At 38.9% G+C, this 114,909-nt stretch overlaps 1 long non-coding RNA gene and 2 pseudogenes across 6 annotated transcripts; 2 read left to right on the top strand and 1 right to left on the bottom strand.

Moving 5' to 3' along the window:
• Window positions 1-5,564: 5,564 nt before the first annotated feature.
• On the top strand, window positions 5,565-6,682 carry LOC137239836 (lysophosphatidylcholine acyltransferase-like; annotated as a pseudogene).
• A 13,571-nt stretch (window positions 6,683-20,253) lies between these two features.
• LOC137236945 (uncharacterized) lies at window positions 20,254-76,955 on the bottom strand. 6 transcript variants are annotated; one of them, XR_010948722.1, is made up of 4 exons: window positions 67,688-67,824; window positions 66,630-66,967; window positions 66,469-66,573; window positions 20,254-20,589 (listed from the first exon to the last, which is right to left on the bottom strand). It is a non-coding gene; the product is annotated as an uncharacterized lncRNA (long non-coding RNA). The 6 variants fall into 6 exon arrangements; XR_010948721.1 differs by lacking the exons at window positions 20,254-20,589; window positions 67,688-67,824 and adding an exon at window positions 76,921-76,955 and having other exon boundaries at window positions 66,270-66,573; XR_010948718.1 differs by lacking the exons at window positions 20,254-20,589; window positions 67,688-67,824 and adding an exon at window positions 68,586-68,767 and having other exon boundaries at window positions 66,270-66,573.
• LOC137236944 (uncharacterized) lies at window positions 49,577-52,466 on the top strand (annotated as a pseudogene).
• Window positions 76,956-114,909: the final 37,954 nt, after the last annotated feature.

The following is a 114,909-nucleotide window of genomic DNA, read 5'->3' as shown; positions in this document are numbered from 1 at the left end:
CACCAGTCTTTACGAACTAAAGACTGTCACCTTTGGTGTAAACTGCGCCCCCTACCTCGCGATAGGGTCACTTCTACAATTGGCTGATGATGTAGAAAATACGCACCCAATAGCATCGGGTATATTACGAGAAAGTATGTATGTCGACGACGTTTTATCTGGAGGACATACAATAGCGTCAACCATCAGAGCAAGAAACGAGATTTGCGAAGCATTACACTCAGCTGGCCTTCCATTGCGTAAGTGGACATCAAATTGTGAGGAAATCCTTCAGGACATCCCCAAAACGGATTTGCTCAGCGAGGACTTCCTAGCGTTTGAAGAGGCTAGCTCAGTGAAGGCACTCGGAATACGATGGAACGCGCACTCAGACATGTTTTACTTTACAGCAGGAGCTTTAGGGAATGGTGAGAACACCACCAAACGCGCAATCCTATCCGCTATAGCCAAACTTTTCGACCCTTTAGGCTGGCTTGCACCAATGGTCATAGTGGCAAAAATACTAATGCAGCATATCTGGTTAGAGGGCACCGGGTGGGACGAACCTGTCTCTCCAACTACCTTAGAACGGTGGGAAAATTTCACCCAACACTATAGCGAAATAGATAACATTAGGATACCCCGGTGGGTAAATTTTTCACCGGAAGACGACATAGAAATCCACGGCTTCTGTGACGCTTCCGAGAAAGCATATGCGGCAGCGGTATACATGCGCGTGAAAAGTGACGATCAGGTTTTCATACACTTACTTTTAGCAAAAACCAGAGTAGCTCCAGTGAAAACCATCTCGCTACCACGTTTAGAACTCTGCGGCGCCGTGCTGCTTGCAGAAATCATGGAATCAATATTCCGAAACATTCATTTGGGATCAGCAAAAGTTTACCTCTGGACGGATTCAACCATCGTACTAGCGTGGATAAGAAAGCCGCCCTGTTCCTGGTCAACCTTCGTCGCACACCGAATCACTAAGATCATCGATATGGTCGGTAGCAAGGACTGGCTTCACGTGGACTCGGAATCTAATCCAGCGGATCTAGGAAGCAGAGGCCTAATTGCATAAGATTTGGTCAACAATTCGTTGTGGTGGCAGGGGCCTTCTTGGCTGCAAGAAAACAATTCCCACTGGCCAGCACAAGAGACCGAATACAAAACGTCAATTGAGGAGAAGAGGGCACAAACATATGCCACGACAAGGGTAAATCAGGTAGATATTCTCGACCGTTTTTCGCATTTACCCAGGGCTTTGAAGGTTCTATCCTATGTTAGGAGGTTTTATAAAAGAACTCACCCAAAAACTAAAGCAACGTTCCACGAAAGGTTGTGTATAATCTCAGCCGATGAGATTAAGGCAACGACTCAAGCATTAATACGAGTCTGCCAGAAACAATTTTACGGGACAGAATATTTAAAATTAAAAAATAGGGAGCCTATCGATCGCAAGAGTGAAATACTGTCCCTAAACCCATATATCGACAAAGATGATATTATTAGAACAGGGGGCGTCTAGGGTCGTCAAAAGACATGTCATACAACGAGCCTCATCCGATCATCTTGCCTTACAATTGCAGGCTGTCTCGCCTTACAGTTATGATGGCTCATCATGACTCCCTTCATGGCGAGAACCAGCTCATGCTTCGTCTCATCCGAACCCAATACTGGATACCGACTGTCAAGACCATGATCAGAGCCATCATCCACAATTGCAAAACCTGCATTATTCACCGAAAGCAGGCACAGTCCCAACTTATGGGGACCCTTCCCTGCGAGCGGACTACTTTTACCCGCGCGTTCACCAATACCGGGGTAGACTTTGCAGGGCCTTTCGACATCAAAAGCTACCGCGGTAGGGGATGTCGACTGTCAAAAGGCTACGTATGCCTTTTTGTCTGTTTCTCCACTAAGGCCATCCACTTAGAGGCCACTAGTGACCTCAGCACCCCATGCTTTCTTGCTGCCTTCTCGCGTTTTATCGCGAGAAGAGGATGTCCGAAAAATATCTACTCCGACAATGGTACAAACTTTGTCGGAGCATCAAGATCTTTACGATCCGAATTTAAAGCCTTTCTGGCCGAAAGCCGAGACAAAACAGTCTTAAAGTATAGCCATCAAGCATTGAGCTGGCATTTTATTCCCGCCGCCGCTCCACATATGGGCGGCCTGTGGGAAGCTGGAGTGAAGAGCTTCAAGCGCCACTTCAAAAAGATCGCTTCTCCCCACAAATATACTATGGAGGAGTTCCAAACACTTTTGTGCCGGATTGAGGCGTGCCTCAACTCGCGCCCTCTCAGTCCGGGGTCGAATGACCCAACGGACCTGGAACCACTAACCCCAGGACATTTCCTAACGAGCAGCCATCTTCTGGCGCCGCCAGAACCGGATGTGAACGAAAGCCCGGCCTCCATAATAAACAGATGGCAGAAGCTCAAGGCCCTCCATCAAACCTTCTGCCAGCGGTGGAAAACCGAATATCTTTCCGAGCTTCAAAAACGAGTGAAGTGGAAACACACAAAACAAAATCTGAAAGTGGATGATCTAGTTGTCATCAAGGAGGACAACTTATCTCCCAACGAATGGAGGTTAGGTCGAGTCGTCAACATACACCCCGGCGAAGACAACCAAGTTCGTGTAGTCGACCTCATAACCGAGAAGGGTCAAGTCAGACGACCTTTGGTCAAACTGATCCTTCTTCCAACGGAGGAGATGGACTGCGAGAACTCATTTCGTCCCCGTAAGAGCATAATCTATCCACTCCGCTACCCCTACGCCGAGACTCACCGTGGGAGGCTCCCACTACGGATTCCAAACCACCCTAATGCAGATCCCCATCTGCCACAAAATTCTATTTTTTTTTGTTTTTTTTTTTCATTTTCAAAAAATATCCCACAAATTCACTCGCTCACCCCGAGCGAGGACACCAGAAATCTTCCCACTCACTCGTTCTCCCATAACGAGGACACCAAAAAAAAAAAAAAAAATCAAACTCACAATTCACTCGTTATACCATAACGAGGACAACAGAAAAACCTACCGCAGAAGGGCGAACCGCTCTGCCACAGAAAACAACTGCACTCGTTGGCGTGCAACGAGGCCCATCGCAAGCCTAACGCAGATGGAAAACCCATCTGCCCCAGATATCACCATTACTAAAGTATTCAGATTTTAGAAGTTTTAATGTACTCAATACGATAAGAACATTGCCAGACTCATCAAAAAAAAAAGGATGTTCAACCACCATACCACAGATTATTGCAAAGGTTCAAATTTACAAGTATTTTTTAATCGAAACATCAAGGTATCATTTATGATTCATATTCTTAACCACTTTTGTTTTTTTTTTCATCATATTCGATATGATTGGAGGATTGTGCCATCAACTTTTGGCATAAGTCGTCGTAATTTAATGGCACGATTTAACGAAACGGCGTTAAACGAACCCGCCATTCCTACACTAGAGGATGTATCACTCTCAAGGAAAAAAAAAAATTTTTTTAAAAAGGAAAAAAAGCCAATAGTTGGAGCAGTTGTTGAACAACCACCACCACCGCAACAGCAACAACAACCGGTAGTCGAACCAGTCGCCTATGTGCACGTTGCTAAAGAATTGAAACAGCAAGAGGAAAAGATACGTCATGGTTCACCGAAGACATGCAAACAACGCCAAAAATATCAGCGGCGGTAATAGTAAAACCATGCAACAAAATAAAAACCAAAACAAAGAAACTGCCGCTACGAAAGAATTAATTTTGGCGTTAGATAAACTTTCCGAATCCGGTACAATTGACGTTTCATTGCAAATGAATCTCTTCCGTCGTGCTGAACTTAATCGGTCCGAAATACAAATCCTCATCGATTATTTATTGAATACACAGCAAGATACACCAGCAACACACTCTGAATGGTCCGATGACATAGGTCAGAAGTTGAAACGTCAGCTGGTGGAGAAAGCAAAGGCCCTTGTCGAAGAGCAAGAAGCTCCTATGGGGGTTCAAGCAAAATTACGTGAATTGCGCACCGAAATCAATACCGAAAGCGCCCAAATTAGTGCTACTGTAAAATTATATCTTGAAAAACTTCAACCCAAGTTTTCGTAACTATAATGACATTAATAAAAAAAAAAACAAAATTTATCTGATGAGCACAATAATTTGATTTAAATTGGGCATACAAAATTAGCTTTCACACGGAATATTTTACGAACTAACTCTTATACCTCCACAAAAGAACTAAGCTGAGAAAAAAAAAATAATAATAATCGTTGGCCAAAGAGGTGTGCCTTTTTTTCCAGTTTTCGTTCCCTTGATTGTAGGAATTCACGCCGAACCTCACTGGGTTTCATTTTATAAATGCAAATTAATTTATTAAGAATATGTTCGGCAGTGTGAGAATCTGCTTCAAAGTCGGTAATGCCTCAAATCATCATAACTGTCAATGCGTTTTAAGCATTGGCGTCAACCATTACCAACCTATAATGCAATTTTGGCGAGTAAGAGTTTCAAGAGTAAGCTCGCTAATATGTTCGTGACATTTGTGCTCTCAACCAGCTAGCATTTGGTCCCTTGATCGCTCAACTTGGGACCTGATCATACTACCCTTCCTCCTCTTGTAATTTGTTTTTCACGGAATCCTCTTGGTCGTTTGCCTTTTCACTGACGGAAAAAGGTCACACCTCTTTTGTAACTGATGATGCTGGAGGTGGTGGCGGTACCGCATCAACAATAAAAAGTAAACTCGCTCTACAATTAGCGAATAGTCCCAACCAAGCGCAAAAATAAATTTATGGAATATGCACGATTTGATGGCACTTATATGACAGAAATACAAACGAAAAGCGTACATGTTTTTTCTAAGTATGCTGCCGGAAAGAGGTAGTAACTATCCAATAAGAATTTGCGTACTAGCCAGCGCAAAGACAATTGAGGTAATTGGCCTTGTAGGTTACAAAGCAACAACACAGTACCCCGAGATTCCGTTAAAATCCATTAGGCATTATGCTTTACACACGACGAGAGATGGTATGGAAGACTGTCCCCCTTGTTCTAAGTTTGGCTTTTCTCATCTAAAATTGGCAGAACGTGGGCCAGTGGCTCAAGTAATACGCGTTGATTATGCCAAAAATTTAGCAACAAAATCTATGAAATCTGAAGATGACAAAGCGAGAGTGGCAGCGGCAGCTGTACGCTCTATACAAAAAATTTATCAAAAAAATGGCGAAGGGGTTGATGAAGGCGACTCTAACTGTCTTACTATAAGTCACAATGATGATTATGAAGAACGTCTAATGACTCCTAATGCTATGTTGGAAGCACCTATGTATCGTACATATCGTCTAAACATAATCGAAAAACCTTTCTTTAAAACGGAAGTAGCACTTGGTCAATTTCGATTCGATCACCTGAAATCCCAAGTGACCAACATAAGAACGCCAAATTTTGAAGTAAACAAAAGGCTATACACTTGATGTCATCGCGTATTGTGAAATAATCGAAAAGCGCAATGTAAAGGCAACGCCTCGCATATGGCGTAAGTCTTCCCCACCGTTCAACCCACCAAGCCAAATAACCAAAATGATAACATCAATATTTAATAATCAACGTAAAAACGCTTCACACAGTGATGCAGACATTGCAAGTCAAGAAACAACCGAAATTAATGCCACGAATCGAAATAATTCTCTTGAAAAGACGGATTCCGAAGATGATACTTGGTCATCAACAGGATATAATTACATTAATCCATTTGTCCATAATTTGCAGATCGACAACAGAATTGATTTGGCAAAGATTTATATGCTTACCGTGCTTTTGCTTCCCATTCGCGTTGTTGGCTGTTTTTTTATCACTTTTATCTGCGTGGAGGGTTGCCTGCATTGGTCTATATGGTCTTACAGTTGATGATATGATGTCCAAAACAATTAGTGGTTGGCGTAGACATTTTAAACGAGTAACACCCGCTTCTCTGCGCATGTTATACGCTTCAGGGTCTTTTATCATGTCAAAATGGTTGGGCAACGTGCCTCACCTAAACAAGCTCCAATTCTGGTGGTAGCACCGCACTCTTCCTACGTCGACTCGATTATTGTTGTAACAGCTGGGCCGCCATCAATTGTAGCAAAGCGTGATAGCGCTGATATACCTCTATTGGGCAAAATCATCAACTTCGCTCAACCGATTTATGTGCAAATACGATACGTCAGATTGTACAGCGTGCACGTTCGGAGGAAGAATGGCCACAGGTGGTAATTTTGTATGAGGGTACCTGCACAAATCGTAAGGCATTGATTAATTTTAAGTCTGGCGCTTCTATCCGGGCGTACCAGTGCATCCGGTATTGCTAAAGTATCCCAACAAGTAGGTATGACATATTCACATGGACTTGGCAAGGTCCAGGCATATTCAAGCTTATTTGGGTAACAATGGCACAATTTTATAATCGTTGCGAAATTGAGTATTTACCTGCTTATACGCCGTCAGAAGAGGAAAAATCAGATGCGTAAAATATTGCGTCAGAATATTCCTTTGAAGATGTAATTACAATGAGCCGTGCAAATGATATGCGTGCTCCCTTTCCTGGCGATATTATCGAAATTGATGGTCTTGCCTCAAAATAATGCTCACTGTGACCGGGCGGGCGTATTTTTAAATCAAAAATTTTTTTTCTGGGCCACAACTGTTCAAAAATTAATTTTTTTCCTAATTACCACAAATATATAGGTTGTACGCCAGGCCACGCCGTAGTAGAGAGTGAAAGAACGGAAAATCACTTGATACATCTCCCGTTGTTTCAATTCATAAGAATTTTACATTCTATACACGGGTATGTATGAATGTGCGTTCTTTGTCTTTGCCGTTGGTATGCTGGTACCAGTGAGCGGAATTCTAAAAATGAAAAAGTGTAGTAGGCGGCAGTTTTTTTTTTGTACCAAGAAAACCATAGCTACTGTTCATATTTATACCCAACAATTAATAATGTACTGTAAAACAAATAACGCGCATTTCAAGGAAATTACACTTTTTAAAACACGGACAAAGACAAAATTACGTGTACATTGGTAAATACCTCCAGAGCTTATGCCAATATAATACTCACCTTTTTGGCATTGCATTTTCTTAAAACGTGGATTTTTCGTTCAAATTAAATCACAAAAAGTGATGAAAATAGCGTATGGAAGTATTTGCGTACTCATTTGCGACAGTTATCTCCGAATTTGTACACAAATTTTTTCAAAATTGGTTAGTGTCACCCCTAAATGTTATTCGGGTGGGATCGGCGATGGCTTAGTACACGTATTTAGTACCAAATGATCAAGTATTTTAGTACCAATGCGAATAGATTGAAATGTTGCTAGTATTTTGGGATTTGGTGCTCGGAGTAGTAGAAAATGAAATTGGGTCGGAAAAGTTAGTAAATCTACCAATTCGGTAAAGTCCTTGCACTGACTGTCCATATACTTATACCAACGTATGTACATATACATGCCGAGTTTTAAATGTACATTATATTAGGGATGCATAAAATGATGCAAACGGGTACCGAAGAACCCGTTTCCGAAAAATCGGTACCGGAGCCAAACACCCTTCGGGAACCGTGCCATTTGCTAAAGGCCATCAATTAAACAGGACTAGAAGCGTACTTGGGTAAAGGTTGAATAAACAACTCTCATAAATAACCGAAAGGTAATACAAAAAGAGGAAAATGATACATTCTACAAATGATTATCCTCATCCAAAACGAACATTTTTTTATTTTTTCTTTACATCGCATACAATTTTGCTGTCCAAACATTTTTTTTGTGGCGGGCAGGGAAGTTGTTGGGTTTTAGCACCAACAACACAAATAACAGCGACTCAAAAGAACTCACGCTATACACTTTCTACCCGGTTCGGCACCAGAATGTGTGAACCGAAAATCGTAAATGCTCATTTTCTGCAGCACTAGTGTGCCCGTGGCCAACTAAAACGCTGCCGGGTGACACAAAATAAACAAAATAAGGCACTAAAGACCCAGGCACATAACGTGCGGGGAAAGAGGCCATGCACATAATGCACGCCACATATGAATATTTTTTTATGCAGCGACAGATGTTTCCCCTTATGCGCGCGCTAATAAAATTTCCCAAATCCCCAATAATACAACTAGAGACCACTCGCCCCTGCATCTCGAGAATGACTCGACCCAGTCAAACATATTGCACTTCTTTCAGGAAAATGGGTCGTTTTGCCGCTTTGAAACGTAATGTTGCGACGAACGCAGCGCGTTATCCGTCGGAATGCCGAGTGTGTCTTGAGCGACACCCTATCCGCTTGTGCCCAACCTTTCGGGCGAAAAGGCCAGAAGAGCGCCTCTACGTAACCATTCGCGAAAGCTACTGCGGAAATTGTCTGGCGCCTGATCACCGCTCGAACGCGCGCCCAAGCCAAGGGCGATGCAAACGGTGCGGCGAGAAGCACTACACGATGCTGCACATCGCCTCGATCGACGAAGAGGAGCAGCTATTAGAAGAAGCCCGCTCCAAGCCATGGAGCGTCCAAGTGGAAGAGGACATAGATTCACCCCGAGAGCGGATAGACGACTCAATCTCGTTATATGCGTCGGACGCTGGAACGGAGACTGGACCTCTTCGTCCACACCGAAACCGAGATGCCAGCCGAACCGGAGCGGAGACGCGGTCTCTTCGCCCGACCATACCACCTACAGCCAAATCATTTCGACCACTTCTGCAGCACGAGAGGAAGCGGCTCCAACAAGGGACAGCGACAGCACAGCGCCATACATATAACGGCCGAGCGGAGACCCGGTCTCTTCGCCGGCAAACCAGGAACCCCCAACGGAGACGACATCCGCGCGACCGCAGAGCGGAGACAAGGCCTCTTCGCCTGCACCAACGACATCAGCCACAGGATCGCAGCCACGGAGGCAACACGCTGCAGCTCACCACCGTGCCCGCCTTCCGGTCAGGGCTTGTAGCCCAGCATTCAGCAGCCACCGCCACCATGATACCAACGGTAGCGATCACACCCACCGCGGTCGTGAAGATAGAAGCTGGGGGGCGGCTACACCTCGTCCGTGCCTTGATTGACGGATGCTCCCCCACCACCGTGATCGCAGATGAGCTAGCCCGGGAGCTCCAACTCCCTACCAGCACCATTGGCGGGCAAGCAGGATGCCTACTACGTATACGAGGAAGACACGGCCAAAATAAACGGATTGCAACCCATGCGGCGGTCGTGTCCAATTTTCGGCGAATGGCCCCCACGACCAGCGTCGACAGCGCCATCGCATCCCCGTACGCACATCTCCGTCTGGCGATTCCACAGTTTTATTCATCCGCCCCGATCCGCCTCGTACTAGAGACAGACGTATATGCCGAAACAATGCTACCAGGGATTCTGCCCACCACGTTTGGCCCTTTGCTGGCTCAGAGTACCATCTTCGGTTGGGTACTCTCGGGCACAACCAAGGCCTAACATGAAAATGTTCGGTAACGACCGAAATCCATGAATTTTTACACTTTTTTATTTTTATTGAATTTCTGCTGTACACAGTCGCAAGAGGTGTGCATTGTGATTTCGTACAAGTGAAAAATCTTTCTATCCCTCCATTGCCATACCTACGTGTCAAATTATAGCTGACAGGGAGAACGGCTGTCGCGAAGGGTCAGAGAACGGAAGAAAGGTTTCTTTTTCTTGTGTTCGCCGTTTTTGAATTGAAGTGCCATGAATTGCACATTTGTTTCAAATCAGCTTTTCCTTTAAATTTGTATACAGAAAATCAGACTACATATTAATACTCACTCGCCGTTCACTATTGTGAACGTTTTATCGAAAATTCGCCACTTGTATGAATTCACAATGGAGGTGTGCGTTTTAAAAGCTTGTATCATTACAATAAGTTATTTTTTATTGAATTTTCTTCATACAAAATTCACAAGCATAGAATTTCCAATGAATTTGTATTTGTGCATTTGTTGCGTACCGCAAGGGGGGCGGCATGTTTAGGCCCAATGCCTAACTTTTATCTGATTGACGGCGCCCCTCCCTAACGTTTTAATAATATTTCCAGCCACCCACACTCACGCCGCATTTGTGTGCATGCATGCACATGCATGCGTTTCATACGCATGCGCGTGTGTGTGCGGGTTGTCAGCACCCATGCACGTATATGTGGGGGTTGGTGTGTGTGTGGCTTTTTTCCCCTCCTTAATACCAGAGGACTTTTTCGCGGCTTAGCGGTTGTCCTCAACGGGATAACCGGCCCTTTTTCTCGATTGACCGCCAACCAGCACACATCGCAAGGATCACCATCGTCACTTAAAACACCAAGGTAATATTGTAACCACATTGTATTTTCCTTCACTCTAAATTAAATATTATATTATAACGAGGAAATCCTCTTTTGCGTTCTTCTTTATTTATTTCGAGAGACCCAACCATTCCGAGATCGACCCGTGTGCGCCTACCCACTGCCGGTTTCAGGCGCACCCAGGCCGAACACTCTGCTTACTCCAAACTGGAAAAAGAAGCGGTAAAGATGGGTTCGATGGTGAATGAGGACAAAACGAAGTACTTGATGTCATCGAGCAAAGAGTCAGCGCATATGCGCCTTGGCAACCACGCTACTGTTGGCAGCCATAATTTCGAAATAGTAAAAGACTTCGTTTATTTGGGAACCAGCATCAACACTAGCAACAACATCAGCACTGAAATCCAGCGAAGAATCAATCTTGCCAATAAATGCTACTTTGGACTAGGTAGGCAATTGAAAAGTAAAGTCCTCTCTCGGCGAACGAAAATCATACTCTACAAGTCACTTATCTTACCCGTCCTGCTATATCGGGCAGAAGCATGGACCATGACAACAGCAGATGAAGCGGGTTTGGGAGTGTTCGAGAGAACAGTTCTTCGAAAGATTTATGGACCTCTACGCGTTGGCGATGGCGAGTACCGAAGAAGATTTAATGATGAGCTGTACGAGCTATACGCAGACATCAACATAGTCCAGCGAATTAAAACGCAGCGGCTGCGCTGGCTGGGCCATGTTATGCGAATGAAAGATGATGCTCCGGCCAAGAAAGTGTTTCTATCGGAACCCGCCTATGGTAGCAGAGGTAGAGGGCGACCCCACTCCGTTGGAAGGATCAGGTGGAAAACGATTTAAACTCCCTTGGTGTGACCAATTGGCGCCGGTTGGCGGAGCGAGAGAGCGACTGGCGAGCCTTGTTGGACGGCCATAACCGTTTAGACGGTTAAGCGCCGTCCTGATGTCACGTTGTAAACATTTTCCCAAATTATTAAGCAACTTTTTTATTTTGCTATGAAATTTATTAAGAACATAATAGACGGTGATTTGCCTGTGTACTTAAAGAGTAACATCAAATATGTTAAAGATATGCATTCTGTAAATATTCGAAGCAAAAATAACTTCAATCTACCTGCTTATAAAACCGAAGCAGATAAATGTAACTTGTACTATAAGGGATTAAAATGCTATAACGAGCTACCTAATGATATCAAATCTTGTAATGCCAATAGGTTCAAAAAAATTTGTATTTGCATTGTAAACACTACTCCATTTTTTCTGAAGCCATCTCTAATTTTGTTCCCCTAAAAAGATGCGCAGCTAAAAACAAGCCACCTTGGTTCAATCTAAGACTCTCTAACTTGAGAAATAAAAAGAATAAGGCTTTTAAGAAGTTCAAGAATAATAGTTCTGAAATCAATCGTCTTAACTTCATTCATTTAAGAAAGGAGTATGATCATCTTCATAACTTCTTATTTAGGCACTACATGTATACCGTTGAAACGAATTTAAAGTCCAATCCGAGAGGATTTTGGAAATTCATAGATTCCAGGAGGAAAACAAATGGATTCCCAACGAACTTGGAATATGATGGCGCTATCTCTGATAATACTGTCGAGTCCTGCGACTTGTTTGCAAAGTTTTTTCAGAAAGTTTATGAGAATCATAGCATTCCTATATCGCCTACATTTCATTCCATACCTTTACCTTTTATAACCTCCTTTTCAATCGCCGAAGAGGATGTACTATCCGCTATTTCATCGCTAAAGTCCAGCTCCAAACATGGCTCCGAGGGATTTGCGCCTGTATTTTTCAAGCGTTGCTGCTATACTTTAGCTAATCCCATATCCCAGCTTTTCCAGCATTGTATCAATAAGGGTACTTTCCTCGACCAGTGGAAGTTATGTCACATTGTTCCGGTCTTTAAGTCTGGTGATCGTAATGATGTTTGTAATTATAGGCCTATCGTTATACAGGGGACACTGGCCAAATTGTTCGACTACATAATCCAATCAAAGTTATTTTACCATGTTCGGGATTTTATCTCTAAAGATCAACACGGCTTCTTTCCTGGAAGATCAACCTGTTCGAACTTGACCCTATTATCGAATAGTATAGTGGGTGCGTTCGGAAAGCAGGCACAACTTGATGTGATTTACACAGACTTCTCCAAAGCCTTCGATAAGGTATGTCATACCATACTTTTGCAGAAGTTACGAAGTTACGGAGTTAGTGGCATTCTCATTAATTTCTTCGCTAGTTTTCTGTCAAACAGGAAACTATTTATTAAGTTAGGGAATACAACCTCAAGACTATTTATCGACGCGTGGTCAGGTATACCTCAGGGTACTCACTGCGGACCACTGCTATTTCTTTTATTTATTAACGACCTACCGAATTGCTTTAAATTCGCTAAGTGCCTAATGTTCGCGGATGACGTCAAACTTTTTTGTACCGTTCGTGATGCAAGTGATAGCCATAAGTTACAAGTCGATCTCAATTCACTGAATCAGTGGTGCACTTTGAATTGTCTCAAACTGAACATCAATAAATGCTGTGTTGTCACCTTCTCTAGGAAGTCTAACAACATAATATTTAGTTACAATATAGACAATTGTGCTCTAGCTAGAAGTACCAAAATGAAAGATTTGGGTGTTATTTTCAACTCAAAGCTAACATTTTCTCAACACATTGACTTAATAGTATCAAAAGCTTTTTCTATGATAGGGTTCATAAGAAGAAATTCAATGGATTTCAGAGATCCTTGCACTTTAAAAGCTCTTTACATATCTCTTGTTCGAAGCAGACTAGAGTATTGTTCTCTAATATGGTGCCCATACTATGAAACCCACTCAAACAAAATCGAAAGAGTTCAAAAAGTTTTCACGAAATTTGCTCTAAGAAAGTTACTGTGGCAAGGTAATCTTCCTTCTTATATTGGTAGACGGAAACTAATGGGCTTGCAGTCCCTATATGATAGGAGAATATACTTCTCAATACTTTTTATTTATAATGTCATTAATAATAACATACACTGTGACGACTTATCTAATTTGGGCAATTTATATGACCCGCCTCGTAACTTAAGAAATAATCGCTTATTGGTAGACACATTCCACTCTACTAATTACGCCATGAATGAGCCGATTGCTAGGAGCGTTAGATTATGCAATACCTATGCAAGCGTTATTGAGTTTAATGATAGTATAAGTATATTTAAATTAAAATTATACACTATTTTTAATTGATTAACTGCGTATTATATCTAGTCTGTAAGAATTAAATTCTGTAGACTGAACTTAAATAAATAAATAAATAAATAAATAAATAAATTTAGTACTGTTCAGGCAGGCTTCCATAACATCAATACAAATGCATGGATGCTAAATATTCTGATATGAAGCGCCTCCCAAGCTCTCGTGCGCATACAATAAAAGTCGCCGTTCGGATGTTGTCTTCGCCCTTTACGAACATGCGTAAAAGTCGCCGAAGCACATACTGCAACTCATCACTCGATCATATCAGTGCATCGCCGCTCGGATGTCGCTTATGCGTAAATGGCCTTCATACCAGAGATAACTGGCATCAAAATATTGTTGGCATGATTCGGAGGTCTGCTACAATTCAGTAGTAGGTACATAGATATAACTAGTATATAGCGTTTTCTTTTCTGGCTAAAGTGTTTCGCTTTTTGTACACCGCGCAAGGGTTGTTGTTCTATTCTAAAAAACAGGAACCGCCTTTACGGGGTATTTCGTTCTTTTGTGAAAATTTTTGCCTGCTCGCAACGCAAAAGCGTTACACTTTAACCCTGTATAAAATGGCGGTGTGGCAGTGCAACTCTGTGAAACTCCCAATTCGCTCTTAAGTTCCACATATACTCTTTTAATATTGAATATGGTGAGTTGAAATGTTCTTTGTATGCACTATAATGTTGAACATTTTCTGGGGTAGCAGTAACTCTATTAAGGCTTTACCATTTACTTAGGGGGCAATTTATTTCAGAAAAGAAAACGCTATTAGAATATGTTAGTTTAGTTAAGATAATTATATGAATACGTTGTAAATAGATATAAGCTATACTTAATTAAGCTGTAATAAATAAATAAATAAAATAAATAAATCTACATTTAAAGAGAGTTTTGCATCTTCGTTAACCCATCTTTAATTATTCAATTTCCTTCTAAAGCAGGGCTTTTATGACCATTATCAAGAAAAATTAAAAAAAAAAAAAAAATTCGATCAACCGTTAATTAGATATGGGTTGGTCGAAAAATCGACCGCTGGCCGAAAACGGTCTAGTAAGCAACAAAAAAACCTCTTTTTTGAAAAAAATTTAGCGCACGAAGTCAATTTATTTCATTTTATTCCAAGTAAAAGTATTTTTTGATGTGACATTGATAGATACATCAGCTTAAAATTTTTTATGATAATCATCAAAACATTTAGTATGTAAATAAATATTTAATTTTTTGCAAGTAAAAATAGTGTGTTTTTTGCATAACTTACATCGCCGATATTTGTTTTCAACGCTTTTCGTGACAGCGTGTACTCCTTCGTTGCTGCGAGGAAGATTTGACGGATGACGTATATCTTCATCTTCATCTCCATCCTCATCCTCGTCCTCATCTTATCCTCGTCGTTATTGTCGTAAGTCGATAATTCGGTTGTGACTTTGGAACGAAAATCAATTTGTGAAAGTGATTTCGTCTTTTCGATTTTTGATATCATACAGTGGAGCTTCCATTCATTGACCATTGAGTTACCAAGAGCGTTTGTCCATATTGGTCACCACCATTTCTTTCCTCGTATACATATTCACCACCCATTCCGTGATTATATTGTTGAATAACTTTTGGCTGTGGGATTGTGATAGTCTTTTTTTGCTTGCGACAATACCATTTAGCGGAAACAATTGGTTCGATTGTGGAGTTTTTAGTTATAACATTGACAAAGCATTATCGTTCCACCGAACAGTCAATATTTCTTGGTTACGATCCAGTTACTGGTCAAATGTTTCGCGTATTACTTTTTTTAAATTCCTCAACGGAGATTTGCCCATTTTATTTTCGCGAATAGTACCAGTTGCAAAAAATCGACGCTCATTCAAAAAGCACATAAGGTGATATGAAGAGAAAAGTTATCAAAGTAAATAATGTGGCTCAGGGTCAGATACATTTGAAAGCAGGTCTAAGACAGTTTGTGCGCCTAGGCCGATATTCTGATTGTGAGGGGTTGCTGCACCACCGTAAAATGAACTAGAAAATAAGTATCCATTTTCGGGGCATAAGCACCATGACTTGAATCCAAAACGAATCGGTTTTTCTTTGATGAAAATTTTGCATGAGTGACGGCCAAAGTACGGAATCATCGTCTATAGAGAGTGTTACGGGGTGGCAGTACAACATTTTCCTTCCTTTTTTTCTGCTGTGGGATGTAGCTGGCGGACACGGCTGCTGCGGTGATGGCGATGATGTAGTGGTGATGGTTGATTATGGTGGTTGCATAATTTCTCCTGAGAACTTGTCAATGGTGGAGGTTTAAATACCTTTGGATTGCGTTGCTTTTTCAGATGGATTTTACCAGATAGTGGTTTTGAGTTTTGGTTTTAGAGTGTTGAACTTGCCGGGAATGCCTAATTAAAATCACTTGGCGAAAAATGCAGGCTTTTCTTAAATTCAAGCGGGTTTACAATTTTATTTGTCACACACGGAATGACTAAAGATTTCGAGTGAGTATAAAAGCAAATGTCAAAACTAATCATATGTATATATGTATGTACACACCAACCCGATCTGTCAACTCACGGATGGGGTTGGACTGTTGTGGACTGTTATACTATATTAGATATAAATATAGATATAATTCATGGATTTAACGTAATTCATGAGTCTTAAATAAAATAGCTATACAACAAATGGTAATGTATAAAAAGGTTCAATGTACATATTTATATATATATGTAACTTAGTTACGGTAATTATAAATAAGGTACATGTTCAAATTCAATATATGTTCAATATAAAATTCAGTTAAAATTCAGGTCTTTTTCTTTTCTTGTAAATTAGCTATAAAAATATAATGTTGACTGAAGTTGGCTGCTGATGACTGCAATAGTCGCTCAGCCATCGTCCCCGCCCTAGACGCGTTCAGCGGCTAGAGCCTCCTGTAGTTCCTTAAGGGTCCGCAACGCATCTCGCACGACAATTTCGGATACTTTTCCTCTAGCGTTGGCGGTCTGCAGCCCTTGTGCGGTGCATCGAGTGGTGCGTCGGGCGATGCTAGGTGCTTCTGAAGGAATGTTGTTTCCCGGGCGAGAACGGTGTCGCCCGGTGGCGGCAGGGGGTGCCGGCAGGGGAATTGGTACGGCGGATCTGCCAGGCCGGGGTGCCTGGATGGCGCGTTGGGCGCTTGGAGTAGCGTCCCGCCGATGGAGTAGGGAGTGATGTCGCGCTCCACAAATCCGGCATCTGTCGTACGAGCTGCACTCGCTGGTGACGTGAGATAATGCCAAGCAATTCAGGCAAAATTTATGGGCTCGTGCAAGCATCCATCTCTAGGGTGGTTTAATTTTTTTGAAATGACGCAGTTCCGAAGAGCGTGCTGATGGGTGCATATGCGGCACCGTCGGTAATCAGTTAATAACGTCGAGCCGCGTGATTCATTGGCGCGGTTGGGAGCAACGATCTCCGACCGCACTGGTATACGTGACGACGATTGATTTGCACGATGCATAGCGATCTGTAATTACAGTTGTGAAAGTATTTTAGTGGAGACAAATACTAATGCAGGGGGTTTTAGCTGGCATTATGTTGCGAAATACGACATATTATTGACGGTGATGTGGTAAGAGTGGGCAGAGGTAATCTGAGAGTAGCTGCGTATTCTCCGGGGTTTCCCGAGACGGTGGGCTGTCCGTTTGAGGGAGGAAACAGAGTTTGACAAGTGGTCGTGTGAGGGTGCCGGTTTGAGTACGAACGTCAACAACACGTATATGGCCGTCAGGTCCTGGATGTATTTTTTCAATACGTCCAAGGCGCCATTCAGTCGGGGGAAGTGAGTCGTCGTGAATGCAGATACACTCACCGACCTTGGGTTCGGGTTGTGGATTTTTCCACTTCTACCTTTTCTGGAGATCCTTTAGGTAGTCTTCCTTCCACCTTTTGCTGAATTGATGATGTAAGCTTTTTACCCTGTCCCTTCGGTTTAGACTCTTCGCTGCAGACTCCGACAAGCCGCCCATGTGGGGAGCTCCGGGCGGAATGAATTTCCAATTGATGCCCTGGGGAGAGTATTTCGCGATTACTTCTTGAGAGGCAGTTTTCAGGAAGTCAACGAGCTCCTTCTAAGTCGCTCGTTTAGCTCCAATAAACGTTTTGGCGTTGTCACGATGGCCGACGAAGCGAGCAAATGCTACGAGAAAGGCATTGGTTGTTAAGTCCGAGCACAGCTCAAGGTGGATAGCTTTTGTCACGAAACAGACAAAAACGGTATCGAGGATCCATGTTGGAATCCTGCAGGAGCGTTCCGCGATACACACTGCCACTAGTGAAAAAAACTACTTTTAATTTTAAGTTCAGTTCATTTATTTTTAAAATTGATCTTTCTTGTTTTCTGTTTCCACGACAAGTTGTAGTATACTTTTTAGTTAACTAACTTAGTTCTTTTTAGTTACTGTTGGTGCAATAGACTATTTTTAATTTTTTACGTTCTACCTTAGTTTCTTTTAATTTTCGTTCTAAAATCTTTTGATTCTATGGCACTTGTGTTTTTATGATTTAACAACTTTTTTTTCTGTACCACTAGGTTTAGGTTGCGAGTTAATTATTTTTCGTACTTATGCACCTGCCGGTTCACTTTAAACTGAAAAACTGCCGCTAACGCAACTCTGTAGCTAGGCAGCTTTTCTTTACGTTGCTTAGCAACGAAATTAATGATGGCGTCGAAATTAATCATGGCGTCGAGCAACGGCAGTTTCAACCAATCAGAAACTCTCCGAGTTGCTCGACTCCAAGAAATTTTAGTGATGCCAAGTGCATCTGATGTATGGTTGCATCTTGCACTTTTCTAAAGAGGGTTGCCAGCTGCAATTTATTTTAATGCAATTTACTATGACACTACATCATCCCCCTTTAGAAAAGAAGAATTTGGTAAGATTAGTAATTAATCTTGCCACATTCTTCTTTGGACTTTAATATGTTGTTGCAATGTTATGAACGAAGGAGTTTGCTAGCATTAGGGTGCTCTAACCCAGGACTCATTCGTTCATCACAGTGCAACTTCTAAAAAGATGATTAAAAATGAAAAGAAAATTTTAAATAAAGTGAAATATATAAAAGTTAGTTTGCAATATTTGATTTAATGTTTGAAGTAAACCGGTTTTTTTTTCTTCTTATTGTAAAATCTACCTAATTAAATGTATATTTATTTGTTACATTTTTTAGCCTTCATTGGCGGATTTTTAAAATATATCTATATCTGAAGATGATTAGTAATAGACTATTAAATTAATTAATTTTTTGTACTCAATTTTTGTGTACAATTTTTTCGTTTTCTTTACTTATCTCACAAATTGCTACATTTGGCCCATCAATATTCTTTACTACGTAGGGACCTTGATATATATTTTTATGTTTATTTCTAGGTTCTGTTTCTACTAAAACTCTATCATTAATTTTAATTTCTAAAGGCTTAGCCGTTTTATCGTATAAATCTTTATTTCTAATCTTATGCTTATTAATCAAATTTTTTGCCATTTTATGCGATTTTTGCATTCTAAACTTAAGCTCTTTTGTGTAGTTTTCTACATTGTAGATCGGATCAATTTGCTCTTTTTGCAATTCATGTGGCATTGTAGTTTTTCTGCCAAATATTAATTCAAAGGGAGTAAATTTATTATCAAAAACCGAACTACTTGTAGTATTGTGTATAAATGTAAAGTATTTTAAATATGTATCCCAATCTGAATACGTTTCATTTAGATATGCACGCAAGTATTCGTTAAAGACTCTATGATTTCTTTCAACAGTACCAACAGTTTCGTGGTGGTAGGCTGTTGAGAAATTATGATCAATCTTTAAAAGTTTTGTCAATTCAGAGAATAATTTGTTTTTATATTCCGTTCCTAAATCGGATCTAATAGCTTTCATTGTACCATATGTTAATATAAAGGTTTCAAAAATAGCACAAGCAATAGTTTTTGCTTATTTATCTGGTACAGCTACTGTTACCAGGTATTTAGAAAAGTCACAAATCATAGTAACAGCGAACTTGTTACCATATTAGGATTCCGGAAGTGGACCTATTGTATCGACAATTACTATGTCAAAGGGTTTGGAGGGCGTTGGAGTCAAGACAAGATTTTCCTTTGTTTTTAGTTTTACTTTATTTAAAAGGCATTTATTGCAATTTTTGACAAATTTCGCAATGTCTCTTGTCATATTTTTCCAATAGTATTTTGTTCTTAATTTGGAATATAATCGTTTTGTACCGCAATGACCGTCTAACAAAGGGTTCTCATGATAAATTGTCATAAGTTTTTGTTTTTGCTCTGTTTCTGCTACAGTTTCCACAGGGTCTGTTAGTATTATTTGTAATGATTTTAAAATTTTATTACCGCTGATTTTAAAATTTGCAATTGAAAATTCTTTGAAAAATATTGCATTTTTTGGCCATTCTAACTGGTTAATATTGTGACTGCCGGCTGCTTATTCAAGCCTCGAAAATAACTCATCTAAATTTGTTTTTCCGTTAGCATTCACAAAATTAAGTAAATTTAGTTTTTTATGTTTTAAATGCGCATAAATTTGTATATTGGAGATCTCATTATTTTTATTCAATTGTATAGTCGACTTTATTCGCGGTATCATTTTTGAAAAATTGTATGAAAATTTGTCATAAACTTGTACTTTAGGCGTTTCGCAAAAGGTATCCGTAAAATTATCGTCTTTATTTTGTAAGTTTGTGATCGCGTTTGGACTGCTAAAACATGCTTTGTAGATTCTTTTATTTCGTCTATACTAATGCGTGAAAGAGCATCAGCCACAACGTTCCCAATATGCGCAAGTACAACTTTTTTCCAACCTTTGAGAAATATTTAGTTCTCAAATGGAAATCCAACTTTTACAACAATTGAAGATCAAATCGTTTTTCCAAAGTTTGTTTTCAAATTGAGTGCTCTTGGAGGTCAATTTGAGATATTACTTAAAATTTGTTCACATGGTAACGCGTTTATTCATTATGTGTGTGGCAATGTTGGCCAATCATCTGTCAAAAGATTGGATAGCAGTGAAACTGAAAGTAGTGGAAAAAGTGAATTAATTGATATATTTCGGGGAAGTACCCAATTTTAATATGGTAAGTATTTAGTTAATTTAATATACATATGTGAAACTATTAAAATGCATAGAAGCAAGAAAATTAGAAGTGAGGTAAGGCAGGTAGTGGCTTGGCTGTCGGAGTGCTCACCAACAATTGAAAGTTTGCCAATGGAGCCTTCCCCGTCAACTGCTGCATACAATCCTCCTTTGGAAAACTTTGCAACTGAAGAAACTTCCTCGGAAAGCGATTCAGAAGAGATTGCTGATGATTTGCCCAACATAAATGATGAGTTAGCTAGTTGGGCAGTAGAATTCAATATTACAAATGCAGCTGCCAATAGCTTTTTAAATATATATTTCCATACAAATTTTCTACTATAAGAGCTTTATAAGCTATTTTATTTATATATTCTATTCTACTGTATACTTCGTACTCTCTTTTTTCTTTAGGTTGTTGAACTCCAAACTATAGTTTGTGGCAATTCCATACGCTTCATAAAAATGATGTGGCGAAAAGTGATGAGCGATGAAGCCCCCCAGCGGGTTAGGGGATCAGAATATACCCGCAGTAGATATGCCTGTCGTAAGAGGCGACTAAAATACCAGATTGAAGGGGCTGTCTAGCGCAACCCTTCAGGTTGCCAGCGCAATATATAGCTTCTCCAAACCCAATTGTCAACCTCACCTATCCGCGGCGAATCCTGTTTCACTAACAGACGAGGCTCTGGCAACCCCAAGCACCTTAAGGGTTTTTGGGGGTGGGGAGGGAGGGAATGGCATGAAGGTTTAATGTTGCCACATACATCGTTCCCGAGATGGTCGGGCTAGCACCTTAATGGTGATATGGTACCGGAGCGTACCGGATCTGTATCCGGCAAAGGACCATCACATCGATAACACTCCCCAAAGCCTTCGGGGAGCAACCTTATCGCTACAACAACAACAACACCAACAACATTAGCGATGAAGCTTCAGGCACTTCACTTGGAAGGGCACGTCCAACAAGAAAGCTATTAGAGTGCTCAGTATAACAGGAGCCCTGAAGAGTAACTATTACATGTCCATTTTTCTTTTTTATTTATAATTGAAATATTTTTTATTTCAGAGGCTTATAATCAAAAATTTGCCAACTCTTCCAATGAGGACTTTGGAAGGACTAATATGTCCTTCTTTCATCAAGCCAAAAATCGCCTGGTGAAAAAAATTCAATACAACAAGAAAGAGAATGCTACTGAAGTTAAATAAAAATAAGATATTGATTTATTGCATTAATTTGATGATTCTAAAATAATCATTAAAATTTTAAACTAATTGTAATTCCTTAATTAGATTCTTACAAAATTTTAAAAATTCTTTGCATCAAAGCTGAGGTATTTTTGTTCGTGCTCAAAGCACCGAGACATAGAAAAATGTAAAAAAATTGGGGGTCAACCGGAGAAATTCTGAGATAATTGAGGTTATGTACGCGAAAAACGGATTTTCCCCCACTTTTGAGATCTTGTACAGCGTATAACAATTTTTTGGTGATTTCTTTGTCCAATCATATCATTTAATACTACTCCTACCCTGCAATTCAAGATATTACGATCTTAATTACGAACTCTTTTCGTAAAGTTATGGCTATTTTAAGTTATGTTCTTTGACGAAGTTGTGTAAACAGTATATTTGATACTTGAAAAGTGCATTGAAATTTGATGCATAACTTAAAACAGCCATAACTATTCGAACAGAGTTCGTAATTAAGATCGTAATATCTTGAATTGAAGAGTAAAAGTAGTATTAAATGATATGATTGGAGAAAGAAATCACCAAAAAATTGTGTACCCTGTAAAAGACCTCAAAAGTAGGGAAAAACACCGTTTTTCGCGTACGTAACTTCAATTATCTCAGAATTTCTCCGGTTGACCACCCACTTTTTTACACTTTCTCGATGTTTTCAGCATGAAAAAAATATCTCAGCTTTGGTGAAAAGAATTTTTAAAATTTGGAAGAATCTAATTAATGAATTACAATTACTTAACATTTTTAAATACTTTTAATTTATTATTATGTAAAATGAATTACCATTTATTTTAATTTATGTTTATTCTATTAAACTGAAACCAAATTTATATACAACGCTGTTATTTTTGTTCAATTCGGATGGGAAATTTAATTCTAGAAGAGTTTTCTTTTTCATTTGAACCCAATTGGAGATTGATGTTGTAGTTCAAATTTATATCAAAGAGTTTCTTAAGTGGAGAACTAAGACTATTTACGTATAAAAATTGTGCCGTTTTGTTTGAGAATGGGTTGGTTCTCCAATGGAGGTACAATGATTATTAAACATTGGAATTTGGAAACCGAGTTGGATTTCCATTTGACCTCAAACCAATTTCCAACAAAAATTTTTATTGGGTTAGATTTTCCTTTTATATATTCAATCGTAAATTTATATTCTGACAGTTCTAATCGAATTCTAGAAAGTTTAGACGAAGGATCTTTCATGTTAAAAAGATAAACTAGTGGTCTATGATCGGATTTTACTGTGAAATTTGTACTGTAAACATATGGACGAAAATGCTTTATAGCGAAATGTATTGCTAGGAGTTCTAGTTCGATAATTGCTTTTTTCTGTTCTGCTTTATTAAAAGATTTTGACGCGAAACAAATTGGTAAATCGTTATCACCATGATTTTGGCTTAATATAGCATCACAGCCACTCTTAGAAGTATCTACTGTAATTATAAATTCTTTTGTAAAGTCAGGGTAGAAGTTGAGGAGACATTAATGCAAGTTTTAGTTTTCCGAAAGCGTTTTCGCACGCTTCGTCCCAAACAAATTCAACTTTTTTCCGATTTAAAGGCGCTGCCAGAGACGCAAAATTCGGTATAAATCGCCTGTAATAATTTGCAAATGCAACAAATCGCCTAACCGCATCGTTGTCTTTTGGCTTAGTATACCTTTTGATAGCGTCTATTTTTGAATCGTCTGGCAGCAAATCTTTTGACGCGCATTTATGGCCTAGAAAAGTTACTTCGGAACGAAGGAAATTGCACTTGTTTGGATTCAGCTTTAAATTAAACTTTCTACAGGTTTCGAAAACTTTTTCTAAATTTTTAAGGTGGTGTGTCTACTACAACCAATGACGATAACGTCGTCAATATACATAAAAGCCTGATTTGGCGAAATGCCTGAAAATGCTATTGACATCATACGAGAAAAAGAGTTTGGTGCTATATTTAACCCGAAAGGTAAAACTTTCCAACGAAAAGCTCCTCGATCTGTACTGAAAGAAGTTACGTTTCTAGATTTAGGGTGAAGGGGTATTTGGTGAAAACCAGAAAAAAGATCTAGAGTTGAGAATTATTTGGCTCTGCCAAGATTGTCGAGTATGTCATCAACGCGTGCTAGTGGAAATTTGTCGGCTATAAGCTTTTTATTGACTGCTCTGAAATCTACGCACATACGATACGACTTTTTGCCTGTTGGATCTTTTTTCGGTACCAAAATTAAAGGAATGTTGTAATTTGAAAAACTAGGGTCGATTAAATCATTCTGTAATAGGTTTTCGACTTGTTTATTTATTTCTTCGCGTTGTGTGTATGGCAAACGGTAATTTTTAATATAGACAGGGGTTTTGTCAGTTAATCTAAGTTTTTGTTCGTAGAAATTATTAAGCGTCATTAAGTCGGTTTTTAATGCAAAAATATCAGAATATTTCAAACATAAATCAAGTAATTTCTTTTTGGCGTAAGAAGGCATTTGTTTTGCTAAAACTGATTTAAGCTCTTCTATGCGTTTTGAATCGATAGGTGTATCATTTATGCGATAGACATTGAAGTTTTTAATGTCTTCAGTTTGAATATTGAAATCTTTTACGTAATTGACCTCGTCGGTGGCGTTGATAACTTTTGTTATTGGGTTTTTTGTATCACCGATACATTTGGCCGTGAAAACACCGTTACAAAGTTCCTGGGAATCAACAAAAACTGGACTTGTCGAATTTTTCAAACTAAAAACACGAAAAACCTCGCATCTTGGTGGAATTACAAGAGGATTTGTTGAAGTGTTATGCAAAATTGAAATATTTACCTTTTCTGTCCCTTGTCCGAATGTAATTGTGTCATTAACATAATTGATTATGCATTTGTTCGTTTTTAGAAAGTCTTTCCCTATTATACCGTCCGAAGGAATATTAAATTGACAACGTGAGTCAGAGGAAAAAATGTATTTGATGCGATTATACTTGTATTAACTGTTCCTAGTGTTGTTACCGTGTCTGTTGTTACGGCTGTTATATTTATTACATTACTATCGTCTACTTCTACATCGTTTGCCAAACTGGAAATTTTTATTAATGAAATGTCTGCCTGTGAATCTACTAGAAAAGAACATATTTTATGTGAATCGCTACAAGCGACTTCGACGAAATCGGAAAAATTTAAATTTAGACAATATATTGACTGAGAAGTATTTAGTCGAATTGCTCCTGCTCCCTCAGTGTTCGCGCCTGAGGGGCTTCGGTATCTAAAGAACGAACATTGGCTGAATTTCTAGAACTTGAACCCTGATTATTGGAATTTCTGTTATTTACGGACCGATTATTATTGTTGGAATTGCTATTGCCTCTATTGTAATTGCGATTATTGCCTCTGTTATAATTGTTATTTCGGAAATTTGTATTATTGTGTTGTCTATTTGTATTACCGTTAAATCGAAAATTATTATTGTTGTTTTAACTGAAATTACTGTTACCTCTGCAATTTCCACGGAAATTACTATATCTTATCGGACGTGACCGAAACGCTAACACCTGCCGCTCTTTAACTTCCTGTTCTCGCTCTATAATCATTTTCGCTACAACGTCCTTTGAATTTTTGAAGGTTGTTGACGCAAGGATTGATTTCACCATATCTGATCTACTATTTAATCTACAAACGTTGAACGTTTGTTCAACCGCCATCTCATGGGCTTTTGCCTGTGTCATACCTTCAATGATTAGACATCGCTCTAAGGAGACAGAAAGCTCTTCTACCTGCTTTGAAAATTCTGAAAAATTGTTATTTGTTACTCTTAAGGCTGCGATTTTTCCCGCGACAACTTTCGAGTTGTCTAGCCTAATTGTACTACATAGCGCTTCTTTAATTTGGCTGACTGATTCTATATGCGTTGGTAGGGCTTCGCGCGCTTTGCCTTCGAGCTTGGATTTTAAAAATGCAAAAAATGTAGGAGTTAAATTTTCGTTAGAGAATACTTCCATTAATTCAACTTTATTTATAAATGAGCCAAGTGCTAACGGGTCTGCACTGTAGTTTTCTCGCATAATCGAGGCACAAGTACTAATAAACGATTTTTTCTCCTCGATTGTGGCCATGGTTGTAACGTTAAGAGTCGGAGTTAGAATAAGCAAACTAGAATTTGGAATTACAGGTTGATCATCAAATCCTAAAAGGTCTGTACTCAGGGATAATTTATTATGTTCACTTGTTAAGGTATCAGTTGAAGATGCAACTGAAGATGAATCGGAATCTGAATTATTGGAATCTAAATCTTGCTCTGAGTTTTTGGAATTTAAATCTTGCTCTGAATTTTTGGAACTTGAACTTGGATGGGAATTTTTAGAAACTACCTTCCCGTTTCTTAGGTCCATACGTGTTGAAACGAACAGACAAAATTTTAAAATTTTTTGTTGCAAGATATGTGGAATTTGTTTATGAAGATTGAATAGAAATTGAATTTAAAGGAAATTAAATTTGAATGAGAGGATTATTCGAGAATGGATTAGGAAAGTTATGCAGAATTGAAAGACAAGTGGGATTTGAGAGAGTCAAACTGAAAGAATTTAAAAGATGTTGAATATTGTTTACGAATATATTTATTGAAATGTAAGAACTTTAATTGTACAGAATGTGAAAAAAATGTTTTAATTTGAAATGTATGGCAAAAATTATCAAAATCTTTTCAAAATTGTAATATAAATGTCCTCGGACGCACCGGGATTTAAAAAAATGTATGTCATGTTTATACACGGACGCACCGCTTTAAAGAAAAATTGTAGTCATATTTTTAACTGCATATATGCGGACGCACCACTTTTTGAAAAAGTAACAACATTTTTGTTTGTACTCTTTTGTGATGGAGCCCACTGTAGGGCAGGGTGGAACTACAACTAAAATTTGATGACCAATTACTAAAACTTATAAAATTTTTCCGCTTTTGTCCGACCCTGACCCACAGTGCCTACCTGTGTATTTATATGTTTGTGGAAAATTATAATTTTTTGTAGTGATTAATGTAATTAATTAAGTATAATGATTTTGTAATTTTGAAGTATTTATGAAAAATAATTTTTGAAAAGATGGAAGATTAATATAATGTAAAATATTTTTTTTTTATTTGTAAATATAATGCAAAATAGTTTTGTAATTTTGATAAGTATTGGAACAAATGTAATTTAAGTGAATTTGTTAAAAGTAGAAATATTTTATTTCGCCATACCAACTGTACCGCTGCTCTCTGCTTACTGCTCTGCTGCTGATGGCGTTGCTTTTTTCTGAGTACTTTCCGCTATTTTGGGTCTCTTCTTGTGGTTCCGTTATGAGCGTGGCTTGGCTAATGCCGTTTTTCCAATAAAAAATATATACCGTATTATGGTTCCGTTACGGGGTTGGCGTGGCTGCTGCCGTTTTTCGCCAAAAATTAAAAATTGTCGATTTCACTAATTTTAATGACTGTAACTGTTTTTTTTTTCGTACACATTAGTGTATATTTTGAATTAAATTTTTTCCATATGTATTTTGTTTTTTAAATGTTTCGACTGGTGACTATTCCATTCCACCATGCTTTAGGAATTTATGCATGTTTATGTATTTTTTGTAGATATTTTCCAAAAAAAATTTTTTTGTAGTTTTTTTTCAGTTTTATATTTTCTTTTTTGTAATGGTTTTAAATTTTATATATTTTTTTTAATTTTTGTATTTTTTTTGTAGCTTTTAAATGTTTTTATATATTTGTAGATTTTTAAAGGTTTTTTATTTGTAGGGTTTTTGTAAATTTTGTATTTTGTTTGTAAATTTTTCAAATTTTTATATATTTTTTTAATAGTTTTTAATGTTTTATACTTTTTTTGTAATTTTTTTGATTTTAAACTTTTTTTGTAATATTTTTTTTTTTGATTTTATAAATTTTTGTAACTCTCTTTGTATGTATATGTATTTTGTTAATTATTAATTTTTTTTTTTAATTTTAAGTGTTTTTTTTTCTTTTGTTTAATTCCCACGCCTGTTGGGAGGCTTGTCTCCTTCCGGCCACTCGCATCATTTACAGGGCTTCGGCCCACGGTCGCCATATCGAGGATCCATGTTGGGATCCTGCGAGAGCGTTCCGCGACACACACTGCCACTAGTGAAGAAAACTACTTTTAATTTTAAGTTCAGTTCCTTTATTTTTAAAATTGATCTTTCTTGTTTTCTATTTGCACGACAAGTTGTAGTATACTTTGTAGTTAACTATTTTAGTTATTTTTAGTTACTGTTGGTGCACTAGGCTATTTTTAATCTTTTACGTTCTACCTTAGTTTCTTTTAATTTTCGTTCTAAAATCTTTTGATTCTACTTTAAACTGAAAAACTGCCGCTAGCGCAACTCTGTAGCTAGGCAGCTTTTCTTTACGTTGCTTAGCAACGAAATTAATGATGGCGTCGAAATTAATCATGGCGTCGAGCAACGGCAGTTTCAACCAATCAGAAACTCTCCGAGTTGCTCGACTCCAACAATTTTAGTGATGCCAAGTGCATCTGATGTATGGTTGCATCTTGCACTTTTCTAAAGAGAGTTGCCAACTGCAATTTATTTTAATGCAATTTACTATGGAACTACAACGGCCACGTAGCCGTGAGATCTTAGCAAGGAGGCTTTTATTTGAAAAGGCCCCGCAAAGTCGACACCGGTAGTGGTAAACGGCGGAGCGTATGTGCATCGTTCCGGGGGCAAGGCCTCCATGATTTCCGATCGCATTTGCTGCTTGTGGAGGGTACAAGTTTTGCACTGATGTATGCATCTCTTTGTGAGTGGTTTAAGTCGTGGAATATAGAGATCCTGTCTGAGGCATTGCTGCATGAGACGTATTTTGGCGTCAAGAAGAAGTTCATGGAGGTACTGTATATAGAGGAATCTTGATTTTTCAGGTATAATAACGGGATGTTTTTCATTGTAAGTCAACGTTGAATGAACTAATCTACCATGAACCTTGAGGAGCCCGTTTTCATCGAGGTATGGGTTGAGGGTTAGTAGAGAGCTTCTTTTATCAATTGGGTTTGCATTTTCCAACCATGCTCTTTCGCGAGGAAAATATCGGGTTTTCGTTAACGTCACAAGTTTATTTTTCGTTTTTCGGATATCTTCATGAGACAGAGAGAGGGTATAAGCGGGTTTAATGCCTCGAATTCTCTCCTTGAGATTATTAATAAACCTGAAGGCATATGCTATGACCCTGAGGGCGCGAGGAAAAGAGGAAAATCGATCCAATACATCGGGGTCATCTTCAGCTTCGACTCGGCGCATTTCCGGCGGGTTGATGCTTCGGGTAGTTGGCTTTGGCAGGCTTCGGGGGGCTGGGTCAGCCACGCAGGGCCATTCCACCACAGCGAAGAATTTGCCAAGTCCATGGATTTGCATCCTCTTGTGCCCATATCTGCTGGATTGTCGCAACTGCCTACATGCTTCCAGGAGGCGCTTCCGACGAGATCCAGAATTTCAACTGTTCGATTGGATACGAAAGTTTTCCAAGCGTGGGGAGGCTTTTCGAGCCATGCTAACACAATTTTCAAGTCAGACCACAGGTAGAGATTTTTAAGGGAGAGTTCGAGATGGGACTGTACGACGGCGATTAGTCGGACAAGGAGTAGGGCTGCACATAGTTCTAGTCTTGGAAGACTGGTAGTGCGAAGAGGGGCAACCTTGCCTTTAGCGACCAGAAGGTGAGACGACGTGGTGGCACCGTGGGTTGTTCGCAGATATATAGTGGCGCAATATGCCTTTTCTGACACATCGAAGAAACCATTGAGTTCAACCTGCTGGTTCGGGATGTAGTCAACCCATGGAGGTATCTTTATATTTGAGATGTTGGGTAAATTTTTTGCGAACTGCGTCCATTTAATGAAGCGGAGGGCCTTCACTGGTTCGTATCAGCCGGTTCCGTCTATACAAAACTCTTGAAGTAAAATCTTGGCCTGAATCATTATCGGCGTATGCCACCCTGCGGGGTCAAAAAGTTTTGCGACCTAGGAGAGAATTTGTCGTTTTGTACTAGCGGACGAGAGGGGTATTGAGTCCACTGTATACGAAAACGTGTCGATCAGGGCGTTCCACTGGATGCCGAGAGTTTTGGTGTTGCTTGCTTTCTCGAATTCCAAAAGATTGGTGTCTAGCAAGTCCTCTTCTTTAATATTTTTTATAATACTGGGGTGATTGGCCGTTATTTTCCGTAATGGAAATCCTGCTGACGCTAATACTTGGATGACTTGGGAGAGAGATGTTTCAGCCGAGAGAATTTCATGGCTGCAGAGAGAATGTCATCTACATATGTTTCTTTCGTCAAAATAGGGGTGGCTTTCGGAAAGGTTTCTTCCACATCTTTGGCTAGTTGGTGAATTGTGCGTATGGCGAGTTAGGGGGCACAGTTTACGCCAAAGTTGACTGTTTTAAGCTGGTAGTCCTTTATGGGATCGCGTGGAGATGACCGAAAGACGATCCGCTGATAGTCTCTGTCGTCCTCATGCATGAGAATTTGACGGTACATTTTCTCTATGTCTCCGTTGAAAACAAATTGGTATTTACGCCATTTGAGAATCAGAAGCATAAGATCGGGTTGGAGGGTAGGGCCGGTATAAAGAACGTCGTTAATCGCGTGTCCAGATCCCGTCCCGACTTCTTTGAGGCGTTAAACACGACCCGCACCTTTGATGTCTTTTTCTCGGGCTTAATAACTGCGTGATGGGGAAGATAGAATGAGACGCATTTACCTCCGTCAAATTTTTCATAGGAGCCGGTTTCCTCCATATAATCGAGGGTGAGGTATTCTTCAAGGACACTATAATATTGGGTCTTTAGATCCCCTTTCTTCTCCAGGCTTCTCTCCATTCCAAGAAACTGGCTTAGAGCTGAAGACCGAGAATGGGATAGTGAGATTGACTCTGGGAAGCTGGGTTTAAACGGCAGCCTTACGATGTAACGACCGTTATCATCGCGCGAGGTTATGGCTGCGTAGAAATTCTCGCAAAACTCCTCTTCTGGGGTTATTTGGGGTTTGGTGGGAACTTCCTCCAATTATCAGAATTTTCGCAATAGAGTGTTAAGATCTTCGTTCGTCACTTCTGACACTTGCATGCAGAAAGAGTTGACAATCACAGGGGCTCTACCGCTCAGAATCCATCCAAAAATGGTTTTCTGCGCTAGAATATGGGGGGAAAGTTTCTCAACGCCATTTTGGATGATTTGTGGTATTACATCACTGCCTAGGACGAGATCTATGTGCGAGGGGGAGTGACAGTTCGAGTCTGCAAGGTTGACGTGTGCCCAATTTGCTTGGAGCTCGCTAGTGAGCTTAAGCGAGGGGAGCATTTTTGTTAAAACACAATTTGTTTGAGGTCTGAACTACTTTGCCGCTCATCCCTGGTATTTCAAATCTAGAGGGTTTGAATGGGAGTTTGAGTCTATCTTGGGCTTTGGTAGAGATTAAGGTTCGTTCAGATCCCTGATCTACAAGAGCTCTTAGTTTAAAAATTTCTCCTTTATACTCTACGGGTACGACAGCCGTGGGTAAAATTATTTTACAATCGTTTTCGGAATAAAACGATTGGACTTGGCTTTTCTGCGAGCATGAAGGACTTTCATCCAGGGCATTGGCTTGATCGGGAGTGATACCGGAGGAGGTTGTGGCGTTCGTGGTTGTGGCTTGTGAGGCTGTCTTTTGCAATCGTGAGGGTTGTCTTTTCGGCACTTGAGATGTGTCTTCGTGAAGAACTGAGTTGTGCCGATCTTGACATTGATTGCATGTTTGGGTACTGGAACAGTCTTTATGAGAGAGGCAATTGAAACACATATTGTTTTCTCTCACAAACCTTCCGCGGTCGGAGGTCGACAGATTCTTAAATTTGAAGCAACTTATAAGGGGGTGAGATGAGGTTTTACACATAGCGCACTTGTACATCGTCCGCTGCTCTGTCATATGAGACTGGGTGTGGGAGGTCGATCTATTTTGAAAGGGATGCGACTGCTGGGGTTTAAATGATGGCCTAGCTTGGGGGGTGGCTTTAAATTTATTTGGTCGCCATTGATCGACTCGCTCTACGACATCATATCGAGTTGTGAGGAACTGGTCCATTTTGGACCAGTTAGGAAGTTTTCTTCTTGAAGTCAGAGACTGCTCCCATAACGTAACTGTATTTTCTGGGGGTTTAGAGGTAACGAGGTATATTAATATTGGATCCCAATTCTCCGTGGACACCTGTTGCGTGGCGAGAATCTGAAGACAATTATTGACTGAGGACTGCAATTTTTGGATGTCTTCACTGTTTTCCGTAGTGATAGTTTTTAAGTTCATCAGGGCCCGTATTTGATTATCTACGTATCGGGACTTTAGGGCTTCCCACGCTAAAGCGAAGTTGGCGTCAGTCAAGGGGAAATGATTGACTATTTGAGCTGACTTTCCTTGGGTTTTGTATCTGAGGTGATACATTTTTTGTGCTTGGGAGAGTTTGGGGTGGTTTATGTAGACCGCTGTGAACATGTCACGAAATGAGGGCCATTTTTCATAACCACTATAAAATATTTCGGTATCGCAGGGAGGGATCTTTAGCGAAATACCGGAGTTGTCGGATGGACCTGGTGTGAAGGTAGGGGGGGGGGGGGGGGGGGGATTTGCCTGTTTAAGCAACTGAAGCTGGTCTTCGATCTGGGCTTTTGTTTCTTCATACGCTATGAGATAGGACCTGTATTTGCTATTGGCAGATGTTGGAAAATCTTCGGGCAGGTCCTGATCTGGGGTTTCGACAGTTTCATCGAAGAAGTGTTGGAGTCGATTCCAGAATTTTTTTGTATTCGAGTTTTTTATGTTAAGAGGGGACTCAGTATTGTCTTGGAGGGACGTCGACCTAAACCGAGCACAATATTCCATGAAATTGTCCGTTTCGGATATAAATTTTTTAGGGTCAGACGAGAGTTTAACTTCTTGAGTTTTGGAGCCACTTTGTCTCGTTTCTTCGTCACTCATTCTTGAGCTTATTTTATGATGCTTACGAGTGAGACTTAACAAAAATTTAACTTCAGAGAGAAAAAAAACTTTTTTATTTTTTTTTAATTACGTTTAAATATTCACGTTAAATAGCAAGAAAGAATACTTTTCAAATTAAAAAAAGCTAAGTTAAATTTTATTTGAGTTAGGGACTGAGCAAATTTGACCACTGTGCTGCGTTTGCACTATATTTAATATATTTAATATGTATATGAGGGTAGTTTAAATATACGTGGGAAAATTTTAAGATATATATATATACGTATTAACAAGTATCTAGGGTTAAATTATTATAATTTTTGATATGGGAAATTCATTCGTATGAGATATTCTTAAAATTTTTTTTGTTTTCGGTGCGACTTAGAAGAGTCTTCTTCAACTTCGATTTGTTGGACTGTAGAGGCTTTGAGGAGAGAGAAAGGTAGCTTATCGAAATTCTTAATGGGGATTGAGAATTTATAGCGTGCGAATTTAATGTGAGAAAAGTGCTATTACACGTACTGCACCACTCTTGAACCGCTGTGCACGAGATTTTATTTCACCGCTTTTGTCGTTTTCTTTCTTTTGTATATCCGTATATATGTATACGCAAGTATGGAGATTTACAAATATTTTTTGCGTTTTATATTAATTTAAATGGGGAGAAATCAAAAGTTTGCAGAGATTGTGCAATATATTTAATTAACGACAAGAGATCTTTTTAATTTAACTTGAGAAATTATTAATATTTTAAGATGTGTCGTAATAAAGTTTGAGGGATGATTTTTGCAAGTGTACCAACTGTAGCTAAATATTCGAGTTTTTCATATTTTGCTTTGCACATATACCGTACTGAGTTTTGCAATATGGGGTTATTGCTGTATATATATATATATATATATATATCTATATATATATATATACGAAATGGTATGTGCAAGTTTTGGCGGGAAATTATAACTTTTGGCGGGAAATAATAATTTTTTGAGGATCAAATTGCCTTACTTTTTCCGATTTTATATATTTTTTCGTGTTTAGGGGTGTATTAAAATCTCATTTAATACTCACGATTTAACAAATGGGTACTTATGTTTTTCCTGTGGACTGTTATACTATAATAGATATAAATATAGATATAATTCATGGATTTAACGTAATTCATGAGTCTTAAATATAATAGCTATACATCAAATGGTAATGTATAAAAAGGTTCAACGTACATATTTATATATATATGTAACTTATTTATTTATTTTATTTATTTATTTATTTTTTTTGAGCCTTTAAATTTAAAAATTTTTACAGACTAGCATAATATTAAGAGTAGAAAGGTCTTAAATGACTAATTAGGGTTACATACAAAGAAGTGCAGTCAACACCTGAAGAACTGAAAAACAAATTGAGATCCGCACAAGCCCTCGCAATAGGAGGGTTTACCGCATAGTTGGTCCTTGCAAAACTTATTTAAGGGTCTCAAAGTGCCGCAAGTTTCTGCAGGGAGCATTGAATTGCATTTTTTCCAGGAGCGATGGACAATATACAGCTCCAGAAATTAAGCCAATGATAAACGAGCACGATAAGATGGTTCGTCGATTTTCAAGCGTACTCAGTTCAATTAAAAGACATCTCGATTCATATGATGGTAAAGGATCAGAAAAATTCAAAGAACGGACAGCAAAACGTAAAAAAACTTTTTGAACACTCTCAATACGATTAGAGGGACCAGTATGGTAGGGTCTCCAAATTATAGCAGCATACTCCAGTCTCGATCTGCCAAAAGAGCAATAACCTCCTCAGTCCCGAGGCTAAAATAAATGAAAAACCAATATTTTTTATATTTTTTTAGGTTATATTCTTCTAAACTAATTATAAAATTCACATTTTATTATTGTAACATATAAGGATTCTTAGCACTGGCAGGTGCAGCCAGCTGGACATTTGGCTCGTAGGCCAACGAAAAACAAAAAACCGTTTTAAACTAAAAAGTATTTCAAACAAAAAGGACGAATAGTTTAAAATAGAAAAATTTCAAAACATTAAGTTAATTTCAGTAATGGTTGATGTAATACTAACCTTTTATGAATGGAATTCCATAAAACAGTGTCTATCGCTAGCAATGCACAAAAATACATTGCAAGAAACGCATTTGAATCTGGTCTTTTGGTTGCATCCTTCCTTAAGGCATCTCATAAATTTGTTTTTGTCCTGGACACCACAGATGGGCAAATGTCTGCTTTCGGTCGTTCTCACATCTTTTGGGGGTAGTGGCTGTATGGATCTAGCTCTTTTTGTGGGGACATCCTCTTGGGTTTCGATGTCACTACGGCCTCTTTTACCAGCACATGCGGACAAACATTCTCCTACGTACATCTTAAAATCTAAAAGGTCCATCAACTCGGACTTCTTCGCACCAAATGAAAATTTGTCTTTTTATAAAGAAGTCAGGAGTTACACAGTGCGAGATCGATCAAGCGCCAAAAAACTCGTAGGGGCCACTTCTTTGTTCTGATATTAATACGGTAATAATATATGGCGGCCACCGTGGTGTGATGGTAGCGTGCTCCGCCTATCACACCGTATGCCCTGGGTTCAACTCCCGGGCAAAGCAACATGAAAATTTTAGAAATAAGATTTTTCAATTAGAAGAAAAATTTTCTAAGCGGGGTCGCCCCTCGGCAGTGTCTGGCAAGCGCTCCGATTGTATTTCTGCCATGAAAAGCTCTCAGTGAAAACTCATCTGCCTTGCAGATGCCGTTCGGAGTCGGCATAAAACATGTAGGTCCCGTCCGGCCAATTTGTAGGGAAAAATCAAGAGGAGCACGACGCAAATTGGAAGAGAAGCTCGGCCTTAGATCTCTTCGGAGGTTATCGCGCCTTACATAATAATATATCAACCTGTCTGCAACAGGCATGCTTAACCAACGAACCGATATCATTTCGTTACGATAATTAACGTTAATAAACGAAACAAAGTCATTTCGTTTCGTTTATTAACGTTAAGAACGTCAAATTAACGTTAATTTAACGTTGATTTTGTTTCGTTTATTAACGTTGATTATCGTAACGAAATGATATCGGTTCGTTGGTTAGGCATGCCTGGTCTGCAAGATCTACTCCGCCCATTGACGTGTTGTAACTTGCAACCGTATTCGGACAATTGACACTTATGTATTTTTTGGCTTTCTTATCCCATCGATTAACAGATATAATTGGTGTTGTTCCGGTCGAAGTGGTCGCTAAAAGAACCGAACGACTGTCCATCCATTTCACAACCGCTACTTTCTCATCTTCTCTTACAAACTCATTAAAGGTACATCTGCCTCTTTTCAGAAGGTCATGGTCTGTTGAAAGTTTTCATCGCAGCTCTTTGGTGATTCGGTTTTGTTGAATTGTACCAGCAGCAAATATTTCTTTTTCCATCAAAAAATCTAGCAGCTTTATCGATGTAAAATAACGGTCAGTAAATATTTCGCTGCTGTTTTTTATATTTTCTGCAAGTCTTTGCACTACTTTTCCCCCGATACCTAAACCGTGGTTGCATTTGTTATTGGCCAAGTTTTTGCTCCCTGGTAAATGAAAAAGTTCAATACTAAACGATCTGGACTAGCAAGGACAAAATTTTTCAAACCAACAGGACAGGGTTTTCCCTTATCATATTGTTTCAATTGAGTGGTACCGGAGAATGGAATCATTTGTTCATCGATGCTCAGTTTTGCTGGCTTTGGTAGGGATTGGCATTTTTTCAAAACGGTTTTTATAACTGGTTGAACCTTCCACAATTTGTTGTTTTCTTTTTCCTGTGGAGTAGCTCTTAAGTTGTCGACGAAATGCATATAATTTCTTAATTTAAAAAATCGATCCCTTGATCTGTGTAATGGCCGGAACTTTAAAAGAAGGTCGGTGGTACATCCTTACGCGAGGAAGTTTGATGCAACCAGCTAGTATGTGGGCCCCACATAATTTCTTGTACTCATTACAATTTGAACTCAAATCTTGACCATTTTGTAGAGCGTACATATTACTCTGCTGTGAAATTTCTCGCCAAATATTGGAAAGATGTCCACTCAAATCTATCCTCTGCGTCCCATGCCTCGTCGGTAGCGAGCGCACTAGCCCCGTCAAATTCTTTGGCTAGCCATTTGAGCGGTTTTTTGTTTTGAAGAGTTACATCAACAAATTCTGGTTCAGCAATATTATCTTCTTCATTATCAGATTCTGGATTGTGGTCAGAATCGAAATCACTTGAAAAACTCATATTTGAACGATTAGGAACGAAATCCATGTCTTCGTCATCGGACAAACCTTCAAAATCACTGTCCATGAGCATCTCCATCACTTCTTCTTCTGTAAAGCGTTTTTTCGACATATGGCTACCAAATGTCCAGCCCACTGAACAGTTAAAAAACAGCATTTATATTTGAATTGTATAAATTTATGTGAAAGTTTTCTTACTTACCTAATAGATTAGGTATGTTTCTCTTGATTTTAATAAAATATTAAACTTTATTTGAAGCAATAAAGCGAAAATAGTAATTGAAAGTAGATTCAAAGAGAACACCTGTTTTTTTCGAATAACTGTTCACTTATTGGATTGTATTACGACAGGGTTGTCATGCAAGCACAAAAAAACGATTCAATTGTAAACTTCAGATGTCCAGCTTTCCACAAAGTTGGATCGAATTAAAATTAATTTTAAATTGTTTATTCTATGTCCACCTAAAAAGTGTCCAGCGGGCTACACGCAAGGACCGAGGAGGATAAAGAGACTTGAGGGTGTGAGGGTTAGTGAAAGCTGAACAATTTCTACGAATGAACGCTAGCATGGCATAAGACCGAGTAATAATGTAGTTGACTTGGTTAGCGAAACCAAATTTAGAGTCAAAAAATACACCCAAGTCTTTAATTTCCTCTACGGATTCCAGGGCGCAGCCCGCAATACTATATGAAGTCCGTAGAACATTAGCCGATTTCGAAAAAGTTACATGGAAACACTTTTTGATGTTTAGAGTAAGACGATTTAAACAACACCAGTTTTCAACATTGAGGAGGTCTGATTGCAGCCGTTCAGAGTCACGAGAACTCTTTATGGTGGCGCAAATTTCAAATGGTCTGCATACAACAAGTATTCCGCAAAAGCGAAGCATGAGCCGATATCATTTATAAATAAAATAAAAAATAGAGGCCCTAGAATACTTCCTTGCGGGACCCCAGAGGAAGCAATGAAGGGCTGGGACGTGGCGTTGTCTATGTCAACAACGCAATGTCTATTTGAAAGATACGACTCAATCCACATCAAAAATGTGGAATGAAAACCCAATGCCAGAAGCTTAGCCAATAGTATCTGGTGCGAAACCTTGTCGAAAGCCTTTGAAAAGTCAGTGTATATTGTATCAACTTGCATTCTATTATGAAAAGCGGAAATGCAGTATTCAGAAAAAATAGATAAGTTACTAACAGTGGACCGTTTTTAAACGAATCCGTGTTGATTGTTCGATATTAGGCTCTTTACTGCAAAGTATATTTTATCATTTACTATAATCTCAAAAATTTTGGATACACATGAGAGCTTCGAAATAGGTCTGTAATTACGAACATCATTTTTGTTACCACTCTTGAATATCGGAGAAATTGAAGTTAGCTTGCAGTCATCCACAAATGTTCCGGTGGCCAGTGAGTTGTTGAAGATAATTGTAAGAGGCTCAGCCAAACACAAACAGTTTTTCAACAATATGACAGAAAGACCATCTGAGTCCGTCTTGGTAGACGGCTTAAGCTTTCCAATACCATTCACAACATCCGTAACGGAAACACGCAAAGATCAAAAATTGAGCGCTGAGTTGCTCATGGAAGGCAAACTCGAGTGGACGCGAGTGTCTGGTTCAAAATTAGAACAAAAAAAAATTGGCAAATAGATTCGCAGCATCAACTACAATTGTTTGCAGATTTGTCGTTGAAAAACACATTACTAGGGACAGATGAGCAGGCCTTTTTTGACTTTATGAAACGCCAAAACACCTTTGAGTTCAACATTATATTACTCTCAAAGCTCAGAACATAATTTCTGTACAAAAACCTATTCAAGCACTTGAATGCCTGTAAATCATTTTGAAATTTTGAGTAGTGCGCCGAATCTCCAGTTCTTTATACTGTTTTAAAGATTTGCACTTAACATTCTTCAGATGTTTTAGCCTCTTAGTATTCCAGGGCGTCTTATATGTTCTTTTTCTATATATTGGGATATGCTTCAAGCACAACTCATGAACCTTATTTTTGAAAATATGAAAACAAGATGTGACATCATTATCGCGGAATGAATCACACCAATCAATGCTTAATAATATTTCATTAAGATACGACATATCGCAAGCACTATAGTTGAAATTCGTTTCAAGCTTATCTGTAATTTCAGCAAATTCATAAAACTCCAATTCTAGGGAAAGGGATTCGTGATGTTTGTCGGTCTGCAAGATTGGTGTGAAGCATTCAGACAATGTGTTGTGAACATTATTTGAGATGAACACTAAATCTGAAATTCTATTTAGCCTATTATAGAGCCCATTAATTTGTACCAAATCAATACTTAAGAAACTATGAATAAGATGAATTTCGGCTGAAGAGTTAACGTTAGAGGCCATAAAAGATGCCGTGTCCTCTATGTGGGACCAATTCAAATTACATAAATTAAAATCTTCAAGTACACAAAGATGATTGTCACCCACATTTGATACCAGTGAGAGAACGTTGTCAGCATGTGCAATATATAAGGCATCTACACTGTACGGTGGAATATACGAAGCGCACAAATACAAGATTCCAGAAGAACCATGAACACGTACGCAGAGCTGATCAATGAGTGTATGAGAGTTGGCTAGTGTTACCACGTCCGCCTGGAATTTCCTCCGAACAGCAATGAGAACACCCCCTCGTATCCAGCAACCTGTTTTAACAAGATCCTTACGGAAAACATCAAAGAGATGTGGATCAAAGATTTCACTACTAAAAAATTTCTCGTTCAGCCAAGATTCAACAAAAACGAATATATCATAATCTAATGCAGAACTATACATAATAAGTTCCGAACATTTAGTACGAAGACCAGATACATTTTGAAAGTATATTTTTAGGCAATTAAAATTAGACTTAACATTGGGAATAGCTGCAACATCATCAGGAATCCCGTTTTGCACGAACGGAACTAAAAGGCTGCACTTTGACGTTCGCAGGCAAGTTTTCTGATTTTAAAATAGTGCCAGAAATCTCTTCAGGCACGCCAAGTTTACAATTTACCCATTTTAAGGCATGCGGATCCACACCTTTCTTTATTAATTTAAAGCAAAACAGTTGGCTTTTATCGATAGAAATATGTTCGGCAAGGTAATTCAGAATATTTTCTTCAGTGACAGTATTCAAAAACGAAGAGATATGCAACCATATAATGCGCCTCACAACATTACGTCGTACTACAGCCAAATCAACGTTTGAATTTGTACCAACAAACAACTTGCATTGGTTTATCTTGGTTGCTTACATTCGTTTCTTTGTTCACATTTGTCAACATTTGTCTATTTTTCTTTTTCCTGTTCTTGCGCTTATTCGTTGTTTTCCACTCAGATTCGCCTTGTGCCGTGGAAGCGTCAGCATCGACGTCAGCTGCAACAGGCGCCGAATTAGCAACATCAGAAAAATTATTCAAACCACTCCTTGGGTCATTAGAATTATCGACAGAGATTTTGCCTGCATCGTTGGATTTACTTCTGGCTTCGATCGACATTTTCTCTGCCGAATTGTTAGCAGCAACAAAAGTCTCATGAACATCGTTGGTTAAAATGCTCTTAGCAACACCATACCCCACATCATCACACCATTGAAAGCGAGAGCAAGGCAACGGCAAACATGTTTTCATAAAAACAAAGTCAGCTTTAATGTATTTGATGTCTTTAGCAACAGCATCGTTATTGTCACATACTATTTTCAGCAAAGAGTGCAAATCAGCACGCAGGTCATTCACCTCAGAACGTAAAGATTTGTTTTCGTCTATAATTGCACTCAACATTGATTTTAAATCATGTTCTTGCCCACTGCACACACATTGTTCGTTTTTATTGTTTTTGTTATTAGCATTTGCATGATACTGTTGATTAGAATTATTGTCAAGATGAACGGGGGTAATTATAAATAAGGTACATGTTCAAATTCATTATATGTTCAATATAAAATTCAGTTAAAATTCAGGTATTTTTCTTTTCTTGTAAATTAGCTATAAAAATATAATATTGACTGAAGTTGGCTGCTGATGACTGCAATAGTCGCTCAGCCAGAGAGAGTAGGGCTAAAGACTCCGAATTGCATAAACCTTTTGTTGAGAACGTCAGTAAGAGGGCGAACCTTGGCAAATCGGTCTGTTGCATTTAAATTGTTGTTATCAGCGAGATGAAAGAACTGTTTAATTTTTTTAAACCGATTGCGACTCATCGCCTGTTTCACAATTGGAACCCCCATGGCTGGTCGTATAGACCAATAGTGGTCAATATGTGGTAAAGTAAAGTAAATTCCAAAACAAAAAAAAAAAAAAAAAAAAAGTAAGTACATTTTCAATATCGTGAAGATGCTCAATCGCATCTCTTTTAATAATAAAAAGAATATTGTTATATTATATATATCCACCCTACTTGACGGTTTCTGGCCAGCGGTCGATTTTTCGACCACTAAAGTTTACGCACATGAAAAGGTTAGTATTATTGCAATATTCATGTGGCACTTTTTTGAATCTTTTAATTACACCTTTTTTCTTAACAATAAATTAGTAATAATTTTTCGCTTTTTTATTTTTCCTTATTTTTTTATCTGCACAAAAAACACTTAAAAATAGTGATAATTTCATTCTTTTACGAAAATCCACATTTTAATATTTTTCTTAACAAATCTATGTTTTAGGAACTAACTAAACTCTATATTTTCTAGTCCTGAAAACGGATCAATAAATTAACAATTAGTTTCAGAGATATGAGAGTCCAAAGTTGGTGGTCGTAAAATCGACCAGCGGCCGAAAATGGGTTAAAGTGATTCAACAATGTCGTAGAAGCAAACTTCTCTTTAATACTCTCAAAATCCTTATTTGATATATCATCCCGAATTAAAGTTTTGTCACGCTTTTTACTCGTCCGATTTATTAAGTTGACGTAAACTCCGCTAGTTTTGGGGTATACAGGGTTTTAGTACTTAACCATCCCAATAAATTTTTGTGTGTTTTATTGTCTTTGGACGATAAAAATTTTGAACAGCTATTACTTTTTGTTCAGATGGTTTAATACTCGTATACGAAATATTATGGCCTAGAAAATTGACATTTGTAACACCAAAAATATATTTCTTGGTTTGATATTTAAACCATAGTCTATTAGACGTTGGACAAGTAACCCGAGATCTTAAACTTGCAACTAGCAAATCATCAATAAAAACAAAATCTAAACCAATAACTACTTGATTGATGAATCTTTGAGCAGAATTTCGAAGCCCGAAAGGCATTCTCATAAATTCAAACATTACGAAAGGTGTTGTGATTGCGGTATAGAAATCCTCTTTGGTAATTGGAATTTGGTGGTAGGCTCTTACCAAATCTACACCACCCGAAATAACTACACTGGACCACGAATTTCAACTTTTTCTCTTTACCAGAAACGCCGTTATGAAATTCGTATGTAAAAATATCTGGATAAAAAGTTGTGGTTTTGGAATGTTGCCCTCGCAAAAAGTAATTATTTTTCATATTTTTTCATAAAAAAACAAAAATCTGAAATGATAAGCTAATATCTCGAAAACTGTCTGGTTGAGCAAAAAACAATGTATGATGTATTCATAGAAAATTTTATTGTCTTTCCGATTCTGTAAACTTTTTTGCAATTTGCTTTACCCGTTCGTGAGATATACGTAATTAAAGGGAGCCACCTTTTTGGTTTTTTCGAATAACGGTAAATTGCAAATATCTCAAAAACGGTACCATAGAATCAAAAATGAACTCGATTTTCGAAATCAGGGGGTGGTTTTACATACGAATTTCATAACGGCGTCTCTGGTAAATTTGGCCGTCGACCAGTGCTATTAGGGACAAGGGAGAATTTTAAACAGTCTTAGAAAAATAGCCCGTTTCAACCGGAAACTATGCATATTAAGAAGTATATAAAACAAGAAGAAAACAACAATATTATGAATCTAAAATAAACTATTCCATTCAGTTAACGTAACTTTCTTTAAAACTTCAAACGAAATTGCTATAAGGTACAAACAAGAAAATTTCACTTTTATTTAGTTTAACTATATTTAATACTTTGTATGACCTCCATTGTTTATAATAACGGACGCAATTCTATGTGGCATTGAGTTTACTAGAGTTTTAAGTACAGCGGGGTCAATCTTCGCCCATTCTTCCTGAATAGCCTTTTTTAGCTGGAGCAAGGTGTCAAATTGGCGTCCATTCTTGTACACATTGTTGGAAACGGTACCCCACAAATTTTCCACAGGTTTTAGGTCTCGACTTAATGCTGGCCAACGTAATAAGTGAATATTTTTTTAAGTAAAAAAGGATTTCGTATGGTTGGATCTATAATAGGGGCGTTGTCCTGTTGAAACGTCCACAATTCACAATGTTTTTCCTCTGCGAAGTACAACAATATTTCATCCAACAGCTCTACGTTTCGCTCTAAGATCATTTTATGCGAAATGAAGCGAATTGGCGTTTTCCCATTAAAGCTGAAAGCAGCCCATATCATGAGGGAGCCCCCTTGAAAATTGCTCGAGTAACTGGTTTGAATTGGAGCTCAAAAATCATGCCAAAACTTTTGATTACCATCTGGACCATAGAGATTGAACTTCTTCTCGTGGCTGAATATAACGGATTGCCATTCATCATCCCAAAATTTATAAGTTTTAGCAAACTCTAATCTCTCTGCTTAATTCCGTCGCAGTAACTTAGGTTTGGCAATTCGGTTTCGGTATTTGAGGTTACAATCCTTCCTCAAAATGTGTTGCATTCTTCTCGTTGTCACATTTAGAGATAGCTCACATCTAATTTTCCTGGGACTTATATTTTTATTCTAGACAAGGCGCTTAATTTCTCGCTTAGTCCTCTCATCCAGTTTTTCAAAAAGTTGTTTATCACACTTTTACCTCTATTCAGTTTTGTTGCTATTCCACGTATTGTAGCGCCCGAGCCTCTGTAAGCAAGAATGCTTGAACGCTCTTCTGGAGAAAATTTTTTTCCTCGCGGCATTTTCATCGTAAATAAATTTTGTTTTTGAAAATTTCAAAATTAATTTTATTAATATATTTACTTTTGTGTAAATAGTTCAATTTCAAAAACCGTTGATACCGTTTTGATAAGCCAAAAGTAAGAACAGATAAAGTTTTTTATTAACACGTGTGATGAAGTGCGCTTGTCTTCTATAACTACTTCGTTTTACTTGTTAAGACTTTGAATAGCAATTTAAAAAAAAACGGTACTTTAGAAAAGGTAAAAGAAAAAATACAATTTGTTGTTATATATACAGTAGGCCGGGTCGATTTGTGGGGAGGCAAAAAAATCGCCCATTGCTCTGTGAAAATCATATTCTAGGGATTAAAATAAGGAACTTTGCCGAAGGAACCATACCTCTAAAACGAATTCTGATGTCCCCCCCTTTGGGTCGTAGGGGCAAATTTTGAAAAATCCCACTTTGAAATGCCTATGTTTTTTCTTTTTGGAGTTTATTTTTCTCTTTAGAAATTTATTTAGTCAGAACATATGTAAATGAAAAAATGATTTTAACTTAATAATAGAAAAGAAATTAAAAAAACTTATTAGAAATTAGCGTTTTTACAACCCCCTTTTAAAACCAAGGCATCACTGTGATGCATTTGCATGTCGTAAACATAGTTGTGTGGGTTTTTATTCAACCGTTTTAAAAAATGAAGGTATCACTGTGATACAATTGCAGATCGTAAAATTGCTTGTGTTGTTTTTTTAAGCCACCACAAGACACAGCAGGTAGAATTGAAATTGCTCCTACCCAAAAGTTCGAACGAAAGGGGGGGACATAAGAGTTCGTTTTAGAGGTATGGTTCCTTCGGCAACGTTTCCTATTTTGATCCTTAGAATACGATTTTCACAGAGCAATGAGCGATTTTTAAATCGACCCGCCCTAATATACAGGTATAGAATATCAATTTAGGAGCAACAAAAAACGAATTTATTGGAAAGTTTGTACACACCCAGTGGAAGAGTAACAGTCTCTTATAGCTATTTCGCTCCCTGTACTTTTGAAAATATTTACTTACATCTGAGATTCATACTGAAGTCATGAACACTGGGTAAAGAGTAACGGTCAGGAATAGTCACAACATTAAGGACCGATTTTACCAACTCGACTTAACTTAGTTAAGTCATATTTTTTTATTTTTCTGTTTCACCACCAATGCTTAGCTGAGTCACAAATTAGCCTACCTGTCAGCTGGCTTACAGCTGAATTCAGTAAGCCGTCTCTAGTCACTATTAGAGACTATTTGGGGTGAAAATCACTTTTGAGACAATTTGCCATTCTGCAAGCTGTCTCGCGTCTCCAGCTTCACAAAAGAAATCACTAATTTGTGAGTTGTGCCGGAGCAGATCACAAACATGAAAATTTCAGAAAAAGCATGAAAATTATTTGTGAAAAACACTTTAAAAATGTTGCTTTATTCCTCAAATTAAAATAAGCATAGAAAAAATTAAAAAACAGAACATGCTTAAAAAAAACATCGAACCCAATGTGGCGCCGCTGAGATTCGAACCTACACATTTTGGGATTTTCTATACAAAATTGTGAACGGCGTCTTCGCAACCTCAGCCACAATACCACCCAACATTACTTACTTACTTACTTAATTGGCGCTTAACCGTCTAAACGGTTATGGCCGTCCAACAAGGCGCGCCAGTCGCTCCTTCGCTCCGCCAACTGGCGCCAATTGGTCACACCAAGTGAGTTTAAATCGTTTTCCACCTGGTCCTTCCAACTGAGTGGGGGCCGCCCTCTACCTCTGCTTCCATTGGCGGGTTCCGATAGAAACACTTTCTTGGCCGGAGCATCATCTTTCATTCGCATAACATGGCCTAGCCAGCGCAGCCGCTGCGTTTTAATTCGCTGGACTATGTTGATGTCTGCGTATAGCTCGTACAGCTCATCATTAAATATTCTTCGGTACTCGCCATCGCCAACGCGTAGAGGTCCATAAATCTTTTGAAGAACTTTTCTCTCGAACACTCCCAAAGCCGCTTCATCTGCTGTTGTCATGGTCCATGCTTCTGCCCCATATAGCAGGACGAGTACGATAAGTGACTTGTAGAGTATGATTTTCGTTCGCCGAGAGATGACTTTACTTTTCAATTGCCTACCTAGTCCAAAGTAGCAAACCACCCAACATTATGTTGACAAAATGCAATGTCATATTATTTATTTATTTATTTATTTAAGCCAATTAAAAAAGAATCTTATAGGCTAATTATAAAAGTGTAAAGTAGTTAACAATGTTAATATAAATTACCTTACTTATAAAAAGTACTTAAAATACTCAGAAAGCCATCTTTCGAACAAGAAAAATCTATCTCACAAAATTTAGAAAATCTATTGAACTCAATTAAGGCTCTAGTAACTGGAGCATTCCGCGCATAAAGAGCCCTAAGAACACCAATATGAAAAAACTCAGAAGCACGAAGAGCTCTAGCCGGTATATTAATAAAAATCCTCTGCAGGAGCACAGGGCAATCAACAACCCCACGTAACAAATCGAAAACGAACGACAGCGATAAAATTGTCCTCCTGTCCTGCAATGATTTTAAGTTAATCAATAAGCAACGAGCTTTATAAGTCGGGATAGGATCCGAGAAGCGCAACCTGCGTAATGCAAAGTGTACGAATACTTTTTGGATTCGTTCAATTCTTGCAACATGGCAGGAATAATACGGAGACCAGATGAAACAAGCGTACTCATGTTTTATCGCACAAACGCGGAATATAAAAGCTTTAGCGTATACGGGCCACTGAAATCCAAGCTAAGACGCCTAACACAAGCTAGCATGGCATACGACTTAGCAATGCACTGATCAATATGACTTGAAAACGAAAACTTGGAGTCAAATATTACTCCCAAGTCCTTAATTTCACTAACCCGCAACAGGGGCGAGTTTGATATTTGATGCACAGTATCAATCAAGTTGACACGTTTCCAAAAAGTTATTTGAAAGCACTTTTTTAGGTTAAGTGATAACCGATTATTATTACACCAGATACTAAGTTTATCCAAAGCTTCTTGCAACAATACCGCATCATGAAGGTTATGAATAGGCAAGTATATCTTAAGGTCATCTGCATACAGCAAGAATCTTACTTTAGAGAAGCAAGAGCGAATATCATTAATAAACATGACAAAAAACAGTGGACCCAGGATACTACCTTGTGGAACACCGGAGGAAGCAACGAATGGATGAGACTTAACACCATCTACTACAACCATCCAACGACAATTAAATAAGTAGGATTCAATCCACCTCAAAAATACTGACAGGCTAACTTTTTAATCAAAATAACATGAGAGACCCGATCAAATGCCTTGGAAAAGTCAGTATACACAGCGTCAACCAGATATCCTGCCTGAAAAGCTGCAAGGCAGTCATTCGAGAAAATAGTCAAATTAGACCCAGTTGAGCGTCCTGGAAAAAATATATGCTGCTCTGGACACACAAAATTCTTAACACAGAAACGTAATTTATCTTGGATGATACATTCGAAGAGCTTTGCAATGGTGGAAAGTTTTGAAATAGGCCTATAATTAGTAATATCATTTTTATTGCCGCTCTTGAAAATAGGTGTAATAAAGGCTAATTTCCACGCATCAATAAAAGTACCTGTAGATAACGAATTATTAAAAATTAACAACAGTGGATAGACTAGGGAATCACATTGTTTAAACAAAATTGCAGACAAACCATCGATATCGGTACTCGTCGACGTCTTAAGCCGAATAAGCCCACTAAGAAAATATTCCTTAGACAGTACTACATTACCGAAGTCAATAGAAGCCTGAATATTAAAAGTAATATTATCATGATTGTCAGAATCAGAAGTGAAATTGTTCATAAAGTATTCAGCAAAAAGATTTGCAGCGTCCTCCGGAGTATCGACAGCTTTTTCAGCAAGAAAAAGAGAGGACGGAATATTCGAAACTGATTCCTTCGAGTTGACAAAGTTCCAAAATGATTTTGGGTTAGATTTAAGGTTTTCTTCAAAATTTAAAATATAATTTCTGTGTAGGGATTTATCCAGACACGTGAATTTCCTATCATACTCGTTATACAAGTCGAAAAACTTTGGATAGTGAGTTCTTTTGAATTTGCGGAAAAATTTATTTTTCAAATTCCGGAGTTTCATCAAGGCTCTGTTATGCCAGGGCACCTTGTATTTCTTTTTGGAAGCCAAGGGTATGACAAATCTACAAATTTGTAGAACAGTAGACTTAAATATCTCAATCCTTTTAGTGGTATCAAGACTGTAAAACAAATTATCCCAATTTATTTCCAGCAAAAGATTGTTCAAATTCGAAAATCGCATCTCTTAAAATTAAAAGAAAAATTAGAGTTGGTAGTACTAGCTTCGGCAAATTTATAAAATTCCACATCAAGAACTAATGGAACATGATGGAAATTGGATTTTTTAATAGGAGAAATACATTCAAAAAGTGAAAAATTTAGGTTATTAGATAAAAATATCAAATCCAAAGTACGGCCTAGTCTATTTGAAAAACGATAAATTTTTTTAATATCAATACTTAAAAAACTATCTATTAAATATATTTCACTATAGCCAATGACCTCACATACTATTAAAGCCAAGTTTGATAGAGTCTGTAACCATTTAACATTACACAGATTAAAATCACCCAGCACGCAGAGATGTTCACCACCAACTTTGTTCAATGCCAGTGACGTAATATTCTCGACACGTGTGTATAAGTCCCCCACAAACACAGTCTCTAACGTTAGAGAAATTTTGGTTAGTAGATTAGATAACTATTGTAATTCTCTATCGTTTTCCTATTTGAGAACTACAGTAGAGAACTACATTAGAATTCGATTGGAGATTGATTAGAGAAAGAGCTAAAACGGAAACAAGTGTAATTCTCTAATGTTTATCTATTTGAGGACGACAGTAGAGAACTACATTAAAATGCGATTGTAGATTGATTAGAGAAAGAGCCAAAACGCAAACATGTTATCGGTTATCCAAAACAGCTGTTGACATCCCATCTTTTAGTTCAACAAACATTTTTGTGCGCACGAATTCGTTTTATTAATAAATAATTAATAAGTAAGTGAAAATAAAATGAACAGACAGAGATTTAAATGTGAAAGTGAGCAAATAGTTAATTTGCTATTTGCAAGCAGCCGTGAAAGTGTTAAGGAAATGTCAGAGGAAGCGTGCCCGGCAACTCAGATTAAAAGCAGCGCTGTGATAACGGTACACGTACAGATACAAGAACTGATTTACAGAAAGACTTTACTGATTTACCGAATGAATTGGCAGGGTGGACTATAAAATGGAATGTGACGAGTTCAGCTACTGACGATTTGTTAAAGATTTTAGGGAAGTATGTTCCAGGTCTTCCTATGTGTGCCCGAACTTTGAAAAATACTCCGCGAAGTACTCCAAAGGTCACAATGGGCTCAGGGGAATATGTGCATTACGGGGTTGTGAACGCTTTAAGTTCATTTTTGCATCAGACGGACTTTGCTGAAAATTGTTTGAACCTTAACTTTAATATCGACGGACTTCCATTGACAAAAAGCGGGAATCTTCAGACATGGCCAATTTTGGTTAATGTGAATGGAACGGATGATGTTAGGGTTATAGGAGCATACTGTGGGGATAGGAAATCATCAAATTCTAATGATTTTCTAAACGAGTTCGTTGACGAGCTGCTGGTGTTGATGCAAAATGGACTAGTTTTCTAAGAAAAACAGTATTCAATTAGTTGTCGTGCATTCATATGTGACGCACCTGCTCGAGCATTTGTGCTTGGCATTAAATCTCATTCCGGGTACTCGAGCTGCCCAAAGTGTACACAAATAGGCAACTCAATGAATCACAAAATGATTTTTCTAAAGAAAGTAATCCTTCTCGCACAGATGCAGCGTTTAGAGCACGCACCGATACAATCCACCACCATACTTTAGAACCTATGGTCATCGAAAAGCTTCCGATTGACATTGTTAAGACATTTGCTTTGGATTATATGCACGTAATTTGCCTAGGAGTAACAAAAAGTTTATTAAAAGCTTGGGTCAAAGAACGTAATAAAACTTATTCACTTTCGCCAAAAAGAGTAAAATTACTAGATTCAGGGATTCAATATCTGTATAATCAAATGCCAAAGGAATTTGCGAGACGTCCTAGATCTTTAAAATATATGGAATTGAGAAGTTTCTTACTACACACGGGTGTATGTTTACTAAAAGATATTTTAAAGCCAGTGAGATATAATCATTTTTTGCTACTTAGCCTAAGTATTCGAATTCTTCTGCATAAAGACCACTATACTAAATACAATAGCTGTACCAGTGAAATGTTAGACAAGTTCGTCGAAAATTTGGACGAATGTTACGACGACACTTACCACATTCAATTTTCACTGCTTGACGCATTTGGCCAGTGACACAATGAATTTCGGATGCCTTGAATCATTCAGTGCATTCAAATTCGAAAACTACTTGGGAGAGCTAAAAAGAAAAATAAGGAAAAACAAAGATGTTGCTGCACAAGTATACAATCGCTTGGTGGAAGAAAGCTTTATTCAAAATACTATAGTTCCATCATTCGCCTTAAAAAAAAGGGGAGACTATACTTCCATAACAACCTCAAAGTTTTTGTTTTCAACTCGAGAGCCTGATAATTTTTATATAAAAGATGATGTAATTTACAAAATAGTTGCCATTAATGACGGTACAGAAATAACATTTTTAGGAAAAGAAGTTCTTAATTTTGAAGACTTTTTCGAGACTCCTATAAAGTCAGGAAATTTTAATATCAAATGCTCCAGAAATTTGGATTTTTCTACCACTTCCATAATCCATTCATTAGAAGAAATATCTACAAAAATTATAAATCTCAGTGATGCAAATAACCTTAATTTTTTCATTCCTTTCATCCATTAACAATAGACATTCTATCTACAGACATGGACTTCAATAACAGTTTTAACAGCGTGACCGATGACACTCCAGTAACAAGAAAAGGTAATCCCGTTTAAAATGTAATGGTTCGCCGCATGAATATTTAGTTAACTTTCTTATGCTCTTTTCAGATCTCCGAGTTTTTGAAGAAAAAATAGTAGAACATATAAAGAAATCCGAAAAAAAATATTAAAAGGTAAATAAAAATATATTATCGCTCATTTACTTCAATAGTGTCATAACTCAAAAAACAAAAAGATATATAGAAAACATTCTTTGTAATCCGTGGAAAAATGGGAGCTTGGGTTAGAAATGAATAGTTACCTTTATATGCCCCGTTTATAGCAGCTGAAATCTTAAAATGTCTCTCCTGAAAATTTTTGTTTTTTGTGTTATGACAATATTGAAATAAATGAGCGATATAGTCCCACTTGCATTCATTTCTGGGATAGAGGGCCTATATATGCAAAATGTATATTAATACAAACATACATATTTTTAATATTTAATATATGTATAGTTAAGTATATTTTATATATTTCACAGAATTGCAACACAACCAAGACTCAATAAAACGAAGCCTGACTAGAATTTTACAGGAAGCAAAGCAATCATAAAGCGGCCACAAAAGCTCACGTAATGAAGTTCTTCCAAAAAACCATTCGAGAGTGTTGAAGAATTAGAAGCATTTGAAAAAGAAATTCAAGATGATTCCTCGAAATACGAAGATTTGGTAATTATAAACTTACATTTTTAACAACGATAGAATTAAAAAAAATTTTATAAATTTAACTCTATATTTTTAGGTCGAAAATATATCAAACATAAATAGTGCAACCGCAGCAAAATTTATTAAAACTGCTTGGCGCAAAATTATGACCGATGGTGCAGCTCAGAATTTATGCTGGAAAGGTACAAATACCAAAATAGCTTTAAGCGTTACGGCTGCTCTAAAAAGTATTTACGACAACTTTGAAATGTTTATGCAAATTAATTAACTTCTTTTATACTTAGGTTCATTTTCAAAAAAATTTCCGCAATCATCTGATGAAGAGTTCTCACGCACATCAGTCACGTTTTTTCAACATGCTAAAGGAAGACTTAAAAAGCACACGACATACAAAAATAATAAAAATATCAGCTTAGATGCTTAAAGTATTACACAAATTAAATAGAAAATGTAATCAAATGAATTTAAGTAGGCTGATAAAGCTGTATGTAAACAGATTTTAGTTTTTAAACGGTTTTATTTAACTTGCCCTTATAAGTTTTTGTTTTCACTTTTTTTTTAATGTAATCAGTAATATCGCGTACCTGAAGTCGGTTACTTTGATAATTATTTCATAATTTTAAGAGTAAGAAGTTAATTTAATTTACAAAACGAAATGTGTACAAACATGAATATGTGATAAATTTTATTTTTATTAAAAGTATTTATGTAAAATATTATTATAAGAAAAAATATGTATGTAAATGATTCGAAAAGCTCAAAACATATTAAACATTCATATAAAAATAAAACAAGTTTTCTGTTTTTTTGAACTGAACTGCATTTACAAATTCACATTAGAATCCCATTAGAGACTTACATTAAAATTCGATTGGAGAACTATCTTTTTTCTCGACTGGAGAACTATGTCCCATTTTGTTTGAGAACGCTATGTTTCTCCAGTGTTTCTCGACTCTTCCTCTTACGTTAGAGATTAGAGAACTGAGCTAGTTCTCTATTTTTCTCTAATCGATATCTAGCTCCAGTGTTTGTGGGGTCGTGGCTACTATTTGGCGGTATATATGAAGCACAAACAAAAACAGGGTCTGATGAGCCGCGAATGCATACACATAGCTGGTCAAGTAGTACACTATTATTTTCCATTAGGATTTCAGAAGCATGATGTTTTGAATGTACCGCAATGAGAACTCCACAAAATCGTGCACAACCAGTAATGTTTGAATTTCTATCTTTGCGAAAAACATTGTATAAAATAGGATCAAAATATTCCTCGCACGTCTCAATGAAGACGAAAACATCATATTCTTCATGGGAGCTAAATAGCCGCACCAGCTGGGATTTTGTTCTAACACCAGCCATATTCTGCATATATAATCTTAGGTGGTTATTTCCTCCATCTAACCTAACTGATTGCCGTCGGACATCGGTTGGATTTCGTCGTTTTTTGGCTTGAATTTAAACGGGCGCACAGCAATATTTGCAGGCCATAGTTCAGGCCGCAACAGCATCGAATATGAGTTGGCATTAACGCCTAACTTGAAATTAAGGTGTCTCAAAGAGCTCGGATCCACACCTTTCTTGCTAAGACTACTGCAAATAATGGAGTTTTCTTACCTGGTCAGCTGTTCTTCTGACAACAGCGCGTAACTCATTACTGGAGCTCGACCCAATAACTAAGGGTTTAATTAATTTCCGAGCGTTTGCATTTTTTGGTGGGCTAGCGTTGATATTTGCCCTGGGATCAGCATTGTTACCTGAGTTTTGCAACAGATTTGAATTTAAATCGCTTTGGAAAGAATTTCCTGTACTAGAACCAGAGGACTTATTTTTGCTTTTATTAGACCTCTTTTTTTTACGCACAGTGTTCCAATCACTTTGGTCATCAGCAGCTGCAGATGGTTCATTTAAATTAGTGGCACTCATATTCGTTGGAAACACTGGCGCCGCAGTCGGAGTACCAGTAGCGGTAGCAGCAACATGAGGGGACGGCAGCATTGTTTTTTGTGCAGCAGAAGCAAGAGAAGAGGTATAAGAAGAGGAAGTATTAGTAACTATACTAGTTGACAAAGCAGCAACGAAGGCGTATGGCATATTTGTTGTTGGAACAGAAGCTGTTTCAGCTGCAGAATAAGAAGTATTGACTGCACTGAGTACGCCATTACCATCAGACACAATTATTTCCTTTCCACTCCCTTTCTCTTTGGCCAAAGGGCCACTAACAATACCACGCACTTCACTGAATTCAGATAGCAAGTGCGATACAATCGATTTATTTTCAGAAATCATAGAGCGCAATTCAATGATTTCCGTTTGAAGAGTCTCAACTTTATTGCGAAGGCATTTATTATCTTCTCTCACAGCATTAACCACACACAGAATATTAGAATTAAGAGCTTTAACTTCAGCGGGCTCATCGATCAACAACGCAAGAGATTGATTGTCAATGTTTTGGTTGCATTGGCGCTCATTACTTGTTGTATTATTTTTAAGCGGGAATCGAAGAGAACAACGGCGCACTGCTTTGCACTCATCGCACAGAAATGGGGTTTTTGAACTCAACAGGTACTCTTAGTCAGACTGTTGCATACCAAGAGAATGTAGGTGGAAAAGCTCGTTACAATTAGAGCACTGCACTTTGGTCTGAATACGTTCCACTTTCGTCCCACAACGGCAAGTCATATTTAATTAAATAAATAGACAAATCATGCACAAATGAATAGATATAATTACTAATTTTTTGTTATTTTCTATACACACTGTGATCACAACGAACTATTCACATTATAAGAGTCAATATCTCAAAGAGTTTATTATGACCATGCATAAAAACATTGCAAAATTACTACTTATTAAGACATAATTAGGGCGCGATTAAAAACCACGTCCTCACCGAACGACGACTGAGTCACATTGTTCAATGTATGAGTAAATTGTCTTTTTGGTGAATTTCGTTGATATGGTGAATTCTCTTTGTGACTTTCGTTTACTGAATACCGAAATCATCTCAAGTCACAAAAATTGTATCTAAAGGAAAATCTCAAATTTAGAGACTTAAGATGAGACGGAATTACAGAATTCAGCAGCTATTCTCGACTTCCAATAGTGTTGATGTAGTACAAATTTTAAGTCGAATTAAATGGCAGTATTGATACTTATTTAATTATGCAAATATAGCAACCCCGCTATTGTGTGAATTCACTGGGTGGCGTGTAATTAAAACGTACCCAAAAATGCTACTATGTATAAAACAGCTGATAGGGGTTTTATATGTCAAATGGGTTTAGTAGCTAAGTTGGTGAAACCGAAAAAAAACTTAGCCTCAAATTTGGGCTAGCTTAAGTTGCCACTAAGTTTTAGCCTAAGTCGGGTTGGTGAAATCACCCTAAGCCTACGAAAGTCACCACAAGGACGACAATCATTTAATTATTTTTTTGAATTTAAAGCAGAGGCCGGCACGGTGAGAGGACGCAATATGTGGGAATATTAGTGTGTTACGCTCAAAAATGCTTATGTGTTGGTGGTATTGCACTGGAAAAAATTTATATGTTGTATAAGTTACCAGATAAATCTTGACGTTGTCGACGTAACTTAAATTGACAGGAAAACATAAAAATCTTATGTTTTGTGCCTACTTGAACTTTTTCAAGTTTTTTGGAGGGTGATTTTTTTGAAAATAAAAATTTTTTTTGTTTTTTTTTTTAATTCATATGTGGGTTTTTAAAGAAATCAAGCTAACGTTCTTCAAGCACATTTTCGGAATTCAAAATGTACCTATGTATCTGTTGTATTAACAGTTAAATTATGAAGGTGGCTTAACTTAGATATTAATAAAAAAAACATGTGTGTATGCTTTGTGCTTAGTTTTTCTTAAGTTGTTTATCAATATTTTTTAATTAAAATATGGGTTTTCAACGAAATAAAGCGAGTGCTTCAAGCACTATGAATTTAAGTAAGTTCTGTAATAACAAAAGTATCTGTTGTATGCATAACTTAACAGATAAAAATACCTAAATATTAATAGAAATTTTTTTGATTTTTTTAACTTTTTTTTGTCAATAATTCAAAATAAAACTTTTTTAAATTCATATGTGGGTGTTCAGAAAAATAAAGCTAACGTACTTCGTGTACCTACTATGAATATTCAAAATAAGTAGGGTAATTCAAAAAAGAAAGTAGCATACCTACATATGTATATGTAATTTTTACGTGATCGTAGTAAACTTTTCCTTAGGGGAGTATGTATTAATTATTTAAGTTTTTTACATTTTGAAATCAATATTAATTTTTTGATGAAATATAAACTAATAATGTGATGATAATGATAATTACAAACTACAGAAATTTTAAAAAGTTAACTATTTACATAAATTGTGAAACTCTAATAATTTTTCAATTTGAATTTCCTTATCGTAGCACTTTATTTTGAGCATTGTTTCCAAGTGCTTGTCCGTTAGCTGGCTTCTATGTTTGCGTTTTATGAGAGACATTGACGAAAATGTAGACTCACATATATATGTTGTCGAAAACATTGAATACATGTTTAATACAAGGTCCCTAGTGGCCCTGTATTTGTTAGGGCAAATATCTTTCCAAAAAGGAATGCCGGTTTGCAATGGAATAGCTAAATCCTCCCTCATCGCTAATAGCTCATCTTGAATATTTATAGGTACATTCTCCAGTGAGCATGTCAATGGACTATTAAAAATGTTTATAACCCATTTCATTGAAAAAACATCTTTAAATCTACTGTCAAAATTTTTTATAAGATTATTTATTTCTTCCATGAATTTATCTAATTTTTGGGGACTTGGAAATTTTGAATATATTTCGGAAACTTTAGGAAAGTTAACAAAGTTTTGGCAAGCCATTTCGTTCTTGAAACTAATTAGCTTTGTGGAAAACTCAATTATTGCTTGAAGCAAGTCGCATATGCTTTTATTTCTTCCCTGCACAACTAGATTTAAATTATTTATTTGCAACGTAATATCTGTAAGAAAAGCTAGCTGTAATAAAAATTCGGGACATCTAATGGTATTAATTATTTGAGCATCCTTTGGAAGAGCCTCGGACTCCAAAAAACGAGCTATTTCTTCTCTAAGACAAAATAAACGATCTAAACTTTTTTCCCGACTGAGCCACCTGACTTCTGTAAATTGTAACACAACCTTGTGTTGTGAATCTATTTCCTTCAAAAACGCTACCAGCTTCCTATGTGTAAGAGCGTTGTGTCCACCTTTCAAACGATTGATTATTTGCACAGCAGTTTTCATTACTTCGACAATTTTTGCAAATATGATTTTGCAAATACAGTTTGTTGGTGTATAATACAATGAAACGTGGGAACATTTATTTCGGCTTTAATTAATTGCCCTACAAAACCCCGTGTTCGGCCAACCAAAACAGATGTTCCGGCTGTACATATAGCTGAAATCTTCTCCTTGCCTACTATTGATAAAACATTGCGCTCGAAAGATTCGTAAATTGTTTCCCCTGTAACATTGCCATACATTGATTGCAGATTTAAAATCTCTTCAGATGCATTAAAAAAGTTGTCAACTGATCTTATGAATACAATCATCTGGCTAGTGTCGCAAATATCGAGGCTTTCATCAAAGCAAACCGATACATATTTAGCATTTTCTATACGTTGTTTGGTCTCCGCTTGTAGGAAATTCCCAATAATTTCATTTCTTCGAGTCATAGTTCTGGCTGACAACTGAAGACCATTTACGATTGCAGTCATTTGCTTCCCTACGCTTCCGAAAAACGGAAATATTTCAAGGCAAATTTCTTAAAAAAAAACCCCATCCTCAAAAGGCCTACCTTTCTTTGCTAACGCTAAAGCTATTGCATATGCTGCCTTCAGATGACTGTCTTCCAAAGCATTATAGTCAGCATGCTCGGTATTCAATAATTTACTATATTTTATCCTAAAACAGTCTTTAAGTTTAGCAATCAAATGATCTCTCTCTACTCTCTTACTAACTTGAGATCAGGATGACAGCGCTTAAGGTGAAATTCGTCTTTGCATTTTAAAACTTGGCTGCATACAAGACACTCAGCATCATTAAAAATATTTAGACAAAACAAAAAATCGGTTTCAAACTCCATCTTCCTGATAAATAAAATATAGTTTGCATTTATGCTCAGTGTACCGTTAAATTTAAATTTAATGATTAAATGATCAAAAAATGCGGTATCAACCTGCTTCATTTAATGCTTGCATGAAACTGAATAAAATGAGATTGTTTTGTGCTCTGCTTGTTGACGCTCGTGTTGTGTGCGTGTAATTACGAACTGTGTACGTGAGACGGCCGAACATACTTCGACTCCCAGGAAAATATTTGCCTGCATTTGATTTAAAGGCCTACAAATGCCTGTTTTAACTAAAAAATCAAATTCCCTTTTAGCAACTTTGTACGTTATCGGATCTTAACGTCTTGGTTTATAAAATAGCAAGCTTCCTTCTGTAACAGGCCTATGTTCCGTATTATGTTTTACCGGCTTGGTATAATCTGGTTCCATAATCAGCAAATAAGTTTGAATATTCGTTATCAACTACAAAAATGTTTGAGAGTGAAATTGTATTGACCGAAAGACCTGTTACATGTTAACGTTTAATGTTAACCAAGATACCGTATTTGCACAGAAAATCCGCGATGATAGGTTTAACTATGCCAGCTATTAAAAATGTGAGTAGACACTCGCACCTTAACCCTAAATTTGTATTATACATCTTTTTCCTATACATAAGTGGAAATTGTTGAACCGTTTGCTGCCGTAAGAATTAAATCTGAAGACGGTTTAGTATGAGGGAATTTGGTCACCAGGACCACGGAAAAACAACTGGTACGATGAAAAATGTCGCGTTGCAACCGAAAGAAAAAGGCGTGAATGCAAGGAGCTTGAGGTGCTAACCGCCAGGAATAACGCCCAAATTTACCAAAACAATCGGCGACAGACGGAAGGTTTTAAGCCCGGGGCAAACTCTTGTAAGAACTTAGATTATGGAGGTAACACTTCTCTGTTCTCCTAAATGGAGACAGCAACGTACCGCACAGGTATGACGAACCCGATGCCGCAATAGATGATGATGGAATAAATGCATAAAACAATATGAGCATGTATCCCTAATAAAATACAGATAATAACGTTGGCATAACATTGGACAGCGGAAGCACTGCGCGCCTATAAGTATTGCACAAAATTATGATTAAAAACATATAGAATTAATATGTACCTAATGGGGTATAAAAAATAGCAACAAAAAGGCAATACTTACAGACTATTTTCCAGGCGAGTAGCGGGGTATCCATATGGCTGAGGGAACAAAGGCATCTGCCTTTACACTAGTATGAAGTATGAGTGTTGGAGATTTCTTGTTCAATACTCAGTTCCCTAGAAGCTAGCTAATGAAGAAAATTCAGAAACATGATTACTAGAATCATCGCCGTTAGTAAACTTTGTAATTTTGCTCTAATATCAATAACGAAATTTCATATGAATATTCGGTTATTGGTTACCGAATATATGGCAAAAGTCTACTAGTCGCAGCAAAGCAAGTAGCTGATTAACCGCCGCTAGGCAACTATTCGAAAATCGGTATTCGGTTGATAACCATGCGAACTGCTACGGTTAGGGAGATTTACAATTGAAAAGATGGTTGGTGTCATGTGGGCACACATCGCATGCAGGACATACATTGCGTATGTTGGGGTTAATTCTGGACAAGAAAGAGTGTGTAGGAGGGTGTAGCCGTGTGTAGAAGTCCACGAAAGTGGGGAAAGCTTCTGACCGCCATTCACCTGGGAATGGCCAGAGCGATTCTTTTGCATGCGGTTCAAGCAGCTCACTACTGCCGGCCGCTTGCGGCCAAGTATCCTCTGGGTAGCCGCTAGACATCCGTTTAGCGGTGAGCTAATGTGAGAAGGCGACAACCTGGCTAGGCCACTCTGACATAATCGGTTTAAGGGCTAGCCGGGGGAGATCTCATCTCTGTACACCTTAGGTGCGGCTGCAAGCGGGTGTCTGTCTTGGAGCAAGCGGCTCGCTATATAAACGTGCAAGTAATATTTACACCCCCGATGAACGGGTTGTGCGCTGGGCTTGGGACTCGCCACGTAAAACCATACTCCAATGAAATAAAACAACAAGCCTCGGATAAATACACTCTCTATTGATGGCGACCATGGCAAACGTTTGAAGAACAAAGAATTGAGGGCATGCACCTGGAAAGTCCGCTCCCTGAATGGGATTGGTGCAGATGCCCGGCTGGTTGATGTCCTCGTCAAAGCAAAATCTGACATCACTGCCATCCAAGAAATGCGTTGGACGAAGCAAGGAAGAAAGAAGATCAAAAATTGTGACATCTATTGGAGTGGCCATACGAATAAGCGCTGTTTCGGCGTCGGATTCGTGGTGGGAGAGAGACTTTGTCGTCAAGTGCTGGCGTTGACGCCTATGGACGAGCGTCTCGCCGCTATCCGAATAAAAGAAAAATTTTTTAATATATCATTCATCTGCGCCCATGCGCCGACAGAGAAGAAAGACGATGAGGTGAAAGACACTTTTTATGAACAATTAGAACGCACATACGAGCGCTGCCCCCGTCATGATATAAAAGTCGTGCTTGGCGACTTTAACGCCAGGGTGGGCAAAGAAGGTGTTTTTGGCCCTACAGTCGGAAAGTTCAGCCTACACAATGAAACTTCTCCTAACGGACTGAGGCTGATTGACGTTTCCGGTGCTCGAAACATGGTCATATCCAGCACGAGGTTCATGCATAAAAAGATACATCAAGCTACATGGCTGTCTCCTGATCGAAATACTCGCAATCAGATCGATCACGTTGTGATAGACGGACGGCATGCCTCCAGTGTTTTAGATGTGCGCACGATCCGAGGACCTAACATCGACTCGGACCATTATCTCGTTGCAGCCAAAATACGTACCCGCCGCAACGCTGCTAAAACCAAGGAACAAAAAACACAAGGAAAGCTAGACGTCGAAAAGCTTCAATCACAACAGACTGCCAATGATTTCGCAACTCGACTCTCACACCTGCTCTCTGAGAGCACAACTCATCCTGAAGGAATACAGGAGCAATGGGAGCATATCTCCAAAGCACTTCGTACTGTCGCCGAGGAAAAAATTGGTTACCGGCGGCCACGAAAAAACAACTGGTACGATGAAGAATGCCGCGTTGCAACCGAAAGAAAAGACGCTGTCTACAGGGCTACGTCAAAAGCGAGCGCGACAAGAGGAGTGTGTGAACGCTATCGTGAGTTGAAAAGGGAAGCGATACGACTTTTCACGAAGAAAAAAGCAGAAAGGCGTGAGTGCAAGGAGCTTGAGCTGCTAGCCACCAGTAATAACGCCCGAAAATTCTACCAAAAAATACGGCGACAGACGGAAGGTTTTAAGACCGGGGCAAACTCCTGTAGGAATGAAGACGGCGACCTTGTAACTGATGTCCAGAGAGTGCTTAGATTATGGAGGGAATACTTCTCTGCTCTCCTAAATGGAGGCAGCAATTCACCGCACAGAGATGAAGAACCCGACCCCGCAATCGATGATGATGGAATATATGTCCCCCCGCCCGATTATGACGAAGTTAGAATAGCAATAACCAGATTGAAAAACAACAAGGCCGTGGGCGCTGATGGATTGCCCGCGGAGCTATTCAAGTACGGCGGCGAGGAGTTGGTAAGGTGCATGCAGCAGCTTCTTAGCAAAATATGGGCGGATGAGTTCATGCCCGACGGTTGGAATCTAAGTGTTCTTTGCCCAGTCCACAAGAAGGGGGATACTGCAAAATGCACCAACTATCGTGGAATCAGCCTTCTTAATATCGCATATAAGGTCCTTTCAAGTGTATTGTGCGAAAAATTGAAGCCCACCGTGAACCGGCTGATTGGACCTTATCAGTGCGGCTTAAGACCTGGTAAATCTACCATCGACCAGATTTTCACAATGCGCCAAATCTTGGAAAAAACCCGTGAAAAGAGAATCGTCACACATCACTTCTTCGTCGACTTTAAAGCCGCCTTCGACAGCACGAAAAGGAGCTGCCTATATGCCGCTATGTCTGAATTTGGTTTCCCCGCAAAACTTTTACGGCTGTGCAAAATGACGTTGAGCAACGCCATCAGCTCAGTCAGAATTGGGAAGGACCTCTCCGAGCCGTTCGACACTAAACGAGGTTTCAGACAGGGTGACCCCTATCGTGCGATTTCGTTAATTTGATGCTGGAGAAAATTATACTAGCTGCAGAACTTAACCGGACTGGAGCAATATACTATAAAAGCGTGCAATTACTGGCATATGCTGATGACATTGGAAAAAAAGCGGTAAAGATGGGTTTGATGGTGAATGAGGACAAAACGAAGTACCTGCTGTCATCCAGCAAAGCGTCAGCGCATACGCGCCTTGGCAACCACGCTACTGTTCGCAGCCATAATTTCGAAATAGTAAAAGACTTCGTTTTTTGGGAACCAGCATCAACACTAGCAACAACATCAGCACTGAAATCCAGCGAAGAATCAATCTTGCCAATAAATGCTACTTTGGACTAGGTAGGCAATTGAAAAGTAAAGTCCTCTCTCGGCGAACGAAAATCATACTCTACAAGTCACTTATCGTACCCGTCCTGCTATATGGGGCAGAAGCATGGACCATGACAACAGCAAATGAAGCGGATTTGGGAGTGTTTGAGAGAAAAGTTCTTCGAAAGATTTATGGACCTCTACGCGTTGGCGATGGCGAGTACCGAAGAAGATTTAATGATGAGCTGTACGAGCTATACGCAGACATCAACATAGTCCAGCAATTTAAAACGCAGCTGCTGCGCTGGCTAGGCCATGTTATGCGAATGCAAGATGATGCTCCAGCAAGAAAGTGTTTCTATTGGAACCCGCCTATGGAAGCAGAGGTAGAGGGCGGCCCCCACTCCGTTGGAAGGACTAGGTGGAAAACGATTTAAACTCCTTTGGTGTGACTAATTGGCGCCGGTTGGCGGAGCGAAGGAGCGACTGGCGCGCCTTGTTGGACGGCCATAACCGTTTAGACGGTTAAGCGCCAGTTAAGTAAGTAAGTAAGTAAGATTTTAACCTGTTACAGTATCAAGAGCGGAGTTGGGCAAGGGTGACTCGTTTCTCCTTTGGTAGTATGCTTTTTTCTTCTGCAAGGGTAGGATATTGCTTATTAATAACGGGGTTCACTGGGCGCGTCCTGGCAAAAGCCTTTACCGATTCCGTTTGGATTTGGCTTAGGGCCTGCTTATGCTTGTCTGGATCCAAAGGCTGTGTTAGCAGGTGCCGGATCTCGTCATAGTGCTCATGGGGATTTTCTCTTAACCCCCTGGAGGCGCTGATAGATCAATCAGTTGTTTTCTAGGATGTACTGGTTTATGACAGTTTAGCAAAAACTGCCTCTTCAGCATTTCGTTGTGCTCTTTAATGGTAAGAGCTCACCATGGCTTCTTTATGTATGTGGTGTTCGGGGGTCATAAGGAGACATCCGGTGGCAGTTATGATTACAGCGTTTTGACAGGCCTGTAGCGTTTTCCAGTATGTGTTTCTTAAGAACAGGTGACCAAAGTGGTGACGCGTAGCTCATGAGCGGCCGGCCAATTCCTTTGTACGTGGTTAGCAACGTTTCTTTATCTTTTCCCCAGGTACTGTCGGCAAGCTACTTGAGGACTTTGTTGCGACTTTGTACTTTATATACAATCTCAGTGGCATGGGCCTTGAAGGTTAGAGTATTATCGAACGTTACCCCTAAGATCTCTGGGTGACTGACAGTCGGTAGTGTGACACCATCGACGTCTACGTCCAATATTTGCGACACCTGGTCCTTCCACGTCGTAAACAGGGTGGATGTGGGTTTTGTCTGTGATAATTCCAGGTTGCGAGAGGTGAAGGAACCGGAAATATCGGGGAGATAGCTGTTTATTTTAGAAACTAGTTCATCAATTGAAGGGTCAGGTCCTGTTGCGATAATCGTGCAGTCGTCGGCATAGGAAACTACTGTAACTCCTTCTTGTGGGGAAGGGAGTTTTGATATGTAGAAATTAAATAGAAGCGGAGATAGGACACCACTCTGTGGTACCCCTTGTTTAATTTTCTTAGGTTCTGAAATTTCGTTCCAAAATTGAACCGACGCCTGCCGACTATTCAGTGTGAGCCTTCTATGTGTTTATGGCATTGAGCGCGGTGGTGGTGCTGTGCATTTTACGGAAGCCATGTTGGTGTGTGGCTAGGCGAAGATTTCCCGTGAAATGGGGGTGCAAAAAGGCATGGCATGTCTATTCCGTCTGGGTGTATTGATTTGGAGGGCTTGTCCATGTTGTTTATGCCTACGGGCCAAAACATAAATATTTGCGGTAGCCCTAGGAACATAAATGTTTTCGGCAGCCTTACGGGGTTATTCTGTGTACTTGACAAATTGTCAATAAGTTGACAAGTAATCAAGATTTTTATCAAGTTGACAAATATTTCTATTCTGTGCATAGCTTGACAACTCTAAAAAGCTCTACGACCTGTGCTTTTCACCATATTGGGGTGAACTAAATTAGCTAAGCGTGGGCAGTTGAGGGCGAGCAGTTTAATGTGAGTTATAAGGGAGTAATTTGATGTGCTTGTAGGTGTATGAGTCGTGGCACAGTGGATGACGTAACCGACTCACACGTTTGGGGTTGCGGGTTCAAAGCCCACTGCAAGCAAGCATTTAATAATTTATTATTATTTTTTTTATTTTATAAATTATTATTTTAATGGACTGTATTTTATTTTCATTTAAATCAACGGTTTAGTGCCACAATCGCGAAATGGAAAAAACGTAAGAGTTAAATATTGTTCTTAATTTTTTGTAAAAAATATTTTAAAAACATAGTTTTTTCAAAGAAATCAAAAGTGGAACGTGCTACGCATGAGCAATTGGAGCGATATGTGTAATTTTATGCTTCTAACCCCGAAATTGGAATAGGAAAAAATAATCCGCTGGGTTTTTTGGGGGTCATTTCGGCATGGCTTTGGGGACTCCCTCGGGGCATTTGGGGTTTCCCTCGGGGTCATTTGGGGATCATTCCGGGACGGGTTTGGGGACTCCCTCGGGGTCATTTGGGGGACATTGCGGGATTGTTTTGGGGTCCCCATCGGGTGCATTTGGGGGTCGTTCCGGGATCTTTTTGGGGACTCTCGGGATAATTTGGGTGTCTTCCGGGATGATTTTGGGGACTCCATCGGGGTCATTAGGGGTCGTTCCGGAATGTTTATGGGGACTTCCTCGGGGTCTTTCCGGGGTGGTTTTGGCGATTCCCTCGGGGTCTTCCCAGGGTGAATTGGGGTCGTGCCGGGATGTTTTTAAGGACTCCCTCGGAGTCATTTGGGAGAATTCTGGGATGGTTTTGGGGACTCCCTCGGGGTCATTCCGGGATCCATTTGGAGACTTCCTCGGGGTCTTTTGGGGGCCATTCCGGGATGGTTTTGGGGACTCCTTCGGGGTCTTTCCGAGGTGGTTTTGGCGACTCCCTCGGGGTCTTCCCAGGGTGAATTGGAGTCGTGCCGGGATGTTTTTAGGGACTCCCTCGGAGTCATTTGGGAGAATTCTGGGATGGTTTTGGGGACTCCCTCGGGGTCACTTGGGGGTCATTCCGGGATCCATTTGGGGAATCCCTCGGAGTCATTTGGGGGCCATTCCGTGATGGTTTTGGGGACTCCATCGGGTCCTCCCGGGGTCATTTAGGGTTCCGAGATCTTTTTGGAGACTCTCTGGGGGTCATTTGGGGGACATAACCCCAACTAACCTCGAGGGAGTCCCCAAAACCATTCCGGAATGACCTCGGGAGAGTTCCCAAAAAGATACCGGAACGACCCCTAAATGACGCCGGGAGGACCAGATGGAGTACCCAAAACCATCCCGGAATGTCCCCCAAATGCCCCCGAGGGAGTCCCAAAACCGTCCCGGAATGATCCCCAAATGACCCCGAGGGACTCCCCAAAACCTCCCCGTAATGATCCCCAAATGACCCCGCGGGAGTCCCCAAAGCCATGCCAAAATTACCCCTAAACGACCCCGAGAGAGTCCACATAAACATTCTGGGACCACCCCCAAATACCCCGAGGGAGTCCCCAAAACTGTACCGGAATGATCCCCAAATGACCCCGATGGAGTCCCCAAAACGATACAGGAACGACACCCAAATGACCCCGGGAGCACCCAATGGAAACCCCAAAACCATCCCGAAATGTCCCCCAAATGACCCCGAGGGAGTCCCCAAAACCGTCCTGAAATTACCCCCAAAATCCCCAGAGGATCTTCCCACAATAATAGCAAAAGTAATAAATCTTCCATTTTCTCTCGATCGCACAATAACAGAATTCTAATTTAAGTTTATCCGTATAAATTAAATTATCAAGAGCGTTTGATTTATTGACAATTTGTCAGCGAAAAGGCTTTTTATTTTTTACATAGAATAGCAATTACTTGATAAATTATCAAACTTGACAAATAAGAAAGATGGTGAATTTGTCAAGTGCACAGAATAGGGCTGTTAGTATGCATTCTGTTAACCTTATGTTAACAGCAACTGTTTGAATACTTTTGTCAAACAGTTAACTACAATAATCGTTCGATCTTACCGTTTCGCGAATTAGAGGATTTTATGCAAAATAAGGCTCTTTCACTTCTTTTGCGATCATCCAAGGAACAGCAGTCTCCAGCCACCACGTTTCACGTAAGTAACACTAAAATTAAATTCATATTAATATCTTCATATATACATATACATACATATACACACCAACACATTACAATACTATATTGTAATTAATTAAACAATTTTGCATATTTAATTAATTAAATAAAAAACATTATAACGTGAAAGCTAATACCACATTTTTGATTTTTTATTTATCTCGTCGGACGAGCCCAAGGTCTCCTGCTTCCTCGAACATGGTCCTTCAGAGCCGTTAAATGAGAAACAAATTTATTTCCAGCGACCAACTTCTGTGCGAGGATATAAGTTCACTCAAAACGTTATTTTGGTGGTATTTTAGTGATCCAGCGTTGGACAATTTTAGAATTATTGGAGATCCAGCGGACTTTTATTGGAGCAGCCATCCACATACATCAACAAATCTGCGAATTTTTAAACAAAAGGTATGTGTGAAAAAATTTCAGTTCACTTTTTTAAAAAATATTGGTTTCAAGTTGCTTAATAAAATTAATTTGATTAAATTGAAATTTTATTAAAAGTGTTAAAAGTGATTTTGCAATTAATTGAAGTTATGGGTTGTTTTTGTTTCTGACCCACGCATATATGTACATACGTACATTTTCTTTTTCTTGATTTCATAAATAGTGCACGCAAAGGCCATAAAGAGTATTAAAATAATTTTTTTGTGATTTCGGTAAATGTTTTGTTAATTAGTCACAAATATTTTTACATTAAATTAAATTGCTTTTAAAATTTCTGGAGACAGGCATATGAGTCGGTAAGCTTTATTACTAGCGACCAAGAGCGAACCTGAAGGTTTCTTACTTCATTTGCGCTTAGAGTATATTCGTCTGGAGGTTTCGACTCTATTCGACTGCAGAGGTTGGCCGAGGGTTTCTACCTCAGTAACCTCTTATAAAGCTAGGGAAAAGGCTAGAGAATAGGAGTATCACACTTTTCCTTTTAACCTCACTTTTTAACATTTGGCCCGTGCACATACATATATAAAAACTTTAACAATTGTTCATTTCACGAAATCACTTAAATTGTTATAGTTTTAAAAGTCACTTCAATTATTTTACAAAATCACTACACTTGTGTTTAATTATTAAAATTTTGCTGGATGGCGAGCAATACACAACTTTGATTATTTACAATCATAAATATACATATGTACTAGGGCGGGTCGATTTAAAAATCGCTCATTGCTCTGTGAAAATCGTATTCTAGGGATCAAAATAAGAAACTTTGCCGAAGGAACCATACCTCTAAAGCGAATTCTGATGTCCCCCCCCCCCCCCCCTCTCCTTTGGGTCGTAGGGGCAAATTTTGAAAAATCCCACTTAGAATATGATTTTCACAGAGCAATGGGCGATTTTTTGCCTCCCCAAAAATCGACCCGGCCTGATATGTACATATGTGCAATTAGGTACGAGCGGTCATTTGATTGCCAAAACATATGTTCATATACATATATAGGGTGTCTGGTTGTGTTAGCTTTTGTTAAAATTAGTGCTACTAAAAATTATCTTGTACGACAAAGTCTTTTGCTATCGAGTGTTTTCCCCATATTCTGGTAAGAAATATTCGACACAGCCTAGGGCTGTACAAGGAAAAGTTCACAAGTTAATATTTCGACCTCGTACAACAAAGTTCTTTGCTATCGGTTATTTCCACCTACCCTGGTAAGGAATATCCGACACAGCTTAGGGCTGTACAGGCAACATATAAATTGGTTACCATAACCACGATTATCTTAGCACAGCATTACCAAACTGTCACCCACCCACCCTTATACTGGACGAAACTGGCCCCAAAGGAACTACTTTACCAAAATATTAAAAATATCAGTTTTTTGCGTTTCGTTTTCTAAAAACATATATTTTCTCGTGCTTGAATTAATTTTTGCGTGTATAATCTGTGGTGGCAATACACAAACCCTTAAAATATAAATGTCTTTTGCAATTTTCGTTTTAAATTAATTTCGAAGCTTTTCATTAGTTTTTTTTCTAACAAAATGGAAACCTTTATCAGACTCACCGATTCAGTAGTAGAATATGACCAAGATTTTCTTAGCACTCCTATAAGTGACCATACAATACATTCGCTCAAAATTCGGCAAACTGATTTTAACGCTATGTATGACAAAGTGAAAGCAGCATATGACGGATTGTTGGCAGATGTATCCATTCCTGTAGTTGAATTCACCAACTTTTTTAACAACGTTTGCCACCGCTTTATTTGCGAATCGATAACTATAACGATTTCGTAATGCAGGAACTTTTTTGTATCGATATTCGTTTATCGACGATCAGCTGTGTTCTTAAATAAACGGCAAGTAAATTCGCTGCGTTAAAAATCACGAAATTCATATTTCTGGCAATTTTAGTAAAAAAGAAAATCGGAACTTTAATTAAATACTTTCAAACACGAAAAGCTGTTTTATTTATAAATCAAATGGCATTATTACTATTACTTGTTGACACCATTTTATTTTAATGTGAGAAATTGGTTATGTCGAGAAATATGAATTTAATACCGCATTTACTTACCTTTTGTTAAAATATGTAAAAACTTCCACAATTAAAAGCAGTTGATATATGGAATTTATTTATTTTTGGCATTCCTTTTGTGCTTTTTGCCTTTTTTAGGTTTCGTTAAGCTGTTCTGTCACCTTTCTACTATTAAAACGAAATTTAAATGTCAGCTATGTCGACTCGTTAAAACTAAGTTACTGAATAGTACAATCGATAATGTAAGCGACAAAATCGTTAATTAAATTCTCGACAAATCGCATCGTTATAAGATAGTGAATTCCACTACTGATAAGACGATTGCCTCAATTCGCAAAAAGCAAAAAATATGCTATGCAGCCTTCATAAGAACGATGGCAAAAATACATAGTTTAAGCGAAACGCTTGAAAAGGAATCAAAAGGCAAGGAAAACGATGAAAAGTAATTAAAGCGTCATAATATCCGTTTGCCACCTTGCGATACCTTAGTTTTCAAGGGTAATTATATTTCATGGCCAACGTTTCGTGATATGTTCACGGTCATATATATTAACAAGTAAGGAAGGCTAAGTTCGGGTGTAACCGAACATTACATACTCAGCTGAGAGCTATGGGGACAAAATAAGGGAAAATCACCATCTAGGAAAATGAACCTAGGGAAACCCTGGAATGTGTTTGTATGACATGGGTACCAAATAGAAGGTATTAAAGAGTATTTTAAAAGGGAGTGGGCCATAGCTGTATAGGTGGACGCCATTTCGGGATATCGCCATAAAGGTGGTCCAGGGGTGACTCTAGAATGTGCTTGTACGATATGGGAATCAAAAGAAAGGCGTTAATGAGTACTTTAAAAGGTAGTGGGCCTTAGTTCTATAGGTCGACGCCTTTTCGAGATATCGCCATAAAGGTGAACCAGGGTGACTCTAGAATGTGTTTGTACGATATGGGAATCAAATGAAAGGTGTTAATGAGTATTTGAAAAGGGAGTGGGCCTTAGTTCTATAGGTGGATGCCTTTCCAAGACATCGCCATAAAGGTTGACCAGGGGTGACTCTAGAATTTGTTTGTACGATATGGGTATCAAATGAAAGGTGTCAATAAGTATTTTTAAAGGGAGTGAGCCTTAGTTCTATAGGTGGACGCCTTTTCGAGATATCGCCATAAAAGTGGACCAGGGGTGATTCTAGAATGTGTTATTCTACTTAATATTTTACGAAGTTTTTTCTAAAGTTATATTTTGCGTCTATAAACCAATCCAATTACAATGTTTCACCCCTTTTTTATATTTGGTATAGAATTATGACATTTTTTCATTTTTCGTAATTTTCGATATCGAAAAAGTGGGCGTGGTCATTGTCAGATTTCGGCCATTTTTTATGCCATTATAAAGTGAGCTCAGATAAGTACATGAACTAAGTTTAGTAAAGATATATAGATTATTGCTCAAGTTATCGTGTTAACGGCCGAACGGAAGGACAGACGACAGTCTAAAAGAGAAGAGACAGTATAAAAACTGGGCGTGGCTTCAACCGATTTCGCCCATTTTCACAGAAAACAGTTATCATCACAGAATCTATGCCCCTACCAAATTTCACAAGGATTGGTAAATTTTTGTTCGACTTATGGCATTAAAAGTATTCTAGACACATTAAATTAAGAAGGGCAGAGCCACGCCCATTTTGAAATTTTCTTTTATTTTTGTATTTTGTTGCACCATATTATTACTGGAGTTGAATTTTGACATAATTTACTTATATACTGTAAAGATATTAAATTTTTTGTTAAAATTTGACTTTTAAAAAATTTTTTTTTTAAATTGGGCGTGTTCGTCATCCGATTTTGCTAATTTTTATTTAGCTCACATATAGGAATAAGAGTAACGCTATTGCCAAATTTCATCATGATATCTTCAACGACTGCCAAATTACAGCTTGCAAAACTTTCAAATTACCTTCTTTCAAAAGTGGGTGGTGCCACGCCCATTGTCCAAAATTTTACTAATTTTCTATTCTACGTCACCTACCTTTCATCGATTCATCCGTCTTTGGTAATGGATTATCGCACTTTTTCGGTTTTTCGAAATTTTCGATATCGAAAAAGTGGACGTGGTTATATTCCGATTTCGTTCATTTTAAATAGCGATCTGAGATGAGTGCCCAGGAACCTACATACCAAATTTCATCACGATACCTCAAAATTTACTCAAGTTATCGTGTTTACGGACGGACGGACATGGCTAAATAAATTTCTTTTTTCGCCCAAATCATTTTGATATATAGAAGTCTATATCTATCTCGATTAGTTTATGCCGTTACGGATTACCGTTACGCGAACAAAGTTAATATACTCTGTGAGCTCTGCTCAGCTGAGTATAAAAGTGACACACTTGCAGGAGTCGAAAAGCTTTTCTACTTGAATCAAAAGACACAAGGTGAAGCAAAAGAAATTGTTGAAAAATGTCCGTTGGCCAAGGAAGGTTTTAACACTGCTTGGAAAAACCTTAGCGATAGGTATGAGAATAAGAGAATTCTTATTAATTCTCAATTGAAAATTCTTTTCAATTTAGATTCAATAGTGTCAGAGTGCGGGACTTATATTAAAAAATTGCAGAGGGATATCAACAATTGTCGATCCGCCCTTAAATGTCACAAAATTGACATTACTAACTGGGATGCAATTATTACTTACTTATGTTCAACTAAATTACCTGAAATAACACTATCGCTTTGGGAACAGTCAGTCGAAAATAAAACGGACATATCTAATTGGGAGGACATGGAAAAGTTTCTCACAAATAGATTTCAAACTTTGGAAAGCGTTTCTGGTCTTCGAGGGGCCAAGCCAAAGATCCATAAATCTAATAATACGAATAAACCCTCCCCCGAACCTTCGGAAAAGAAGCTTGGGGCATATCAATCTAGTGTCGCCAATAATGCGTGCAAAATGTGCAAATCAAAAGAGAACATAATTCACAGATGTCCAAATTTCAAAAAGTTAGAGGTTAGCAAAAGGATTAGTTTTATTAAATCCAATGGCTGCTGCCTCAATTGCCTCCCTTCAGGACATTCGGTGTCGAGATGTACTAGCCCGTACAATTGCGGCACTTGCCACTCTCGACATCATTCTTTATTGCATTTACAGAATGAATGGTCGAAACAACCGTCTAACAAATCACAGAAACCTACGGATAATATACAGTCCACTTCTTCACAAGCCCAACAAACGCGCGACTCTACTAGCAGTAACAAACCATCTGCTAGCAATGTACAATACCATCATGCTAATGCAAGCAAAGGGATTTTATTTGGTACGGCGCGGGTTAACATATATTACAATGGTACAAGCTTTTCTGCCAGAGCACTTATAGATTCAGGATCAGAGTGTTCCTTCATTACGGATAGGCTCAGACACAGAATAAACCTGCCAACGCGTAAAATGCATGCTCAAGTTTCGGGCATCAATAATACGGTTTCTGCGCAGGTAGAGCAGGCGTGCATGATCCAACTGCGGTCACCTGTCGACTCACTTATTGCTATGGAGGTTCTTGTTTTGCCACAAGTAACTGGGAACTTGCCAACATTCAAAATTTCGGCGTTGACGCAACAAGCTTTTCCAGATCTTATCTTGGCGGATAAGCGGTTCTTCATCAACGAGCAAGTTGATCTTGTTTTGGTTGGAGGCGTTTACCCACAAATAATATTAAGAGGGTATTAGGAAATATGTGCTTAATACACTTTTAGCCCAAGAAACTGTGTTCGGGTGGATTTCAACTGGTCATGCGGGCACAGTAGAACCATCTAACCATCGGGCATCCTATTTCAATGAAGTTTCATTAGTGAAACAATAAGAAAGCTTTTGGGAACCGGAAGATGTACCAAAAGCAAAAATTCGCACGCAAGATGAGCAACAATGCGAAGAGCTCTTCAAACGTACAACTATGCGGAATGATCAGGGAAGATATATCGTTTCACTTCCTTTCCGATCAGATTTCCCAAATAACATTAATATAGGCCCTTCTTTAGGAAAAGCCTGTTCACAATTTTATTCAAACGAATAACGACTAGCGAAAAGGCCCTAGTTACAACAGGAATATAATAGGGTGGTCATGGAATATGAATCCATGGGCCACATGTCCAAATTACCTGGAATACAGTCAGCTAATGCTATTGACAATTATTACTTGCCTCATCATGCGGTAATCAAAGAGGAAAGTACAACAACAAAGGCTAGGGTCGTTTTTAATGCCTCGTCTGCAACAGCAAATGGCAAAAGCCTTAACGACGTTCTCCTTCCAGGGCCGGTGCTTCAGTCTGATTTAACTATATTGTTATTACGTTGGCGACTTTTTAAATATGTCTTCAACAGCGATATTGAGAAGATGTATCGCCAGATTCTGGTCAATAGTGACCATACCAAATATCAGAGAATAGTTTTTCGTTCTAGTCCGAATGAACCTATCAGTCTTTATGAATTGAAGACTGTGACTTTCGGAGTTAATTGTGCTCCTTACTTAGCAATTAGAACTTTATTACAGCTAGCTGATGACTCAGAACCCGTACACCCTATCGCACCGAATATTTTCAGAAATTATATGTACGTCGATGAAGTCCTTGCTGGGGGTCATTCCCTAGAATCGACAATTAAAGCGCGAGATCAAGTTAATACGGTTTTGAAATCAGCTGGTTTCCATTACGAAAATGGACTTTGAATTTTAGTGAAATTTTAGGCGGGATTCCAAAAGCTCAACTTTTGCATGAAGATTTTCTCGAATTCGAAGATACGAGCAGTGCTAAAGCACTTGGTGTTAGATGGAATGCTCATGCTGATCATTTCTACTTCAAAGTGAAATCTATTGAAACTAATCATATTCTAAGTAAGAGAGAAATACTTTCGGATATTGCCAAGCTTTTCGATCCATTAGGGTGGCTCGCACCAATTATTATAGTTGCTAAAATTTTGATGCAAAACATCTGGTTAGAGGGTACTAATTGGGATGAACCGGTTTCACCAGCCACGCAGGATCAATGGAAAATTTTCGCGCAAAACCACATTGCAATCGAGCAAATGAGGATTCCACGATGGGTACTATTTTCTCCAAAGGTCAAAGTCGAGATTCATGGATTGCGATTAATCGGATAAAGCATATGCTGCCGCTGTATATCTACGTGTGGAAAGGAAAGACGGGATACACGTCAACTTACTTTTAGCGAAAACCAGAGTTGCTCCAGTAAAAACTATTTCTCTGGCGCGTTTGGAGCTTTGTGGGGCTATTCTACTCGCAGAAATTATTGAATCGGTTATCAATAATTTTGATTTAGGTAACTTGAAATTGCATCTTTGGACCGATTCTACGATAGTTCTCGCATGGATACGCAGACCCCCATGCTCATGGTCTACCTTTGTGGTCCATCGCATTACTAAAATCCTAGATAAAGAGGAAATTCAAGTTGGTCTCATGTAGATTACGCAACCAACCCAGCAGACTTAGCTAGTAGGGGTGTATTAGCACACGAGTTGCTTAACAATTCCTTGTGGTGGCAGGGTCCTTATTGGCTTCAAGAAGTTAAAGAAAAATGACCGCCACAAAATACAGACTATACTACTAATAGCAAGGAAAAAAGGGTCAAAGTACATACTACAACCACAGGCAATGTTAGTGATATTCTTGAAAAATTTTCTAGCCTACCCAGAGCTTTGAGGGTGATTTCATATATTTTTAGGTTTTCTCAGAGAACAAATCCAAATCAAAAGCCTCATTTAAACCAACGTCTTGCTCAGTTGCAGCAGGCGAAATTAAATTAACGATTACTCGATTAATAATCATTGCACAGAGGCAACACTTTAGTTCGGAAATCAAAAAACTCGAAACAGGAGAAATAATAGATTCAAAGAGTGAAATACTTTCTATCAATCCATTTATTCACGAAGATAATCTTTTGCGGATAAAAGGGCGTAATGAGGCATCTGACGATTTACCTTTCAACGAACGTTGTCCAATTATTCTCCCGTATAATTGTAGGTTATCTCGTCTGATAGTTCAGTTTATCCATGACATATCACTTCATGGTGAAAAACAACTAACGTTGCGACTTATCAGAACGCAATATTGGATCCCTAAACAATGATTAGGTTTGTCATTCATAATTGTAAGATCTGCACGATCTATCGGAAACGATCGCAAAACCAACTTATGGGTGCATTGCCGAAGGAGCGAACTACCTTTTCGCGAGCGTTTATCAATACAGGGGTTGACTTCACAGGACCATTTGATATCAAAAGTTATCGCGGCCGTGGTTGCCGCATTTCAAAAGGTTACGTTTGTCTATTTGTTTGCTTGATACCAAAGCTATTCATTTAGAAGCCACAAGTGACTTAAGTACCGCATCCTTTTTAGCAGCTTTTGACAGGTTCATTTCTAGACGAGGATGTCCAAAAAATATCTATTCCGACAACGGAACGAATTTTGTCGGAGCCTCAAGGGCTCTTTAAAAAGAACTTAAGGTCTTTATCGCTGATACGCGTGATACAACTTTATCAAAGTATGCACATCAATTACTTCAATGGCATTCCATACCGCCATCTGCGCCGCATATGGACGGCCTCTGGGAAGCGGGCGTTAGAAACTTTAAGGCATACATCAAAAAGATTGCATTAGTGGGGAAATATACATTTGAGGAGTTTAACACGCTTCTATGTCGAATAGAGTCGTGTCTCAATTCGCGACCTTTGAGCCCTGCTTCTAACCAACCTTCTGACTTAGAACCTCTTACCCCGGGTTATTTCTTAGTAGGAGGACATCTATTAGCCCCACCAGAATTAGGTACGAACGAGAATCCTGCTTCGATTGTTAATCGATGGCAGAAACTGAAAACTATACACCATAAATTTTGCCGAAGATGGAAATCCGAGTATTTAGCTGAACTACATAAACTTGCAACCTTAAACTAACATAAAGGTCGGAGATCTTGTCGTCATCAAAGAGGATAATTTGCCACCTAACGAATGGAGAATGGGCAGAGTGATCAATTTATATCCCGGTTCCGATAACCGAGTTCGCGTCGTAGACCTTATTACAGAATATGGTCAGGTTACACGACCGTTAGTGAAGTTGGTACTACTACCAACAGATACCATTGAAAATGAGGAACCTACTTCAAGGGAAACTACATCTAGGAAAAACCCTAATCAGCAAATTAGCTGTTAGGCAAATTTTAACAAAAAAAAAAAAAAAAAAAAAATGCTTTCCTTTTACTTAAAGATACCCCCATCGATATTCATTCGTATTTTCGCTGTTCAAAACATTTTTTTTTCTCATCGCATCTCGTTCATTTTACCCGAAAAATACAAACATTTTTTTATTATAATGATGTAATCCAAATTACCAATGGTATTGGAGTTGCCCATAAGATTCATTTTTTTCCATATAAACTTTTCGCGTTTGCATATCTGATTTATGTAATTTTTGCATTCATTGAAATTTAATCGAACTTCACAAAAATACCGAAAAGTTCAAAAAGAAAAAAATTTTATTTTTTTGGCAACACACTCCAACTCATATCAGCTTTCGGCGCATTATACACTTTTTTTAGCGCACATCCAAAATAAAAACCCATCTGTGAAAAATATTTTCACGTTCCTTCAACATTTTTTTTCTTCAAATTTTTTTTTTCAAAGGCACCGACCCACTTTAATGCTCATTCTGATTTTTCCAATTTATTTGGACAGTTAAATAAACATAACACGCGGCCTATTATTAAAATAACATTAAAATTCAGAAATTATCGCATTTCTGAAATCGGGCCATTGCAGTTGGGTACATTTTCCAGCACCCTGTTTTTCTTGCATACAAATCTCCCACTTACCGGCACTTTGTTTTGATTTTGTTCTTTTGTTCCCGGTCATCATGAAAGTAGTGGTGGGTCATGGGTTTTTTCAATTCGATAAATACACCAAAGGTATCGACAGGTGTGATCATGCAGTGTTCACAACATGCAACTAGTTGTGTGGGCTGAATGCAAGATCCCGGAATCGATATGAAAAGTATGAAAACGTTGTAAAATTTACTACTTTATTCCGTATAAAGGCAAATTTAATGAAAATTAAAGGGGGGAAGGATACTAAATGCTTCAGATTAACAAAAATCGCCCCAAAATATGTCAAGTGTTAATGGTGAAGATTTAATTTCCTTATTTGCAGAATGGTCGCACGAAATTTTTTACTTTTTGGATCGCATATTCAATAAAGAAACATATGTATATGCTCGAGTCTAATAAGCTACAAAATTTTGATTTCTGGGTAAAAATACATACTTGCCACCCAGAATAAACACTTTAGCCACAAGTCGCAGCCGCTATTATTAAAGCCGCTCAAACCACCTCAGTTTCTAATTGAGGTAATCGGTTGAATTATTGCTCGCCAGCATATATACATGACATTTTCCATTATACCATTGTTACCTCAACGGGGAAAATGTCATTACAGCAAAATATGAGCCGCTATTATGCTATGCGCAAACGCATTGAGTTCGGAGGACATACAGCCTCAAGTGCAAATTCTGCGGCCGATATCACCTGATTCGGCTTTGTCCAATCTTTCGGGCCAAAAAACCGGAAGATCGTTTACGAGCGGTGCTCATACACCGCTATTGCACAAATTGCCTGGCAGGCACTCATCGAACAGATAGTTGCTCAAATGAGGGAAGATGCCGTCGATGCGACGACGACCACCCTACTCCTCTCCATATTGATACCTCTGCCAACCCGCGAAGAACAACGCACAAACCATCAAGGTACTCACGCCACGAAGACGATGACGATGACGACATCATTTCGATAGAAGCATTAGTGGTGGAAGCTGAAAATAATGCGCCTGTCGAGTTGGAGGAAGGTGGAATACCTGCAACTAGTGCTTCCCGCAGAGACCCCCAACGAGAAAAGGGAGTCGGATGCACTCCCAACTGCATGAAGCAGCGAGATGACCGACCGACGATTTAGACCGTTGTTGCATCATGAAGGAAGGCAACAAGATGCGCCACGAGCGATTAAGCCGTACCGTCGACAACAAAATGCCCAAACACATCGCCAAAAGCAAAACAAACCCCGGAGGAGAGTGGAACCCTATTCTTTCCAGCCTCTGGTTCGCAATAATTTTCGATCTGGTGTTAAGAAACCTGCTGCGTTAATGAGCATACAGTATACCACCGCGATTACACCGACTGCAGTCGTCAAGGCCGAATCCGGAGGGCGATTAAATTTAGTTCGTGCGCTCATTGATCCAAGCGCCAGTACCTCAATTATCGCGGACGGCCTTTTAAAAGATTTAAACCTATCTACGACGGGGACAAATACGAAAAAAGGTTGCTTTATGAAATTAGGAGGCAACTACGGGCATGCGAGTACGGTAACAACGCATGCTATAGTTCTGCGGAACTTTTTCAAGCGCTCACCGGCTAACGAGGTTGATAGTTCAATCGTCAGAGCATACTCCAACCTAAAGCTTGCCGATGCGCGGTTTCATAGTCCTGCCCCGGTACGCCTAGTACTAGGAGCAGAAATGTTCCCTAAAATATACAGGGGCACAATCCCAGCAGGCACTCTTGGTCCGCTATTAGCCCAAGATACCGTCTTTGGGTTCGTGCTATCTGGGCCTGCTAAAAACATATACGTCGATATTTTTTTCCTTTCATTTTTCAAACATTCAACTTAAGAATTTATATACATACATATATTAAGAGCTGAACTTATACTACATCAAATTTTATACATTTTATACGCTAACGAATTGAATTTCGTATAACCAAGTGCATCTGAAATTTTTAATACACGTCCATACATTTCCTTTCTTTTTGGAATTTCTTTCCAACAGTGTACCATTGGAAAACTCGTAAACTTGGATCTTGGTGGCTGACTGTTGTCCTGCTAGGAAATTGCTTATCGCATGGGGGCCGGCATGTTTATGCCTACGGGCCAAAACATAAATATTTGTGCCAGCCCAAGGAACATAAATGTTTTCGGCAGCAGTTTGCATTCTGTTAATCTTAACTACAATAACACAAGTTTACAAATTCAGGTCAACTTTTGGATCTGAGCAGATAAGAGCGATTCTTAACTATATTTGATATGCTGAATTCGAATCTGCATTCAGTTTTTCAACATTGATTCTAGTTTCCGAGATCTCGCAGGATAGCGCCATTGTGCTGTTATAGCAGCTTTTAAATCGTGGCACTGCTTGATAAGTAAGTAAAAATGGCAGAATGTTCATAAAAGTATGACCATATAACTACGCCGTTCTAAAATAAGTAAATTTATACAGTCCACTAGAATTTAAGATAATATTGTCATACATACATACTTACAAAACAAACAGGATAAGGTACCTAAACCTATCACACATACACACACATACAGTCCACTTGAGGAAAGATAAGTATAAACAACCCTCATACAAAACAGATGGTTTCTTAATATTCAAGCAATGCCCTTGAACAATCAAACAATAGAATCAATAGAACAATAGAAGCAAACAATAGAATAAACTAAGAAGACATTAAAATTAGTCCTTTGTCTAACATTAGATACACAAACGCACTTACAAGTATAGTTACGTTTAGGAACATAGTTTTAAGATTTAGTATATAAGCAAATGTAAAATAGTTTAAGACTCAGAATTAAAATATATTCTAAACCATCAACACCATTATATAAATATAAAAATGCAGAGACAGTGTTGCAAAGTTGATCCAAAGTGTTTTTGTTACGTTTGTGGTGGTTATATGATTAAAAAAAGTGGCAAAATAATAACAAATGCGCTCAAAGATGCGTATCTGCACTACTTTGGTTTCAGAGTAGCAGACAGTCATAAGTCATGGATACCGAAATTTATTTGTAATGCATGCAAAACAAAGCTGTATAAGTGGTCATCGGGAGAACGTGAGTACTTTTCCTTTTCAATGCCAGCGCTCTGGAGAGAACTTAAAAACCATAAAGATGATTGCTACTTTTGTTTGATGAAAGTTACGGGTATAAATGCAAAAAAATTAGCAAAATATAATTATCCTGATGTATCATCAGTATCCAAGCCAGTTCCACGTACTGCTAATGATCCATTGCCAGTTTATCGAAGTATAAGTGCAAACGTCCTGAAAACTTTAACTCCATCACCCCCGAGCAGTGAAAGCGACTTTGTCATGGAAGGGCTACATTTAATTTTGCAAGATGAACTAAGCGATTTGATTCGTGATTTGAATTTGTCCAAACAAAAAGCAGAGTTGCTAGGATCACGGCTGCAGCAATGGAAAAATCTAGACTCTCGAGCAAAAGTTACTGTATACAGAAACAGAAATGAGGCACTTCGACCGTTCTTCAAAAAAGAAGACAACATAAGTTTCTGTAACGATATTAATGGTTTATTTAATGAAATAAATGCACCCTACGATCGAAACGAATGGCGTTTATTCATTGATGGTTCCAAATACAGCCTAAAAGCTGCTCTTCTCCACAACGGGAATAACAAACCATCTATTCCGATTGCTCATGCAGTACAAACGAAAGAATGCTACGAAACAATGCGGAAGATCCTGTGCTTCATCAAATACAATGATCATAAATGGAAAATATGTGGTGATCTAAAGGTATAAACATTAATTCCAATTAAATCGAAAACACTTATTTTTTATATTATTTCAACAGGTTATTGGCATCTTAACTGGGATGCAATCTGGATTCACCAAATTTTGTTGTTTCTTATGCTTGTGGGATAGCCGCGCAACTGAACATCATTATGTGAGGAAAGAATGGCAAAGTCGTACTCAATATGAGCCTGGACAGCAAAACGTCTCCGCTGAACCACTTGTAAATTCACAAGACATTTTCCTGCCACCTCTTCACATTAAACTTGGTCTTATAAAGAACTTCGTCAAAGCATTAAACCGTGAAGGACCGGCTTTTCAGTACTTAGTCAAGTTGTTTCCTAAATTGTCATATGCAAAAATCAAAGAAGGAATATTTGTCGGACCTGATATTAGAAAACTAATGGCTGATAAAGAATTTACAAAATGTTTAACGCCCGATGAAGCAGCCGCGTGGGCATCTTTTCAAAATATCGTTCACCACTTTCTTGGTAATCACAAATCCCCTAATTTTGAGGAAATTATTGGCGATATGTTGGAAAATTATCGCAAGATTGGAGCTCGGATGTCTCTAAAGATGCATTTTCTGCATTCCCATATAAATTTTTTTCCCGAAAACTTGGGTGATACGAGCGACGAACAGGGAGAGCGGTTACACCAAGATCTAGCCAACATTGAAAGACGATACCAAGGATTTTGGGATGAAGGCATGATGAGCGACTATTGTTGGACTCTAATACGCGAAACAGATACTAAACAATACAAAAGGCAAAGTTCCACCAATCTTCATTTCTGATTTGTTTCTTTTAAGTTAATAAAATGAATATTATTTGACAAAAATCTTAAACAATTAATTTATTGACTATATTAAAAACTAGAATCAATCTTAAAAAACGGAATGCAGATTCGGATTCAGCGTCATAAATTGACTTAAAAACCTTTTTTAGTTGCCCAGATCCAAAACCGTGTATACTTGTGTAATCGTTCGATCTTACCGTTTCACGAGTTAGAGGATTTTATGCAAAATAAGGCTCTTTCACTTCTTTTGCGATCATATTCATATATTCATATATACATATACATATACACACCAACACATTACAATACTATATTGTAATTAATTAAATAATTTTGCATATTTAATTAATTAAATAAATAATATTATAACGTGAAAGTAATACCACATTTTTGATTTTTTATTTATTTCGTCAGACGAGCCCACGGTCTCATGCTCCCTCGAACAATGTAGATGGCTGCTTCAACCTCTGTGGGAGTGATGGTAATGGGTGGCATGTCGGGTTTGTGTTTATGTGCCCGTCTGTTTGCATGAGGTCTGACTTTTTCTACAGAAAAATGCACTATAAATTGTCGGCCGCTCGCGCATTTCTTCGAATCAGATAAATTTTTGTAGACGAAGGCTATCGTTTTGTTTAGTTGGATTGGACAAGGATTTAACGCTTGACCACAATGTACCAACACCCGCGAGTCAGCTCCTAAAAGTCTTGTTTGTTTTCGTAGCACCGATAACGATTTTAAGCGAAATAATCGCAAAAAATCGTCAAAATGAAAATGTGACACAGTTTCTTTTAGGTCGTGAGACAGCAATTGAAAGTTTCAAAACTAACGTAAATAAGTAGTATTAAAACTATTAATCCTTTCCTCAAAATTGGGCATTAAAATAACCCTCCTATTACTGGATCTTTCAGTAAAACTCATACAACAACCTTTGCGAGTACCCATTGCTATGCAGGAGAAGGTTGAACTAAAATTAAATGAAGCACTAAAGCTTGACATTATGGAAAAAAATGCAAAAAGACTCAAGCAGGTCGGTCGTTTTTTGCTTTTTGTTGTGGGGTGGGTCCGCGCTAATTAAAACTAAATTGTTATATATATCTAATAAGTAAAACAAAAACGATAACAATGATTTGTGGAGTTTATAAGGACAAAGTTCATCGCGCTGATGGAGCTAAAGTCGCGTGTGCTGATTGCGGCGCCTTCTTTCATGCGTTGTGCGCCAAAATAAACCCATCTGACTTGAACTGCATGAAGTCAAATAACGTCTAGCATCGCTGCGAGGGCTGTAATCCCCTGCGTTGTAAGCACAGCCTGTCGATAAAAGTTCTACAAATATATCGGTCAGAAACAACAATTCAATAACAGCAAGAAGTACAATAACAACAACACTACCAATACACCAAATCAGGTCCAATGTACACAACAAGACCATGAAAAGCATATTTCTGAAAATGGTGCATTCTCCCAAGAGCTTACACTGCAGTTGCTGTATGACAGTGGTCTCCAAAATCCAAACTGTGGGAGTAAAACTAAAATCATCTTATTGGTAGTGGGTTAGTTGTTGATGAAAAATCAATGAGGTAGGACGTATGCACGCATGTTTGTTAACACACAAAAAGTAATTCATAAATATGCCATATAAATACTTGATTGCTTGAGCCTAAGGAAAAATTTAAACAAAATAAATTGTTAACATTAAACCACGAACCCATTCTGCGCGGGAGCGTTTGCAAAATATCTTTTCGCAAATGCGCAAATAAACAATAGCCTCACCCGATATTGCTACTCTGCTTGTTCAGCGACAACTAAAGCCAAATAAACGGTCAGTTATACTTACATAGCATAGCAGGGCACAGCAACGTTGCTCTCACAAACAATATCTGTTCAATGGGACTTGCGTGTACTTGATTATTCTACGCAGTGCATTGCATGGAAGTCTGATTTCCATGTATGCGCTATGAGCTCGACTCTCTCACTGTTGGTGCTGTTAACATTGTTATTGCAAAGAATGGCAAAATGAGCATCACTCAGAGTAGCACATATCAATTGCTTGTGTTTGTGCATATTTTACATACTAACTTTATTTGTGTATGTGGTTACCCTTATTAGCGATAGTATATGTACGCTACGTCAGGTATAATCAGTCCTATGTTTAACATGTTATGTACTGCTTTGTCATGCAATGAAGTGTAAGTATAATTAGACCTTAAAGGTAAAAGAGAATAATAATACGTGTGAAGGGGGAATGTTAAACTGGAGAAAGCAACAACTGCTGCAGTGTGCTGTCGATATTGTTGGAGTGCCAGAGCTTGCCGATGAGAATGTGAGGGAGTGTACACAACGAGTCTTAAAATCAGCTTTAGGCATATCTGTCTCTCCCGAGCATATACAAAAGTGATATGTGAAAATACAAAAGCAAAAACAAGCTGCTAATACCCAAGGTGTAATTCGTGTGAATTTTTCTTCCACTGAAGTGAAGAAAAAAGTAATGCAAACAAAAAGAAAAGCAAAAGGCAAACTAACGGGTGAGCTTTATGGGGATTCGAGAAAGATATATCTAAATGAAGCCCTCACGCCATACAACGCAGCTTTGCTTCTGCTGAGGAAAAAATAAAGTAAGTATATGTGGGTTAGTAATAATAAAATTCTAATGAAGAAGGATGATAATGACAGGGGTGTTATTTTAAGAACGTTTCAGGAATTGTTGCAAATAACCTTATTTAAATAAATTTAGTTGAATACTTTTTATTCTTATATCTTAACAACTATGAATTTTACTGATATTCTTGAAACAAACAACAACGTCATTATTAGTCCCATAAACGATTTGGATAAGTTATCTTCCGCTAAAAACTCCTGTGTTATTGTACACCAAAACATTCGTAGTCAGGCGAAATTTTGATTTAGTGCTTTGCAACCTCAAATTGTTTGAAAGTTATCCAGATATTATTTTTGTTTCTGAAATCTTAACTTTTGCTTATGAAAAGGAGGATTCAATATACGCGATTATAAATTTCTGGTAAATACTAATGAGTATTATTCTGCAGGTGGAGTAGGAGTTTTCGTGCGTAATACGTACGAGTATAAATTTTTTTGCTATAGCTTGACAAGTGCTGACATATTGAAGCTCTCGTTAGAATTTTATGGTATGGTCTTTAGTTTTATATGTGTCCACAGATAACACTCCGTTCCTATGCACACATTTCTGGCAGAATTCTCACTTCTCCTGGAAAGTGGAAAATCGGGTAATCTTATTATTTTGGCTGATTTTAATTTAGATATTTTGCAGGAGAGTACTACAGCTGACAGCTTTCAAACTCTAATGGCTATTAATGGTCTTATATCGTATATGAATGAGTCGACGCGTTACGCCTGTGAAACTTGTCTTGATCATATTTTCTGTCGCTACTTTTGTAGTACTCATAATTTATTTAAATGTCTGAACTTTGACCTGGGTATTACCGATCACACATTGACTACTTTAATTATTAACAAAGTTATTTAGAAACAAGAAAAGATAGCTTCGAGTTATTTAAAAATCAATTTCAGTCTGCTGAAGGAAAAACTCCTGTTTGAGTCTTGGGGAGAAGTTTATAATGATCAAAGGCGTACAGTAACTTTTCAAATATTGTTTCTTTTGTAGTTATTACCGGCCTTAGTGTTGTTGCTTATTAAAAAATTTTATTCGAGCTCTAGGCCACACAAATATATATATCAAAATTTCAGAAAACCGATTTTTGTTTTTGCATATACTCTATATTTTTTTGTCGATATTTTGACCTCAATTTGAAGTCATCTTCAGGACTGGAAATTAAGATAAATATTACAATAAATGCACATAAAAATTAACAGATTACACATATCATTGTTGCTTATCGACTAATTTCAAACATGAAATAAAACAATATAAGAAGAACCTAAGACAAGATGTAAAAAATTCAAGAACCATAACGGGAAACAAAATTTAACAATAACAACCATATATGAACTAATAAACTGTAAGCTACGCTCATATATCTATCACCAACAAGTTAGTTGTTGTTGTACGACGAAAGAACATACAAAGGTGGTAGGACAGAACACGAACGAATGAGACCCAGCATTGCTTGTAGCAATTTTTGATGAGTTGTCTGTAGGCTTGTGCACAGTGGTCCGTGTATCACTCTTAAGGAGTAGGAGCATTTATAATGTGCAACATTTGCAGAATGAAGCGTTTATTATAATGCTTTTCTCTTTCTAATATCGCCGCATTTTCTAAATCTGGAAAGCGTCCCGTGGTCCTACAATATTGTGTTAAAGCCGTTTTGTTGTCATTATGGTGGTCGCGATTTTTTGAATTCGATTTGTGAGAGGAAATCCTTGTCTTTAATTTTAATTTAGTTGTCTCCACATATATGTACATACCTTATTGCATACGTGGGACCCGCCGCCATTGCATTTGATTTTATAAACTACGTCGGATTTCTCGTATTTTTCGATTTTACTTTTTGTGTTGCTATGTATTTGTTGCAGAGTATTGTTAGTAGAATTGTTGGTGGAATGAAATCAAAACTGTGTGAGTAAAACTAAAATCATCTTATTGGTAGTGGTTTAGTTGTTGGTGAAAAATCAATGAGGTAGGACGTATGCAAGCATGTTTGTTAACACACAAAAAGTAATTCGTAAATATGCCATATAAATGCTTTGTTGCTTGAGACTAAGAAAAAATGTAAACAAAATAAATTGTTAACATTAAACCACATAACCATTCTGCGCGTGAGCGTGTGCAAAATGTCTTTGCGCAAATGCTCAAATAAACAATAGCCTCACTTGTTGCTACTCTGCTTGTTCAGCGACAACTAAAGCCGAATAAAGGGTCAGTTATACTTACATAGCATAGCAGGACACAGCAACATTGCTCTCACCATGGCGGAACGATACAAGGTGGCAGCATGGGATCATACCTTTTTTTATTTGATTTGATACATCAACTTCCGGCGCAGTACGATTTTGACATTTGCCCATCGAATTAACAAAAACAAAATACATGGAATTTTTATTTATGTTTGTAGGTATGTCACCATGCTGCCACCTTGTATCGTTCCGTCATGGCTCTCACAAACAATATCTGTTCAGTGGGATTTGCATGTACTTGATTATACTACGCAGTGCATTGCATTGCATTACATGGAAGTCTGTTGAATTTTGATTTCCTTGTATGCGCTATGCGCGCGACTCTCTCACTGTTGGTGCTGTTAACATTGTTATTGCAAAGAGTGGAAAACTGAGCATCACTGTCAGAGTAGCACATATGGCTTGCTTGTGTTTGTGCATATTTTACGTACTAACTTTATTTGTGTATGCAATGCAGTGTAAGTATAATTAGACCTTAAAGATTAAATAATAATATGTGTGAAGTGGCGCCAATAATTATTTCACTAAATGAGGACCACTGCTGTATGACGAAATTTTGAGTTTAAAGAAGTTCAGTGCAGATTTTTTCAACACGGTGAAGGGACTGAAAGAAGATAATGCAAAACTGACCGAAAAAGGAGGTAGGTTTAAGGGAATGTTAAATTGGAGAAAGCAACAACTGCTGCAGTGTGCTGTCGATATTGTTGGAGTGCCAGAGCTTACCGATGAAAAGTGTGTACACAACGAGTCTTAAACTCAGCTTAGGGCATATCTGTCTCTCCCGAGCATATACAAAAGTGATATGTGAAAATACAAAAGCAAAAACAAGATGCTGATACCCAAGGAGTAATTCGTGTGTATTTTTCTTCCACTGAGGTGAAGAAAAAAGTAATGCAAACAAAAAGAAAAGCAAAAGGCAAACTAACGGGTGAGCTTTATGGGGATTCGAGAAAGATATATCTAAATGAAGCCCTCACGCCATACAACGCAGCTTTGCTTCCTGCTGCGGAAAAAATAAAGTAAGTATGTGTGGGTTAGTAATAATAAAATTCTAATGAAGAAGGATGATAATGACAGGGGTGTTATTTTAAGAACGTTTCAGGAATTGTTGCAAATAACCTTATTTAAATAAATTTAGGATCGCGGGTTCGAATCGAGCTCAAGGCCTAACAATAATTTTTTATCATTATTATTGTTATGATAAATTTTTTCTTAATTGAAAAAATTTTTAAATTAGAATAGAAGAAAGAAAAAATTTTAGACAACTGCCAAAGCTCGTTGTATAGATCCATTTCGGGAACTGCTAAATTCCTTCATCGGCAACGTTTAGGCGCCGCTGCTATAACCATTCAGCCATCACAGCGGTTTTTTGTTTGTCTTCATTAATCCTACTTCTATTCTGTTTCGTGCCAATTGATATTCACAACACTGCGACATCTGTTGCAGAATGGCTGTGAAAATTGGACTTGTTTGTTGGCAATGCCGCCATAGTGTCATAATTTATTGACACTTTTTTCCCCGTGCTCTGGGATGTATTAACAATTTTTGTTATTATATCGGCCTACTGATTTTTTTTGGCAGTTGTCTAAAATTTTTTCTTTCTTCTATTCTAATTTAAAAATTTTTTCAATTAAGAAAAAATTTATCATAACAATAATAATGATAAAAAATTATTGTTAGGCCTTGAGCTCGATTCGAACCCGCGATCTTAAAATCAGTAGGCCGATATAATAACAAAAATTGTTAATACATCCCAGAGCACGGGGAAAAAAGTGTCAATAAATTATGACACTATGGCGGCATTGCCAACAAACAAGTCCAATTTTCACAGCCATTCTGCAACAGATGTCGCAGTGTTGTGAATATCAATTGGCACGAAACAGAATAGAAGTAGGATTAATGAAGACAAACAAAAAACCGCTGTGATGGCTGAATGGTTATAGCAGCGGCGCCTAAACGTTGCCGATGAAGGAATTTAGCAGTTCCCGAAATGGATCTATACAACGAGCTTTGGCAGTTGTCTAAAATTTTTTCTTTCTTCTATTCTAATTTAAAAATTTTTTCAATTAAGAAAAAATTTATCATAACAATAATAATGATAAAAAATTATTGTTAGGCCTTGAGCTCGATTCGAACCCGCGATCTTAAAATCAGTAGGCCGATATAATAACAAAAATTGTTAATACATCCCAGAGCACGGGGAAAAAAGTGTCAATAAATTATGACACTATGGCGGCATTGCCAACAAACAAGTCCAATTTTCACAGCCATTCTGCAACAGATGTCGCAGTGTTGTGAATATCAATTGGCACGAAACAGAATAGAAGTAGGATTAATGAAGACAAACAAAAAACCGCTGTGATGGCTGAATGGTTATAGCAGCGGCGCCTAAACGTTGCCGATGAAGGAATTTAGCAGTTCCCGAAATGGATCTATACAACGAGCTTTGGCAGTTGTCTAAAATTTTTTCTTTCTTCTATTCTAATTTAAAAATTTTTTCAATTAAGAAAAAATTTATCATAACAATAATAATGATAAAAAATTATTGTTAGGCCTTGAGCTCGATTCGAACCCGCGATCTTAAAATCAGTAGGCCGATATAATAACAAAAATTGTTAATACATCCCAGAGCACGGGGAAAAAAGTGTCAATAAATTATGACACTATGGCGGCATTGCCAACAAACAAGTCCAATTTTCACAGCCATTCTGCAACAGATGTCGCAGTGTTGTGAATATCAATTGGCACGAAACAGAATAGAAGTAGGATTAATGAAGACAAACAAAAAACCGCTGTGATGGCTGAATGGTTATAGCAGCGGCGCCTAAACGTTGCCGATGAAGGAATTTAGCAGTTCCCGAAATGGATCTATACAACGAGCTTTGGCAGTTGTCTAAAATTTTTTCTTTCTTCTATTCTAATTTAAAAATTTTTTCAATTAAGAAAAAATTTATCATAACAATAATAATGATAAAAAATTATTGTTAGGCCTTGAGCTCGATTCGAACCCGCGATCTTAAAATCAGTAGGCCGATATAATAACAAAAATTGTAAATAAATTTAGTTGAATACTTTTTTTTCTTATATTTTAACAACCATGAATTTTACTGATATTCTTGAAAAAAAAAAAAAAAACAACAACGTCATTATTAGTCCCATAAACGATTTGGATAAGTTATCTTCCGTTAAAAACTCCTGTATTATTGTACAGCAAAACATTCGTAGTCTCAGGCAAAATTTTGATTTACTGCTTTGCAACCTCCAATTGTTTGAAAGCTATCCAGATATTATTTTTGTGTCTGAAATCTTGACTTTTGCTTATGAAAAGGAGGATTTCAATATACGCGATTATAAATTTCTGGCGAATACTAATGAGTATTATTCTGCAGGTGGAGTAGGAGTTTTCGTGCGTAATACGTACGAGTATGAATTTTTTTGCTATAGCTTGACAAGTTCTGACATATTGAAGCTCTCGTAAAAATTTTATGGTAAGGACTTTAGTTTTATATGTGTCCACAGATAACACTACGTTTCTATGCACACATTTCTGGAAGAATTCTCACTTCTCCTGGAAAGTGGAAAATCGGGTAATCTTATTTTTTTTTTTGTTTGTGTTTCGTGGAAGGAGGAAATACTTTATGCACTGACCGGGATATATAAGCCTCACTGCGAGACTCTCCGAGTGTAGGACTCCCTTCTTCCATGAAGGCCTGCCCACTCAAACCTAACCTACCACGGCCCGCGCAAATCTCCGTACCTGGGACCGCGTTTAGCATTACTTCGGGTACGGGTGTGCGCTACGTGAGCTCTATGGCTACTCTCACGCTAATGGGCTAGGCATCCGTCTTCTCGTTTATTGATAAGTATATGCCTCACATATGTGCTGACCGTATCCCATCTGTCTCTTCGACAGGTAATTTTATTGATGACACTGCCCGGGGATAGATCGCCAAGTACGTCTTCTACCCTCCTTCGCTGATCGGAGAAGTGCCTGCGTTCGAAGAAGGTGCGGCTTACATCATCTATTTTCCCACAGTACAGGCAGCTCGGGTTATCTATCAACCTTACCCATTCTGTGTAGGTATTTGCGGAAGTAACCGTGTCCCGTTAGAAACTGAGTCAGGTAAAAGTCTACCTCTCCGTGTGGTCGCTTCAACCATGGATTCAGTTCAGGGATTAGTTCCCTAGTCCATTTTCCTAAGATGCTGTTGCTCCACTGATCTCGCCAGCGTCGGATCGATTCTTCTCGCACCTGCATGGCAACAGCAGCTCTACTTGCTTGCGATCCGTTGTCGTATATTGCTTTTCTTTCCTCAGCGAGAAGATATATCGGTATGGTTCCCGCAACGACCAGGACAGCTTCAGCTGATACCGTGCGATAAGCCGAAGATATTCGCAGTGCCTCTCTGCGTTGGGCCGGGGTGAGGGCGACTCGATTCTTCCGGTATTTCATTGCATTCGCCCAGATTTCTGCAATATATAAGAGTATAGAATCCGAGGCTGATGCAAGCAACTTCCTTGTGCATGGCTTTGGGCCATCTGTGTTTGCCATTAGTCTGCTCAAATGCGCTATTGTGCGCGTAGCTCTTTCGCAGGCCCCTATTATGTAATCCGAGAAGTTGAGTTTGCTGTCTAACCTCACGCCCAGATAATTCGATGAAGCCAGTGTTTCTAATGGCTGGTCCCCAACCATCATGTTCCTGGTAGTGGGAATACGTCTCTTTGTGAGGATGACGATCTCCGTTTTTGCTGTTGCTAACTGGAGACCGTGCTCAGCCATCCACCTATTTACATTACGCATGACCTGGTTTAATTTTAGCTGTGCCAGCTCGCAGCTCGGTGCTGTTATCACAACTGCCACGTTGTCTGCAAAGGCAACGAGGAAGGTGCTTTCTGGCATGTCTAATCGAAGAAGACTATCGTAAGTTATATTCCAGAGATCGGGACTTAGTACCGAACCCTGGGATGCTCCCCCTGTTATTTTTACCTTTTTTTGACCGTGAGTGGTTTCATATATTAGATACCTGTCTCTTAAGTAGTCCCTTAAAATTTCTAATAAATATTGCGGTACTTTGAAAGTGCTTTCTAGTACCTGAAGCATGTCCTAACACCTAGCTGAGTTAAAAGCGTTTTTGACGTCCAGCGTGACCAGCAACACAATAGGTCTTGCTCTGTGGCACGCTGTCGTGGCTTTATTGACTGCGTCTATAACTTCTGCTATGGCATTTTGGAGTGCCCCTCCGAAAACCATGCTGTCTGGGAGACAGTCCTCGGCCGTCCTGTAACGCTCTGGTGAGGCGTTGCTTCACGAAACTCTCCATCAATTTCCCTGCTGTGTCCAACACACATAGGGGACGGTAGGATGATGGATAGTTGGGATCTCCTTTCCCTTTTGGAATGAGAACCAGTCGTGCTGTCTGCCATATGGTGGGGAAAGGTCTTTCTTCGAGACATTTGTTGTACATGTGCAACATAAGTTCTGAGCAGTTATTTGCAGCTAGCCTAATTGCCTCCGCGGGTATTCCGTCGGGCTCAGGTGCTTTCCTAGATTTCATAGTTCGCACAACAGTTTTAAGCTATTCTTCTTGGAATGGTTCCACGTTGCGGTCTTCATGGGTAACGTACCCATCCTCCCTAGGTAGTTGGGTGGAAACAGGACATCCACAATGTTCCTTATTTGGTTCTCGTCCATCAGCTGTTTTGCGAACGGAACTTCTTCATTACTATCTTATATCCCTGCCCCCAGGGGTCTGGATCCACTTCCTCGCAAACCGCTTTCCAGCACGTAAGCTTGCTTTGCTTAATGGCAGCACTAAGAGCTTTCTTCGCTCCTTTGTACGCTTCCGACTTGTCTAGAGCCCCAGGCTTGCCGCGCGCGCTAGTTGCTAGCCTTCGCATCCTGTGGCATATTTTCCGCAGCTCCGCGATTTCTCTGTTCCACCAGTATACCTCCTTTTTACCCCTCCACACTCCTCTCCGTGGCATAGAGAGATTGCAAGCGTGGCGAAGACAGCTCATTGTCTTTTCAACCGTCTCTTCCGTCGCACTGGGGTTGTTGAATATCCATCGGGCATCCGCCAGTACTGATGCGGAGAACGTGCCAGAGTCGACCTTGGATGCGTCCCATGCTATTGTTCTGCGTGGCCCGTTCGGAATCTGCCTCTGACCGGGATCCTTTAGGTGGAAAGTGATGTAGTTGTGATCGCTGCCAGTCAGATCATCTATGACTCTCCATCCAACAGCAGGCTTTCTGACACTAGGGTTGCATCGGGGATAGAGTATCCAAAGCCTGGCCGTCGGTATGTAGGGGTCGTACCAATGTTAAGCATGATCAAACCGAGCCTGGCTCGGACTAACCTTCCACGGTTGTTAGTCTGCGGCATTCCCCATTCGACGGCTCTTGCGTTAAAGTCTCCCGCCACAACCAGGTTACTAGTTAAGTCCCTCAGGTCGTCTGCAATAAGTTCAAGCTTGTTCCTGAAGGTTTGAATGGGATCATTCGGGGACAAGTAGCATCTTACTATTGTGGTATTATTCGTAGTTAGGCGGACGTAGCCTTGTCCGGCAACACGATTCATAATATTGGCGTTTGCATCTGCCATCCAGATTGCGACGGTGCCGGAGTTGTCTATGTGCCAATCATTTCGGGCTCTATAAGGTTCGCTGATGATAACGCAGTTAGCTTTATGGTCTAAGACTGCTGCTGTAGTAGCTCATCAGCAAGTCTGCTCCGGTTTAGGTTGCATTGGATAAAAGTAATCACTATTGAATTGAGATTTTGGCCTTTGCGACAGCGAGTGCCGCTCTGAAAATGCTGCATGCTCCAGATCCAGGGACATGATCGAGCTTCTGTGTATTACACAGGTAATCTTATTATTTTGGGTGATTTTAATTTAGATATTTTGCAGGAGAGTACTGCAGCTGACAGCTATCAAACTCTAATGGCTAGTAATGGTCTTATATCGTACATAAATGAGTCGACGCGTTACGCCTGTGGTACTTGTCTTGATCATATTTTCTGTCGCTCCTTTTGTAGTAGTCATAATTTATTTAAAAGTCTGAACTTTGACCTCGGTATTACCGATCACACAACGACTAGTTTAATTATTAACAAAGTTATTTAGAGTGTGGTCGATTTTTGCTGACCAATTTGATTTTATTAAATTCAAAATTATTATAGGCTTGTATGGTCAGATATTTGAACAGTGCAATATTAAACTTCACTTCCAGCCCCTGAGGATGCCAAGGGGCTTGGCGAAACGTCGGGTTTATAAGTGAAGTTTAATCTTGCACTGTTCAAATATCTGACCACACAAACCTATAATAATTTTGAAAGTTATTTAGCAACAACAAAAGATAGTGAACAAATTGTGAATACTGACTTAGTCTTTCTTCGCTACACTCAAATCCGATAACAAAAGACATGATTTTTCTAAAAACGTTATAAATGTTTCACTTTAATTAATTATAATTGATTATAAAGCAATTTGCAAATTTCTTCTAATCCAACTTCACCGTTTTAGTTTTTATTTTTACACAGTATGCAGATAGGTATAAAAGTATAAATAAATGCAAAGGAGCGCGTCCGCGATTACCCGTTTATAGTACAAGACTGGTTCGTTGAATAAGGATCGTTGCTGGCGATGGCAGTGCATGTGAATTTGCGCCTTTCCACTCGCCGCGCACGGCTGCGCATAAGAATTTCGCCGCCGTCTGAATATTGTAGGAGGCGCTTAAACAGATAGCTTCGAGTAATTTAAAAATCAATTTCAGTCTGCTGAAAGAAAAACTCCTGTTTGGGTCTTGGGGAGAAGTTTATAATGAGAGCAATATATCAATGGCGGCCACCGTGGTGTGATGGTAGCGTGCTCCGCCTATCACACCGTATGCCCTGGGTTCAACTCCCGGGCAAATCAACATCAAAATTTTAGAAATAAGATTTTTCAATTAGAAGAAAATTTTTCTAAGCGGGGTCGCCCCTCGGCAGTGTCTGGCAAGCGCTCCGATTGTATTTCTGCCATGAAAAGCTCTCAGTGAAAACTCATCTGCCTTGCAGATGCCGTTCGGAGTCGGCATAAAACATGTAGGTCCCGTCCGGCCAATTTGTAGGGAAAATCAAGAGGAGCACGACGCAAATTGGAAGAGAAGCTCGGCCTTAGATCTCTTCGGAGGTTATCGCGCCTTACATTTATTTTTTTATTAATATATCAAAGGCATACTGTAACTTTTCAAATATTGTTTCTTTTGTAGTTATTACCGGCCTTAGTGTTGTTGCTTATTAAAAGATTTTATTCGAGCTCTAGGCCACACAAATATATATATCAAAATTTCAAAAAAACCGATTTTTGTTTTTGCATATACTATATTTATTGTTGTCGATATGGCGACCTCAGTTTGAGGTCATCTTCAGGACTGGAAATTAAGATAAATATTACAATAAAAACAATAAATGCACATACAAATTAACAGCGTACACATATGATTGTTGCTTATCGACTAATTTCAAACATGAAGAAAAACAATATAAGAAGCACCCATAGCGGAATGATACAAGGTGGCAGCATGGTGGCATACCTACAAACATAAATAAAAATTCCATGCACTTTGTTTTTGTAAATTCGATGGACAAATGTCAAAATCGTACTGCACCGGAAGTTGATGTATCAAATCAAATAAAAAAAGTTTATAATCAGCTGTTCCATGTTGCCACCTTGTATCGTTGCGCCATGGAAGATGTATAATATAGCCACAATTTCTAAATCTGGAAAGTGTCCCGTGGTCCTACAATGTTGTGTTAAATCCTTGTCTTTAATTTTGATTTAGTTGTGTCCACATATATGTACATACCTTATTGAATACGTGGGACTCGCCGTCATTGCATTTGATTTTATAAACTGCGTCGGATTTCTTGTATTTTTCGATTTCAATTTTTGTGTTATATATATTTGTTGCAAAGTATTCACCCCTATTCTGCATTTCGACTTGGATTGGAATTTTTTCGATTTGACAACTTTGGTACTCTGCGTTCCAATCTCTTTCGATACAACTTCGAATCGTTCGATTTTGTGTACTCTGCATTTCGATCGTATTTCCGTTTTTCTAAGTTGCAAATTTGTTGGCGGAAAAATATTTTCTTTTTATTTTTTTATTAATTTATAACAAAATTTTAACAAAATTGTAAGTAGAACTTTTTGAGAAACGTAAAAGGCTTGATGGTGATTGTTTTTTATATGTTTCCAAAACAAGTGCAGTATGAAACTTTGGCTAATTTAATGGCAACAAAGCGGGATATGATGACTCCTGGGAAGCCAAGCCTTCGCATAAAACTCTTGCTTCGCTTGTATTTTCTCCTCTTCACTTTGTTCAAATGTTATCCACTGAGGGCATAATTTTGGTTGCATTACATCCATAAATGTAGACAGTGACTTTGACACTGTTGACTCGCCATTCCTACATTATAGTCCGCCCCTATTCCATGCTGGTAACTGCCATCTGCAAACAATCTCAAAGCAGCTACTACAATATTAAGGGCAGATGTCGATGCCGAAGTCCTTGGACGGATTAACCCCGCAAAAATATCTAACACATACTTGAAAAAATAAAAAAAAATAAATGTAAGGCGCGATAACCTCCGAAGAGATCTAAGGCCCAGCTTCTCTTCCAATTTGCGTCGTGCTCCTATTGATTTTTCCTACAAATCGGCCGGACGGGACCTACATGTTTTATGCCGACTCCGAACGGCATCTGCAAGGCAGATGAGTTTTCACTGAGAGCTTTTCATGGCAGAAATACACTCGGAGCGCTTGCCAAACATTGCCGAGGGGCGACCCCGCTTAGAAAAATTTTCTTCTAATTGAAAAACCTTATTTCTAAAATTTTGATGTTGCTTTGCCCGAGGTGTGAACCCAGGGCATACGGTGTGGTAGGCGGAGCACGCTACCATCACACCACGGTGGCCACATACACAACACATACTTGAAAGCATCCTTATTAAGTCGAAAGTTTTTTTTTTGAACCTAAATAAGAAAATAAGTCATTAAACTTTAACACTTTTAAGTTCAATTTCTTACAATTCGTCACTCATCTCAAATGGATTACACAAATCTCGCAATATTTGCCTTTCCATTCTCGCCTGGTCATTTTCGTAAGCGTTGCTTTCCAACTCCACAAATAATGCCGCGGCTATTGATTCCATTATAATAGACAGCTTTAGTTTGTGTCTGTTCGTTGGGTCTAGTTATATGCCAAAGCAAGCTGCCAGAGTAGAGGAAGGTGAAGCGAAATCGAAAACAATCCTTGCGGCAAGAATAAATAAATCTTTATAAAGTATTTTAGGCCAGTGCAATGAAATTAGCATCCATAAAATTCAGAAAATGTCAACTATATTCGTGCAGGAATTTGTTTTAACAAAACTTGAAGGACACGGCAGGGAATTGGCCAAAAGAACTACAAAAATACACTTACAATTATGAAAGCACTTCACTCAAAAAAATATAACACTGCGGAAAAATATTCTATTGCTTTTTTTGTACAAAATGGCGTGGATAATAAAATATAAACGTTTTTCAGTGTTTTTTTTTACAAATTTTCATTAATTTATTTTGTTCCAATATTCACACATTCCGTACAAACAGCTGATTTCGAAAAATCATTTGCTCTTCCTCTTCTCGTTACAATTCCGTCGTAATGCAGAACACTCAACTTCGATTAAAGCGGAGCGTAGAACGGGAACGTAATCGAAATGCGGAATAGGGGTAATTGTTAATAGAATTGTTGGTGGAATGAATTTTATTTCATGACAATTGATAAACTACAAACAAAGAATACTTAATTATATGAAGTACAATTCCGTAAAGTGTATTAAATCTAAGTATGTAATTCAATTAATTCAATACCCCCACTCGAAATATACTTATATAATGTGCAGTCCTATTTGTTTCCAAAATAATTTATGTTTATCAATACAAACTGGTTTAGTTAAAAGATCTGTTATCATTTTATCTGCAAAAGAAACCTTCGTTCATGTTCTTTTTCTGTCTAATAAAATGATGTCGTATGTGTATATGTTTAGTTCTTGGATGATATGCATCGTTATTGTAACGAATTAAGTAAAATTCCTCTTCTTTGCAACCTTCTGCTAACGTTCGTATCGCTAAACTGTTGAATAAAATAACTCCAATATTCAATAATGCAAAATGGTCTTTATTAGACTAGTTTGAAAATACTTCACAATAACACTTATACTTCGCAACCAATAGCGTGCTTAAATCAAACTGACTTCCTCATGTCTCAGCTTGTGCTGCTTTTATACTCTTCGGTTTCCTCGTTCGCATACTTCTAGGCGTTTCTTCTTCTAGAATTTACTACTTAGTTACCAGTTATAAAATTACCAGCTATAAACTACAGATGCACGTTTATAGATTCTCGCATAGCAATATGCGCGATGGTAGCATACTTTTGTGAGTATCTCAGATATATGCATGTGTATGTGTTAGAACTACTTTGTGATGATTGCATACTTTTGTGAGTATCTCTCCGCTGCTGTATGTACATATGTGTAGACATAATGATTGATTTGTTTATGCAGATACAAGTGACTGCTTATTATCAGCTTAGAGATGATAGTATGCCTTAGTGTTGCTAATATTCGCCACACTGTCCTCTACCTAAGTCTGATCGTCAAGATCAGACAAATTTCCTGATCTAAACGGTGCTAGCATCTCCAAACGAACCACCCTACTATTTCGTGGTTTCCCAATGGTTTCTATGCGGTAGATGGTATCACTGATCCTCTTCACAACTTTGTATGAGCCCTCCCAACTTCACCGAAATTTGGATGGAACACCTTTCCGCCGGTGAGGGTTGTATAACAGTACCAAATCTCCCTCCAAGAAACCTTCCGAATTTTTGTTCTCGTCGTATCTGTGTTTCATCCTAGTACTCATTATCCTGATTCGTTCCCTTACACTCTGTTGTTTGGCCAATGAACTACTTCGCAGAGCTTGCGCTTGACGGATTGGCTTTGCATAATCAGTAACTGCTGAACCTTTTCTCAAAACTGAACTTGAGTGGTACATCCTGGTTCTTATAACGCATAACCCTTCTCTGCATATCGATCCTGATGTCATGGTCAACTAAGAAGTCCGCTCCCAATATGACTTCATCAACAATCTCCGCCACAACGATTCGGTTATTGGTTATCGAATATATGGCAAAAGTCTACTAGTCGCAGCAAAGCAAGTAGCTGATTAACCGCCGCTAGGCGACTATTCGAAAATCGGTATTCGGTTGATAACCGTGCGAACGGCTACGGCTAGGGAGATTTACAGTTGAAAAGATGGTTGGTGTCATGTGGGCACACATCGCATGCAGGACATACATTACGTATGTTGGGGTTAATTCTTGACAAGTAAGAGTTTAACCTGTTACAGTATCAAGAGCGAAGTTCGGCAAGGGTGACTCGTTTCTCCTTTGGTAGTATGCTTTCTTCTTCGGCAAGGGTAGGATATTGCTTGTTAATAACAGGGTTCACTGGGCGCGTCCTGGCAAAAGCGTTTACCGATTCTGTGTGTATTTGGCTTAGGGCCTGCTTATGCTTGTCTGGATCCAAAGGCTGTGTTAGCAGGTGCCGGATCTCGTCATAGTGCTTATGGGGATTTTCTCTTAATCCCCTGGAGGCGGTGATAGATCAATCAGTTGTTTTCTAGGATGTCCTGGTTTGTGACAGTTTAGCAAAAACTGCCTCTTCAGAATTTCGTTGTGCTCTTTAATGGTAAGAGCTCACCATGGTCTCACTATGTAGGTGGTGTTCGGGGGTCGTAAGGAGATATCCGGTGGCAGTTCTCGTTACAGCGTTTTGACAGGCCTGTAGCGTTTTTCAGTATATGTTTTTAAGACCAAGCGACCAAACTGGTGACGCGTAGCTCATGAGCGGCCGGCCAATTCCTTTGTACGTGGTTAGCAACGTTTCTTTATCTTTTCCCCAGGTGTTGTCGGCTAGCGACTTGAGGACTGTGTTGCGACTTTGTACTTTATATACAATTTCAGTGGCATGGGCCTTGAAGGTTAGAGTATTATCGAACGTTACCCCTAAGTTTTTTGGGTGACTGACAGTCGGTAGTGTGGCACCATCGACGCGTACGTCCAATATTTGCGACAGCTGTTCCTTCCACGTCGTAAACAGGGTGGATATGGGTTTTGTCGGTGATAATGCCAGGTTGCGCGAGGTGAAGGAACCGGAAATATCGGGGAGATAACTGTTTATTTTAGAAACTAATTTTGAAGTGTCAGGTCCTGTTGCGATAATCGTGCAGTCGTCGTCGGCATAGGAAAATGACTGAAACTCCTTCTTGTGGGGGAAGGGGAGTTTTGATATGTAGAAATTAAACAGAAGTGGGGATAGGACACCACCCTGTGGTACCCCCTGTTTAATTTTATTAGGTTCTGAAATTTCGTTCCAAAATTGAACCGACTACCTGCCGACTATTCAGTGTGAGCCTTCTATGTTTTAATGGCATTGCGCGGTGGTGGTGCTGTGCTGCTTCAACCTCTGTGGGAGTGATGGTAAAGGGTGGCATGTCGTGTTTGTGTTTATGTGCCCGTCTGTTTTCATGACGTCTGACTTTTTCTACAGAAAAATGCACCATAAATTGTCGGCCTCTCGCGCATTTCTTCGAATCAGATAAATTTTTGTAGCCGAAGGCTTTCGTTTTGTTTAATTGGATTGGACAAGGATTTGACGGTTGACCAAATTGTACCAACACCCGCGAGTCAGCTCCTAAAAGTCTTGTTTGTTTTCGTAGCACCGATAACGATTTTAGGCGAAATAATCGCAACAAATCGTCAAAATGAAAATGCGACACAGTTTCTTTTAGGTCGTGAGACAGCAATTGAAAGTTTTGAAACTAACGTAAATAAGTAGTATTGAAACTGTTAATCCTTTCCCCAAAATTGGGCATTAAAATAACCCTCCTATTACTGGATCTTTCAGTAAAACTCATACAACAACCTTTGCGAGTACCCATTGCTATGCAGGAGAAGGTTGAACGAAAATTAAATGAAGCACTAAAGCTTGACATTATGGAAAAAAAATGCAAAAAGACTCAAGCAGGTCGGTCGTTTTTTGCTTTTTGTTGTGGGGTGGGTCCGCGCTAATTAAAACTAAATTGTTATATATATCAAATAAGTAAAACAAAAACGATAACAATGATTTGTGGAGTTTATAAGGACAAAGTTGATCGCGCTGATGGAGCTAAAGTCGCGTGTGCGATTGCGGCGCCTTCTTTCATGCGTTGTGCGCCAAAATAAACCCATCTGACTTGAACTACATGAAGTCAAATAACGTCTAGCATCGCTGCGAGGGCTGTAATCCCCTGCGTTGTAAGCACAGCCTGCCGATAAAAGTTCTACAAATATATCCATGAAACAAATTAAGTGCAAGAAACGGCCAGAAACAACAATTCAATAACAGCAAGAAGTACAATAACAACAACACTACCAATACACCAAATCAGGTCCAATGTACACAACAAGACCATGAAAAGCATATTTCTGAAAATGGTGCGTTCTCCCAAGAGCTTACACTGCAGTTGCTGTATGACAGTGGTCTCCAAAATCCAAACTGTGGGAGTAAAACTAAAATCATCTTATTGGTAGTGGGTTAGTTGTTGATGAAAAATCAATGAAGTAGGACGTATGCACGCATGTTTGTTAACACACAAAAAGTAATTCATAAATATGCCATATAAATACTTGATTGCTTGAGCCTAAGGAAAAATTTAAACAAAATAAATTGTTAACATTAAACCACGAACCCATTCTGCGCGTGAGCGTTTGCAAAATATCTTTTCGCAAATGCGCAAATAAACAATAGCCTCACCCGATATTGCTACTCTGCTTGTTCAGCGACAACTAAAGCCGAATAAACAGTCAGTTATACTTACATAGCATAGCAGGGCACAGCAACGTTGCTCTCACAAACAATATCTGTTCAATGGGACTTGCGTGTACTTGATTATACTACGCAGTGCATTGCATGGAAGTCTGTTGAATTTTGATTTCCATGTATGCGCTATGAGCTCGACTCTCTCACTGTTGGTGCTGTTAACATTGTTATTGCAAAGAGTGGCAAAAGGAGCATCACTCTCAGAGTAGCACATATCGATTGCTTGTGTTTGTGCATATTTTACATACTAACTTTATTTGTGTATGTGGTTACCCTTATTAGCGATAGTATATGTACGCTACGTCAGGTATAATCAGGCCTATGTTTAACATGTTATGTACTGCTTTGTCATGCAATGCAGTGTAAGTATAATTAGACCTTAAAGATAAAATAGAATAATAATACGTGTGAAGGGGGGAATGTTAAACTGGAGAAAGCAAGAACTGCTGCAGTGTGCTGTCGATATTGTTGGAGTGCCAGAGCTTGCCGATGAGAATGTGAGGGAGTGGTACACAACGAGTCTTAAAATCAGCTTCAGGCATATCTGTCTCTCCCGAGCATATACAAAAGTGATATGTGAAAATACAAAAGCAAAAACAAGATGCTAATACCCAAGGTGTAATTCGTGTGTATTTTTCTTCCACTGAAGTGAAGAAAAAAGTAATGCAAACAAAAAGAAAAGCAAAAGGCCAACTAACGGGTGAGCTTTATGGGGATTCGAGAAAGATATATCTAAATGAAGCCCTCACGCCATACAACGCAGCTTTGCTTCCTGCTGCGTGAAAAATAAAGTAAGTATATGTGGGTTAGTAATAATAAAATTCTAATGAAGAAGGATGATAATGACGGGTGTTATTGTCAAGTTTGATAATTTATCAAGTAATTGCTATTCTATGTAAAAAATAAAAAGCCTTTTCGCTGACAAATTGTCAATAAATCAAACGCTCTTGATAATTTAATTTATACGGATAAATTTAAATTAGAATTCTGTTATTGGGCGATCGAGAGAAAATGGAAGATTTATTACTTTTGCTATTATTGTGGGAAGATCCTCTGAGGATTTTGGGGGTAATTTCAGGACGGTTTTGGGGACTCCCTCGGGGTCATTTGGGGGACATTTCGGGATGGTTTTGGGGTTTCCATTGGGTTTTCCCGGGGTCATTTGGGTGTCGTTCCTGTATCGTTTTGGGGACTCCATCGGGGTCATTTGGGGATCATTACGGTAAAGTTTTGGGGACTCCCTCGGGGTATTTGGGGGTGGTCCCGGAATGTTTATGGGGACTCTCTCGGGGTCGTTTAGGGGTAATTTTGGCATGGCTTTGGAGACTCTCTGGGGGTCATTTGGGGGACATAACCCCAACTAACTTCGAGGGAGTCCCCAAAACCATTCCGGAATGACCTCGGGAGAGTTCCTAAAAAGATACCGGAACGACCCCTAAATGACGCCGGGAGGACCAGATGGAGTCCCCAAAACCATCACGGAATGTCCCCCAAATGCCCCCGAGGGAGTCCCCAAAACCGTCCCAGAATGATCCCCAAATGACCCCGAGGGACTCCCCAAAACCTCCCCGTAATGATCCCCAAATGACCCCGCGGGAGTCCCCAAAGCCATGCCAAAATTACCCCTAAACGACCCCGTGAGAGTCCCCATAAACATTCTGGGACCACCCCCAAATACCCCGAGGGAGTCCCCAAAACTGTACCGGAATGATCCCCAAATGACCCCGATGGAGTCCCCAAAACGATACAGGAACGACACCCAAATGACCCCGGGAGCACCCAATGGAAACCCCAAAACCATCCCGAAATGTCCCCCAAATGACCCCGAGGGAGTCCCCAAAACCGTCCTGAAATTACCCCCAAAATCCCCAGAGGATCTTCTCACAATAATATCAAAAGTAATAAATCTTCCATTTTCTCTCGATCGCACAATAACAGAATTCTAATTTAAGTTTATCCGTATAAATTAAATTATCAAGAGCGTTTGATTTATTGACAATTTGTCAGCGAAAAGGCTTTTTATTTTTTACATAGAATAGCAATTACTTGATAAATTATCAAACTTGACAAATAAGAAAGATGGTGAATTTGTCAAGTGCACAGAATAGGGCTGTTAGTATGCATTCTGTTAACCTTATGTTAACAGCAACTGTTTGAATACTTTTGTCAAACAGTTAACTACAATAATCGTTCGATCTTACCGTTTCGCGAATTAGAGGATTTTATGCAAAATAAGGCTCTTTCACTTCTTTTGCGATCATCCAAGGAACAGCAGTCTCCAGCCACCACGTTTCACGTAAGTAACACTAAAATTAAATTCATATTAATATCTTCATATATACATATACATATACACACCAACACATTACAATACCATATTGTAATTAATTAAACAATTTTGCATATTTAATTAATTAAATAAAAAATATTATAACGTGAAAGCTAAAACCACATTTTTGATTTTTTATTTATCTCGTCGGACGAGCCCAAGGTCTCCTGCTCCCTCGAAAATGGTCCTTCAGAGCCGTTAAATGAGAAACAAATTTATTTCCAGCGACCAACTTCTGTGCGAGGATATAAGTTCACTCAAAACGTTATTTTGGTGGTATTTTAGTGATCCAGCGTTGGAAAATTTTAGAATTATTGGAGATCCAGCGGACTTTTATTGGAGCAGCCATCCACATACATCAACAAATCTGCGAATTTTTAAACAAAAGGTATGTGTGAAAAAATTTCAGTGCACTTTTTTAAAAAATATTGCTTTCAAATTGCTTAATAAAATTAATTTGATTAAATTGAAATTTTATTAAAAGTGTTAAAAGTGATTGTGCAATTAATTGAAGTTAAGGGTTGTTTTTGTTTGTGACCCACGCATATATGTACATACGTACATTTTCTTTTTCTTGATTTCATAAATAGTGCACGCAAAGGCCAAAAAGAGTATTAAAATAATTTTTTTGTGATTTCGGTAAATTTTTTGTTAATTAGTCACAAATATTTTTACATTAAATTAATTTGCTTTTAAAATTTCTGGAGACAGGCATATGAGTCGGTAGGCTTTATTACTAGCGACCAAGAGCGCACCTGAAGTTTTCTGACTTCATTTGCGCTTAGAGTATATTCGTCTGGAGGTTTCGACTCCATTCGACTGCAGAGGTTGGCCGAGGGTTTCTACCTCAGTGACCTCTTACAAAGCTAGGGAAAAGGCTAGAGAATAGGAGTATCACACTTTTCCTTTTAACCTCACTTTTTAACATTTGGCCCGTGCACATATATAAAAACTTTAACAATTGTTCATTTCACGAAATCACTTAAATTGTTATAGTTTTAAAAGTCACTTCAATTATTTTAAAAAATCACTACACTTGTGTTTAATTATTAAAATTTTGCTGGATGGCGAGCAATACACCACTTTGATTATTTACAATCATACATATACATATGTACTAGGGCGGGTCGATTTAAAAATCGCTCATTGCTCTGTGAAAATCGTATTATAGGGATCAAAATTAGAAACTTTGCCGAAGGAACCATACCTCTAAAGCGAATTCTGATGTCCCCCCCCCCCCCCCCCCTCTCCTTTGGGTCGTAGGGGCAAATTTTGAAAAATCCCACTTAGAATATGATTTTCACAGAGCAATGGGCGATTTTTTGCCTCCCCAAAAATCGACCCGGCCTGATATGTACATATGTGCAATTAGGTACGAGCGGTCATTTGATTGCCAAAACATATGTTCATATACATATATAGGGTGTCTGGTTGTGTTAGCTTTTGTTAAAATTAGTGCTACTAAAAATTATCTTGTACGACAAAGTCTTTTGCTATCGAGTATTTTCCCCATATTCTGGTAAGAAATATTCGAGACAGCCTAGGGCTGTACAAGGAAAAGTTCACAAGTTAATATTTCGACCTCGTACAACAAAGTTCTTTGCTATCGGATATTTCCCCCTACCCTGGTAAGGAATATCCGACACAACTTAGGGCTGTACAGGCAACATATAAATTGGTTACCATAACCACGAGTATCTTAGCACAGCATTACCAAGCTGTCACCCACCCACCCTTATACTAGGACGAAACTGACCCCAAAGGAACTACTTTACCAAAATATTAAAAATATCAGTTTTTTGCGTTTCGTTTTCTAAAAACATATATTTTCTCGTGCTTGAATTAATTTTTGCGTGTATAATCTGTGGTGGCAATACACAAACCCTTAAAATATAAATGTCTTTTGCAATTTTCGTTTTAAATTAATTTCGAAGCTTTTCATTGATTTTTTTTTTCTAACAAAATGGAAACCTTTATCAGACTCACCGATTCAGTAGTAGAATATGACCAAGATTTTCTTAGCACTCCTATAAGTGACCATACAATACATTCGCTGAAAATTCGGCAAACTGATTTTAACGCTATGTATGACAAAGTGAAAGCAGCATATGACGGATTGTTGGCAGATGTATCCATTCCTGTAGTTGAATTCACCAACTTTTTTAACAAAATTTGCCACCGCTTTATTTGCGAATCGATAACTATAACGATTTCGTAATTCAGGAACTTTTTTGTATCGATATTCGTTTATCGACGATCAGCTGTGTTGTTAAATAAACGGCAAGTAAATTCGCTGCGTTAAAAATCACGAAATTCATATTTCTGGCAATTTTAGTTAAAAAAGAAAATCGGAACTTTAAATAAATACTTTCAAACACGAAAAGCTGTTTTATTTATAAATCAAATGGCATTATTACTATTACTTGTTGACACCATTTTATTTTAATGTGAGAAATTGGTTATGTCGAGAAATATGAATTTAATACCGCATTTACTTACCTTTTGTTAAAATATGTAAAAACTTCCACAATTAAAAGCAGTTGATATATGGAATTTATTTATTTTTGGCATTCCTTTTGTGCTTTTCGCCTTTTTTAGGTTTCGTTAAACTGTGCTGCCACCTTTCTACTATTAAAACGAAATTTAAATGTCAGCTATGTCGACTCGTTAAAACTAAGTTACTGAATAGTACAATCGATAAGGTAAGCGACAAAATCGTTAATTAAAATCTCGACAAATCGCATCGTTATAAGTTAGTGAATTCCACTACTGATAAGACGATTGCCTCAATTCGTAAAAAGCAAAAAATATGCTATGCAGCCTTCATAAGAACGATGGCAAAAATACATAGTTTAAGCGGAACGCTTGAAAAGGAAGCAAAAGGCGATGAAAAGCAATTAAAGCGTCATAATATCCGTTTGCCACCTTGCGATACCTTAGTTTTCAAGGGTAATTATATTTCATGGCCAACGTTTCGTGATATGTTCACGACCATATATATCAACAAGCAAGGAAGGCTAAGTTCGAGTGTAACCGAACATTACATAGTCAGCTGAGAGCTTTGGGGACAAAATAAGGGAAAATCACCATCTAGGAAAATGAACCTAGGGAAACCCTGGAATGTGTTTTTATGACATGGGTACCAAATGGAAGGTATTAAAGAGTATTTTAAAAGGGAGTGGGCCATAGCTGTATAGGTGGACGCCATTTCGAGATATCGCCATAAAGGTGGTCCAGGGGTGACTCTAGAATGTGCTTGTACGATATGGGAATCAAAAGAAAGGCGTTAATGAGTACTTTAAAAGGTAGTGGGCCTTAGTTCTATAAGTCGACGCCTTTTCGAGATATCGCCATAAAGGTGAAGTGACTCTAGAATGTGTTTGTACGGTATGGGAATCAAATGAAAGGTGTTAATGAGTATTTGATAAGGGACTGGGCCTTAGTTCTATAGGTGGATGCCTTTCCAAGACATCGCCATAAAGGTAGACCAGGGGTGACTCTAGAATTTGTTTGTACGATATGGGTATCAAATGAAAGGTGTCAATAAGTATTTTTAAAGGGAGTGGGCCTTAGTTCTATAGGTGGACGCCTTTTCGAGATATCGCCATAAAAGTGGACCAGGGGTGATTCTAGAATGTGTTTGTACGATATGGGCATCAAATTAGAGATATTAATGAGGGGTGTAAAAGGGAGTGGCCCTTAGTTCTATAGGTGGACGCCTTTTCGAGATATCAACCAAAATGTGGACCAGGGTAACACAAAACATCATGTGTCGGGTACCGCTAATTTATTCATATATGTAATACCACGAATAGTAGTCCTGCCATGAATCCAAGGGCTTTCAATTTGGCCCTGCAGAACTTTTTCATTTTATTCTACTTAATATTTTACAAAGTTTTTCTAAAGTTATATTTTGCGTCTATAAACCAATCCAATTACAATGTTTCACCCCTTTTTTCATATTTGGTATAGAATTATGGCATTTTTTCATTTTTCGTTGTTGTTGTTGTTGTAGCAATGCTCGCCCCACCTAATAGCCGCGACCGATCACAAATTGTCATCAATATCCTCTAACGGGAGTCCAAGGAAACTTGCCGTTTCAACAGGGGTGGACCATAAGGAAAGGGGTGTTAGAGGCGTTGGTTCCACATTACAATTAAAGAGATGGTTGGTGTCATGTGGGGACACATTGCAAGCGGGCATACATTTTGTATGTCGGGGTTGATTCTGGATAGGTAAGAGTTTAACCTGTTACAGTATCCAGAACGAAGTTGAGCAAGAGTGACACGCGTTTCCCTGGGGAGTATGCGTTCCTCTTCCGCGAGCTCTGGATATTTTTCTTCAAGTACTGGATTCACCGGGCAATTCCCGACATAAAGTTCCGACGCCTGTCTATGGAGTTCACCAAGGACCTGCTTGTGTTTTTTCGCTTCATACGGCTGGGTTCTCAGGTGCCATATTTCCTCAAAATGCTTACGGAGATGACTCCTTAGGGCCCTAGGCGGTGCTGGTTCGTCAATCAGATGTCTGTTGGGATGCCCAGGTTTCTGGGTATTCAACAGAAACTGTTTGGTCAGCATCTCATTTCTCTCCCTGATGGGGAGTATTCTCGCCTCATTATGCAGATGGTGTTCTGGGGACATAAGAAGACAGCCCGTGGCGATTCTGAGAGCAGTATTTTTGCAGGCCTGTAGTTTCTTCCAGTGGGTGGTTTTTAGGCTTGGCGACCATATGGGAGACGCGTAGCACGTAATCGGCTGGCTAATTGCTTTGTATGTGGTCAAGAGCGTTTCTTTATCTTTTCCCCAGGTACTGCCAGCAAGGGATTTGAGGATTTTATTACGGCTCTGAATTCTCGGAACAATTGCGGTTGCGTGCGCACCAAAATGTAGATCCTGATCAAACGTCACACCCAAGATTTTGGGGTGTAGGACAGTCGGTAGCGTAGTGCCATCGACGTGGATGTTCAATATGGTCGACATTTGGGGCGTCCATGTTGTAAATAAGGTCGCGGAAGATTTAGTCGGTGACAATGCCAGGTTTCGCGAGGCGAAAAAACTGGAGAGATCAGGGAGATAGCCGTTTATTTTATTGCATAGCTCATCGATCTCTGGGCCTGGGCCTGTGGCCATTATTGTGCAGTCATCGGCGTAGGAAACAATTGTGACTCCTTCCGGTGGTGAAGGTAGCTTAGATATGTAGAAATTAAACAAAAGTGGGGATAGGACACCACCCTGTGGCACCCCTTGTTTAATTCTCCTTTGTTTTGATGTTTCGTTTCTGAATTGCACCGATGCCTGCCGACCACCCAGATAATTTGCGGTCCACCTTTTAAGACATGGGGGAAGGGTAGACCCTTCCAGGTCTTGCAGTAACGAGCCATGGTTGACCGTATCAAAAGCTTTTGATAGGTCTAGCGCTACGAATACTGTTCTATGGTGGGGGTATTGATTCAAGCCGCAATTTATCTGGGTGCTAATGACATTTAGCGCGGAGGTAGTACTATGGAGTTTTCTGTAGCCATGCTGATGAGGGGCTAGCTGCAAATGTGCTTGGAAATAAGGGAGCAAAATGGCTTCAAGCGTCTTTGCCACTGGCGATAGGAGAGATATCGGACGATATGACTCACCTACGTTAGCTGGTTTCCCAGGCTTTAGTAGCGGGACCACCTTGGCCATTTTCCATTTCTCGGGTATGACAAAGGTGGAAAGAGACAGGTTGAAGACATGCGCTAAATATTTGAAACCCTCTTTCCCTAGGTTTGTAAGCATCGGCATGGCTATGCCGTCTGGGCCCACTGCTTTGGATGGTTTAGCGCGACAAATGGCGTCCTCAACCTCTCTAGCGGTGATGGTGATTGGTGACGCGCTGAATTTGTGTTTATGTGCGTGTCTATTGGCTCTCCGTCTATCTTTGTCGACCGTAGGATGCATTATATATTGTCGGCAGAAAGCGCTCGCGCATTTTTTCGCATCCGACTGCACCTTATCGCCAAAGGCGATGGAAACTTTGTCTTTGTGCTTAGTCGGATTCGATAGGGACTTTACGGTGGACCAAAGTTTACCTACACCGGTAGAGAGGTTACAACCTCTTAGGTGCTCTTCCCATTTCGCCCGCTTGTGTTCGTCCACAAGCAATCTGATGCGTTGGTTTATATCCCTTATTTGGGGGTCGCCTGGATCAAGCTGTCTTATAAGGTCGCGTTCCCTCGCTAAGCTCGCGGCCTCCGCCGGGAAGTGGGGCCGGATTTCGGGAATTCTCCCGGCGGGAGTGAAATGTGCCGAGGCGGATTCAATGACCTTACGGAAGGCACGCTCCCCTTGGCGGGCATCAGTCGGGATAGGGAGGGCAGCAAAGCTGCTGTCTGTTGCAGGTTTATATTCTTCCCACTTTCCTTTTTTGAAGTTTATGAAAGTGCGTTTTTCGGTGACGATGAAGTCGGCGGTACGCTCGAACGAAATAAGTATGGACAGGTGGTCGGATGCCAATGTTACCATCGGCTGCCAGTTGACGCAGTTTACGAGTTCTGCGCTCACGATTGAGATATCTGGCGAGCTATGACAGCTTCCTACCATACGTGTGGGGGCGTCTCCGTTTATTGTGCAGAACGTCGTTTCGTCTATTTGATCCGCCAACATCTCACCCCTACTGTCCGCCCGCAAGTTTGAATGCCATAGGTCGTGATGGGCATTGAAATCGCCTAAGATAATGCGATTGTTGCCAGTGAGTAAGGCCTCGATATTAGGGCGGTATCCACTGGGGCAACAGGTGACAGGAGGGATGTAGATGTTGATGATTTCTAGATTTGCATCGCCTGACCGGACAGATAGGCCTTGACGTTCTAAGACATTATCCCTGCGGTCGATGCCAGGATCAAATATATAATATTGCACAGAGTGGTGTATAATAAACGCGAGACCGCCTCCATTTCCGCTCTCGCGGTCTTTCCTGTGGACATTATAACCAGAGCAGGTCTGCAATGCAGATCTTGCTGTGAGTTTAGTCTCTTGAATCGCAGCAATGCGGATGTTGTGCCGCTTCATGAAATCGACTATCTCCGTAATCTTCCCAGTTAGTCCATTACAGTTTAACTGCAGAATTCTGAAGTGCATGAGGGGTGACGCCGCCACTCTAGGGGTAAGTGACGGGTGACTACGCCTAGGTTGTGGAAGGCCAGGACGCAATTGCTGTTGTGGCCTTGGGACTGGGCGCCCTTGGGCAAGCATTGGGGTACCCGGATGATTTGGGTTTGCGACCTGGCAATATGGCGCGATGAAACCCGTCGAGGGGTTGCCGTCGCGGAGACCAGAACATCTAGGAAAGTGGCACCACCCAAGGCAGGAGCTGCATTGAGCGGATGTCGCAAACCTATATATTCTGTGCTGGCAGACGGTGCAAACGGAGGCAGGGACTAAGAGTATGTTTCCCTGACTTGCACGATTGCTGCCAGAAAAGAGGGGGGAGAAGAAGACGGGGGCATGGGCTGATGCTCAGCATTGCTACCAGCTCTACTACGAAGGTAGTAGTTATGAGTGGTATAAGCTGTTTGAGTTGTTGGCGCCGTGGGGCGCGAGCAGCAGCGGGTACTTGTTGTGGCTTGCTGAGCAGCGAGGCTGCTGGAAGGTAGTGGGGATACGCTTAGGCGTAGACTACGGGACGCCCTTGGGCGTGAGCAGCAAGGAGCCACAAAAGATTTATAAAAGTTACGTGGACGTCGGGTTTTGGGATCAAGCCCAGAACAACCTGTCCGATGCAACCATCCCTTGCACGAGACACACTGAACAGAGTATGACCGTCCTAAAAAGATTCTTTTCTGGCAAATGCAGCAAAACCATTTCTCAGGACCGGGGTCAGGAGACGGACCCGGATTGGGTTCGATACCTTCCCGGAGTAGGAGAATATGTAGCAGTCCTGCTGCAAGGAGCTGCTGGGAGGATGACAATTTGTGGGAGGGACGAAACAAATTAAATGGGGTCACACTGAAATAACAGTCCTTGGTCGGGAAAAATCCCGAGTCGCTCCGGTACATAGAACCGACTGCCTTGGGAAGCGCATTTTTCGTAATTTTCGATATCGAAAAAGTGGGCGTGGCCATTGTCAGATTTCGGCCATTTTTTATGCCATGATAAAGTGAGCTCAGATAAGTACATGAACTAAGTTTAGTAAAGATATATCGATTATTGCTCAAGTTATCGTGTTAACGGCCGAACGGAAGGACAGACGACAGTCTAAAAGAGAAGAGACAGTATAAAAACTGGGCGTGGCTTCAACCGATTTCGCCCATTTTCACAGAAAACAGTTATCGTCACAGAATCTATGCCCCTACCAAATTTCACAAGGATTGGTAAATTTTTGTTCGACTTATGGCATTAAAAGTATTCTAGACACATTAAATTAAGAAGGGCAGAGCCACGCCCATTTTGAAATTTTCTTTTATTTTTGTATTTTGTTGCACCATATTATTACTGGAGTTGAATGTTGACATAATTTACTTACTTAATTTACTGTAAAGATATTAAATATTTTGTTAAAATTTGACTTTTAAAAATTTTTTTTTTTAAATTGGGCGCGTTCGTCATCCGATTTTGCTAATTTTTATTTAGCTCACATATAGGAATAGGAGTAACGCTCTTGCCAAATTTCATCATGATATCTTCAACGACTGCCAAATTACAGCTTGCAAAACTTTCAAATTACCTTCTTTCAAAAGTGGGTGGTGCCACGCCCATTGTCCTAAATTTTACTAATTTTCTATTCTACGTCATAAGGTCAACCCACCTACCTTTCATCGATTCATCCGTCTTTGGTAATGGATTATCGCACTTTTTCGGTTTTTCGAAATTTTCGATATCGAGAAAGTGGGCGTGGTTATAGTCCGATTTCGTTCATTTTAAATAGCGATCTGAGATGAGTGCCCAGGAACCTACATACCAAATTTCATCACGATACCTCAAAATTTACTCAAGTTATCGTGTTTACGGACGGACGGACATGGCTAAATAAATTTCTTTTTTCGCCCAAATCATTTTGATATATAGAAGTCTATATCTATCTCGATTAGTTTATGCCGTTACGGATTACCGTTATGCGAACTAAGTTAATATACTCTGTGAGCTCTGCTCAGCTGAGTATAAAAATGACACACTTGAAGGAGTCGAAAAGCTTTTCTACTTGAATCAAAAGACACAAGGTGAAGCAAAAGAAATCGTTGAAAAATGTCCGTTGACCAAGGAAGGTTTTGACACCGCTTGGAAAAACCTTAGCGATAGGTATGAGAATAAGAGAATTCTTATTAATTCTCAATTGAAAATTCTTTTCAATTTAGTTTCAATAGTGTCAGAGTGCGGGACTTCTATTAAAAAATTGCAGAGGGATATCAACAATTGTCGATCCGCACTTAAATGTCACAAAATTGACATTACTAACTGGGATGCAATTATTACTTACTTATGTTCAACTAAATTACCTGAAATAACACTATCGCTTTGGGAACAGTCAGTCGAAAATAAAACGGACATATCTAATTGGGAGGACATGGAAAAGTTTCTCACAAATAGATTTCAAACTTTGGAAAGCGTTTCAGGTCTTCGAGGGGCCAAGCCAAAGATTCATAAATCTAATAATACGAATAAACCCTCCCCCGAACCTTCGCAAAAGAAGCTTGGGGCATATCAATCTAGTGTCGCCAATAATGCGTGCAAAATGTGCAAATCAAAAGAGAACAAAATTCACAGATGTCCAAATTTCAAAAAGTTAGAGGTTAGCAAAAGGATTAGTTTTATTAAATCCAATGGCTGCTGCCTCAGTTGCCTCCCTTCAAGACATTCGGTGTCGAGATGTACTAGCCCGTACAATTGCGGCACTTGCCATTCTCGACATCATTCTTTATTGCATTTACAGAATCAATGGTCGAAACAACCGTCTAACAAATCACAGAAACCTACGGATAATATACAGTCCACTTCTTCACAAGCCCAACAAACGCGCGACTCTACTAGCAGTAACAAACCATCTGCTAGCAATGTACAATACCATCATGCTAATGCAAGCAAAGGGATTTTATTAGGTACGGCGCGGGTTAACATACATTACAATGGTACAAACTTTTCTGCCAGAGCACTTATAGATTCAGGATCAGAGTGTTCCTTCATTACGGATAGGCTCAGACACAGAATAAACCTGCCAACGCGTAAAATGCATGCTCAAGTTTCGGGGATCAATAATACGGTTTCTGCGCAGGTAAAGGAGGCGTGCATGATCCAACTGCGGTCACCTGTCGACTCACTGATTGCTATCGAGGTTCTTGTTTTGCCACAAGTAACTGGGAACTTGCCAACATTCAAAATTTCGGCGTTGAGGCAGCAAGCTTTTCCAGATCTTATCTTGGCGGATAAGCGGTTCTTCATCAACGAGCAAGTTGATCTTGTTTTGGTTGGAGACGTTTACCCACAAATAATATTAAGAGTGTATTAGGAAATATGTGCTTAATACACTTTTAGCCCAAGAAACTGTGTTCGGGTGGATTTCAACTGGTCATGCGGGGGCAGTAGAACCATCTAACCATCGGGCATCCTATTTCAATGAAGTTTCATTAGTGAAACAATAAGAAAGCTTTTGGGAACCGGAAGATGTACCAAAAGCAAAAATTCGCACGCAAGATGAGCAACAATGCGAAGAGCTCTTCAAACGTACAACTATGCGGAATGATCAGGGAAGATATATCGTTTCACTTCCTTTCGGATCAGATTTCCCAAATAACATTAATATAGGCCCTTCTTTAGGAAAAGCCTGTTCACAATTTTATTCAAATGAATAACGACTAGCGAAAAGGCCCTAGTTACAACAGGAATATAATAGGGTGGTCATGGAATATGAATCCATGGGCCACATGTCAAAATTACCTGGAATACAGTCAGCTAATGCTATTGACAATTATTACTTGCCTCATCATGCGGTAATCAAAGAGGAAAGTACAACAACAAAGGCTAGGGTCGTTTTTAATGCCCCGTCTGCAACAGCAAATGGCAAAAGCCTTAACGACGTTCTCCTTCCAGGGCCGGTGCTTCAGTCTGATTTAACTATATTGTTATTACGTTGGCGAATTTTTAAATATGTCAACAGCGATATTGAGAAGATGTATCGCCAGATTCTGGTCAATAGTGACCATACCAAATATCAGAGAATAGTTTTTCGTTCTAGTCCGAATGAACCTATCTGTCTTTATGAATTGAAGACTGTGACTTTCGGAGTTAATTGTGCTCCTT

This window comes from Eurosta solidaginis, chromosome 1, assembly GCF_040869045.1.
Source record: "Eurosta solidaginis isolate ZX-2024a chromosome 1, ASM4086904v1, whole genome shotgun sequence".
In the NCBI taxonomy this organism is placed as follows: Eukaryota; Metazoa; Arthropoda; class Insecta; order Diptera; family Tephritidae; genus Eurosta; species Eurosta solidaginis.
This window is presented reverse-complemented; position numbering and strand designations above follow the sequence as displayed.